Source organism: Ursus arctos, unplaced genomic scaffold, assembly GCF_023065955.2.
Source record: "Ursus arctos isolate Adak ecotype North America unplaced genomic scaffold, UrsArc2.0 scaffold_23, whole genome shotgun sequence".
In the NCBI taxonomy this organism is placed as follows: Eukaryota; Metazoa; Chordata; class Mammalia; order Carnivora; family Ursidae; genus Ursus; species Ursus arctos.
This window is the reverse complement of record NW_026622908.1, coordinates 20,834,776-20,961,632: the sequence shown is the minus strand read 5'-3', so window position 1 is coordinate 20,961,632 and position 126,857 is coordinate 20,834,776. Positions and strand designations below refer to the sequence as shown.

The 126,857-nt window shown below is 39.3% G+C and overlaps 1 protein-coding gene across 12 annotated transcripts; it reads right to left on the bottom strand.

The window, feature by feature from the left end:
* Positions 1-36,607: 36,607 nt before the first annotated feature.
* HIPK3 (homeodomain interacting protein kinase 3) lies at positions 36,608-123,818 on the bottom strand. 12 transcript variants are annotated; one of them, XM_026512150.4, is made up of 17 exons: positions 123,253-123,818; positions 94,120-95,218; positions 61,360-61,483; positions 53,868-53,987; positions 53,088-53,174; positions 52,377-52,561; positions 51,167-51,326; positions 50,649-50,772; positions 45,436-45,557; positions 45,049-45,176; positions 44,797-44,958; positions 44,578-44,640; positions 43,988-44,284; positions 43,553-43,693; positions 41,836-42,071; positions 41,418-41,545; positions 36,608-40,565 (listed from the first exon to the last, which is right to left on the bottom strand). In XM_026512150.4, exons 2-17 carry the CDS (start codon positions 95,214-95,216, stop codon positions 40,089-40,091), a joined length of 3,651 nt encoding a protein of 1,216 aa, XP_026367935.1. In that variant the 5' UTR covers positions 95,217-95,218; positions 123,253-123,818; the 3' UTR covers positions 36,608-40,088. The 12 variants fall into 12 exon arrangements, with proteins under 12 accessions (XP_026367935.1, XP_026367937.1, XP_026367936.1 ...); XM_026512152.4 differs by having other exon boundaries at positions 45,049-45,173; positions 123,253-123,817; XM_026512151.4 differs by lacking the exon at positions 123,253-123,818 and adding an exon at positions 122,465-122,911.
* Between the last annotated feature and the right edge of the window lie 3,039 nt (positions 123,819-126,857).

The following is a 126,857-nucleotide window of genomic DNA, read 5'->3' as shown; positions in this document are numbered from 1 at the left end:
AATTAAATGAGTTGGAGAGACTACCTGGCTGTTCACCCAACCTCTTTTCTCTTCCTTCTGGGCCCACTCTTAGATTACATTTCCCAGCCTCTTTCTGCAGGTAGGTGTGGCCAAGTGATGGAGCCCTAATCCATGGAATGTGAGCAGAATGATGCATAGTCCTTTGGGTCCTGTTCCCCTTTCTCTTCCCCCTTCCATCTGATGGATGCAGACAAGCACAGTAGCCTCGGAAGCCACAGACTTAAGATGGCAAAATCACAAAAGAAGGTTCCTGGGTCCCTGAATCACTGCTGTGAGCTCCCCGCCAATCAGGTACGTCATTGGGTCTTTACGCGCATGAAAAATAAACGCTATGGCTTTGAGCCATGATAGATTTGAGTATTGGATTAACTAACCCATATCAGCCAGTATGGGATTGAGGTGGGACAGGCAGGGGCCGTGACAGATGCCCCATAGATATCACTTTAGACTCCAGCTAATTGTTGCCATGCAAGAATGTAATTTACTTCACCAGTGTGGTCAACCTTCTGGTCGTTTCAAGAGAACCTAGAAATCCTGATTTTTATGGAAAAGCTCCTGATTTTTAAATGATTTTTATTTTTGTCTGACAAGTGTTTGATTTTTGAAAACACATCTGTAGACAGAAGTGAGTCCTCTGGGCTATGATCCCCACACACCATTCCACCACCAGTACTGCGCTATCCATAAGTAATTTTTGGCAGAATAGTCAAGAAAGGTTCTAAGAATAGAAATAACAGAACAGGATTTTATAAGTAGGGTGAGAATGTACTAGGAAATTCTCTTCCTGCCTTTATACATACCACGATTATCCCATATCTATTATGTATGTGTAAGACGCTGTGCTAAGACAAATAAGACATGATCCCAGCCTTTGTAACTTCAGAGGTTGTCTGCACACTTTCATCTGTAGAGCTGATGCTGACTTCACAGTTACCCCAGCTTTTAGCAGTTAAGTGGCATTGCTTCCTGCCCCGACAGCTCTGTCCACTGTCTTCTGTGTTCAGGAGCCCATATCTTGGTTGTCCCTTAGAACGGGCTTGACTTTGTTGTATATTCTTCCCTCTTGCTCTGAGCAAGTTGTCTTACTTACTGAGCTCACTGTTTCTCCAAATGGACATGGGCTGTAATAGCATGTGTCCTCAGTTATCATGAAAATAGATTTTGCACACGGATCATAGTTCTTGTGAAAGCATTTCCAGGACCCCAGTGAACCTGAGACTACCTTTAGAAAATTGCTCAAAGGAGCGCAGTCTGAGATAGGAGCCAGATCAGTAGACCATCTCAGATGGGACAGGGGTTGGGAGTGGGGAGAATGGTTTCTAACTCCTGTGGAGGAGGGCAGACTGTGTGCCAGGAAAGGCTACTTGAAGGAGGCAGGACTTGGACTGGGTCTTCAAGTAAGTACAGCTGCTAACCAAGCAGACAGGGCTGAGAAGTGTTTCCCAGGCAGAAAGAAAAAAGGTAAGGGCTTTGGGGGAACTGCAAGTCTGGCTATGGTGGCAGGTAGGAGTTGGAGGCGGTTCATTCAGAAAGTACCCAGAGTGCTAAGCAATGCTGAACTGAGTTACAGGGCACCACTGGGTAGATTTATGCTTTATAAAAACCTCTGGCTGAAGGATGAGATGGGTTAGCAGGGGCCAAGACTAGAAGCAGAGTAGTCAGTTAGCAGGCATGGCTTTGACAAGAACACCAACCACACAAAGGGAAGGTCTGAAAAAAGGGCAGCAGAGACAGAAAAGGAACAGAAATATAACAGTTTTCAGAAATACAATAAAGAAGATTTAGTGGCCAACTAAATGAAGGGAAGGAGAAAAAGGAAAGAACCTAGAATGATTCTCGGATTTCTGGGTCCAAATCTCTGGTTGGTCAACCATTGAAATAGTAAATCCTGGTGAGGAGCAAGACTCCAGAGAAGATGAGCTCACTTTGAGGGAGAAATGCTGAAGTGTTGATAGGCAGGGTGGAGCTATCCAGTAAACAGCTGCACAGATGGGTCTCAACCTCGGGACACAACGGAGAGTCTTTTACATCATCAGTACATAGGTGGTTGTTAAATCCATGAGTTTGAAGGAGGCCACCCCGGGAGGGTCTACAGAATGACGGAGCAAACAGGATTAGACAACGGCTCCAGGATTTAAGCGATCAGGCAGTCACTGTGACTCTAGCAGGATCCAGTGGAGGGGAATTAGTTAAGGAGCGGAAGAGGCAACGAAATAGAGGCAGTGAGGGTGGAAGGTACAGGCAAACAAGAGCTCAAGGTACCGAGGATGTTTATCTCATGGTTATTACTGCCCAGGCAGGCGACAGGTGAGGAAGAACACGATAAGGAATCCAAAGATCTCTGTAGGGTTCATAATGTGAATCATAAAGCTCCTAAAACTTGGAAATTTCATGCCTATACTATTTAATTTTTGTTATGATTCCAGAGCATATAGTCCATGTCTTCTCTTCATCCAACTCAACTGGTCGGGCAATTGAATGTCAAGGTCACACAATGGCTTCCTAATTTAAAAGCTAGAGTCTATGGCCCATCTCCTGTGTGACGTGGCCCCTGCCACCTCTCCTGCCTAGTCCAGCACTCACTATCCTCTTGATTCCTGCCCCCCCAACCTCCTTCTCTCTAGTTCCGGAATAAACCACGCTTCTTCCCAACACAGAGGACAGTACCCACACTTCCCTTTGCTCTAAATCTCTGCCTGGTTGTCTCCTACTCATTTTTTCTGATGTTGGCTCAAGTTTCACTTGAGGAAAGTCTTCCCTGACCACCCTCCTCCTTACTCACCCAGACTCCGCCGCACCTGAGGTTTCCCTTCACAACTCTCACCTCTGCTGGTAAGTGTATACTTATTCCTATGAAGAACTGACTGATGTCTCTCTCTCCCCTACAAACCAATGTCTGCTTCCTCCCCACTATATCCCTTACAGCCAGCACAGTGCCTGCCACATACCAGCTGCTCAATAAATAGTCTGAATTAATACATATAAGGAAGAGTCCGTTTAGAAACAACAGGCATCATTATTTAAGACTAGTATTAAAATTAAAACATGGTGAAAAAAATCAAACCATGATGCCTGGGGAGAGGGTGGGTAGAGATGGGGAAGGAGGGAAATGTCTACAGAAGAGCAAGAGGAAACTGATTTCCTGGGGTGATGGTCATGTTCGAAATCCTAACAAGAATTTGGGTTAAACAGGTGCGTGCATTTGTCAAAACACAGAAATATACACTTAGGATTTCCATATTTCTCTGTACATAAAAGTTACCTAAAAATTTAAAAATAAACAAATACTGAAGTTTAATCAATGGCATGCATGCCAAAGTGTTTAGGGATAACATGTACTGATGTCTGCAACTTACTTGGAAATATATCCAAAAAAATAAGAGGACTTAATGGATGGACAGAAGTACAGACAAGATAGATGATAAAACAAATGTAACAAAATGTTAGCGGTATCATCCAGGTGATAGGTAATGGCTGTCCACTGTACAGTACTTTGAACACTTCTGTATGCTTAAAAATTGACTAAGATGTGGGGGGGGGGGAGCCTGCAGAGTATAGCTGAAAACGGATTTACATTGTAGTTACTGGTTTCAAATCCCATCTTCACCACTTACAAGCAATGTGCCCTGAGGCAAGTCGGTTTCTTACATGTTCTCTCAATCCTGGCTTCCTCCAAGAAAAATGGGCAAGGATTACCTCACAGCGTCATCATGGGGGTTAAGTAAGGTGGAATTCCTGATCCGGTGACTCGCACGCACGAGAGCAGCTATTTCATCAATGTTAGTCCTCCTATTCAGAAGTCAACATAGCCACGAACTAGGACAAATCTCCAGTGAAACAAAAAAGAAGAATCTTGTCAAATTTTTCTCTCACACAACCCCTGGGAAATTAAAAGAATAAATTAACTGTGCTATTTTTATAGGTAAAGACGCTGACCTTCCATCAGTAGGACACTTGGAACTCCATGTCTAAAGGAGATCTACGCTGTCGACACTTCCTCCTTCCATCTCCCGGCGGCCAACACCACTCTTTAGAGCTGGCCAGAGTTAGTGACATAGTCACATCAGGCAGAAGGACGGCGAACGTCGGCCGAACTCTAAGTAGTGTACAGAAGCCAAGACTCCCAGTCCCCTCTCAGATGTGCAAGGGAGAAGAGCCAACCAGACGAGCCTTAAGATCTGTGAAAGCATCTGACATGTCGTCAGGGGTGGCAGTCCCAAGACTGTCCTGGCTTTTAGCATAATTATATGAACTGAGAGATGGCCTTATGACCATAAATAAAAGCCTCCGGTCAAGAATAATAGTGTTGATTCTACTGGAAGACGTGTAACAGGCCACCACATGGCCTTCACCTCTCTAGGTCTGTAAGGTGGAAGAAAGGAATTCGTTGATGACGACCTGAAATGAGAAGGAATTGCTGACCTCGAGAACCGCGGAAAACAACAAAACCAATGCGCCTCCAAGAAAATGAGGCCTGACATCTTAAAATCGGTGGAAGTGTTAATTCTATGTCACAAGTGAGACATTACAGGCGGAGGAAATTGTGAGTTTTTAGAAAGCATCCCTGTGTGCCTACTAGATGGCACATTTAGGACTATATAATTCAAGCTATTTTAGGCTGTGCATGCCCAATCTAACTTCCACCCTCTCTTCCTTGAAATAGTATTTCCTTTTACATAACTCGAAACCCACCTAGTTCGTTAGCCTCTTAAGCCTAGACTTTAAACTTCTCGGGGACTTGCTGCATTTACTGGGTACACTGCATGGGTCGTGCATGGAACCTACGGATGGATAGGATCCCATCGGCGCTGAGCCAACTGTGCACATCTCTTCCCGACTCCACCGTCACATTGGTAGTCCGAAATCAGCCATGGTGGGAGTATCTATACCATGGAAATTGGCCAACACTATAAATCAGGCCACTTATCCTTGATGTGTTTCATAGAGCCAGCTTACGAGAGCACATGAACTTGTTTTTCCCTGCTATGGAAGAGACAGATTTGGGGAAGCCCGCCCTATCCACACCACCTTATTTAAAACTGCCCTCTACGGTAGGCCGTGGCTAGAGGACGGGTCAGCCTAGGAAGTCATTTTTGTACTGCCTGCCCCTTCTCCCCTGGCCTCTGCTGATCAGACGAGGGGTACATTCCTCACCCCATTGGTCAGATGATGGCAGCCTGATTTTCCTTCCTGGGAAATATGGAAATGGGACAGAGACTGGACGGTAGGCCCTGAAACTGAAAAGTCTTGCCAACCCTAGCTGCGGTGAGCACCACAGCAAGAAAAAGCACGCTGAAGATTTAGTTACAGGCGGATCGAGTGGCTGTGATAAGCAGAGAAAGCCAGTCTGCAGGAAGAGGCAGAGAAGGACAGACCCAGCCTGTGGGAAAAGAGAGAGGGGCCCTGAGACACAAGGCCAGTAACCTCTTAGTGTCGAGGAAGGCAATATCATGCAGCAGAGTGAGGGCTATGGAATCAAACTGCCTGGGTTCAAATCCCACCTCTGACACTTACCCAGTGATACTGGATGAAAACTATAAAGTTCCTCTGTGCCTCTGTTTCCTCATCTGAAACGTGGAGATTATAACAGAACCCACTTCCTAGGGTTGTTGTGAAAAGTGAAACGGGCTGATACAAACAGTAAACGCTCCAAAATGTTAGCTATTATTTCTATCAATTAATTGTATAGTGCACACGGCCCAGTTATATTTTATTCCTAGTCTGAATCTGTCACGTGAGAGTCCCCTGTGGCCAGAGGCCCCATACTTGGGCTAGTTTTAGTTAAGTAGCTAGGTACTGTAATAGAGCAGTGTAATCGTCCAAGCAGAGAACAACACAGAATTCCTGAATCATAGAACGATGTAAAAATCCCTGGACCATTGTGTGACCTTTAGCAAACCGCTTCCTTAACCCTCTCAAGACCGATATGAGATTCAAAGAAGGGAGTGAGAACTTCAGCAAGTGTGAGGTGTGACGCCAAACTCCGGAGACTCTTATCCCTGTAGGGAAAAGTGAATGTATCACATTAGCCATAGGATGGGAAAATACTTAAGTTTAAAATGTTGTTTTTCTCGTTGGACTAGAGACAAGAAATTATTCTCCATCCCACTGCGAGGAAGGTTTTGTTCCTGCAGGATTCTCCGGGTTGACACGTGTGTTCACCTCCAATGGTAAGTAACATAATAGCAGGGAACTGGCAGAGACAGCTCTATGGCACTGATTTTTTAATACATTTCCATCTGGCTTAATTATATTCAAAATAATGCTCGTAATCCAGATCCTCCTATTCTTTTCAAAACAAAGACTCGTTATTTGATAATGAAGTACGTAGGTTTAGAGATATTTTTGCTCAGCTCTTTTAGACAAGGACTTACAAAGCAGCACCATTAATTTCAACACATTTTCTTCTCAGACTTCACATTTTTGCCAGTCCTCCTTGGTTTGCTGTTGACATTTGGTAAATAAAAAGACAAGTGACAGAGGCGCAGCATTCATTACCAGAAACCGAGGTAGAGGGGTAGGTCTGGGAGGCCTGGTTTCATTGTGGCACTTAATTCCATATTTCACGCTACAAGAGGAAAGTTAGAAATATTCTAGACCTTCCTATTTACTGGTACCGCATAAATAACAAAGCCATTTTGTGTTTCTGACGTCAAGGGATTTTATTTCGGGCTAAGAATAGATTTAACATATATAAATCAAAATCAAAATCAAATTCCCCTCTTGTGGTTAGGATGCATTAGGCGAAGACTCGCCTGAGTGGACAGATGGCAGGTGCAGCAATGTCCTTGGGCTAAATACTTGGGGCGGCCACTTGGCCTTATTTACATCCTCATTAGTTGGTTTAAACACAGTGTTTCTCCCTATTCTGTTTGGTGTTTCAGGGGGGTTGTGATTTTTCATCAGCATCTGTGGAAGTTTTTTCCAAGGAAGGAAGCCAAGGAGTAGAGAAAATAGGAGAAATGGTCTAAGGAGAGGTTTTAACTCTATAGGTTTGAATCCAATCGGTGGTTTTAAAACAGTTTTCTTTTTATAGTAAAGGCTTTTCTATGTTTCAGGGAGAAGTCCAAATTCACTTGTGACAAAATTTACTTAACATGGAAAAAGGGTCATGATACAGTGTCAAGTTACAAAAATTCTGAATAGTACACCCTTAATCTTTTTAATTTTTTTCAGATTTTTTAAAATTTATTTATTTGAGAAAGAGAGAGAGAGCATCAGTGGAGGGAGGGGCAGAGGGAGAGAGAGAAGCAGACTCCCCGCTGAGCAGGGAGTCCAACCAAGGGCTCAATCCCAGGACCCTGGGATCATGACCTGAGCTTAAGGCAGACACTTAACTGACTGAGCCACCCAGGCGCCTCCACCCTTAATCTCTATAAAAAATTAAATGAGGATATGTGTATGGATATAAATATGGTATGAAAGAAAGGTCTGGAAAGACTCATCCTATTTGCTTGACAGCACCACTCTAGGAAATAGCAATGGGGCCAACAAGGCCTTTTGCATTTCACTGCATACACTTGTGTACTGTTTGAACTTAATAAAGTATATATGACTTTTACAATTTTTAAAAGCCAATGAAGATTAAAGATAAGCCAATGTTTATCTGGGCTTCAAGTTGGAACCATGAGAGCAAAATAAGGGAAAACTCTTCCCTTTTGAGAATGAGAGTCCTTGACTGGGCTCACCACTAATGTAGGAAGAGATAAGAAATGCAAATGGTCTAACCCACCAAAACATTTGCCCAGGGCTCATAAACACACAGCCCGGGGAATGCGGGAAGAAGGGAGGAGCCTGAGGCTCTTACTTACTGATGAGAAGACTAAAGTCCTGAAAAGCGAAGTGAATTGATAAATAGCCAACAGCCAGCTAGGGGTGACCTGTCTCCTGAGTACATCCAACACAATTTCCCCTCACCCAGGCCACTCGCCCTAGACCTTAAACCAAATCAATGTCTTAATGTCTAAGAAGTGTGCCCTGTTAGCCCCCAGAATGAGGAAATGTACTAGAGGTACCTGATACTTCTTAATTTACTAAAGAAACCCTTAAGCAATCTTCAATCTCATCTATAAAACCATAGGCCCTAGGGGAGAAATAATACCAATTCTATCCAAACACTTAATATAAAATTGAAGAGAGAATGCTTTCCAACCATTTTAGAGATCAGCATTACCCTTATTCCAAAACCAGACAAAACATACCAGGAAAACAAAGCTACACACCAATCAATATTCTTCATGAACATAAAACTTTATAAATTTCCAATAAAAAGATTAGAAAATCAGGCCCAGCTGGAACATACATCATGACTAAGCTGGAGTTTATCCCGGGAATACAAGGTTGGTCCAACATTCTAAAATCAACCAATGTCTTTTTACAGACTGAAAAAGAGAAACCTTGTGGTGATTTCAACAGATAAAGAGAAAGCATTTGACAAAATTCACTACCCATTTATGATAAAACTTTCACAGCAAGTTGGGTATAGAAGGGCACTTCCTAAACCTGATAAAGGGCCTCTACAAAACAAAGCAAAACAAAACAAAACAAAACTACAACCAATATCATACTTAATAGTGAAAGACCGAACGAGATCAAGGCAAGGATGCCCACTCTCCCCATTCCTACTCAACAATGTACTTGAAGTTATAACCACTGCAATGAGGCAAGAAAAAGAAATAAAAGGCAAAAAGATCTGAAATAAAGAAAAATCCCAAAGATTCTACAGAAAGCAGCTAGAACTACTGTGAGTTTGGAAGGGTCGCATGATACAAGGTTAATCTTCTTAAAATCATATATCTATGTACTGACAAAGAATTTTTTAAAGTACTGCTTACCAAAGCATTGTAAAACATGAAATACATATGTACAAAATTTGTACGCTGAAAACTATAAAACACTCATGAAAGAAAAAGAAGACTACCTAAATAAATGGAGAGAAACATGTTCATGGACCAAAAATTTCAATATTGTTAAGATATCAGTCTTTTCCAATGAAATCCCAGTAGAAATTCCAGCAAGTCTTTTTTATACAGATTGCCAAAAAGATATTAAGCTCTCTAGGGAAAAACACAAGACCTAGAATACCCAAAAAGATTTTGAAAAAGAAGAAAAAATTTAGAGGATTCACACTATCTGATTTCAAGACTTACTAGAGAGGTCAATCAGGGGTAATTTTACTTCCCTAGGGGCCGTTTAGCAATGTCTGAAGACATTTTGGTTGTCACAACTGGGGAAGGAGGGAGCTACTGGCACCTACTGGGCACAGGCCAAAAACGGCACTAAACATCCTACAAGGCACAGGACAGTCCCCCACAACAAAGAATTATCTAACCTAGAATATCAGTAGTGCTGCGATTAAGAAACTCTGAGCTAGAGAAATCAAGACAGTGTTTTATTGACATAAGGAAAGAAGTATACATTAATAGAACAAGCTAGACTCCAGAAATAAGCCCATACATATAAAGCACCAGGTAATTCAACAGAACAAATACAATCTCTTTAATAAATGGAGCTGGAGCAATTAAACACCCATATGCAAAAGACATTAACCTCAACTCTTTCCCTGCCTCGTATATAAAAATTAACATGAAATGGACCACAGATCTAAAGGTAAAAATAAGACTATAAAACTTCTAGAAGAAATCATAGCTGTTTGTGACCTTGAATTAGGCAAGTATTTCTGTCCTCGGATATAAATAACTACAAATTTTTTATTTTAACGTGGAATGAAGCCTCCTTAATTTTATTTTTATTTATTTTATTTTAATTCCAATGTAGTTAATATACAGCGTTGAATTTGTTTCAGGTGTACAATATAGCAATGCAACAATTCCATGTATCACTCAGTGCTCGTCAAGGAAAGTGTACTCTTCGTCCCTTTCGCCTGTTTCACCCCACAACCACAAATCTTACATTTAAATGCTGGTAAACTAGAGTTAGCCAAAACCTGAAACTTCTGTTCTTTAGAAAATACTGTTAATGAAACAAGAAGCCACAGGCTGGGAGAAAATATCTGCAAAGAGCATATCTGATAAACACCCTGCATCCAGAATACATAAAGAAAGCTCAAAACTCAATAATAACGAAACAAATACTCTAATTTTTTAATGGGCAAAAGACTTAACAGACACTTCAAAATAGATACATATGCCAAGTAAGAAAATGAACACACACGTAGCGATGACATCATTAGTAGCCAGAGAAATGCAGACTAACACTACAGTGAGACACCACTAAAAACTTTTGGAATAGCTGGAATTTAAATTTAAAAAGAAAGTTGACAAAACCAAGTGCTAGGGAGGCTACCAGGGAACAACCAGAACACTCACACATTGCTTATGGGAATACAAAATTGTACAGCCACTTTGGAAAAGAATTTGGCAGTTTCTTTTTCTTTTTTGTAGAGGGTGGGGGAGGAAAAGGGAGAGAATTTTAAGTGGGCTCCACGCTCAGCACAGAGCCTGATGTGGGGCTCGATCTCACAACCCTGAGATCATGACCTGAGCCAATATCAAGAGTTGGACACTTAACTGACTGAGCCACCCAAGCGCCCCAAGAATTTGGCAGTTTCTTATAAGATTAAATACATATCTAATGTAAGATCCAGAAATTCCTCTCCTAGGTATTTACCCAAGAGCTGAAAGCTGCTCAGACAAAAATTTTTATGCTGAAAACTGGAAACAAGCCAAACGTCTATCAACTGGTGAATGGGTAAGCAACCCGAGGTGCTTCCCAATAAAAATCGTACAGAAACAGAGATGCCTGCACGCAATACCATGTATGATTCTCAAGAGCATTGTGCTAAATCAAAGAAGCCGGACATAAAAATGTTACATACTGTACGATTCCTTCTACGGGCCTCAGTTAAAGGCAAAATTATAGGGACAGAGAATAGATTAGTGCTTGTCAGGGACTGGATGTGTCGGGGGGAGAAGACTGACGACAAAGGAGCAGGAGGAAATTTTTGGAGGTGACAGAAACGTTCTATATCTGAATCGTGGTTGTGGATCCATGATTATATACTTCTGTCAAGACTACTCATGCAGTACACCTAAAAAGGGTGAACTTTACTGTATGTAAATTATACCTTAATAAACTTGACTTAAAAAAAGAGAAAAAGTGGTGGCTCATGGCTCATTTTCTTTGTACGGCATGACATTTCAAAAATGTGAATTAGTTGGTGACATTTGAAAACAAGATTTTACGTAAAGACGCAGCTTTTCTTGAGAAGTCAGAACTTTGGCGCCCTGGGCCCCATCCCCTCCCAGGCTGCAGGTAAGCGAGAGCTGCCTCTTTGCACAGAGCAAATACTTTACGTCTTGCTGCACCCCCCAACCTGAACCAACTCACATAGGTATTTTATTGACCTGCCACTCCACCCACTGAGTAAGGGCTGCTTACCCTTGGCCATAGACGGTTCGAGGCCAGAGGCCAGGCCTAGTAGTTCTGCAGCAGACCGCCAGTATCTGGTGAAGAGCTTGGCCCTGCCTATGCCAGGTGGTTGATAAACATTATCAAATCGTTGTGACGCACTTGCCACCTTCCCACCAGCTTCAATACTGATATTCACAATATCCAGATTGCCAACTGCTCCTTTGGACCTGCAGTCCCCAAAGGGTCACCATCCAAGGCAGCCATCTAGTGACCTAGAATAATGTGTCCCTCTGTGTGTTTAGAAATCCCCTGGAATATGTTGTCAAGCAACGAAAATGTTTTAGGATCATTCCAACTATTCATTTTTGTCTGCAGAAGAGTAGAGCTGTTGTTTGTTTTAAAAAAAGAAAGAAAGAAAGAAAGAAAGAAAGAAAGAAAGAAAGAAAGAAAGAAAGAAAGAAAGAAAACCACAATACAGACTTCACGGGTAGTGAAAATGAAAAAGGAAGGGTGCACATTTGGAATATTCTCAGATCATATTCTAGTAATTTAAGACTTAAGATAAGTAGGCTTCTGTGAGATTCTCTGGTTGTCGTCAGAATGCAGTATCTCAAAGTTTTCACAGTGACGTTCAGTTGTCGGGAGGGGGTAGGGCAGGGAGGGGCTTCTGACTTCTGTCTGATGTCAATATTAAAAGTAGAGTGTTACTATTCCCCAAATCTTCTTTACTTGTGTGCTTCTTTCCCCAAAGAAGCAGCAGCAAGGTTTAGGACATCTTGCAAGTATCTCTGAAGCACTGATAATTAACAGAGAGAGTAAAAACCCAAATACATTTTATTGGATCGTCTATATCTGGGGGGAATAAACACCAAATCAAACACTCTTCCTTGTACTTCTTTAAAGTTAAAAAATGAGAAAGTACAAACGTAATACAATTATATCCCATCTTAACCCTCCCTTGACCCTCTCCTCTTACCCTGCTTTCCTTGACAGAAAAGACTTTTAAAGAGTTGTGGGGTTTCCTTACTATCTCTGATTTCTCTTTTTCCTTTCTCTCTTGAACCCACTGCAGTGAGACTTCCATTCCCTCTACTCTCAGGGCACCAAACACGTCCACAACTCCAAACCCAACGTCCACTGCTAGTCCCCCTTTCTCAGTCTCTTTTGCTGGTCCCGCTTCCCCCATGAACCCCTAAATGCTGCAGTATCCTACGGCTCATTGCTTGGATCACCCCTCTTCTCTATACTTACTCTCTAGGTTTCTCAACCAATCTCATGCTGATGGCTTCCAAATTTATATCTCTGGACCCAATATCTGCCTGGAATTCCAGACTACTGTGTTCACCTGGCTCCTGGACATCTCAGCTTAGATGTTTAATAAACATTTTCAGCTTAACATACCCCAAAGCAGCTCTTTATTTCCTCCCACAATCCTCAGCCTCTTGCAATCTTCTGCATCTCAACTGATGGTAACTTCATCTTCCTAGTTGCTCAAGCCAAAAATCTTGGCGCCATATTGGTTCCTCTCTTTTTCTCCCACACCACCTCCAGCTGATTAGAAAAGTGTATTAGCTCTATCTTCAAAAGACGTCCAAAATTTCACCACTCTCTAAGCCGCACTACCTGGTCTCCCTGTTTCTACCCTTGACCTTACAGTCTTTTCTCCCCACAATAGTGAAAGAGATTCTTTTAAAACTGAAGTCAGATCACATCACCTCTTACTTATTCTCATTCAAAATAAAACGCCAAGTTCTCACCATGCCAAAACGTCCTACACGATCTGGCCTCAGCCTGCTCAGCCAGCAATGGTCATATCTTACCACTGTCCCCTTGTTCACTCAATTTCACATGGCCTCCATGCTGGTCCTCAACCATCCCAAACACAATCTCTTCTCAAGGCCTTTGCACTTGCTTTCCCGTCTGCCTGGAATATCTTCCTCCAGATACCCACTTTTAGGTAGCTACGCAAATGTCATCTGATCATGGAGGTCTTCCGTCCCTGTTCTACCCATAAGCACATGCGTGAGGGCACACACATACACACCAACATCAGCCTCTTGCTATCCCCTTACCCTGATTTATGTGTTTTACCACCATCCAACCTACAGTCATTTCTGTCTTGCCACTTGCTACTTAACGTGGGGGTCAACGAACCCCCGGTGCTTGCAAGAAATACAGAACATCAGGCCTTATCCCAGACTTGCTGAATCAGAACCTGCATGCTAACAGGATCTTCAAGTAATTCACATCCGCAGTCAAGTTTGGAAAGCACGGGGCTTGTTCCATGAGAATGAGAGTTTCTTTTCGCTCATTTTGGTGACCTCAGAAAGCTGAGGCACTCAAGATACACCGAGTGAAGGAAAAAACAAGTGAGCGATTGCACCTGTTTCAAATGGAACTCCAAGTTGATGATGTGGTACAAGGTTGGAGAAGGACAAGAAAGACATCCTAGGTCAAAATTAACTCCCCTAAATTTTGTGCTAAACTAGAGATTCCCCGGGAACAGCAAACCCTCCTTCCAAAATGCAAAATACATTCCCCGGCTAAAGCAGTCATTCACAACTGACTGTGGGTTATTTAAATGAGATACTTACTCTAACAAAAACAGAATCAGCCAAACTGAGGGAACAGGAGTGTAAGAAGGCTGAAACTTTACTAAGTGCCTACTGTGTGTCGGGCATCATAACAGGCAAGAGGGAAACACAGATAAATCAGGGAACTTACAAGTAGGTGGGCGAGGCAGAGGGCCTTTCAGAGAAGGGCAAAGACGGTGTGGTGCCCTGGGAGGAGGGCTTGGGAAAGCCGCAGGGCACGGAGAAAGTCTGGAGAACTCCTCCCTGTGGGCATCCTGTGCTCCGGCCACAAAGAACCCTTTACTTTTGCTCAGCCGGAAATGCCACCATCAATCCTACCAACACCGACTCATGCTTTAAGGGGCCTCCCCGCTCCCCAGAATTAACTGCTCCTTCATTTTGTGAGCTCTGATCCCATAGCGTCAGAAATCAAGGGTGCCTATCACTCTCTCCATGGGGGGCTTCTACTACTGTCTTCTCCTTATTCACCTCTGCAGCCGCAGCCCCTGCACTAGCGCCGGACGCAGTAATATTCAGTCCATTTCTGCCATTTTGTAAGAACAGCTAGTATTCCTGGAGCATTTACTATGTGTACCAAGCACCGTTTGAAACACTTCACATGAATTAACTCATTCGAGCCTCATGACAACCCAATGAGATTAGAGCTATTATCTCCATTTTACAGATCAGAGAACTGAGGCCCAGAGAGGCAAGGTCACAGAAATGAATGAGCCCTGTACCTGCGCCCAACCGGCACACGGTGAAGGTTTACGGATGTGAACTGCAGGGAGGATCAGTAGTTAAGAAGGCTGGGAAGGCAAACTTGAACTTCACCATCCTGCCTGGAGCCCCTGAGGGCAGAAGAGGCTAGAGGAGGTCAGAGCCCGCTGTTCTAAAGAAACTCCTTTCCCACACCAGTCTCCCATGTCCAAAACAGAAGTTACTGCCTGGGAGCAAGAGCGCCGTGGAGATGGAAGTTAGGAGAGGAGGTCCAGGGGAGGACACTGAAGGCCTTTCCTTTATAGGACAAAGAGAAGGGGCTCCAATTCCCCAGGAATGTTAAAGCAAAAGCACTGGGAGGAATGGGTGGAGGGAGGCTAGAACAGACAGTAGGGGCTTGGGAACACAAAGGTTCTCAACCGCTGCTACAGATTTTCCTGAAACAAACTATTTTCACCCATTTTTCAACCCAGGGAAATGTTTACCTTGGCCGTGCTTAGAAAACAAAGCACAGCAAGGGCATGACTGCAGCAAACTAGCACCTTTAGTCAGATCTTAACATCATAGGTCTGGCTTCTCAGGCAACTCGGGATCAGACACATCGGGCAGCGAGTAACACCACCAAACTGCAGCTACCCCTCCCAGAAGTCCAAAACCAGGTTGTCGGGAAGTTACAGTTCCCAGAAAAGTGTCATCCAATCCCCTGCCTCCCTCCAGACACTGCTTCCTTACACAAATCCCTGAGGATGCCTTGCGTCAGTCCCAGGGCTCACCCACCCTGCAGTGGTGCTGCCTCAATCGGAAATCAGAGAACAAATGAAAGCAGGTAGGAGGCAGGACAGGGAGCCCAGGAATGACACTGAATCAGCAGCCAACTCACAGGAAACTGTGGAGCCCAGTGGTACACTCTGGATCCACAGGTGAGCTAGACCACAGGAAACTGGTCATCAAGGGTGACAGCAGAAAGGGCACCGCCAAAAAGCACAGAGGAAGCAACAAGTGATTCCAATGAGAGGGGAAGACAGGAGACTTTGGGGAACAGCATCCATTTTCATGATTTTACCATCATTTCAATCAAAGCACCTTTCTTACTCATCCCCGTGAACACCACACTAAGAAGAAAAAGAAAAAGGACATCAGGGCTAAAACTTAAAGATACAGATCAAAAGCCCCCTATGTCAGGCTCTGGCAGTCTGAAGGAAGAGCCAAGTCAAGTCGGGTCAGAAGGGTCAGCGGTCCGAAGGAAGAACAGAAATTCAAAACTGACCAGAGGGGCTCACGCGACATCAGGCTGAACAGGAACAATACGTAAACTCCAAACTGCACATATTCCAGATGGCTGAACAGTTTTTGGTACATGCGCTCAAATGAACAGCATCCAAAATTACCATCTCATAAACAGTTTACAAACCTACCAGAGATCTGATTTATTTTAAATGAAAACTCAAAGTGTGTTTCTGATCCAAGGAATACTAAGGTGTTTACATGTGTCTGACTCTGGACTTAACGTTTAACCATTATGCCAAATACACATCACCGAAAACTGCCAGAGGCATAAAAATTGGGGGCTAAAATTCTTCAAAGCTTTTTCTCGGGTCTCAGGCACCCATCCAAAGATTACCAAACTTTGTCACCACTATAATCGTAACAGAAAATTTCTGGACAGTAACTTGTACACATAGACACTTCATGTTAGGGACCCTTTAAATGAATCCCCCCCCCAAAAAATAAAATGGGCTTTGAATTAAGCTGTTGAAGACAGGCAATAATTTAACCTGAAACCCTCTTGCCTATATCCTTCATAATTAGGAAATTTAATCTAATTTGGGGGAAGGTGTACTCTGGGAAAAAAAGCAGTCTTCATTAGTCCTTGCTAGAAATCACATAACTACAGGATCCCATTTGCTAAAGTGAGAACTATAGTCCTTGATAAATGAAATGTACCAAGAGCCCAGAACTTCATCACAAACAAAAGCCTGACCTTTACAAGTGCCATAGTAATCATTCTTATTTCAAAGACCATTCCTGACCGCACAGTAAGTTTTGAAGCACATTAGCAAAATAACCCCCCCCCAAATAGTTACAAGAGATTTCTCAAAATCGTCCGAGGAATTACAGAAATCTATTTCCTGGGGTTCTTGGGAGTCTAAAAGACAAGCGGGATTATTTTTAACTACCCTCCTGTAAGCAGTGGGTTATATACTTGGTCAGTGACTGGATACCTTTGCGATGCAAGCAATTATTTTAGGTACCTCTATCCCAAAAGAAAATGGGTCTTCTGTCAACATGCAGGGAAAAACGCTATTTGGGAAGCAGGGAATTGCCTAAAACTCTCTGGCCATTTCATGCAGCTAAAACAAAGTGGACACCCAACAGGGAGCCCAAAATACAGTGGACGTCCCCACCCTGAAATGTGTCCTATTAAAACACATCCCTTTTAAGGTGCCTTTAACACACCATGTCTTTATCTAAATGAAGCGTGCCTGCCGGGACCACTGGGAAGGATCTGCAACTTGTCCAGAAAGAAGATACGAATGCACCTCTTTTTACTTCCCCGCCCAACGGTGCCTTCCCGGGAGACATATTCCTGACAGTTCTCCTGCTGTGGCAGCAGCAAAGGGCGGAGAAAATCCCAGCGCCGGTGCTGCAAAGACCTCTCCATCCACCGCCACCCCGCCAGGTGCCGGCCCCGACGGGCGGCCCCGCTCCTCCAGAAACCTCCATGGGCGCAAAGCAGCCGCCAAGTGCTTACCGGTGTCGGCCAGGCAGTGCTCGGAGAGGGCCGCCAGCAGCAGGAGTCCCAGCAGCAGCGGCGGCGGCGGCGCATCCTGGGACGCGGCCGCCCGGGGACCCCGCGCCGGCCGCGAGCCCCTCACGCCCGGGCCGCGGGCTGTTCCCCCGCCGGCCCGGCCCCTGCGCCCCCGTGCCGCCGGCGCAGCTTCCCTCGGGCCCTGGGGCTTCGCCTCCTGCCGAGCCATGGGGACGCTTTACACATCCAGGCCGCAGCCTCGCTCCGCACCGCGCCGGGGAGCCCAGCCTTCGGCGCCCCGGTCCTCACCGGGCATCTCCGGCCATAGCCCGGGCGCCGGAGGGCGGGGGCGCCGGGCGGCGCGACTTGCTCGCTCGTCCTGCCGCGCCCGGGGCGGGCTCCGCGGAGCCGCGGCTTCACCCGCGCAGGGCCGGGGGCCGCATGGAGCCGCGGCAGGAGCCGGCCGAGATGCCCACGGTGCCTGTCGCCCCGCGCCGGCGCGCCCGGGCTGCGAGGGTGGGACGGGCGCCGCCCGGGGCCCCCACCCCGGGGCCGGCTCCTGCGGACTGAGGGGGCGAGGCGGCGAGGAGCGGGCGCTAGCGGCCGCGGGGCGCGCTCGGGACCCTCCCTCCCGCCGCCGGCTGCTGCCTCTCCGCGCGGCTCTCCTCGCTCGCTCGGGCTCGGGTTCCAGCTCCGGCTCCGGCTCCCGGGCCGAGAGTGTTACTGCAGCTCAGAGCGGCGCCTCATTGACAAAGAAAGCACGTAGCTACCGGAGCGGGCGAGGGAGGCGAGGCAGGCGCGCGCGCGCATCCCCGCGCGGAGCCACCGCGCGCCCCCCGCTCTCGCGCGCCCCGCCGGCCCCTGCCCGGAGGGGGACCCCTCGCGGCCGTTCCCGCGCGCGGAGGTCCGGACCCGGGTGTGGAGGCGGCGGGAGACGCCGGAGGGGACTCACCTCTCCTCCCCCTCATTTCCCTGCTAGTCTCCCTTCTAGAGGAGGGGAGATGGCCAGGAGAGCTCCTCCGGCCCCAAAGGGGGGGGGGGGTAGATGGTCATGGTCAACGTACTGAAGAGGCCAGTAAGCTCCTCAGCCTGGATTTTGGAAACCCATGGCAGATAGGCGCGCGCGCTTTGTGCTGTTTGTTCACTGCTTCTCCTCCGAGGGGCCGGCGGACACCTGCATGTCCGGCTTACTACCCCTGAGGAACTAAAGCGACTATGGCCTAGTTGCAGTAACACGCTGGACTAAAACACATCCTGAATATTTACTGCAGCCATACTATGTGCAAAGGAAAATCTTTTCATGAAAGTCCCTTCCCGCAAGTAGAATTGGGCAGTCACTACCCAGTAGAACAAAAAGCCTCCGCCGAGTCAGCCGAATTGGCCTGCTTGCTTGTCCGCTTGCCAAGCTTGATGACCTTAGGCAAGTTACCTCGTTCATCAGAGCTTCGTGCTTCCCTCAGTCAATAAACATTGAGAGCCCACTGCCAGCCAGCTACTGTGTTAGGTACTGGGGATAGAAATGGTGAGCAAAAACACAGGTCCCTGACCTCAGGAAGCTCAAACTCTATTCATTCCACAGTACTTACTGATTGCCTATTGTGTGTCAGGCACTGTTCTAGACACTGAGGACAACAGCCACAAACAAAATCCCTGCCCTCCTGGAGCTGACCTTCTAGTGGAAATACAATGGCAATAAACAAATAAGTGATAGATAATCTGTCAGCCCATGATAAATGCTATGGAGAAAAATGAGTATAAAAGAATGAAAAGCAGGGAGGGAGTGTTGCAATTAGATGGGGTAAAGGAAAGCCTCACTGAGAAGGTGACATTTCAGCAAAGAGCTGGAGGAAGTGAGGGAATAAGGCGCACAGGGAGAGCATTCCAGGTAAAGGGACAGCAAGAGCAAAATCTCAGAAACAGAGTGTGCCTGGTGTGCCCAAAGCACTTCGAGCCAGCTAGTGGGTGTGGAAAAGTGTTATATCTCACTCATTGTGCATCAGTAGGATAGAAATAACACCATATTTCATCTAAGACACTCATCTTTTTTTACATATGAACTTCTCAGACGTCAGATGTGTTTTATAATGCATCTAAGATTTGTTGAAATACAGAATGCCTTCTTTGGGTCATTATTATTTAAGTTGCTGTTCAATTAAATTAGTTCTGCTGTTTTTAAGAAACTTAGTCTAGTTGAGGCAAGAAAACAGCTCAAAGAACCAGTTTGATCCACTGATGAGGAAGCCAGTTCATGGCCATGATTCAGGTAGCATCACAAGGCAGGAGGAATGGTCTTGGCAGCAAGTGGTGATCCCAGGGAGAGGGAGGGGGGCGTTGCTGGCCTGAGATAGAAAAGATCCAGAAAGGGAGAGGCTGTGGGCAAGAGATAAGATCAGAATACCGCTGGGTTCTCCATGAGCATTTAGAGAAAGAAGAGAGGGGCGCCTGAGTGGCTCAGTTGGTTAAGTGTCTGCCTTCAGATCAGGTCATGATCCTAGGGTTCTAGGATGGAGCCCTGCATTGGGCTCCCTGCTAAGCTCCCTGCTGGCCTCCCTGTCTCCCCCGCCCCCCCCAGCCTCTCTCATCCTCTGCCTGCGGCTCCCCCTGCTTGTGCTCTCTCTCTCTCTGTGTCAAATGATTAAATAAAATCTTTAATAAGAGAGAGAAAAGAGACATTTGGGGGGGCAAATTCCTTGGGGTTGAGATATAACAAACGTGTATCTCGAAAGCATGTCTTCTATGTGTTAATTGGGATTTTCCCTTCAAAATTACTTGCCAGACTTAGACAAGATATAAATTTCCTTTCAGTGATATCGGTTGTTAGACGTGTTTCTTTGAGTTTCTCTGCCAGATGAAGCTGGCGTCCAGAGCAGACACGATTCTTGTCCTTAGGAAGCCCGCAGTCTAGTGAAAGGAGCAGACGGGGCAGCATTAACTGTCGGGAGACAGGAGGGCACCCGGTGGAGGCACCCACCGCACCCCCATCATCGCGGCAACGTGGGGGAGGGGTGGCTCTTGGGGCCTGGAGGAGTTTGCCAGGCCCAGCAAATGGCAAGGTGGAAAGGCGGGAACAAATTTGTAGCGTTTTCAGAGGAAGAGCAAAGTACCCGGTGAGGGCCGCGCAGAGGGCACTTGGGGGGACCCGGCTTTCAGGCGGGAGATCCACGTTGGCGCCGAAGTGGAGAGGCCGAGTTTGTGCCTCATTCTCATCCAGTAGGAACAACTGCGGGAAGGTTTCCTGCCAAAGCAGGAAGCTTGATGAGATCCCTGTCCTTGCTTGATAATGAGCCAGAGCCCAGACTCCGAAACTCGACTCCTTGGATATGTAAATTCAGGCTCTGTCATCCACTAGGTGTGTAACTCTGGACAAGTCACGTATTCTTCATATAACTCGCCTATAACCCTGGCATGATAAGACTGCCTACCTCACTGGGTTGTTTTCAGGACTGAGTTGATATATGTCAGACATTTAGAAATTTACACACAGCAAGCCAGTCAATCTCAATCTTATATATTATGTAACAACTGCATCTCTCCTAACCCATAAACCCTTTAGTTAACTTTAGTCGGTTGAAACTAAGGCTCTGGGACTTTCCCTGTGTGGGATATTGCTACATAGCTTAAGAAGCCTGTGTCTCTATGCAAAGTGTTTTGTTGGTCCATGGGTAAAGATCAATCTCCAGATGGTGGTTTCTGGCCCTCAAAGGAGATTTCCGACATTGCCTTAGAGGGGAGGTACCTGGGCCTCTGTTTCGTTCTTTTTGCACTAAGCAGACCTCCCTGCTCTAGCCCTAATCTCTATCCCTGACACTCCTTGCTTGTTCAAAGCCCACGTCTACACTGAAGTCCTTCTTTTGTGTGCCCAGGATGATGCTAGGTCCTGCGGCTGCTACGTGCGCCGGGCCCTTGCCTCACTGTCCCTATCCTTTGAGTCAAGTGAGGGAGACACACAATTATGCCACGACCATATAACAATGTTATACGAAATGGACCATCAACGGGCCCCCTCCTGCATCTCAGTGTACCCCACCCTGAGAAAAGTGTTTGACTCACTAAGTGGGTTTCTGCAGACAAGAACCGCCCTGAAGGACAGGATGTGGTTGAATTAACTACGCCCGAGGGTAGTAGGGAGCTATGGGAGAGTTTGAAAGCAGAATGAGTGATCAATTGTATGTTTCAGGAATATCACTCTCCAGCTCACAGAATGAACTAGAAGAGGGATGAGAGGGGAGTGAGGAGCCCAGCTAAAAGTCTGTTGGAGAATTGTAGATCATCTTGTTTCCCTTTCTCTCTTCTCTCAACCTACTTTTCTGAAAGCAGCTTCCAAATCCTGCTCCAGGCCCCCACACAACGGGCCCCACGGCGTGGTGCCAGCAGCCACGAAGGCCAACTCCGAGGGCCCCGGTGGGCGAAGCTGATCTCAGACCTCACCTCGGCCCCACAGCAGCCTCGCAACTCAGTGCTTGTTGATTTGCACTGGTCTCCTGTTGACAACATTTCAACGTCCCAGGTTCTGCCTAATTATTCTCCAAATCCTCCAGTGGGAGAATGCAGTTCTTTAACCATGAAGGGCTAATTTGTCTTAATATTTCTGGGGCTCCTGGGGCTCATCTAATCACAGAGCGGGGGGTATGGTCCAGGCTTTGACACTATGGGACTAGCTCATTTTTACTGCATCTCTTTGCCTTCAAGTTCCACTTAGCTGTCTTAAGTCCTTTTCTCAGGCCCTTTGCAGGCTGGGAAGTAGGAGTGAAATCATTGAAAATCTCAGGGATTTACAACCTGGGTTCCAGTCCTAATCTATCACCTAATAACTGGAGACCTTAGGAAAAAAGTAAAACTCAGTATCCTGCTCTCAGAAAACCGGAGATGTCTACCCAAGATGCCAAGGTTATCTACCCAAGATAAACAAAAACATATGTCCACAGAAATACCTGGATATAAATATTTGGAGCAGCATTATTCACAACTGCCAAAAATGATAAAACCCAAATTTCCACTGACTGATGGGCAGATGAGTAAAACGTGCTACAACAGCCCATTATTCATCGACGAAAAGGAAACAGGCTACAATACGGGTGAGCCTTATGAATATCCTGCAGAGTGAAAGAGGCCGGTCACAAAAGGCCACATATCATATGATTCCATTTATACGAAATGTCCAGAAAAGGCAAACTCAGAGAGACAGAACGGGATTGTGGTTGCCCGAGGCTGGGGAGTAACAATGGGGACTGGCCGACTGTAAGTGGGCACAACGTTTCTTTTTCTGGTGATAAAAATATTCTAAATTCGATCATGGTTACGGATCTATAACTCTGTAAACACACTCAACTTCACTTTTTAAAGATTTATTTATTTTAGAGAGAGACAGAGAGCACCAGGGGAGGGGCAGAGGGAGAGGAAGAGAGAATCTCAAGCAGACTCCCCAGTGAGTACGGAGCCCAACGCGGGGCTCCCTCTCTCGACTCAGAGATCATGACCCTGAGATCCCAACCTGAGTAGAAACCAAGAGTCAGACACTTAACTGACTGACCCGTGCAGACGCCCCGTATACCAAACTTCATTTAAGTGAGTACCAAAAACTAGTGAGTTTTATGTTATGTACATCTTCTTTCAATGAAGGTGTTAAAAAAACGGAATCTGGCACAAAGTTCTCAATGAATCTTTGATGTTATTGTTATATATAGTGTTTTTCTTAAGCAGGTAAAGGATATTTATATTTAAATTTTCGTTTTAAAGGTCTATCACTTCTTGTAAAAAAGAAAACCCACAAAAGACTCAACAAAATTTGCATTGGAAAGGGAGGTGGGTGGGGGGATGGGGTAACTGGGTGATGGGCAGTAAGGAGGGCATGGGACGCAATGAGCGCAGGGTGTTATAGGCAACTAATAAATCATTGAACACTAAAAAAAATTGCATGGTTCATTGTAGCACTATTGGTAATAAAAGAACAAATGTTTGTGTGTTTTTACTTGAAAATCCTTCTCCTATTTCATTTGGGAAGATGAAAAAGGTCTGCGTCCTTCATTTTACTTCCCCTTCTGTTTTGGAAAGGCAGTTTTGCCAAGCTTAATGCAAGAATATCTGACTGTTTAGAAGAGAGATATGGCCACAATCTCTGGACGGTTTCCAGCGTTGCATTATTGCTGAGCTTCGTCTTTCCAGAATGGACAAAACACTGTCCGGTTTTTGTTATGACTTTGTAATAAATGTGCACATTTAAAAAATTTTTGGACATCACAGGAATAAAGGTATGTATGTACGAATGTGTATATATTATATATATGACATCTATTTTGGAAAATGTTTGCCCTGGTGTACCTCATTTTTAGGAGGTGTGCACGGGTGCAATATATGAAAATGGAACATTCTGGAACTGCTGGTCATGGGACTTTATCGCCCTGTGCACTAAAGGGCCAGATTTTCAGGAGCCAAGGACATCCATACCTACGTGAATATGATGGGACTTAAAGAAGTGAACTGAGAAGATTCCCTCTAGCTGTTGGAATGGCAGCGTTTCATAGGAAGAGAAAAAAGGATCAATCCTGTATTTTCTGACCACATAAAGGCTTCTTTTTGTGATAAAGTAGAAAAGCTGTCCTCAAAAAAATATAATAAAATAAATAAATGTCTATCATTTTTGAAAGTCTGTAAGACATGTAATATAAACAACATTCTATCAGGGGTTCAGCCCACCAGCAATAAATGCCAACCCTCCCAACCAATCAATGCCCCTTTTTGTTTGACAAAAACAGCTTTATTCTATTAGGAAGTCCAATCAAATGCATCTTTCCAATCAAATGATGAAACCGTCGCTCCTTTAGAGGCACCATGCACAATACTAAAAGCATCTTCCATTCCTACGTACCTGTTAGGTGCCCGAGTAGACTTTTTTTAATATAAATCCAATCCTATCTATCGTTTCTTCACAGTGTTGGGTTTAAGCCATTTTAATCTTTACTATTTCATTCGATAAACCTTTATTGAGCACCTACGATGTGCTCAACCCTGTGCTCACTGGGGCTATGAAGATGAGTGAGTCCTCAAGGGTCTCAGGATATAGCAGCAATGGAGATCTAAGATCATAAACCAATTACTCCTGCCGGAGGCGAAAATGACATGAGGAAGGAGAGAGTACATCTCTTCCTGAGCTAGGGGAAGCTGACGGAGGTGAGGACACCTGAGCTGGGACAGAACAGGCAGATGAGATGGAGGCAGGAGAGGGGCATTTGAGCCACGCAAAAATGTGGAGTTACACATCAACACGTACCCTCTGCAGAGACCAAGTAGCTGATATGGCTGTTCAGTATGAGGAGAAAGGCGATGAGCGATTCCGCTGGTGAGTCAGACAATGGACATGTCATAGAGAGTTTAACATCCTCCCAGGAGATCTGGACATTTTCCTGAAAGTGATAGTAAATTTTAAAGCAGGCAAACATCCATTGGCTCCTGGAGACACCAGGGTTTCCACATGAGGAGCTTTGGGGAAACTGGTCTAAGACTTGCCTCGAAACTGAATAGGCTAGGCAGAGCTCTGCTTTTAGGCTAGGCAGAGCTCTGCTTTCACTCGTGTGTTTACTTGCACTCCCTCCCCTGCCCCAAGCATCTCCTTGTCACCTCCACTGCGACGATCTTAATGGGAATTGAACTCTGGTAAGACCATAGGGCAAGTAAGAAGAAGGCTGGCTGGAGTTGGGAGTAGGGGTGGACGGGAGGCAAGGAAAGCAGACCGGAGCCTTAGTTTAGTTCCTAAGCTGAACCAAGACGGCACAGTGGGGATGGTGAGGACGAGACAGGAATGATGTCGAAGTGGGTCTGACAGGGGTGACGCGATAGGAGGGGGAGAAGTTGAGGACAACATTCAGTTTGGGGGTTGGGGTGAATGAGGATGCCGTTTCCCAAGATCCGGGAAGAAACAAAGGGAGTTTGGGGGATCAGGAAAACACAAGCTAGAAAGGGCATCTGGGGGGAGATGTCTGTTAGGCCTGAGCTTCACAAATTTTAATGTGTACGTGAATTTGTAGTCCTTGTTAAAAAGAAGATTCTGGTTACGTTTGTGGCCATCTGAGTCTGCTTTTCTTTTTCTTTTTCAGGTTTATTTTAGAGAGACAGCAAGAGCATGCATGCGTGTGGAGGGAGGAGTGGAGGGCAGGGAGATTAGTGGGGGGAGAAGGAGAGAAGCAGACTCCCTACTGCGCATGGAGCCCGTTGTGGGGCTCAATCCCAACACCCTGAGATCATGACCTCATGATCATGAGCCAAAATCAAGAATCGGGTGCTCAACCCACTGAGCCACCCAGGCGCTCCCTGAGTTTCCTTTCCAAGAAAAAAAACTCCTAAGTGATGCTGATCCTGACTGATAGGCCACTCTTGGAGTAACAAGACATTAGGCCATCGACTACAGGGCTTTTTTCTTATCTCAATAACTGAATTTTTAAAAAATCAAGTCCCTGAGCTTTGGTAGTTTTTGAGAAGCTAGCTCTGTCCCTTCACAAGGAAAAACAAAGACCAGCTTTCTTTCCGTTCTTCACTTCCCCCTGAAGATTATACTTCCCCACCCGTGACTGTGTGACTTGCAGTATTTTTCTGTCCGGGCTCTTTTTCCCTCCCCGCTGATATTTGGCACGGCCGTGTGACCTTTTTGGCTAACAGAACGTGACAGTAGAGACGGTGGGCCGGTTCCATTCATAAGCTTCAAGAACCATTGCAAAGTCTAACTCTGTGTCTTTTCCCTCCTCCATTAGGACGGCGTGTCCCATAGTTATTATTCCTTCAGTCCAGACATAAAAATGAAGGAAACCCATGGACTAGACGTGGCCTGTACCCAGGAGCAGAGCTGCCACCAACCTGGGACCGATATGGCACAAGAGCAAGAGATAAGGCTGTGTTGTTTGTAGCTACTGAGATGTGGGGGTCACTTGTGACTGCAGTGTAACCCAGCAAAAACTCACCATAGATTATCTCCGCTATCAACGAAAGAAATGAGGCGAGGAAGGAGTCAGAGGAGCTAAAATAAATGTTGCATTCTTTTAAAATTATTAAGTGTTCTCAGAGATCCTCTTTCTGGATATTAGGAAGATCTAGAACAAGGGCTTATGGTCACTCTCGAGATGATTTGATTGAAAGCTATCAGGAAAGTTGAAGGAACATCATCAGCCTTGGAGTGATCGCTCTGGCCATGCCATTCTTCTGTGAGCTTGAACAATGCACGGCCCTCTGCTGTTCACAAAAATGAGGGACGTGAAAGTGTGAAACGCTTATGGGTGTGCGGGATCTGGCTTGTACCAGCTCATTAGAGTCCATTGTTAAATTTGCAGGAATTTTGTGAACCAGTTGTTTAAACACACTCATTATTAAAAATGGAATTACATAAAAGGGCGCCTCGGTGGCTCAGTCGGTTAAGCGTCTGCCTTGGTCTCAGGTCATGATCCTGGAGTCCGGGGATCAAGCCCCCAGTCAGGCTCCCTGCTCAGCGGGGAGTCTGCTTCTCCCTCTGTCCCTCACCCTGCTCGTTCTCTCTCTCTCGCTCTCACTCTCCCTCAAATAAACAAATAAAATCTTTAAAAAAAAGAGATTCTCTCTCCAAAAAAAAATTGAATTATACAGTTACAATTAGGGGCTCCTGGCTGGCTCAGCCTGTAGGACGTGCAGCTCTTGATCTCGGGGTTGTGAGTTTGAGCCCCACGTTGGGTGTGGAGATTAGTTAAATAAATAAACTTTAAAAAAGAAATAAAGTTACAATTAAATTGTGTTAAAAACTAAAGGTAGGCTCCCGGCTGGCTCAGTTGGTAGAGCATGGGGCTCTTGATCTCAGGGCTGTGACAAGCCTACTTTAAAAATAACAACTTCCCCTGCTGTGTTCCCTCTCTCGCTGGCTGTCTCTATGTCACATGGATAAATAAAATCTTTAAAAAAATAAAATAAATAAAATAAATTAAAAAAAATAAAAAAATAAAAATAACAACAACAACAACAACAAACAACCAAAAAACCCTTCTATTTGGGACGCCAGCTGCCAGTAGTTAAGTGTCTGCCTTCAGCTCAGGTCATGATCTCAGGGTCCTGGGATCGAGTCCACATTGGGCTCCTTGCTCAGCAGGGAGTCTGCTTCTCCCTCTGCCTGCAGCTCCCCCTGCTGTGCTCTATCTCCCTCTCTCTTTCCCAATAAATAAAATCTGGGGGAAAAAAGGTAATAAATACAAGCAACTGTCACTTTACACAGTTGCAATATGCACGAATTTCAGTCACCACAGTTCAGTGAAATAACAAAGTCCGCCGCCAACGTGGTTCAGCTTCTAGTTACCACAGTGTATTTGCCACGAGTGACGGCGTGAAGTTTGTGCTTTGCTGTCGGCTCTCCAGTCCATAAATCACCGTATGAATAATAGATGCGCTTCATCGTCAGTGACCGGTCACACCCGTCTTTCAAGGCCTGTTGGTGATTGATCACTGCTCATCTGTTAATAGTTCGTGCAAACGGGGCGCCTGGGTAGCGCAGCGGTTAAGCGTCTGCCTTCGGCTCAGGGCATGATCCCGGCGATCTGGGATCGAGCCCCACATCAGGCTCCTCCACTAAGAACCTGCTTCTTCCTCTCCCACTCCCCCTGCTTGTGTTCCCTCTCTCGCTGGCTGTCTCTCTCTGTCAAATAAATAAATAAAATCTTAAAAAAAAAAAAATAGTTCGTGCAGACACCAAAGCATGGACTTGGGTTCCCTACTTGTCTCTTGTGACAAACCCGTGTGGCATTTTACAAACATGGACGATGAAGAAAGGGAACTGTTCAACAAAGATGTAAGCGCGGCAGAGAAATGAAAATTGATAACGCTGGAAGGCACATCTGAATCAAAGGGGAAGGCACTCGTGGAAGAAAGAGCTGGTTGTGGGGATGCTGACAGGCTGCGGTCTGAGAGACGGAACAGATAAAGCCAGGGGAAGTCAGCAAAGGCGAACGCGTCGGTGGAAGTGAGCAAAGTGTTCGTGACAGAAAGGATGAAGAGATCCAGAGACGTGATACCGGCAAAAAAAATAAAAACAAAATCACATTAGAAGGATTCTCAGAGATGCTTCACGATGTTCGAAGCACAAGGGATAAAATGTTAGAAGCTGATCCAAAGTGAGAAAGAGGCGTGACAATTCACCACGGTGTAGAAAAAAGGCATTGTACGTTAGACAACGAGAGGTATGCAAGCACCACTAAACCTTCGTTCTCGATGTTTCTAATGTCTAAAATTAGTATACTATCTAAGTATTAGCCTATTTTTTCATTTCCCTATATACATTTGTAACCAATAGTACGAAAGTTTGTAATGTCTTAACAAAAAATATTGAAAGTCATGCAACAACTGCGATTTTCCCCATTGATTATTAAGGTCATTTAGCATGGTTTCAGTTTGCACGGTCATTTTTATGGTCCCACAGTCCTATCCAAATGAGGCCTGCTTGTTCGCAAAGCTCACCACTCCCTAATTACTTTACTACATTTTATTATTACCTGTGCTCCTGCAGTTACTTCTGTCTATTGTATCGATACAGTGGAAATACTACATAATGGTACACGTCGCTTCCCAACTTTATGCTCACGGACACCATGTAAGTAGCATGAAATTGTCTGTGGTGGGAGCATTTACACCACAGAAACTGGAAACACTACAAATCAGAGTTTGGCTTATTGCTTTGTGGATTTTCTAGACTTAGGTGATGGAGAAAATGTTAATGCAAGTTTAAAGTGTTTCATGTCTGCAGCTGTCCACTGTAAGCAGCACAAAACAATTAAGAGAAGGCATGTTTTCCAATATTTGAAAACTATCATCAACTTGAGCAAAGAATTCACTCATGGCACTGGCAACAAGTGAAGTTCCAAGACCTGTCTTTGCTGTTTCACTTTGGTCTTAAATGTAAAAGAAAATAACAGCGAACGTTCAGGTCAGAACTGCCCTTGTTCATCAGTAACATAAGCAACTTCTTTGCTAAGTGAGATAGCGTTCGAGTATTCACAGCCTGATTTTGTCAAATTGTGATTTAACTAGAACCGTAGGTTGGCTATAGATACAAGAGTTTGGCAAAGCTCAATGAACGCATTCTGTGAGAATTAATTGGATATATGGAAATAATCATAAAAGTATTGTATATTTTACCATCATTTGTGTGCCACATTCTTTTTTCAAAAAAGATTTATTTATTTAAAAGCAAAAGAGGGGGGAGGGGCAGAGGGAGAAGAAGAGGAAGAGAAGCAGACTCCCCGCTGAGCACGGAGCCAGATGTAGGGCTCGATCTCATGACCCCGAGATGGGATCTGAGCCGAAATCAAGAGTTGGACACTTATCTCTCGCTGGCTCTCTCTCTCTGTCAAATAAATAAATAAAATCTTTAAAAAAAAATTAAAAAAAAAAAAAAGAGTTGGACACTTAACTGAGCCCCCCAGGCGCCCCTGTGTGCTACACTCTGTAATGAAATTTACAACAAACTCATGTAGGTACATATACATGCAGCCCTCTCCCCCTCCCACCCCCTCCCCTGCCCCACCTCCTTCCTCAGGCAGTTCTCAAACATTTACCAGTACTGGGTTTAGAGAAGGTGGGGAGGTGGAATTTTCACAATCTTTGGAGTCAAATGGGGCCTTGCATTTCAGCACTGCTCCTTTCTGTGTTATCTGAAGTAAATTATTGAGCCTCTCTAAGCCTTTTCTTCCGCAAAATTAAAAAATAGATAAATAAATAAAAAATCTTGGCACAGGAAGGGGTTGTTGCGAGGAGGATGCCATTTCCCTCCCCTTCCGGCTGCCAAATCCTCTGAAGTCTGATTTCCTTTGCTGGAGATGAAACGGCCCGCACATTATTGGACTACACGGCGGGTCCTAGTGGCAGCAGAGGAATGGATGGATGAACGGATGTCCTCCTTTGATTCCATGGTAAACCAACCAGGCTAAGTAATCTAAAGATTTGCTGAGGCTTGGAATCCTCCCCCACTTTTTCAAAATCTATCTACAAAAGTTAGAAACTTCTCCCATTATATTATCAGTGTTCATGGGACACAGCCTCCCCTACCCACTTCTGATTTGTTAAAGTTATGGGACCAAACTTGAGAGAAAAATTAGAGAACACTTTCTCCCCCTGCTGGCCATACCACAATGAAGCAACACGGAAAGGAACAGAATTATTAAATGTCAAAACAGACAGGAAACTCAAAGAATAACTATTTCAGCAGACTGGCTACCCACAGACTAACTCTGGCCTACAGACAATTTGTATTTATTTATTTATTTATTTATTTATTTATTTATTTTATTAAAGATTTATTTATTTATTTATTTGACAGAGATAGAGACAGCCAGCGAGAGAGGGAACACAAGCAGGGGGAGTAGGAGAGGAAGAAGCAGTCTCATAGCGGAGGAGCCTGATGTGGGGCTCGATCCCAGAACGCCGGGATCACGCCCTGAGCCAAAGGCAGACGCTTAACGACTGAGCCACCCAGGTGCCCCGACAATTTGTATTTAAAATGAAAAAAAAAAAAACCAAACCTTTAATTAGTTGTATTTCACCAACATCCATTTTCTCAAAAATCTAGAAGTTGGTACACATTGGTCTATCATCCTGATGCATTTCCCACTCCCTTGACTCTCCGCTGGGCCACAGTCGCCACTCTAATTCACATACTTAGGTCGTTGGCCCAGCCCTTGCTGCTTGAGTTTGCACCCCCAAGCTCTCTCAATTTACCAGTGAATAAACTGAAGCCCAGACTTGCTCAAAACCATACCACCTAATTAGTACCAAGGCAGATGATAAAATTTGAGCCTCCTAAATTCTATTCAACAAATCTTTGTTCATTTCATTCATTTATTTTGCAAATGTTTTAGTGCTTACTATGGCCAGGCACATAGTAAGTGCCAAAGATACAGAGTATACAAGATAAAAATGGTCTTTGCATTCAGAGTTTAGTTGGTGGGAAAAGCAGCCAGGGAATTACAAGAAATATGGCAAAAGTGACATATGAAGGCAAGGACGGGGACTATGGTGTTGGGGCAACACAATCCCTGCTCCCATCGCCTCATCGCCGGGTTCAAGTCGATCAGCAGGGTGAACACAATGCAAATATTACCAAGACTTACCGAATAACGCCCTCCAAACCCAGGGTTCACATTTATTGCACATTCACTGGCACAACTGCTAACCATTGGGGAAACAGCTATAAACACAGCATTTATTAGATGAATCCTACTTACATGCACGCCCTCTAAATTGTCATTCATTCTTCTCTGCATTCATCCTGGCTTTGAATTACCATCTGCAATCAATGCACAAGGCCAAGAGGGAGTCAAGATCAGCAATAGTCACAAGATAGTTAACAGAGGTGGGCAGCAGCTGCTGGGCAAGCGGCATCTGTCCACAGAAAGAGCAGTCAGATTTGAGCTTCAGTAGTCAGATTTGGGGAGACAGGATGAAAGCTAAACTAAGAATTGGTCAGCAACACCCATGGCACCGTACAGGGACGGCACTCCGAAAGACAAGGAACTACCTTATGTGTAGGATAGAGCCATTACTCAAACTGGGTCCTTTGAAACCTGGGCTCTTTGGAGAAATGACCAATTCCAGATCCAAGGCCAGAAGAATACAAGATGAGCCTAAGACACCTTATTGGGCCAGAGAACAAGGAAATATTTGACACTAATGCAGTGATATCAAAAGGATTCAGTGAATTAAAATAAACTTACTGAATAAAGCAAAATCCATGAATCCATAATGATGGGGGAGGGCAGGGTACAAGCAGGCTCAGGGAGAAAACCAAAAAAGTCTTTCTTTATAGAATGATGAATGATGCCAGGTAATGAATGTATAAGGAATGACAGAATTGAAAATCAGCATTTGTAACCCCAATGTAATAACTGATTCAGACGACATCAAGGGATGTTAACCCCACTGAGTAATGTTACTGATTCTGCCACAGCCTCCCCCCACAGATGACAACCTCTTTATCCCAGTGCCATTACTGATAATGGACAACCTGGAAACTATGTGCTTCTTGCCGTGATGCAATAAGGACACGTCTCCTATAATTCTTGTGATGAACAAAGAACTCAATGAATAAACATTGAAATTAATCAAGCCATTAGACCCAACTTGTACTTTACAGAAAATATAGAGAGGAACCAGTTAGCATGAAAAAACACTGAGACAAATTCAGAATGTAGGACATTCCAGCCTAAATTCTTCAAAAATGTCATAAATATGGAGGACTGCTCTGAATTAAAAGTAGTCGAAGATGTATGTCAAAACCAAATGTAATGGGTGAATCTTGATGGGTTCCTGGAGTTGAGGGGAGAAGGGAAGAGGTATAAAAGATATTGAAACAACGGGGTAAATTTGAATATGGAATGGATGCTATAAAACCATTAATTTTGCTAGGTGTTATGAAGTTTTGTGGTTAGTTGAAGAATGTCATTCTTACAGATGCATGCTTAAGTATTTAGGGGCTATGATTACCCACAAACGGTTCAATTTAAAAATTATATGTAGAGATGAAGCGTTAACAACTAGTGAATCCAGGTTAAAGTTTTATGTGTGCTCATTGTACTATTCTTTTGTTCCTGTTCATATTTTCTTAAATTAAAAAACTGGCTTAAAAGAGTATAAAAATCTGACGTGGCAAGAAAGATAAGTGAATTCTTTGGATTCTCCAGGGTCACTGAGGAAACAAGCAATGATTAGATTACAGTTGATCATCTCCAAGTTTCACATTTTGGCATTTGAAATGCAAGATGCTCATGTTCCAAGTTGGAAGTAGAAACTATCAGGATCTAAAATTGCTTACAATGGGCACCTGGGTGACTCAGTTGGTTAAATGACTGCCTTCAGCTCAGGTCATGATCCTGGAGTTCCAGGATCGAATCCCACATCAGGGGGATTCTCCCCCTGACCTTCCCCCTGCTTGTGCTCACTCTCTCTCTCTCATTTTCTCTCTCTCAAATAAATAAAATCTAAAAAATAAAAAAAATAAAATTGCTTATGTTATTTTAACTATCTGAACACTTATATTTCAATGAGTTTTCAAAACCTGCTTTTCTGCATTTCCCAAATACATTGTAATAATGTATTATTCTTACAGTGGAAAAATACGAAACATTAACTTTTTTTCTATTTCAAATGACCAAACTTCTAATTAGGGAAAATACATGGGTTCTCATAGGATAAAATGATGTCGTAAAATAAAAAACTGACACAAAAATTAACATGAAATGAATCACAGACCTAATAAAGCTTAAACCATAAAACTTCTGGCAGAGAACAAAGAAGAAAAGTCTTTGCAACTTTGAGAAAGGCAAAAATTTCTTCGGACACAAAAGCACAAACCATAAAAGAATATACGGAGAAACTGGACTTTATCAAAGTTCAAAACCTTTGCTCTTCCAAACACCCTGTAAAGAAAATGAAAGGACAAGTCACAACCTGGGAGAAAATATTTGTAATACAAACGTCTTGACAAAGGACTGGTATCTGTCATCTCTCATCTGAACTATTGCAACAACCTTGTCCTATCTGGTCTTCCAGCTTCCCCTCTGGCCCTGCCTGTCTGCCTGCTTAAAATCTTCCCAAGGCGTCCCATAATGTCTGACATTAAATCTAGACTCCTTTCTTTGGCAAAGGCCTGCATGCTCACCCCTCTAGTTCTATCTTCCAGCTTCTGCTCCCAATCGCACGCTTACTCTTCAGCCTTACGGGCCACTTTCTGGTTTGCCCATATTAAAAGCTCATTCCTGATCTAGGCCCATTGCCCCTGCTGCTCCCTCCACCAGACACTCTTTTCCTGCATAGCTGACCAGCATCCTCCTTGTCGCAACCCAAACGACATCTTCTCACTGTGGCACTCCCTGACCTGCCCTGTCCAGTCAGTACACCGTATTTATCCCATTCATCTAAGCAGACTTAATTGCTTTAAATCTTTCCCTCCCACTAATAGGAAAGATCGAGAAGAGCAAGAGAACCTTCTGTTTTGTCCACTGACATATGCCTAGTATATAGTGCTTGGAACATGGTAGATGCTTCAGGATGCTTCAGAAGTGTTATTGAATGACTCATGAGACATACTGTGTGCCCGGCACTGCGCTAAGTACTGACTGAATGGTTTATACATGTTGCTCAAAGACTTTTTTCACCTCTTTAAAAAACAATTTTGTTATGTCCCTTACTCCATGTAAAATGGCTGAGTACTTCTTGGTACAGGTATCCCCCATTTTTCAAAAAGTTTGGATTACGGCGCTTCACTTTGAAGGCAGACTTGTATCAGTACCTGTTCTTACTAACCAAAAGAGAATTTCAGTTTTTATGAAGCAAAAAGCGAAAAGAGAGTTCAGCAGCGTTTGTTTTGCAGAAAGCCATTGCAGAGGCAGCGCACCCGGAGCAGAGAGAGCCGCCCCACCAAGCTCGTTCCTGGGGAGCTACACTCAGCATCCTAGCGCCAAGCAGCCATAGCTTTGAACTGTGTTTGTAAACGTCTGTGCTCTAGCTCCATTATTTTGTACGGCTGTGTCCTAAGGGATCGGAAAAACCTCAGAGAGCTTATTTTTGGTGTCTGGGAAAGCTCAAAAGCTTCTCCATTAAAATGAACGGTGATTGCTTCTTCACATCATTTGTCTTACGAAAGGTTTCACAGGAATGCCCTACTTTCACATAGTGGAGAAACTTGTCTTCTTAAGAAGCCAATCGACTCTCCTTTCAAGTAAATTGCAAAATCTGGATCTCATCTATATGTAGGATCAGTGCTTTGGGCTAAATGAAAATCTTCACATTACTTTGAAAAACTCACACCCACAAGAATGACTAAGATGAAAGAAAAAAATATAATGTGTGAGGACATAAAGTAACTGGAACTCTCATATTACTGCTATTGAGGGTAAATTGAATTTAACTACTTTGGAATATTGTTTTAGTATCTAATAATGTAGAACGTCTGTAAGACCCTATGATCCAGCTCCGTGGCTGCATATATGCCCACAGGAAATGCATACACGTGTTCTCCAAAAGATACAAACAAAACACCATCAAACAAAGTATTACATAAGCACACAAAAGAACAATCTACAGCAGTGGGAATAAATAAGCCACTGCTAAACACAATGTGGATGTATCTTACAGAAAAATGTCGAACAAGAGAAGCCAGCTACAAAAGTGCGTATGTTATACTTCAATTAAAAGTTTGCCGAGAGATTATGTATTCTCACTATTCTGGTAGAATATTCCTCCCAAAAACTCTCCTACTGATGTTCCTCTAAAGCTCAATCCTTGAAGTATGAGATGGTATCTGAGGACGTAACTTAACTTGGCCTACTACGACTACATTCTCCTGAGCTCTGTTTAGAGAGAGAGAGACAGAGACCGAGCATGAGCGAGCATGGGGGCGGGAGGGGCAGAGGGAGGAGGAGAGAGAATCTGAAGCAGGTTCCGTGCCCAGCACAGAGCACAACACGCCCCTAGATCTCACGACCCTGAGATCATGACCTGAGCTGAAATCAAGATTTGGATGCTTAACTGAGCCACCCAGATGCCCCTTGAAGTCTCATGTTTTGCATCTTAAAAATACTTGTGAATTCTCTACTCTTCATTCATCCATATTAAACAAGTATTTACCTCAAAAAATATTGAAGGAAACGATATTCAAGGAAAATAGGCTGTGGTTATCTTGTGGGTGCAGGACTTCTGACACACCGCCTCAGGCCTCAGTTTAAGAAGAACCGGTGGAGGGGCGCCGGCGTGCTCGGTCGGTTAAGCATCTGACTCTTGATTTTGGTTCAGGTCATGATCTCCCGGTCATGAGATCAAGCTCCACACTGGGCTCCATGCTCAGCAGGGAGTCTGCTGGACATTCTCTCTCTTCCTCTGCCCCTACCCCTGCTCCCACACACGTTCTCCCCTCAAATAATCGTTAAAAACAAGCGAACAGAAGAACTGGTGAAAAGCAGAGGAGTTGTGATGAGACAGCCGAGTTCATAGATGAGATTCACCACTGAGCGGTGGGACTCTGGACAACTTCCCTAGATCTTTCGAACCTATTTCTTCACTTATCTCAGAGGTGGTTTTGAGAATTAAATGAGATGATGGATGTAAGTCAGGTGCTAAGTGTTACTAGCCTTTTCCTTCCCTCCCCTGTAAGAAGTCCTAGGGTGGAAAAAAAGCCAACAAGCTGTTTGCTGCAATATATATATTTTAATTCAAAGTGAATCGACAGTAATACACCATAAATTCTTATTTTGACACTCACCAAAATAGTCACCTGGAAAACCCGCTTTTTGTGACAAAGTACAGAAGGCTTGGTCACATTTAAATCACTGAGAACTAGAGAGAAATACTAGCGCAAACCGTAATAGACATTACATCCATAAAAATTTTCCCAGTCCTTATTGTAATATTGCACAGTGCAATTGCTACATGGCAAACTAGTGTAGCATAGAAGTAAAAGCAAAAACAAACCAAAGAAAGAAAGCCACAAGTCTAAAATTGTTAAACAGTTAACAGTTCAAACTCAGTAATCAAATCTATTATCATTGGGTTCATTAAAACAAATCTTCCTACACCTTGCAGTGTATGATTTAACTTTTACTTAAAACAAACCAAGATTAAAATTAGTAGTAGAGATTTGAAAAAGTGAAAACGCTTTGCTATTACAGTAACATATTTAAACACCCTGAAGGAAAAGGAAAAGTAAATATCAGGGTATTTGGTTAAAAAAAAAAAAATTGCAAATTAAAATAGTATGCAAATATGCAACTTGGAAGTCATGCAGTGTTTTATTTAAGAAAGCAGTAAAATCAAAGAAAACTGGTAAAATGGTTTTAAAGAGGGTATAAATCCAAATTCTTTTGTCAATAGGCCAAATTCAGAAGTTAGCAGGATTCTGACATTTTTAATTTTTAAACACATTAAAAAGCCCATGATTAGAATCGGTTAAGAGCAGTGTACTCGACTAGGGTACGCCTTTATCAAACTTTACTATTACGAAAACATTTACCGTCCACTTAACAAGACCATCTGAGTCTTGGAACTGAAATACAGAAAATACGACATTTCAGGGTAGTCAATATGGCCCTGAACGAAAATAAAACTGCGCCAGTTCTGTACCTGTGGTACAAACAGAAATCGATCCTTTGCACTTGGTGTTTCTGAAACATCCGCTGCCAGCACTGATTCTTTTCCAAGAGGCGAGCAGACACCGGGGATCTGCCGGACCGTATAAATAAAATTCGTAAGCTGTGGAGGGCAGCAAGTTTACTTAAATAGTGACTCCATAAATTTGCCATCTGTAAATAATCTTTTAAATTAATCTTAGGCTACTCCTTTTTTCTGTGTAATATATATATGTATATATATATTTCTATTTATATAAAATGCATAGAATTGATTACTAAAAACACTGAAACTTGTGGGGAAAATTAAGTCCTTCATTTTCAGTGTGACTAAAAATGTACTGCTGGTTTTTTATTTTATGATCTAATACTGTAATTTTAAAATCAATTTCAGGCACATTTATTTCATTGATGATTATTAAATAAAACACTGCTTGTGTTAATGGAGTAAAGAAAAGTTTATCCATTATTAGCTTATTGTCAACGCTGTATTAGAGCTGTACTAGTGGTATACAATTCATTTATCAAAGAAATGCTGTAAATCCAAAACATTTGGAGAGTTTTACACTCAAATGCTTTGTACTGCTTATTCCAGTAAATGCTGTAAGATTATATTCCAGATTTTTAAGGAAAAAAAGTTAAGTCAAGCCTGCAAGATACAGCTTTCTCAAGTGTCTACAATGCCAGTATGAAAATAAAAAATTAAGTTACATTGATACATCCAAGTTTTTTATATGCAGTGATGAGCACAAACATTAATAGAGATAAAATACTGATGCAAATAACACACCCCAAAATAACATATGCAATTATTTTCCATCATTTACAATACAGTAGTTACAATGACACTCCAAACAGAAAAGCAAAGTAAAAAATCAAAACCCCAACTTCTATTTCATGTAATTAGACTTATACAGAAATTAGAAGGCTAAATAACAACTAGTTAATCACCTAATTTCACAGCTATCTGAAGTGGCAATCGTTATATAGCAGCTTATCTATGATACATTCAAGATAAATGATACAATTTATTACTTGTCCATAAGCTAAAACACAGCCTGTTTAATACCTTTCCTTAAATTCCACCTCTACACTACAATATACTTGAGGTCTATGCAAAAAAGTAGCTACCTTTTATATAGGAAATGGATGATTAAGTCTTTGGTGCTGTAAAAGCAACTTCATTTAAACATAACCACCACCGCCACCAAAAAAAGAAAAAAAGAAAGAAAGAAAGAAAATTAGAAGGAAAAAAACCCAAGACACACTTCCTAGTAAAGAAAAAGCATGTAATTTCTGTCCCTGACGGAATGTATTAAATAAGCAAACACCACCAACAAGCAAAACAAGTACTACAATGTAAAAATACTTAAAAAAAAAAAAAAAAAAACCCCTCTCACATGCATAAATGAAAAATTGCACACAAAGAACTCACATCTTTTCAAGCTTCAATAGTAAATATTCCGCTACTATTTATTAAATACTGCATGGTTTGCCCAAGCTAAGATGAAACCACATCATGAATCAATGAGCATTTTGCATTTTCTTTCATTATCTACTCAAAGTCATGCCTACTGCACCTCTAAACATTTTATTAAATCCAATTATACAGCAAACACTCCCAAAATAAACTTAGATTGTATTGCAGTTTCACTTAACAGTATATAAAATGCTGTGTTGTGACAGATATCAACTATCCATTAGATACTGAATCAATTTTTCTTAAGCACTACGAACTGCTTGCTTTTCTTGAAGCTAGATCATTCGGAAAAATCAGACAGCAGAATTCAGCTATAGCAAACATGCTGCCCTCTTAGTAAGGAAAAAACAGCTACAACCTGAAATCATACCACACAAAACCAAAAATGAACATTACTCTATCAAAAGAAAACTAAAGAATAGATCTGAATTTTAAGTGCTGCAGTCCTCAACATTTATATATAGGTAATAACATTAACAACCTCAAATATTTAAGGCACTATGTGTGGGAACGGTTTACAATGCAGCTGAGATTATTAGAACAACATTTAAGAGCAAAGTCTAGGCAACATTTTGCCCATGCAAAGACACATGCAAATGTAAAGAACAATAGCTCAATTGCTTAGGTAAGTGACCCAACATTTATACACTAAGACACAGATAATACAATTCACTCGTATGCTGTAATTCTGACATATGTGCATCTGTTGCTCTAAGTCTGTACACAGAATGGCTTCCCAAATGTGGATGTGTCTTGCACTAGTTAGAAGGCAATTTTATAAAAAATAGCAGGAGCAAAACTGGACTTCTGCTCCCATAAGTCACCTGTCTAGAGTTACTACATAAGAAGATAACATGACCAAAGACAAGTTATACCAAATGTGCAAAACACATTAAAAGTGAGTTTTTTTTTTTAAAGCTCAAAGTTGTTTAAATTGCACCCAAGTCTACATGATTCAAAAATAATTTTCTTGTGCCATGGCTAATATTTATTAAATACCATGTTTTTATTTTTAATCAAATGTTTATATCATTGAGCTTCCTCAATATACTCTTTTTGAGTTTTCACATATATGGATACTGGCTGAGTTTTGTTGGACTCAATGGAAATCCAGTATATGCAGGTGATGCTGCAATGTAAGAATGTGGTGGGAAGATTGGTTTGTACGGAGTCTGATGAATGGTTGGGGATGGTAACAGACGGGGATTTATGCCCACTGGGACTTGGTGAACTATGCCACCGGGATGAGAGATATTGTAAGTTGGATGCTGTAACATAGGTCTTGAGGTACATGGAGAGGCTAAGAGGTGGGCCACTGGTGCAGCACTACTGAGGGTAGCTGATGATGGGTATGGAAGTAGAGTAGGCTGTCCTCCAAGATGCGCATTTCCGGCCAGATGGGCATGCACGGCTGTGTGATTGGGACTTCCATGAGAAAGAGTGAATGGATTACTGGTAACACTAGTAGGTATATAAGCTTGCTGTCTTCGATGTCCGAAGTTTCCATTCCACTCCTGATGCCCAGATCCAAAGTGCTGAGCCTATCCAAACACATAAATGAAAAAAGACTGAATGCATATTTTATAAGTTAAAAAAAAAAGGAAGACAGGGAAATGACAACACACTCTGGGACTGATCATCCACAGAGGACCTCTCCGATCTCCACTTCTACTCAACACACAGAATTCTGAGTAAAATATCAATTGTACGCATATTAACAGTAAATGTGTTGATATTTATTACTATGTATTATAATAATATTAACATTGCCACTACCACTGCTACTAGTATCACTATCCCCCCATCACTACTAATCACTACCATTTGTGGAGCATTTATTTTATGGAAAGCTAACGCCATACATATGTGACATTATTTAATTCCAAAACAACCCTACAACATAGCTCTTATTCCCATTAACTATGGTCCAGATCTGTTGAAGAGATCTGGCCGAGGTAATATACATAGTACTTGGCAAAGGCAGGATTTGAACACAGGTCTGACTCCAATACCCGTGATCTTTTCTCTCCCAAACTGAAATACAACTGCTGAGCACAGTACTGACCAGATGGAAAGTACTCAGTAAGGTGTGTATTACCACAACTGACACAACAAACGCAGCCACCAATCCATTAGTGTGCATTCTGAGTGGAAGAGTCTTAGACAACAGACACACTAGAAAATTATCTGAGAGAATCTAAAAGCTTAATCTTTCTGACAAACTCAGGTTCTGCTTCATTATCCTCTTACAAGGCGGATTTCTCCTTAGTCACATGGGATGATGAAAAGGGATACATTTTTCAAGACTGTGTACAGCATTAGAATCTTTCTTCCTCCAAATGAAACACTGCTGATATTGAATCCCAAAGACTCTTGTGACTTCACAAACATACCTGACTGAAATTCAAATGCTGCTGCTGGAATGCTGATGTCAGTTTCTGCTGACGATGACCCACCGTGGAAGGCTGGTTTAATCTCCCAGGAGCGGATCGGCCTTTTATTAATGGCTGGCATATAGAATCTGGTAACAAACAAAAGAGTAGACAGCTGACGCTTTTCCCTTCCCATATAAAAGTTAGAAAGGTCTTAGATATTTTACACAGTACTGATCTGACAACCTTAAAATTAAAGAGAAAAGACATCTCATGGTTTCCAGCACCAAATGACATTTGGAAAGATTTCCCTTCTAGGATAGGTTTGGCAGGATCAAGCTGGAATTTCAGAGATGACTTCTGGCAATGTTGTTCTCTAAGGTTCCCAAATTAAGACTTTTTGAAGGGCTAACAGGGAACTAAGGCAGACTCAGTTTACCTGTGTTTGCCATATGCTCATCGGCATTTAATCCATTCTCCAGTCCCACTGGTGGCACCACGACAGTACAAACAGCTGGTTTGGTTTCCGTGCTGGCAGAGGTCACTAGTTCTGGGTTTTGATGAGCGTCCTCCACAAAGCTGCTCTCTGCAAAGGGACTGTCGTGTCCCGAAGAGTCTGATGTTGGAGAGCCATCCACGGTATCACAACCACTTTCCTGCTCTTCATCTGACATACTACAAGAAAGAATTTTTATGAAGAGTATGTTTTTCAACATTACATCCAAAGTTAAGTACTATCCAGGCTCCAGTACATTAATGAGAATCTTATTGTTATTTCACATCTAATTACAACTTCTTCCTTATCCAATAACATTTTTTTCATAGACTTTCTAGACTCTCACATTAATTCTCTATGCAGACTGTTAACCCTAATTCTATCCCGTTTAGGTACATCATTTTGGCACTTTATTTTCTCTCCTTTCCCTTCCCACTTGATTCTTAGTAGCGGTTCACAAAATTCCACTTTATAAACTCCAAAAAATCTCATCAAGACACTACAAAAGATCCACTATTCTGGATAATTTAAATGAAATGTAAAAACATATAATCATGTGACCTGGATATTTCAAATTAAGTTCTAATGTCAGGATTCATATCTTCAGTGGTAATTAGGGTCCTTTTAACTGGACAGTTATCTGAAAGGTCTTTCCCATCTCTCCAAAGGCCTAGCCAGAGTCCCATATTTCCCTTCTCTTCCTGGCCCCCTCAGGCCATGACAATCTCTCCCCTCTTGGAAAGAGCAGTGATGGTCTATTTCAATCATTCATTTCATACTTAACAACGTGAAGCATCTCTTTTTATATATGTACTTTTAGTTATGTTTCTTATTTGTACATTTATACATATACATACATATTTTATATAGACATATATATTTACATAGATGTATATATATGTCAACTGCCAAACCATATTATAAGCAATTCACAAAAAGATGTGTTAAAACCTCTTTACATCTTCCAAAGTATTCAATACCATATTTCCTAAGGAAAAAAGAGAAAACAAATATATACAATTAAGACTTAAAGGATTTTTCAAATTCTGTTTCCACTAAAAAAAGGAATTTCTAAGAGTTGAAATCAAATGTATTTCACTGAGATCTTTACGGCTAATTCCCTTCATGTGTTGGTGTATCACAATGACGAGAAGCTCACTACTTTAGTGGCAACGCATGTCCCTGGCCCAAAAAAGAGCAGGAAAGGAAATATGGATAAAACCATGCAAATCAATCACCAATGAGAGAAAAAAATCATATTGGATACTTGACAGTGGGTTATTACTTTATTATGCAAAAATTCCTTTTATTTTGCCAAAATGTTTATTTTGCTCTATGTTCTTATTCCAAATTTAAGTAATGACTGTAGTCTATGGAGAACTTGAGGACATGGCTTTTTCTACCCTTTCAAAAACAAATCATTCTTTAAAAATCATTTATTAGAAGCTCAATTTTCCATTTAGATGTGTTCTACAACAATAGAAGAAAAGTATTACTTAAAACCCAAGTTTCTAAAAAGTGGTCTGGTTAAAAAATTATGTTCCAGAGAGAAGCCACTGTGGTAAATTGACAGGCACTTATTAACGTAAACAGCAAAAGAAATGACGGGCTTTTTAGCAGACCTAGTATTTACGGTATGCCACCACTGAAATGCCCTTACCTGTTCGGTCTCTTGCAAGGGGATGGGCTGGACTGCCCTGAGGAGCTGGTGCTCAGAGTACTGTCAGGACTACTTAATGAACACATCCGATCGATATTCAAAGTGCTCTGGCAAGCTTCACAATCTAGACTATCTTTACATCTAGTGAAAGAGGCACGGGAAAACCACAGGTCAAAAATGAGAAGGAGCCAAAATTTGCATTATTTAATTAAGGACATGAAGCAGTTCAGAGTGCCCCACATCAACCAAAATCTAAAGCTTACTAATACAGGAGAAACGCTGGTAATAAACATGTTAATTACTATTCAGGATGTTTCCTCCAAAGGTACACTGACAGGCCAGAGGTAAGTCCCAGGAAGGTGTTTTTCACACCAGAGGGCGCCCTCATTATTTAAGGATGTGCCACGAACACAAGGAAATGCTTCCGGCACTTACTCTCTGAGTGAGTGTCTCTGCGACGTCCCCTCGTCATCAGTGTCACTGCTAATAGTGATCACACTCACTGCAGGGCTCGGGGAGTCAGCAATGATGATGGTTTGCCGCTGCTTGTCGGAAACTGAGGAATCAGACTCCTGCCGGACAGATGTTTCACAACAGTCTCTCGCCTCTCCTACTGAGTTATGATTGTCCTGTGTTTCTATACAACGTACTTCCTCGACATCTTTCCCATTTACTATCTTTGGAGAAATAAATGTTGAATGTGGGACATTCGTATTCTGCAACGAATTACTCCTGCAATCAAAGGAATAACGTGTCATTTCTATAATAAAAAAATGTACCTGACATTTTTCTAAGACAGCTTGTTAAAATGAACAATGTGAAACTTCACTTGTTTAAGATCACGTATATAACATACTAAACACATAGATCATTTTATAAATATATTATCTCTAGAAATATCAGTGTAGGCTGCAGTTATATACATTAAAATGGTCATTTCTTGGTAAATGTGATATCTGAGTATCTAAAATTGTCTAAAATTATATGTAGATAATAAATCAAAAGGGCAATAAAGACAATCTTACCAACTGAAAGCATTTATTTCCTCTCTTCCTGGCTCCCATTCCATTAGTTTTACCAAAATACCTCTGAGAAATTGAGAAGGGAGCTGGCTTAGTGTTTGTAACAAAGCTATCAAAGAGGTCATTTTGAATAAAACAGCGTGACCCTTTAGTGTACATGCAAAATTTACTTTAAAGACTAATCTTCAAAATGCAGAGGAAAGTTAAAATATTGATACCAACCTGTTCTGGCACAGTTTATTTTTCTTTGCAGTGGCAGGCTGAGGCCAGACAACATGCGCAATGCCCACACTAATTGGCTGTGGGGCCGATAAAGTTATCTGATTGGTTAGAAGAGGTTGTGGCATCACTGAGCTATAATGATTACTGTGCGAAATCATTTTCCTAGGGAGAAAGTTTAGAAAAATTGAATCCCTTCTACACCCAGCTCTATTTTGCAAACTTCACAAACTAGTATTTTTGTTTTTAACTTACCCCCAGTCTCCAAGCCTTTGGGAACCAGCCACCCCCTCAGAAGTTAATGCAGTAGTAGCAGGAGCCAGGGGTGTGACCTGCTGCCAGGCAGGTACGAGCATCTGCTGCGTTCTGCCAGACCATGTCTGCTGCACCAAAAGCAAAAGAAAAGCTAGGAAGTTACAGGTAATTCATCATCACTACATCTTAAAATCAAAAATACATTGCAGTAACAATCATTAATAATTACGTAAAAGTTAAAGCCAATAACTGCAAAAGATCAAATTCCCATCTAGATAATTTTTACTATTTCTCAACAGCACAGGCTGATATATTACAAGTGGATCAGTGCCTTACTTGAGAATGAGGAGGACGGCACATATGCAAAAGTAATAAATTATTACCAACCTGAGAGAGAACTCCCGGTCGGATCTGTAGTGGTTGTACAGCTGGGGCCTGAGTTACAAGTGGAACTGTATTATCTACTCTTATTGAATAACTAGTAGGTTTACCATGTGTTGCAGGAATACCTGTGAAAAAGAAAAACAGAACAAAAACAGTTCTTAAATCAAAACTATTTCTCTGAGTTAACTTACAAAACTCTTAAATTCAAAGAATTGCTAAAATTCTGATTAGGATTTTAAGACCAACTCCTACATAAAATGTTCATAACCTTAACAAAGCAATCTGTTAGGAAAGTGAGGTTCTTTCTATCTACCCTATTTACATCATTCTAAAAACATCTAGTGAAAGAGGCACGGGAAAACCACAGGTCAAAAACGAGAAGGAGCCAAAATTTGCATTATTTAATTAAGGACATGAAGCAGTTCAGAGTGCCCCACATCAACCAAAATCTAAAGCTTACTAATACAGGAGAAACGCTGGTAATAAACATGTTAATTACTATTCAGGATGTTTCCTCCAAAGGACACTGACAGGCCAGAGGTTTCCTCCAAAGGACACTGACAGGCCAGGATGTTTCCTCCAAAGGACACTGACAGACACTGATACAAAGCGACTCCTTCTACTGCTTTAAAATGCATACCACCAAGTTGAATCATTTATTTTTCTTGAAACCTCCCATTCCTTTTAAGGTTTGCTACTCTAGCTTTATTTCCTTCTCAAATAGTTTTGCCACTATGCTAAAGGACATGGAAGGTGAGGGGATCTAGCCCAACATCCTGATCTTCTAGCAGGCCACGTACATCTTCTCATACAAACTTAGCTATGCTTAGTATTCTCCTCTTTAAAAACTGTAACAGGATCTTAACACTTTTGGCACCGAAGGGGGGAATGTATCATAACTTCACACTTCAATGGCCATGATGGTTTACATGATTCAAGAAAATTCAGAGCTGACACACTCATTCCAACCTCCAAAGGAAAAGCAAAAATAACCTTTCATGCCTAGTCTGACACTACAGCTGAGCTTTGGCCAATGTGGCTTACTCTACTAGTACTCCTAGCAGAGAGCAAACACGCTCCACTTTGCTCATCCACTAGGAAAGTTTGAAAGTAGGACTGCCAGTCTTGTTAATCCTGTTAATACTTCTGTGTCATATACTGCAAAAGTACCTTGCAAATACTGTCTTGTATTAAACTCTGAGACAGTGAAATAGTATCACCCCAAATGAGAACTCTGACTCAACAAGATTTTAGGGATCCCCGAAGCTCAGAAAGCTCGGTTATGAGAATAAATTCACTACTTCACAGTTCAGGTCTCTTGCACTGACTTTCAATATATAGGCTGGCAGATTATTTAGGTACCATCAGTTTTGCATAAAAGTGATCTTAGGTGTTTCTGATCAGCCATAAGAGAAAAATGTAACAATTTTTTTCTTTTACTATTTAAAAATAACCTTATAATTTTATTGCACAAATATATTACAAGTGTTAATCCTGAAGAGAATGTGAATTTGGTTGTGTTAATTTATCTTCATAGAGGCTTTTCTCCTACTACCGGGGTGTTCTACCCCCTGAACTCCACCTAAAAAGCTAGGATTAAGTTTAACAAAGATCTTCAGATTATTTTTTTAAAACTGACCTTCTTACCCTTCCAAAAAGCATGTCTTGATCAGCAAATTCCCCAAGAAATGGAATATAAGCACACCCAGGCAGTGCAGATGTATGGCAGCAACAGACAATCTCATCAGAGAAAAAAGTAGAATTCACTTTGACAAGGAGGAAAGGACAGAGCGAATTCTCAAATCCCAACAAAAATCAAGTTGCCCTTAAACTCTCCTCATAACTGATGTCTTATAATGAGACAAATTCTCCTATTATCTTCTCTCCTCGTGAGGTCCAATTTGTTTTTATCAAGTTCAAGGTGGTTAAGATCCCCATTTTCTATATAGCTATTAGATTAGCTAAAACTTCATCTTTGTTTGATTAGATTTGCTGTAATACCTGCACAGCAGGGCACAAAAGCTTACAGATTGTTCTAGTACAACAGGAGAATTTTGTTGAAACGTAGTTGATTCTGAAATAGCAGTTTTCAGCCAGAGGGGATGAATAACTAGCTCTTCAGATTGCCAAATAATGTTAAATGCTTGTTTAATACATACTCAAGTTTGTTAAATAAAAGCTTGGCAGTCTTTCTTAACCTAAAAAAGGTACAATGTCATGGCTACAGTACCTCTATTTCTATGTCTGCATGTTATATGTATAAGATGGAGAATGTATGAAAGGCATGACGAACCTATAGACACTGTAGCCCCAAAGTAAAAAGTGTAAAGTGGAACAGACATAAAAGTTATTCAAAAATACAAACTATAATGATGCCCTAACTGCTGCCCAACAGCTGCCCAATAACCACTTAAAATGTTTCTTCAGAATGGACTGGCAGCCCATTATGAGAGAAAGCAGTAAGAAGACCCACACTGGGATTTTCTACAGAGATACTGAAGCAGATTAGAGGGAGAGCTTTCATTTCCAAGCAGACACTATACTAAGACAAGAAACACTGAACCAACATAATGCAGAGAGCCTACATGTCCTGCTACAGCTGTACCTGTTACATAAGCTAACAAGTGTTTTGCTTTGTCCGTTAACTCTAATTCCAAAATACTGTTCTTGACATTTAAAAGGTTAATGACTCTGAGGGTATCTCCTTTTTTTTTTGGTACCCTTATTATGAACCACTCATTAGCTGTTGGCTTATGTATGGAAAGGTTACTAATCTTTTATCAATTATAAGGCACATTCAAAGAGAAAAGATTTATCTGACGTCTCACTGTGTTTAAAAATGTGTCTTGCAAGCCTCAAATTTTTGCTACAAACAGATGATAGGCTCTGAAAAAAGAGCTGCTATTCTAAATCTTGATGAGATACACCACACTGTAGGTGAGTGACCCTCCAGCTGATTTGGTACACAGGTGGAAATTATTAGAAAAGAATCTGGGGCGCCCGGGTGGCTCAGATGGTTAAGTATTTGCCTCTTGGTCTCAGCTCAGGTCTTGATCTCAAGGCCATAAATTCAAACCCCACATTGGGCTCCACACTGAGTGTGGAGCCTACTTAAACAACGAAGAACTCAGATTAAGAATCTGTTAGTACAGAGTAAAAACTCATCTAAGTGCAAACGCATCTGTCAAGACCCCCCTTACATGATAACTGATTAAAAAACAAAAAAGCATCAGTCTTGCATGCTCAAGTATTTGGAAGTGAGATGTCTACCACTTACTATCAAGCAGCTATGCATGTTCGGACAGAAAGAGCAAATATGGCAAAATGTTAACACTTGCTGAATCTAGGGTAGAAGGCATTAGGTTATTCTTTGAACTTTTCTCTAGGTTTGAAATTTTTATAATTAACAAACAATTGAGGAAAAACAAAGAAATAAACACAACAGCATCTTTAAGAGCACTGACATCGTGATGACGTGGGTATTTTTATTACCCGCCGCCATGGGTTACCGTCACAGATAATTACAGACCACCTTGACCCACAAGTCCATCTTAAAAATCAACCATCTAAGCTGTTGTTTTTTATCTTAAGCGCTACAAATCTTTCTCTTGATGAAACCTTACGTGAAAACCCAATACATATAAAAGATGAAAATAAAGCTATGCTGGTAGAACAAAAGTGGCTGCAGAGTTGACATGTTTTCACATCTCTTACTACCAGTCAATCAAGTCAACAAACATACCTCAGTGCTTTATTAGGCACTGTCAGAGATATCAGAACTTTAGAAACGTTGCTCAAATCCTTAAACCACATAAAAAATTCAAATAACCTTCAGAATCCAGAAATATTAGAGCTAGAACTCACCAAGATATTATCTATTCAGCCCATTTCCTTTGACTAAGGCTGAAAACAGGTTAGCAGACTCATCTAGAATGACACCGCAAACGGCAGGGAACAGAATGCTATTCTAGGTGTCCTGACGGAGCACCAACTGTTTTCACCAACCGTATGCAGTACTACCACCACACTTTCAAGAGTCATTTAGGGCCTCATTTGCAATTAACCTCTTGCTTTGAGACAGAACTAGATGTTAAAGCCTAGCAAAGACAAAATGCTAGGAAAGGAAGGACCTAGAAAGTCAAGTTTTATTCTGGTTATTCCAGCCATAACGCTGGCTGCTACTGTCCTTTAGGAACCACTACCAAGTGCCCCGGTTTGAGAATTTATGGCCTCTTCAAAGGTTTTCTGCCATTCATCTCATTTGAGGTTTTAATTTGCTTTTTATCTAAATAAGGGACATAATCTAATTGAGTCAAAATCAATCTCTCTCTTTTTCTAATCCTAAGGTGTGGGCAAAGAACAAGACTCTAAAATTTGGGGACAGAATTCCTTTGACCAGTCATCAAAAAAAATGAAATCATGCCATTTGGAACAACATGGATGGAACTAGAGGGTATTACGCTAAGCGAAATAAATCAATCAGAGAAGACAATTATTGTATGATCTCACTGATACGTGGAATTTAAGAAACAAGACAGAGTATCATAGAGGAAGAGAGGAAAAAATGAAGCAAGATGAAACCAGAGAGGGAGACAAACCATAAGAGACTCTTAATCATAGGAAACAAACTGAAGGTTGCTGGAAGGATAGGGTGACGGGGTGATGGACATTGGGGAGGGTATGTGTTGTAATGAGCACTGGGTATTAAATAAGACTGATGAATCACAGACCTGCATCCCTGAAACAAATAATCATTACACGTTAATGACCTGAATTTAAATTTTTAAAAAATTTTAAAAATTAAAAAAAAAGAATTCCTTTGACCAAAATTTAAAGAACTGATCTCAGTCACTTTAATGTCTGGTAAGAACAGACAGATAAAAGGTACTTACCTAAACATCTGGAGCTGTGATAACCACTAAAGGACAACCCCACAGCTTTCCAAGCTGATTAATTTCTACTAAGGTATTTCATCATGCTAGACTCTACAGGAAATTTAATTATCATATTACCCATTTTGTTAGTGATGATTACAGTAGAGCTCCGGTCAAGAGAGGAGTGTCACTTGTCTAAAGGCTACCGACCAACTTAAATTAAATTCAAATGTAGCACCAAATATACCAAAAACTATGCAACATATTTAATTACTAGATGCCTAAATTTGTTTAAAAATAACTTCTGCCTAAGTTCAAAGTGTAATTTAAATCAAAGAGTACCTTGAATAGCTGGGGGACAGATAATCAGGGTCTGCTGAAAAGCATCACCACAACCAAAATGAGCACTTCCGGCCTGCAGAGGAATTCCATGGTGCACCACTGAATGAGCAGACGTGGTTAATGCCTGAAAGACCAGCACAGGCCGCATTATCCCGAGCAGTCTACCAACTGCTACATGCATGCTTTACAAATGCAATTCCAATATGCTTCTTAATATCACACATCTATTGATAAAAATGGACCCAGAAACTGATTTTACTCAACTTTACCTTTCGTAGAGCTGCTGCACAGAAGGGCAGATAGGGGATACTGAGAGTGAGAGGTGATAAAATAAACGAGCTTCAGTAGACATGCTCTGATTGTTACCCTGAAATACTCGAGGTTTCACAAAATAACCAGTGAGACCCTCACTAGCACGTGACTTTTAACTGCTGACATGAGGCTTCTATATACCTCAAAAGCAAAATGAGCAATCATAAAAAAAGAAGTATAAATTATTAAATACTCTAAGTTCTTACCTGATTTCTTAATGTGCCAATTTTAGTAAAATTCGCTGTCAGATTAGCAGTACTGCCTGAAGCAACTGGTCTTAAAAGTGAAGTTTTATTGTGATTATTTGTGTCACATGAATTTGGGTGGGACTTACAAATATCCATAATATGAAAACAGGACTTTACACTGCAAAAAAAAAAAAAAAGGGAGGAAAGGTGATTGTAATATTATTTTAAATGTTTACAGTAGTTAAAGTTCCCAAAAAGAAAAAAAGTTCTACCGGAAATTTCTACCAGAAAAACCTACAAAAGGTTGAATTTTAAAGCAAGTGAAAGTATCTTATATCTGCAATATTTTCTAAGACTTCAAAGCAACAGTAAGCATTTTTTGACTAGCACAATTAATTTTATGACCCCTGCCTGAAATAATTTTTCCTAAATTTCTAGATCTCTACATTCCTAAACTACTGGTACAAAGTATATAGCTATCATGTTATTTTCAAAGTGCTTATATATGGAAATCATTAGATATTTTTAACCTTTGGGGATAGAAATGGGGAGAGTAGCTGGGCTTTATAAAAATACCAATTTCAAGGGTAATCCATAATAATGGATACTGGTTCATCCCTATACCTTCTTTACTCAGTCATCTACAAATATTAATATCAGTCATTAAATAATATTAAGTTGTATTAATATATAAAAAATACTGAAAATATTTTATAAAATATTATAAGAAAAGGTGTGGGGTTCAAAGAATTCATAAGATTTGTCTAAGGTACCTCTGATAAGACCTTCTCAATTTCAGAATATATTCTTCTCCACTAACCCATAAAAACCCTCCTTTCCTTCCACAACACAGAGGAGAAGGTGTGAGCAGGGAAAGCAAAAGGTGTGAAGGCAAATTAAAGATGGAGTTTGCAGAACTCAAAGAGGGTGGAAAACCATTAACACTTTCTATATGCCTGGTTATTAAGGTAAGAATGTCATGTAAAAACAAAATCGCTCAGTCATTTCAATATGGTATTTTGGGAAAAGAACACTGGAATGCAACTCAGATTTATATTCTAGTACTAGCTGCCACTTACTAGTCTACATGAATTTGGCCAAGTTAGCTTAACCTCTTCTGACTCCCTTTACTTAATAAATATACTGAATCATCTCTTTAACACACAACTTTTCTACAGACTTAGTATTATTTCTCTAGATCATTTTAAAAGATTTTAAAGTAACATACTGGTTGCTATGAGGGAAATCTAGAAGATGTTTCATGTTAACAAAAGGATGGTTCAAAGTCTCAGCTGGAGTAATTCTTAAATCTGCATCGATTAGCAACATTTTCTTCAACAGACTAACAAATTCTCTTCTATCAGCTTTCTCAGCCAAAAGATCACTTCCTTCCAAATCCATCACTGTGTTCACCTATAAGATCAAAATTTTAAATCATCAAAAAAAAAAAAAAAAAAAAAGCCACAGAAAGTAGTATATGTTAAAGATTCACAGTTAAAAAAAAAAAATACAACAACACAGGAACAGGAAAGAACAGAGAACTACAATTATTTTGAAACAAGAATGAATAACTGAATTTAACAAATTCGCAGAATGTTTCAAGGTACCAAATAGTATTCAAAGCAAGGGAAAAAAAATTTTAACAAATATCCACTTCTAACAAAATATAAGGAAAAGAAATTTGTACAGCTAGGATTTTCCCTCTTAAAGAAAATACTTTTTACTAAAGCACAGGATAGTATAAATTAAATATCTGATAAAGACAAATGCAAGTTAGTTCCTGAGAGGCTGAAGCATTAGAATCAATTTTGTTTGAAAAGCTTAAATCCAGCAAGTACTCTATAGTGCTTTAGAAGATGATTAACATGAACTGGCATCCTTGGCATTCAAGTCCATCATCGTAAGCAGAGGAGACTAACAACATGTCTGTGGTACTCACATGCACTATATCATCCAGACTGTTGAATATGTACTTTCTGGCTTCTTTAGACTTCATTCCTGTCTCTGCCTCATGCTCTTCTAGTGTCTTATTGGATATATCAAAGAGGGAAAATAATATATTATTACCCACCATTCGGAAATTCTTTATTTCTTTAGTTCTGGCACATTTAGTCAAATACACTGAATGTTCTAAGGCAAGGAATTCCGAAAGAGTAACTATCAAAAATGTACTTTTTAAAAGTACAAAAAAAAAAAAAAAAAGAGAGAGAGAGAGAGAGAAGTGCTTGGTTCAGGTTAAAAAAAAAATATATGTGTATGTATATATATATATATATATATATATATATTACATGTTTTTTATAAAATATACATATATTTAAAAGTAACTGGCTATAAAGTTAATCACTGGAATTTACTAATCTCCCAAAGAGCCTAGGAATAAATTAGGTACTTGGGTTATGGAGTAAATGGTGAAATTTAGTCCCTGTCCTATAAAGCTTAATAATGGGAAACTGGATAGAGAAGATGCAACACACAAAAGTAATTCATACATAAAATTTAAAAAACCATTTAAGATGAGTTAATAATTATGTTGCCAGGTTAGAGAATAAGCTAAGTTATTCAGAGAAGGCTTCCCCCCACCCCATTAAAAAGGGGGAAGGTCAAAAATGAAAATTCAAAAGAAGAAATACAATAAAATAAAAATAGGCATGGGGATATTATCCACATGATGCATCTTCAAAAAACTGTTTCTCTAAGTATTTTTTTAATGAATTACCTTTAATCTCCAACCAGAATGAGAAATATCTGTTTCTCTGCAAAAAAATCTTGTTGATTTCGTGCCCACATTTAACAACTGTTCTCCTGGTAAACCTTGAGTCTGAGAAATATATCGAATCTGAAAAATAATTTATAAAACAGATGAGTTTATTCTTTCATACAATAGATATTAATTGAACACCTGTTCTGTATCAGACACAAAGCTAGATGTTAGGTCAAGAATTAAATGACGTAGTCTATGCCCTCAAGAAATTCTAGTGGGGAACATACAAGTTAACAATTATAATACAGGGTTGTAAGTACCAAAATAAATACATGCTTATGGAAAGACAGAGAAGGGACACCTAAAATAATTGTAGTCACATAAAGTTCCAGAAGAGGTGAGGCTCAAGCTGAGTTTGAAAGGACGTTAAGAGTTCTTTAGCCCTGGAGGAGTGGGGAAAACCTGATCACGATTTATGCTAAGGTTGTAATATGAGTAAATATGCAGAATCAGGAGAAAATACCCACACATTGCGATTGTGGAAGCACAGAGGTTCACTCAGTGAAAAATGACAAGGAGTAAAACTGAACTAGCAGGCAGAGGGCTTTATCAGTAAGGTAAGAAGTTTTACCTGTCCTCTTTCCCTCTATAAGCCCCAAGTGCCCATAGTTTTGTCTCTGAATCTGTATCTACATATGTCTCTCTAGCCCTGGAGCCGTAGACCCAACTGCTTACTGAAAGTCTCCACCTGGCTCGACCTGAGGCACCTCAAAGTGAACATCTCCTGAACTGAATGTTCCCTTAAATCTGTTAATACTTATGCATTTCCCAGCAACAAACACCAACACCAACTACCCAAACCAGAAACCTGAAAGGTAGACCAGACACATACTCTCTCCCTCATCTCTCTCCCACAACATCCAAAACCCTAACAATTTTACCTCATTAGTATTTTTCATAACTGTCCCTTCTCTCCATCCCTCTTTCCGGGTCTTCTTCAATTTCACAAGCCTCCTAACGTAGTTTATCTGCCTCCCTGATACTATCCATTCACCCTCAATTCATTATTCACACTGCTAACGGCCATTTTGGTAAAACCAACTGTGACTGTTACTCCCCTGTATAAAATCACTTTACCACCTACAGGATCAAATCCAAACCTCCGATCATGGCACGCAGGCCTTCTGGCTTTATCTCTTCCCTGCTCTTTACATGGTCCTGTAAAGAGCAGCCCCATCTAGCACCATGCTGAACTTCACATGGGCTGGTTTCTTCTTCGTAAACTGCTAACTCCTACTTAAAGTCCCTGTGCACCTCCCCACTCAACTTCACCAAGTCCTGTGACAAATCTTACCATTCCTTCTTCAAGACCCTGTTCAAGAACTTCTCCTCTGCAAAGCTATGACCAACCATCTCAAACAAAGGTTATCACTTTCCTGTTTCCATCACACCTAAAACATAACCATTTTAATGCATTTATAATACTATTTACAATTCTTTTTTACATGTCTGTTCTCCCTACTAGACTGCTGAGTCTCCTGACAACAAAGATGTTTATACATATTTGCATCCCCAATTTTACATGAAATAATATCTAAAATCACCACTTTACAAATCAGTTTCATGTCATTAAAATGTGGTGCCTTCCCCTCACTCCACATCCCTTAAGTGGCTGAGTTCCTTGTTTTACAGAAACAGAAAGTAAGAAGTACCAAGGGTCCAGTAACTAGATGCTACATCAGTCTCTCAGATGGCAGGAAAGGTGTTCAACAATTCAACAAACATACACGAAGCATTTATGTCAGATGCTAAAGATATGCAGATGAATAAAACATGGTGACAATCTCCAAAAGCAAATAATTCAGCAGAATAAATATGTAAGCACATAATATGCAATTAAGCTAGGAAGTGCCATTATGAAGAAAACAAAGTGCTAAAAGAACAGAGAATAGGGCAATTAATGTACCTATGAACCAGAGAGGTCACTGAAAACAAAACAAAACAAACAAAATGGCAAAAAAAAACTTGTGAGTTTATTTTTGGTCATAATGCCTGTCCTGTTTCCTGAAGAAAAACTGTTCCATCTGTACCCCCTAATACATGAAAGGACTCACCCTTTGCCTCCTCTGTCCCCAGTGAATGAAGGGTGAAAACCTGACTCCGAAACAATTAATTCATAAATTCATGTTGTCAACTTGACTAGAAATAAGTTAATAAGCAAATTAGACTTAAATGTCAGGAATGTGAATTAACAAATATCAATCACTGTTGAGGGATGAGCTAAAGGGTTATAAAATGGGGCTGGAGTTTGGTGGCCATGCTAATCTAACGAAAGTTCCAAGTGAGCAGAATCTCTCAGCAGCAAGTTGGAACGAGAACAAATACAAGCGCCTGAGCAAGAGCTAAGTCACACATACGATCCAACACCAAAGTGAAGTTCTGTCAATGTCCATTAATTCCGTAAGTGTTGCTTTGAATCCAAAAGCACCTTCAACTTCAGACTTCACAAAATCCAGTCATATTGCAGGTCCATTCTTGGATTTTTGTGACAGTCTACACCTAAGTACAGGAACTCTTACTTGAGCCAGCTTACTGGAGAAGGTCTCTACGTAACCCAAACAGACTGAAAAAAAACTTTAAAGATTCCCACTCCCTCATCACACACAGGAGCTGAAATAGTCAACTTTATTTTTCTTACATAGGATATGACTTGAAATTACCAAGTAAAATAATTTGAATACAATTTCAGACTTTTAGCTGTTCCGGATGAGATTCTATCTACACTCCAACAAACATTTTGCAAGAACAATGAACATTTACCAAGTTAATACTGTCCATCTACCCATAAAAATATTATTTAATTCCCTAGAACGTTTTTGATATTTCTCTGGTAAAAAGAAGTTAAATCCAATACACAGAACACTAGTAAGACAGTATACCTACAATTAAGACAGGAAGGGAGTCAAGCACAGTACTAATTTGCAGGGCAGCCCTCTCTAAACACACATACCATTCGTTTGTGTACGAATGGAAATGAAATGCACATATGAGAAAATATGACATGTAAGACATTCTCAACAAGGTCAGAGCCTAATTGTAGAATCTAAAATTCAAAGAGGAAACTGACTTGGAAAGGCTTTAAGAAATAGATGATAAAGATGATTAAAGAGCTAGAACACAAACCCCACAATAAAGAATTAAAATAATCTGCATATTTTTTCCTGGTGACTCAAATGTGGCTTTTAAGTATATAATAATTAATAAGTCTACTGTTAATTCTTTTTCACCTCCTTTGGGAAAAAGAAACCTGTTACTGCATTGCAGAAGGTTAAATAAAGGTTAGATACAAACCATACCAACAAGAGTAAAGAAAGAGATAAGTTATATTTCTTAGAAAGTCTTTATTTTTGTAAATGTTCCATGTGCACTTGAAAAGTATGCATTCTGCAGTTCTGCACGTAGTACTGGATGTAGTACTCTATGCCCGTGTCATTAAATCACCTTAGTTAATCATGGGCTCAAAGCCTCTACACACTGATCATTTTTCTATTTTTGCTCCATCAATTATTGAAAGAAATGTGCTAAAATGTCTACCTATGATTGTGGTTTAATCTATTTCTCTTCTGGTTCTGTCAATTTTAGATTTATGTTATTTTAAAGTTATTACTACATGTATAAAATATAGAATTGTCATATGTTCGTGTTGAACTGAATTTCCTGAATTAATTGGCTAAGCTTCCCCTATTTATAAATAATGCTGATGTATCTGTAATATAAGAATACTTCTGTTGTTACAGCAATGTTATTAATAAAAGCAAAACAGAAAAAAAAAAGAATATCTTGTACAACATACATTCTGCAAGATAAACATTTGTACAAAGTATTATTACAGGACAAACTGATAAACTAAGCTCCTGGCTCCATCCCTAGAACTCAATCTGGAGAGAGAGAATACCGGTGGAGGTGGATGGATTTGAGAAACTAACATGAAGACCATGAAAACCCTCTTCCAGTGACAGCAGAGAGACAGTGGTAGGGGTCAAGGCACAGTCTGGAAGAGGGCTGGTGCCAGGATCTGACCAGAGACTGGAGCAGGGTTTAGTTGGGCCTTTTTAACTCTCCCCCATATTGTCTTGAAAGTATCATTATCCATAAGGTAGTGTAGAGGTGGTCCACTGCTAACAGCATAGATTCTGGATTCAGATTGCCTGTGCTGGATTCTTGGGGCAAGTTATTTAACCTCCCCCACACCCTGGTTTCCTCATCTGTAAAACAGAGGCAATAGCAGTATGTACCTCCAGCAGTACAGGGTTGCTGTGAGCATTAAATGAATTAATGACAGTGTAGGAACAGTTTCTGACACATAAAAGAGTTCAGTATGTATTAATTAATAACATTACCATTACCCACTGTACTGCCACTGTAAGAAAAAAAATAAGTTTAAAAATAAAGTAGCAACAGCACCCCAATTAGGTGTCCAAGTATATATCAGGGCAGCTGATCACTGGAACAGGGAAGAGATAACAGATAAAGGCATACCCTACTGATGGCCTCTTCACATCCTAAGTAGACAAACGTAATCTAGGAAGCTTGCGAAAATCTATGAAATCCAACCACATTAATAAACAGACTAAAGAAAAAACAACCCAAAAAACACTTACATGAACATTTTAATAGATGCATAAAAGTATTTGAAAGTGCAAAACCAATTTAGGATAAAAAAAAATAATTAGAAAATTAGGAATAGAGGGAATTCCCTAATCTTGAAAACAGACATTTATCAAAACCCACACAGCACACATATTTGGAAATGAGTATATAAAGTCTAGGACTGAAACCAAAACAAGAATGCTTACATCCACTCTTATTCACTTCCACTCATATATTTGGGAAAATAACTTTTAAAATACCGAACTAATAATTATGCAACTATTGATGCTATATGCTAATATATTTTTAATAATTATATTCTTTTGGAATTAAAGTAATATACATTCTGAAAATATTATTAATCTGGATCAGATTAACACCTGTTCCCAGTTTACAAAACAAAAAATCTATTACAGAATTTAGAAAAAGCTTTGATCAGGGCTTTATCTTAAATTACCACTGTGACTTTCGACAAGTCATTTCATTTTTCTGGGCCTCAGTTATCCCTTTTCTAAAATAGGAAGGAGTAGTAAATAATCTGTACTAATGTCAGGTGTCCAAGACTAGATCTGTAGAAGTCCCATCCAAAGTACAGCAGCAAATCAATCTGAAGTTGCCACTAGATGGTGTCCTGCTCCAGAATGCCATCCATGTCATACCCTGTAGTTCACAAAACCAGAGGTGCACTTCTAGCATCTGACTGGGTCTTCCGTCCTTCAGCAACTACGAGACTACCGGACTCTCCCAACTAGATCACCAACGCTTTCAAAACTAGCACCAGTCTAGCATCCGCATCAAAGTTAGTGGTTGGTATAAAGTTGAAGGAAACCAGGATGTATGGAAAATGTTACAGACACTACCTTCTAAGAGATATGCTAAACATGGAAGCTGAAAGGTAGAGACTATAGGAAGCCTGGCATAAAAGAGGAGGTTTATGGGTAGAAAGTCACTGTAAGAAGGTAAGAGATGAAAGTTAATGATAACATCTAATCTAATAATTAGTATTAAAAGACTTTTAGGCTCATCTCAGCAACAGGTAAATTATCAAATTCATAACTTCTCATATCTTTTTTAAAAAAAGATTTATCTACCCAAGAGAGAGACAGAGAGAGAAAGAGAGAGAGGAAGAGGGGGAGGGAAGGACAGAGGGAAAGAGAGAATCCTAAAGCAGACTCCACACTGAGCGCAGAGCCCAAAGCAGGGCTCAATCCCAGGACCCTGACTGAGGTCATGACCTGAGCCAAAACCAAGAGATGGCTGCTTAACTAACTGAACCACCCAGTAGCCCCCTCATACCCTTTTTTTTTTTTTTTTAAAGATTTTTATTTATTTATTTGACAGAGATAGAGACAGCCAGCGAGAGAGGGAACACAAGTAGGGGGAGTGGGAGAGGAAGAAGCAGGCTCATAGAGGAGGAGCCTGACGTGGGGCTCGATCCCGGAATGCCGGGATCACGCCCTGAGCCGAAGGCAGACGCTTTAACCGCTGTGCCACCCAGGCGCCCCCCCTCATACCCTTTTTGATACAGAAAGTTAAGCCCTGAAAATCAGAGATAAGGCACATTTTATTGTTACAATTGTGTCATGGCTGCATTAAAGTGTTCTATTTTCTATTTTTTCATTAAAAGTTAAATAGTATATCATTTAAATAAAAAGATTTATCTATTAGAAACACAAAACTGATTTAAGCATTTTGTTAATTTTGACTAACGTTTTCCACTAAAATAGGATTATATATCTAATAAGGAAGATACTATGAAACTTTTTCAAATAATACTGATTAAATTACTCCAAAAGGAACCTCAGTGTTAAAACACAACAAAACAAAAACACATGAAAATAGTAAACAACAATCATTGTCTAATAGCTTAGAGAGGCTAATGAACATAACTGAAAACTATCATGAAAAGTGTTTAAGGGGGGATCCGGGTGGCTCAGTCAGTTAAGCGTCTGTCTTCAGCTGAGGTCATGATCTTGGGGACCTGGACTGAGCCCCGTGTCCAGCTCCCTGCTCTGCAGGGAGTCTGCTTGTCCCTCTGCCCCTTCCCCCTGCTCATGCTCTCTCTCTCTCTCTAAGAAATATAATCTTAAAAAAAAAAAAAAGAATGAAAAGAAAAAAGTGTTTAATGGTAATTTGCTGGATTCTACTGAGAATCATTTAAATAACGTTAAACTAGATTTCCAGTGTCATTCATAAACAGCTTAAAATACTGAAGAAGGCCCAGTAACGGTTGTTGATTTAAGATCAATAGTTACGATGCCTTTTATTCCTTGGGAGTGGCTGACATTTCATCCATCAACAAAGTTTGTCACCCAAGTGTAGCTTTATTACTTAAATGGACCGAATCCAGCCCTTTAAATGTCTACAGCATAAAAATGATACAAAAAGCGTTTTTGCAAAACTGGTTTTGGAGCCTGTGGACTGTAACTTTCTTTATGAAACCTTACTTCAGCTGTTACAAAAAGGTTTTTAAAAATCAATTACAGTTTTGAGATCTTGAATTTAAATTCCCTAAGATCTCAGGTTTTGTCATTTTATCTTAAAGGTTTTTTTTCTTTTCTTTTCTTTTTTGACAGACTGAGAGAACACAAGCAGGGGGATCGGGAGGCCGAGGGAGAGGCAGGATCCCCATTGAGCAGGGAGCCCAACGCAGGGCTCCCTCCCAGGATCACAACCTGAGCCCAAGGCAGATGGGTAACGATTGAGCCAACTAGGCACCCACTGTCATTTTATTTTTAAAAAGATTTTCACAGGTATTATATACCTGGGGAAATGTATTCCTATTAGTCTATTATTTTTCTTGACATTCTACCAATTCTTTACATCCTATCTAGATCTATCATGACAGTTTTGTTACCTGGTCATACTCCAAGGCTCCTGGGTAGAGCGGCCATCCAAGGAATAATTCTGCAATCACGCATCCCAATGACCACATGTCTATGGCTTCACAAAATGGCAACCCCAATATAATCTCTGGAGCTCTGAAATTAAAAAAACAAAACAAAACAAACCACAGTGATTTTCCTTTAAAATTATCTTATTTCATCTGACATTCTAAGAAAAGTTAGTAAAATACAGAGTAGTGCTTCTACTTATATTAACCCTTCACTTTTCAGAATTCTTTGAAGCTTAGACATAATCTTAAGCTTACAAGGGTATGAAGAGTACAACCATCACTAGGATAAAATCTCTGTACTTAACCTTATAGAGAATTTTATTAACATATTAAAAAGAGGAAAAAGCACAGATCTTGTCTTTGAGACTACAACAGGTTAGAAATAATACACTAGAAAGACAACTGGCAAACTATGAAATATACGCACTGTTGGTATCAACAGAAATGAAAAGCAGACATTGAGAGGTAAGAGCAAAACAAAACAAGCCCAAAGGCTAAAAGTGGATCTAGACCTAGATATTACTTTAGAAAACAATAATAAATATTCACAAAATCAGGACTGTTTGTCATTGAAAGAGATAAGACCATGTGCAATGTATTCTGCTTTAAAAGACAGAAAAATACAAGGCATCAAGACAGATAGAAAGCATTTCAGCACTTGAAGAGCTTCGATTACATGGAAAATGTATTCCATGAAAAATATCATGCCCAGGCAAATTATGTGCTACTTCACATGACTTTCCATGAGAAAATTAAGATTCTGAGAGGCTTCACATACAGCTATGTAATTCCAAAGTGAGTCATACAATCATAGCTACCCTAAACAGTCTCAAATTTAAATAAGATCAATACAATGAATGGGTTTTTTCATGAACCACTTGAGAGTAATTTGCCAAATAACTGCATACTTTGTATTTTCTACAAAGAAGGCTATTCCCCCACATAACCACAATACAATCATCAAAATCAGGAAATGAACACTGATACATCTCTACCATCTAAGCCTCAGACTCCAAGTTTGGCCAATTATACTAATAATGAATGTCCTTTATGGCAAAGGGATCCAATCAGAACCATGCATCTCATTTAGTTGTCCTATCTTCTAGAATAGTTCCTCAAGTCCTTCCTTGATTTCTACGACCTTGGCACAAGATATTACAGGCTAGTTCTTTGTAGAATGTCTCTTAGTGTGGGTTTGCCTAATGTTTCCTCATAATTAGATCTGGGTTATAAATCTTTGGGAGGAGTATGACAGAAGTGATACTTTTTCTCATGATGTGCTGTCATGTGGCATATAATTTTGATTTGTTCCAGTACTGACAATGTTCACTTTGATTATTTAACATGGTGTCTGCTAGATACTTCCACTATTGAGTTCCTCCTTTTCCCTCTGTAATTAAGTACTTTGCAGGATTTCAATTTGAGACTACATGTGTAAGCCATTCCTTACCAAATTTTCAACTTCATTTATTTGCCTATGTGAGTATAAATTAATAGAATCCTATTTTATTCAACGAGTTATAATCCATTACTGTAATTATCTATTTTGATACTCTAATTTTCTCAGACTTGACCAGTCACAACTCCCTCAACGAGCTATGGGTCCTCATTAGTACCGGGATGGCACTGTTTCCAGGCTCTCTCAGTATTCGTATTATATACAGTTAGACAAAATAAGGCTTCTGCTAATTTCTTTAACTGAGACTGCTGATTGTCATTATCTCCTAAAGCAGCGGTTCTCAATCTTAGGCGCATATTACAATCACCTGGTCCTGGCCACACTCCATACCAATTAAATCAGAAACTCTGGGGGAGGGACTTGGGAATCAGTATTTTTGTAAAGCTCCCAGGGTGATTCCAATACATGGCCAAAGCTGAGAACCAAAGCCCCAGGCTCAAGTAGTTAGATCAATGGGAAGATTGCTCCACCTTCTCCCTATAGCTCTTCTGACCAAAATAAGTTCAAGGGGTAATTAAAAAGCTGTTTTTTTGTTGTGTTTTTTTTTTTTTTTACCACTGATTTAGGATCTGTCCAGTGAGTCCTCTCCTGGACATCTCTATTATAATTAATACTCAGGTTCAATACGCTCTTAATTCACTAGCATTTGTTAAAAACAAGTATGTGCTATGAGGCATAAAAAATCTTTAGAACATAGTTACAAAAGGCTTTCATTCTTTTGACAAAATACTTAAGTATTAGTACAGATATAAACATGTGAATTATACTGATATAACCAAATGCTAAATTGTGTAGAAAGAAGGGAAAAAACAAGTTACACTAAGTTATCATTCTTAAATATTCACGATATCGTACAAAAGAAGAGGCGATCTTACCCTTTTTTGTTCACTATGGTATACACAGAACCGAGCAGAGAAAATGCACTCAGTAAACATTTCTCAAATAAATCATTCCTACACAGGTTGGGTCACACAAAGGAAAGCATCAGAGTTTTGAAAATATGGGTTTGAACTAAGCCTTGAGGAACAGAAGTCTAGGCAGAAAGAAAGAGAAATGGCCACAAGAGTTAATAAAGAGTATGTATTAACCATACTAAAAAAGATTCAAAGCAAAAAGTTTCAGAAGTATGGAATAAAAAGAGATTCACTAGTGATGTTTATTCATGTACTAATTTGAATTCTGAAGAATTATTAAGACTAACAGATCTACAACCATGTAGTAAGAGTTTTATGATTATTTTGAAATATTCACTATGAAAAAGTAATGGGGTTTGAAATTGGCTATTGGAAACTTCAATAGCGTATTTGGCAATGAAAGAAAAGTAACAGAATGATGGTGCCTAGGATATACAACTTAACGAGAATGAAATTCTCTGATACCTGATTAACAGTAAGAAAGGAGTTTCTGTCAACTAGACAAAGAGCAATGAATTCCTTCTGCCGTTTGCTACCATTTAATGAATGAGCCAAATTTCTAATTGATGGTGACAAAAATGTAGAGACATCTTTTCAAAATCTAGACCAGGAATTGCATAAAGCCACTTCAAGCATAAAACTTGAGATACAGAAGTTATACTCAAGGAAGCAAACTCAAATTTCTCATTTTAAAGTAAGAATTTTAACTGCAAGTTTTACACAAACTCACAGTGTATTATTGAGTCAGCTAGGGTCTTCAGAAAAGCAGATTAGATGTGCAAGAAATGTCTTGGGGGAAGGCAGGGAGAGGAGGCAGGAGCAGTGGAGACAGCCCTCAGACCCTGAGCAGTTCGGACATGCGCAAGGAGAGAGGCAAAGGGAGAGGCAGAGAAAACTTCCCCCTACAGCGCTGTTAGGAGAAAGTCTTGGCGGGGCCTCAGAGTCCCTAAGCAAAAAATGACCTGCTGGAGGAGCTCGCCATCAAGACAGTCCAGCTCTAGTACACCTACGGGGCTTGGTCACTGGCTAGAACAGCCGGGACGCATATCTGAAGATCAGCAGCAAGTGCGCTCCCCACAGGAGGTTCTCTTGAAGGGGAATCGGAGTGACACAATTCCATGCCTGCCACAACTATCCTCCCCCACCTTCTGTATTTTATTTTCAAATACATATATATCATAAAGAAAATACAACAGATTTCCTCACCAAATCCCATTTAAATGTGCCCAAACTCCCTCCAGTCTACCCTAGCATGCCACAGATACTACCATTTTCTCTGCGGATCAATGTAGAAGGTTGGGAAGCAATACCGTAAGGCATTCACAATCTAGATGAAGCTGCCAGAAATGTCAGAGCTCCACCAGCCAGTCTCACAAAAAACTTTAAAAATTAATTATGCATGAAAGAAAAATATATCCATCTGTCAGTAATGAAGAAAGCTTAGTTTTCTGGTTATATCTTAATTGGCTCTCAAATTCTTCCCCTGGGCTAACTATACTTTTGGATAAAAATGATTGTAACAGGGATTCTAATATGTGGACCATTCTTAAAAAAAATCTGTCCTACTCCTAAAGGAAATTGTTTCACTTCTTTTTTCTCCTTTCTGAGCACCTATAACGTGGTGGTGTTAAGGATATAACAGGGAATAGATATCATTTGTACTTTTGGAGACCAGGCAAGTCACACATTAAACATGTCTATGGAATGGAGAGTATAACAAAACCTCTTGCTCACCACTCTATAAATAAAAACTCACAATTAGAAGTGTCAAACCCACAAACTAAAAACATTAGGTCATATGGTAACAAAGGCAATCTATATCTAAAATGCTATGCTTCTTTTTTGTTATTTTTTGTCATGTGCTTTTAATCAAATTTATCAATATTCATTAAGAATAAATCCTTTCTACTTTTCTGAAACCTTGAAACACTAATATAAAATATAGGGTAAAGTGGGTAAGATGAAAATAAAAAATTTTTTTAACTACATAAACTGAACTCTGGGGACTTTTGCCAGAGAAGAAGAGAACGTTGGCAGTCGATACTTCAAACAAGAACATAGTGAAATACTGTCATTCAGAAAAGATGACTATTAATGGAATATTTTATTTGCTTTACCTCATCTTTACTTACTTTTGTAAGTTGAAAATTCAATTACTGGCAGAAGAAACCCAGCCCCATTAGGAAAAAGGGTATCTCAATTTAAGAACTCAGTATGTCTAGCTCTAGGAACAACTGCATTTTTTTTAAAGGGGGGGCAGAGGGAGAGGGTGAGAGAATCTGTAGCAGACTCCCGCTGAGTGGGGAGCCACATGTGGGGTTCAATCTCACAAGCTTGAGATCAAGACCTGAGCAGAAATTAAGAGTTAAGACACTCAACCAACGGAGCCACACAGGCACCCTAACAATTACATTCTTATAATAGAGATGCCTTGGGTCATCACTGCAAATGCCACTAAACTATGAACTGAAGTGACGATTTCATGGCCATCAAGAAAATGTTGCTCATACTCCTAACTTACAGAGTATTCTTTTTGACATAAAGAACACTGGTTAGGCCAGTGTGAATATCTAGTCTGCCTAACAGCTTCACTTCTCATTAAACTTAAAAAATTAGCATAATGCTGATACACTTCAGCCTCTGGTGAGTCTAGTGGCAGAACCACCCAGGTCTGGTCAAGTCTAGAACACTAATCAAAGAATTTCTGAAATGCCAAGCTAAGGGCCAGAAGCTGACGGTTCCGGTAGGTAACATCACTCTCTGAGACTGAGAGGTACAGTCATTCAGGCTTCTCTTGATGATACTTCTATACCACGTATTTATCTACACACTTCTCTCTGCTTTTGACATTAAAAAAATACTAGAGAAATGCAGCACAAACTTGGAAAAGGTAAATAAATGGTAAATTCAATAAAGATAAAAATACTACAATGACAACAGTCTTTTCTGAGATAGAAGATGAAGACTGCATTGTTTAAAATAACGGTTTTATTAAGCTATGGTATGATTCAATGGTTTTTAGTGTGTTCACAGACTTGTGCAACCATCCCCACAATCAATTTCAGAACATTTTCATCATCCCAAAAAGAAAACCCTATAGCCATTAGCATTTACTCTCCATTCCTCCCAAACTTCTCCATCCTCGGCCACCACAACTCTACTTTTGGTCTTGTTAGATCTGCCTAATTTGGACATTTTGTACAAACAGAATCACAGAAAGGAATGTTTCGTGACTGGCTTCTTTCACTTGCATGTTTCGAGACTGTACCGTGTGCCAGTACATCACTCACTTCCACTGCTGAATAGTATTCCACTGCATGGATACACCACACTTACTTAGCCACTCATCATGTCATGGACACCTGAATTTCTTCCACTTCTTCTGGCTATTATGAACAATATGAAGTTACCCAAGAGAGGCCGTGCACCAGCTCACCACGCTGCGGCGCAAGAATACACTGCAGTACCGAAGGAGGTCAGAGCAGAGGCCGCACACCAAAGACAAGCGCCACCTCAGATAGAACTAGCCAGTCCGGGACAGAAATGCCTCTGACCGAACAGAAAGTCACAATCGGAAAGGAGAGTGCTAGTGTTCAAAGAACTACTGATTTTTCTACTGTTTTCAATGCTGCAACATTTATAATCGAGTTAATATTGCGCTACCCCTTTTCAGACCCCTAGGGCACTAGAAGAACCTCCCGCCCATATACTGGCAATCCATTATACAACAGCGTGCGTCACAGGTGCAATTCCCTTCGGGTAAGTTTCATGAGAACATCATGCTATGCTGGTACTAAAAAACTGCGAATCTATGCACAAAAGCTCTGGGAAGACAAATTTTGGAGTCTGGTAAGGAGGCACTGATTTCAAACAATGAAAATCATCTAAAGAGAGCTATATTTTTAACACTCAAGAATAAGCACTTAGCTCTCCCTCCAACAGCAAGTAATTTACCTGAACCTTCATTTCATTTCTTCAAAGATGGGGTTCTACCAACCCTACATTCTCCGAGGATTATCTAAAGGACTAATCTTATACTTTTACCTATAAAACAATGTGTGTAAAATGTAAAACAGTATATACATTCCCCTAATTTATTCATCCTCCCACTGTCCGAATTCACACCTCCTCTCTTCTCAAGCCACCACCTCCTCCCCATCCTCATTCCGGACTGTTGTCCTTGCATCCTACTTTACTGAAAAAAATAGACAGAATTTGAAAGAAACTTCCACCTTCTCATCACCACATCTACTAGCCCACTTGCATCTGTCAGTGCTTCTATCTAAGGCACCCAGACTCACTCACTGCAGTATATCACTCCACCAATTTCCCACTCTCTCCCTCCACCCAGCCCTCTTCATCTCTCTCTCTCTCCAGAACCATCTTGTTTATACACTGTTCATCAGCCATCACCCCTTTCCTTTTCCCCCTTATAACAGTCCTTGAAAGCACTAGAAACGCTGCCTCCAATTCTGCCCCTGTATTCAATTTACTCTAATCAGGCTTTCATTACCCCACCATTCCACCAAAACAGCTCTTGTCAAGGTCGCCATCAGCCACTGCATTGCCACATCCTCGATTTACTGGACTTGCAGCATCTAACATGGCTGACTAGGCTCTCCTGCTTTAAACACTGTCTGCATCTGTCTTCCACAACACCACTCTTTGCTCTCCCCTTTACCTCACTAGCTAGCACTTCCTTCTCAGAATTCTAGTTCCATCTCACTTCCACAACCTTTAAATTCTGGAGGCTCTGTCTTTGGATATCCATCTTCTCTATCTACATTCACTTCCCTTAGGTGATCTCATCCAATCACAGAGTTTTAAATAGCATCTCTATTGTCAACACACTCAAATATGTATCTCCAACCCAGACCTCTCTCCTTACCCCCAGACTTAGGTATCCAACTGTCTACTCGACATCCCTTGAGTGTCTCTTAGATATAGCAAACTAAACACATTCAAAAAGAACTCCTTATTCCCCCCAATCCACTTCTTCTGCATCTCAGGAAATAATAAATTTATCCTTAGTTTCTCAGGCTCATAACATGGGCAAATCAAATTTGACTCTTCTTTCTCTCACTTCCCACATCTATCATCAGATCCCATGGACTCCATCTACAAAATAGATCCAGAATCTGACCATTTTGCTCCACCTTTACTGCTACCACCCCAATCCAAGCCTCCATCATCTCTCATCTGGATAATTGCAAAAGTTTCCTAACTGTTCTTCTTGCTTCTGCCCGTCTTCTACCATCTATTTTCAACTTCGCAGCCAGAGTGGTCCATTTAAAACACAAGTTAGACACATCACACTTCTCTTCAAAATCCCCCAATAGCTTCCTATCTCAGAGTAAAGTCAATTCCTTACAATGGCTTACAAGGTCATACATGATTCAGCCCTTCGCTACATCTAATATTTCCTATCACTATCTTACCTGCTTGCTCTGATCCACCCACACTAGCCTCCTTACTGTTTCTTTTCTTTCTCTCTTTTTTTTTAAAGATTTTATTTATTTATTTGACAGAGATAGCCAGCGAGAGAGGGAACACAAGCAGGGGGAGTGGGAGAGGAAGAAGCAGGCTCCCAGCGGAAGAGCCTGATGTGGGGCTCGATCCCAGAACACCGGGATCACGCCCTGAGCCGAAGGCACACGCTTAACGACTGCGCCACCCAGGCGCCCCCCTCCTTACTGTTTCTAACCACAGTTTCTGCCTCTAAACCTTTGCACTTATCTAGGAGAAGATTCCAGGCAGAAGGAATAGCATGACTTAACCTCTCTACTCTTACTTTGTGTTTCTGCTCAAGGACCATCTTATTAGAAAGGCCTTCCCTGACCACATTAAATAGAAAAGTAAGCCCCTGCCAACACATAAACTCACCTTTCCTCCTTTATCCTGCTTTATAGTTCTCTGTAGCATTTGCCACCAATATATATGTTTGATTATCTTTTCCCCTTCCCCACTAGAATGCGCTCCATAAGAGCAAGAGCTTTTTTTTCCCTAAGTAATCTCTATACCCAATATGGGGTTCAAACTCATGACCCTGAGATCAAGAGTTGCATACTCTACTGATTCAGCCAGCCAAATGCCCCAAGGATAGGAACTTTAATTCTCTCAATGCTATATTCCCAGCACTGAGAAAACTGCCTGGCAGATAGTAGGCACTCAATCATTATTTGTGCAATGAACTGATCAACCAAAGGGAGCTATTAGCATACATTCATTAATTTGAAAAAGCTAAGAATATTTTTGTTACATCAAATGCATGAGCCAAACAGGTATCAACTGAGAGACTTTTAAGTGCCAGCCACTTTGCATTAGGGACAGCTGAAAAGTTTCGACTAGAGGGGAAAAAACCCACCATCTACTGAGCTTTAACAAAGGGCCAGGCATCATGGAAATAACTTTTAATGCATTATCTCATTTAATGAAGTGTTCTGAAAAACAGATTTCTGCATTGTTCTTCTGTCCAAGATTAAAAAAATGCTGGTAAACAAAATGTTCCACGTAAAACAGAAGAAGCCCTCAGTTGAGTACAGCCAGCCCACAGAATCATGAGAAATAATAAATCATTGTTTTTGAAGCAACTAAGTTTGGAGCTGCCACACAGCAACAGATAACTGATACGCTGCCCCAAGTTACCCAAAAGTGATGGAACTAAAGATTTCGAATGCCTGATTCAAAAGCCTTTCTCTATACTATACAACCTTAAATTATAAAATCTTGTGACTGAAAGAAACACAGAAAGTCAAATAGAAAACCTGGAAATTAACACCAAAGTCATTTTAGCAGTTCAATTAAAGTTATTCTCTAGCTGTATTTCCCACAGAATAGGAAAATACTAACTGATCTATGTTTCTAATAGTTACATAACATGAGAAAACATCTGTTTGTGCTTTTTTTTTTTTTAACTGGTCTTTAGCTTTCCAAGACAATTTAAAAAAAAAAGATTTTGCTGCCATTTTTTAAACCAACTTTTCATTCTGTATAAATCCTTTAGGAAATACATAATAGTAATAACATCAAACAGTTACATAACACTATAAACCAGGCAATGCTCTAAATGCTTTGTAAGTATTAACCCATCTGATAGCCCTGCTAATCCATTTAATAGATAAAGAAATAGACACTAGGATAAGTAATTTGCCTAAGAGCCACACAGTTAGTGCAAGATACAGTTGGGATTCGAACCCAGGTTTTATGACTTTGGAATCCACACTTTTAACTACTATACTTTAACATAAATAATTCTTAGGACTACTGAAACTATCACATTTTTGTCTTACTGGAAGTTCTCCCACTCGGATACTATATTTATCATTAAAAGTGTTCTTCTTTTCTCTTTAAACATATCACCTTTGATTTTAAGACTAACCAGGAAATGTGAAATATAAATACACTTACGTAAAGAACTTAGTTCACATTTTACTCCTTTGATCTTTAAGCATTTATTCATCTTAACCATAAATAATCTTTCACATTAAATACACAGTCATCTGCTAGATACATCTTAGTTAAAATAGGGCTCTCATTTTGGCAGATACTGTTTCCAAAGATGACTATAATATCCTTTTACAGAAACAATTAGGAAATGAGCTCAACAGTGGATCTGACCATCTACTCATAAGTATCAGTTCAACATCACGCATTCAATAAATTCTTACATGTCGAAGCCCCGTACCTAGCAAAAGACAGCAAAGACCCAAAGTAGTTATAAAATGCAAGCATCAGTAAACGTGCGTTTGTACAAGTACAATCACCTAGGAAAGGATACACACTCAAGTTTTACTGGCAATTAACTGTGACGAATCAACCTGACGAGGGGAGGGAAAAGTATACATTTCCACGATGTTTTGTTTTTGGGTTTTTTAAAAAGATTTTATTTATTTATTTATTTATTTATTTATTTATTTATTTATGAGAAGGAAAGAACACGTGCGCAAGGGAAGGAGCAGAGCTGGAGAGGGAGAGAATCTCAAGCACAGAGCCCAAAGTGGCGCCCAATCTCACCATCCTGAGATTATGACCTGAGGAGGCTCAGCCGACTGAGCCAACCAGGAGCCCCTCACAATGTTCTGTTTTTAAAACAAGCACCTCATAATATACAATAAAAAACTAACGTTAAAAAAAATTGTCAGTCACCTGGACTTTACAGGATTTCTTGTTTCCAATATTATCATCAAGTTAGACTACATAATCAGTGTTAAGTGAACCTTGTTTCCTTTTATTGTAAGGAAGAATCTTCTAGTGAGAGTTTTTGAGGTAGGAATATACTGCCTCTGGAAAGAAAGAACACTGGAGGTGCATCTTAGAGCCTCTCTGTCCTTACGGAAGCCTGTGAAAGAGATTCTTGTAAGCACAACAGGGGAACTTACACTGGAGGGACCTCTAACGATCCTTCCAAATCAGAATGCTACTAAAATTTATGAAAATATCAAAGAGCATTTCTACAACTGGAACTTTAACAGAAGAATGACTGTTAAAATATACTAGTGAGTTAATTTCCAGCTTGATCAGCACTCTTTTCAGTATCCTGCAGTATGGTGCTTTTTTAAAACAACCAACAAAAAAACCTCAACACTCTGAGAAAGGCAAATAAATTTCCAAAGAGACAATCAACCACTTTTAGAAATACTTTTCTAGGGGCACCTGGGTGGCACAGCGGTTAAGCGTCTGCCTTCAGCTCAGGGCATGATCCCGGCGTTGTGGGATCGAGCCCCACATCAGGCTCCTCCACTACGAGCCTGCTTCTTCCTCTCCCACTCCCCCTGCTTGTGTTCCCGCTCTCGCTGGCTGTCTCTATCTCTGTCGAATAAATAAATAAATAAATAAATAAATAAATAAATAAATAAATAAACAAACGAAATACTTTTCTAAGTTATGAATGTTTTTAACATGATAAAAAATTTGTTGCTGTAGGCAATAATACCACTATAGAATACTAGATAATCACGATGACTGTTTTTATGACTGGAATAGCAAACTATTCAATAACATGTTCCAGTGTAATCAAAGTACACACTCTCAGAATAGACACTCATTCAAATGTAGCTTAAGTGGTGGGCTAAAAATATCACAATTAAAAATATCCTTATTGCAAGGCCACTTAATCTTTTAAGCATGCAGGACAATGATCCAGATCAAAGCTCCAAGTACAAAGAACAGCAATAATAATAAATAATTTCAAAACCTATTAAATGTTAAACCTGAGAGGTAGAAGATAGGAGACAGCAAAGATTTAATATTCATCACCAATATGCCAAATAGCATTTAGAGCCCAATGTCCAAAAAGATGGATACATCACTAATTTGCACATCTATGACTGATCAACAGCTGATATTTTGTAAAGATAGGTAAGGCTCAGAAACATAATCCATTTATAGACAGCACTATATCTTTCATGTTTTATCTACCAAGAAGAGTTGCAAGATGACCAAAAATTCTCATGATATGGAAGAGAAAATGGAGAATATTATTATTAACATATATCAAGACAGAGAAGCAAAGGAGCTGAATTGGGAGGGGAATATGAAAAATACTTGTAAAAAATAAAGGAAAAACAAAACAACTGAGTTTGAATGTGTCTGTTCTTTATATGTTTGGTTACATGCTATTGGATGAAAAAATCAATATGTAACTATCATATATATGAGTTATATTATTAATATCTAACATCTGTATTGCATTTGTATTTTACAACCTGTTCAAACATTTTATTCTATGAGCTAACAAGATAAATGTTGTTATCCCCCTTCTACAGGTGATTAGGAGGGAAGTACAGAACAATCCCAAGATTTCCTAAATTTAACTATGAGATATATTTAAAATTATAGTGTGTCATCAGTATGTGCCAATAGAAGCTCATAATCTATAAGGTGTATTTAAACTAAATCAGACAACAAAAAATATTTAATTGCAATAAGTGGTTCAATTTTTAAGACTTTGACAGAGAGAGAGAACATGCAAGCACAAGTAGGGGCAGCAGTAGAGGGAGAGGGAGAAGCAGGCTCCCCGCTGAGCAGGGAGCCAGCCCAACTCGGGCTCAATTCCAGAATCCTGGGGTCATGACCTGAGCCGAAGGCAGATGCTTAACCAAATGAGGCACCCAGGGGCCCCAAATGATTCAATTTTATAATTTTATCATAATTACTGAAAATGACAAAAAATGTTTATTGAGCTCTATTAGGAGTTAGATTCTATGCTAAATGTTTTACACTTATCTCATTAAATCCTAACAAAACCCTCTGGGGTAGGTACTGTATTATCCCATTTTAGAGATGAGGAAATTGAAGTACAGAAGCAACTTTTTAAAGCCTCTGTGGGTAGCAGGGCTTGTAAACAAACCTATGCAGGCTGAGTGAGAGTCCAAGCTCCTCAACACCACATAGATAAATCATCTTTATTTTATGAACTATTGCAAATGCATTACTAATCATAGGACCATATACCTATGCATTAATAAGCAAGTAGAAGGTTAGGCATTGATTCATCAGATGATCTTACACAATCTGGTGGCACTCTGGAACATATCATTTCTTTCTCTTTTTTAAAAAGATTTATTTACTTACTTTTGAGAGAGTGCACGCATGAGGGGGTGTGTATGAGCAGGGGGTAGGTGCATGAATGAGGGGTAGGGCAGCAGAGAATCACAGGCAAATTCCCCACTTGGGGCTAGATCTCACAATCCTGAGATTATGACCTGAGCCAAAATCAACAGTCGGACGCTTGACTGACTGAGCCACCCAGATGCCCCTGGAGCATACCATCTCTTAAAGGCCAGTAATCTTTTAACAGTTAGGCAAATATAGTATTCCCCCCTTACCCATGAGGGTTATATTCTAAGACCCTCAGTGGATGCCTGAAACCATGGATAGTACCAAACCCTATACACACACATACCCACACACACATAACCAGTATGTATACATATATACCTTTTTTTTCCTATACATGCATATGCTAAAGCTTAATTTATAAACTGGACACAGTAAGAGATTAACAATAACAACTAACAATAAAATAGAATAATTATAACAATATGCTATAATAAAAGTTAAGTCAATGTAGTCTCTTTCTCTCTCTCTCTCTCTAAATATCTTATTGTACCATACTCACCCTTCTTCTTGTGATGATGTGAGATAAAATGCCTATGTGATGAGATGAAGTGAAGTGAATGATGCAGGCATTATAACGTACTGACCCTCTGACAGTAAGTCAGGAGGGGGATCACTTCCTGCCGGATCGCAGAAACCGCAAAAAGCGAAACAGTGGAAAAGGGGTGAACTACTGAATATTACTATTTTTTCACACTTTTTTTTTATATTGACATACTTCTAGACTCATAGAAAAGTTGCAAAATAATGCAAAGAATTCTTCAATCAGATTCCTCAAATGTTAACATTTTGCCACATTTGTATTATCTTCTCTTATACACATATACAAATACAATTGTTCTGAATCGTCTAAGCGTTAAGTTACAGACACTGCATCCCTTTACCCCTAAATACTTCATTGTGTATTTCCTAAAAACAAGGACAGTCTCTTACATAGCTACAATGTATTTGTTAAAATCAGGAAATTAATACTGATACAATACTATTATTCAGATTTTGCCAACTATCCCAATAATGCCTTCCTTTATATCAAACAATATTTTTAAAAATAAAGAAATCCCAGACCCATGTCTCTTTAGTTTCATTTATCTGAAATAGTTCCTCAACATTTTTTGTGGTTTTCATGATACTATCATTTTTTAATACAGGCCAGGTATTTTCCAGAATGTCCCTCAATTTGTGTTTATTTAATGTTTCCTCACAAGGTTTAAGCTCTTTTCTGCGGGAATACCACAGGAGTGATGCTATCTTACACTTTATTTTTAAAAGCATATATTAGAAAACATATTGCTATCGTCAGTTTTTTCAAGGAATATTTATCAATACTTCTCAGAATAGATTGTTATGTGCTAGTATAATCAAGTAACAACAGACTCTGGAGTAACAAGAGAACAGAATTCAAATCCCAGCTCTGGTAGTTACATACAAAACTCTAGGCCTTAGGCAAGTTACAAATGTTACTGCCACCTCAACTCATTCATTTGCCAATGACGGATATACTTGCCTTCCCAGATTATTGTGACAATAAAACCAAGTAAAGTACTTGGCACATAATTAATATCCCTTCCCTCCAAAACCATCTGAAGTTGACTGCTTGAGTGATTTCTCCAAGGTCACAGAGTCAATCAATGGTGGTGCCAAACAGAAACTTCGGTTTAACCTTTAAATCCCTTAAGAAATAAAATGTGCCTTCTACAAGCAGTCCTGTTAACATGTGTCTTATCTTCTCTATTAAGAAGAACATAAGGTCTTTAATACCAGGAGCTGCCTCTCACTTGGTTTTATACTCATACAGCCCCTGGCAGAGGATTTTATAAGCGGAAATCACTCCTTAAGGAAGTACAATGAACACAAAATATTCAATTAGACACAATGCTTCCCCAAATACATTCCATTTTAATATACATTTTAAATCCTCAGATATCTGATAACCTACAAAAATGGCCAACTACATTAAGCAATGTCTGTACCTAGAACAAGAGAATTTAAGGGAATATGAAAATATGAAACACCCACACATACATATTTTCCCCTAAATACCTAACACTGTATACTTTCCTACCAGGACCATTAATCCCAAAAAATAAAAATTCCAAAGAATTGCCAGAAATCATTAAGAAGTTTTCAAATATATTGAGTTATATTTGGCTGCTATCGCATTAATAGTCCCAGGGAGAACTACTACAAAAACTGGCCACACATACACACACACACACACACACACACACACACACACACAATAGCTGTGTATAGCGGTTTTTGGGTGATAGCTGTGTGTCACTGTAGGTTCATCAATTGTAACAAATTTACTGATGTGGCTGAGGGGGCAGGGCTGTCATACTGGGAGAGGTTGTATGTATGTGGAAGCAGGAGGGATATGGGAACACTGTATTTTCTGCTCAATTTCGCTGTGAACCTAAAATGGCTCTAAGAAATAAAGTCTATTATTAAAAAAAAAAAAAGTAGTGTGAAGTCATCAGAGAGCAGACAAGACAGCTAGGACTTGAGGGAACAGAATCCCAGAGCAAAGAGAAAACTTTAAAATTAAAGTTGACCTTACATTTCCTTGAGGAAGTCACCAACTGACGGCAGGGGGAGGGGGTGCCACAGAAAACGGTAGCCTAAATTTAGCCTACAGCTATTCCACTGGGCTGGGAAAACAAAAACTGGAATTCAGAACCTACCAAGGAAGAGGGGCCTTGGTGAATACCCGAAGCTTTTCAAATGAAACCACAAAGGGCTATATCCTAGGAACAAGGGCAAACTGAAATAGACAATAACATGAACTACCTCCTCTACCTGGTTTCCAGAATAAAAAAGAACTATCTCTGGAAGAAGATTTTACCATCCAGAGTCACTAACACAGCACTGTCCAACTGAACTTGCTGCAGTGACAGGACTGGTCACATGCAGCTACTGAGCACTTGAGATGTAGCTAACGTGACTGAAGAAATGAATTTTTAAATTTATTTAATTTTAATTAATTTAAATTTAAACCTAAATAGTAATGAGTGATTAGGACTACCATATTGAACAGGAGAGCTCAAGAATTCTTCATACCTAAGACTGAATACTAAAGAAACAAGCAAGCAAGCAAACAAACAAACAAAAAAGTACCAGACCAAGAGGAAATGCAATCAAGTGTAAAGAAAGAAAAGATTTTTCCTAGCCAGGGAAATTATAACAGGGATTTTAAAATAACAATAACAATGTTCAAGAAAATTTCACCAGAAAACTGAAATTTATTTTAAAATTAACAAATTCCTGATTTTAGCACATAACAACACACACGCGCGCGCACACACACACACACACACACACACCCAGACACCTCAGAGTCAACTGCTTACACCAAAGAAAAAACATTAACTGCAGCCAAATAGGGGAAAAAGGACACACATCATCAAAAGAGCCAATTTTCTATGGAAATAATGGAAGCCAAAATATAACAGAATAACATCTTTAAAGTGCTAAAAGAAAATAATTCCCAAAGCATACCTGGGGAAAATATACTTCAGAAATTAAAATATAATTGAGACATTCTGAAATTCATCTAGAAATGCAAAGAACCAGAAACAATCCTCTGAAGGACAAGCAGGACTTACACTATCAGTTATGGTAATGACACTATGATACTGGTGCAAGAATAGACAAAATAGTGAAAGGACAGAACAAGAGAGTCCAAAAACAGACCCATACATATAAACGCACACCTGGTTTATGACAAAGTTGTTACTACTGTGCAGCGGGATGATAAATGGTGTTCAGTTAAGGTGTATCTACGTAGGGGGAAATGTACCTTAATCCCTACCTCACACTATACACAAATATCAATTCCAGACAGATGGCAGATCTAACTTAATGTGAAAGGTAAAACAATAAAGCTTTTAAAAGAAAACATAGGAAAACAAACACCTTAGTGACCCTAGAGTAGATGAAGATTTCTTAAATAGGACACAAATGGTGTTAATCAGAAGTATTTTGAAAAATGAAACTACAGTTGACCCTTGAACGATGCAGAGGAGTTAGGGGCACCAACTCCCATACAATCAAAACTTCATGTATAACTTCTGACTCCCCAAAAACTCAACAACTAATAGTCTACTGCTGCCCAGAAGCCTTCACAATAACATAAAGAGTTAACAAATACATATTTTGTGTTTTATAGATACAAATTACACACATATATATACACATACACTGTATTCGCACAATAAAGTAAGCTGAAGAAAAGAAAATGTGGCGCCTGGCTGGCTCAGTCGGTAGAGCATGCGACTCTTAATTTCGGGGTTGCAAGTTCAAGCCCCACATTGGGTGCAGAGGTTACTTAAAGTCTTTTTTAAAAAATCATAAGGAACAGAAAATATATTTACAGTGCTGTAAATAAGAAAAAAGAAAGTCCACATAGAAGTGGACCCATGAAGTTCAAACCCATGTTGTTCAAGGGTCAACTACATATTAAAATGAAACCATGTATTAAATTTAGTCCATGCATTCACCTAAATCAGCTCTAAGAAAAGCCACAGAATGAAGAAGGGATTTCTCCAAAATGTTTTATACTGAGAACAAACACTTTAAAAATCACAAATGAGTAAGACTGTCAAAGCAAACAGAAAGTTAGGCAAAAGAAACTTCACAAAATAGAACACCCAAATAGTCAATAACCTTGACTTGGGTAGTGGTTACAGGGTTAGTTCACACTGCAATTATGAAGCTGTAAACTTAAAATTTGTGTACTTTATACTATCTTATACTTTAAAAAACAGTTTACAAAAAATGGCTGCATTAGACATTATTAACACAAATTCAGTTATTTCATGAAAGCTTTCAAAGGTTCTGCTCTGAAGAGGAACAGCAGCACATTATACACCACGCAGGCCACCAGGGAACAACTGGGTGACTCCTTATCCTCTTGCTACCACTGCATCATTTTCCTTTAAACCACACCCCCCCTTTTTTAATAGCTTCTATTTATAAAGCATATACAATGTCCCAAGACTGTACTAAGTGCTTTACATGCATTATGGAGTTTAACTTTTACAAGAAACTCTGAGGTGGCTATTAGCATCATTATTTTACAGATGAGTAAACTGAGGCTCAGAAAAGTTACACAATTTGTTCTAGTTGCCATATTAAGTGGCAGAACTGGAATTATGAGCCTGTGAATAAATACAATAGCATATGTATAAATATGAGCCTGTGAATAAATACAATAGCATAATGTTACCTGATGTTATTTAGCACCAACAGACGGTAAGTATACTGTTTTCTTTTTTCAGTTCTATCCTTCTTTGAAAATACTTTGTATTTAATGCCTCACATGAACCACTGAAAAGTCTAAGGTCTTCTTGCAAGCACTAAAAAAGGAACACTATCATATTTTTGAATACTGCAGTGTTTAGAAGCTTCTTAGTAATTCAATGACATTTTCTCTGGAAGAGTAGTTATATGTTAATGAGAAGCAATTCAGAGCAAGCAAAACCTTTAAAAGATTCACACACATACTTCTTTCATGTTACATAGTTTCACCACCATATTACTCAAATACAAATTCTCTCAATGAGTTTACTCCTTCTAAACACTTCTGGAAGTATTTTGTTTGAAAATGAACATTCTGCAGGTGCCTGGGTGGCTCAGCTGGTTAAGCATCTGCCTTCAGCTCAGGTCATGATCTTGGTCCTGGGATAGAGCCCCATGTTGGGTTCCCTGCTCAGTCATGCTCCCTGCTCAGTGGAGAGTATGCTTCTCCCTCTGCCTCTCCCCCTCCCCCACCGCTCATGCACTGCACACGCTCGCGCTCTCTCTCTCAAATAAATAAAATCTTTAAAAAAAGAAAATGACATCCTGTTTTCAGGTAACTTTCACCAACCGACTGACTGATTGCCAAATTCTGCAATTATGTTTTACCATTTACAAAGAAGCTATATCCTTAGATTCAAAGGATAAGTTTATTATTACTTCGTTATTACTAAAAATCAAACATACCCATATTTATACATGTAAAAATTAAAAGAGTTATTTATAAATGCTGATATACCAATTCTCATTTAGGTATACTGGATTTCAGTTGCCTCTTCTATAACGTAAGTTAGACTAAATGTCTATGTAAATGTTTCCAACTCTGAAATTATTTGCTTCTACATAACAGTATCTTTAGTACAAATATTTTATCTTTAGGAAATGCTAATGATTAATTTAGCCCTGAGGAAGGAAAGAGGAAAAAAACCCCACATTTACAATGCCAGAGAGCATTCTGTTACAATATGAAACAGCTCCATACCAAAGAAGAGAGAGGACAATCAGAGACACTCGTGACACAGGAAAAGAGATACAAGGGCTCGTGTTATCAAGGCATGTACTCGAAAATCTACTGAAAGCTACTAAAAGCTTCCTTAGCACAACATTCTACTCACACATTTTAAAGTATTTGAATCACCTTTTTGATTACTTTGTCAGCTTTTTCCAATTGTACAGGGCTATTTCAAGGCCAAAGTCATGCCATACTCTTGATACCACTGCAATTAGGTTTCTAAGAGGTCGCTAGTTTGTGACATTTGCTGATAAGTACACTCTGTATCAAGAACTGGGGGTAAGAAAGCACAAAGCAGTAAAAATAAAATTTCAGGTATTTATGTCTGTGTATAGTTCTGTGATTTCTTAAATCAATCCATAACACATACCTAACAATGCAGGATAAACTGCAAGAGGCAGAGACTATTAAAAAATGAATTTCTAACCTAGCATAGAAGTCTAGACCAGAATAAGGCAGTGTGAAGTATGGCAAAATTTACATGTGAGGCTATTTCAGAGATAAAAATCACTAGGATTTGGTCACACAATGACTAGATATATAACAGGGAAACAAAAACAAGCCAAAAACTCAGTTTCCCACACTGAGTAACAGGGAAATGGTTCTTCAATAATGTTTTGTTGTTTGTTTGTTTTTTTTAAAGAGAGAAAGCATGTGGGGAAGGCGAAGAGGGAGAGAGAGAATCCTAAGCAGGCTCTACCCCCAGCATGGAGCCTGACACGGAGCTCGATCTCACAACCCTGAGCCAAAACCACGAGCTGGATGCTTAATAATCTTAATACAGTAATATGAGAAGATGAGAAGATGTAGCATCTTTGGAAGAAAGATGAATCATGAATATGAGTTAGTAATATCCAGAGACTGCTCAAGGAGATTCCAACCAGAAACAGAAATTAGGTGTTCAAAGGAAGGTCAGGGGTACAGGAAGGTGTCTAAAAGCTTACCATATTAAACAAACTGAAGTCATGGAACAGAGTAAGATCGCCAAGAGGGAAATATATTGAATGAGAAAAGGGCGCAGGACTGAATTCAGGAGAATGTATTCATTTAAGAGGAGAGAAAAAGGACAAGAAGTCTGTCAGAGAAGTGAAAGAAAAAACTGAGAGTATAGTGTTTAGGAACCAACAAAGAAAGTTTCAGTAAAATAAACCACTAACAGTGCTGAACGACAGAAGTCCAGCCAGATGTGGGCTTAAAAAAAAAAAAATCCATCAAATCTAGTGATTAACAAACAAGTCACCAGTGTCCTTCAAGAGAGGAATTTCAAGAAGATGAGGGAAAATCCCTGGAGAAAGAGCATGGTAAAATGGAGAGGCAGAGCTGAGTTCAAATCACACCTCTCCAGCTTATGAGAAGCTATGTACCACCCTAGACAGGTTGCTTAACATATTGAATCTCAAATTCCCTGTTTGTAAAATGTAGTATTACCACTATTCATGGTTGTTGTAAGGGTAAGGGGTAATTATGAAAAGTTTCTAGCACAGTGGCTGTTACTATGCAGTCAACAAATGTTGTTATTATATGAACCCTGTTCATTTTCATTCCCCACATAAAAAAGAACAACCAGCAGTACGACATTATGACACTAGACCATTTTTCATGTACTGCAGGTGATAAAAAAAATTAAAACTTGATTTTGGCTTTTGCTTATTTAAAGCCAACAATTTGAAAAACCAGAAATATCCTTGTGATGACAAGAATGTGAAGAAAAGAGCATTTTCAAACACTATTGGTGATATTATAAGCCAAAGTAATGTTTCTAGAAGGAAATTTGGCAGTACCCATCAGCAAAATGTACATACCCTTTGGCCCAATTAATCTAGAAATGTCATGGAAATGTATCAAACAAGTGTCCAAGGACATACAAGAAGGTTTCCTGTGGCATTATGAGAAAACAAACAAAATATACATCATAGAGGACTGCTTAAAGTATAAAATATATTACAAAAAATTATGGTATAGAACGTCTTTAGGAAATGCTAATTTCCTAAAGGAAACATTAAGGGGGGAAATTGCTCCTGCTTTGCTTCAGAGCCTTCTTGAATACTGAATTTTTTCCAATAGTAAGCATCTATTACTTTTATAATTAAAAAATCATTAATTGAATAATTTTTAATTTAGTATACTGGTTTTTAGATAAATATATTCAACATTTTTTTTTGTAATTCAGCATTTTCCTCACAAAAGAAACATATGTTGTTTTTAATGTCAAAGTTTAACATATTAGATCTCTCTCCTAAGTAATACAATCTTACCACACCAGCTGATGCCTGAATTATTCACTGGCCATCAAACTGGCACTCTTCTGTGGCAGCAGGCACTCTGTTAATAACATCCACGGTAATGGATTCCATTCATAAGAAAATGCTGAAGACTCAAAAACAGACAGGCACATACATTCGGAGGTGTGTGATGTCAGAAATGTTATCATTACATCCTATTATACAGTACATTCATGAGACAATATGCACCTTTAAAACAAAGCCCTAGAAACAAGGGGAAAAAAACTGATAACCTTTGAAATTAAAGGCTTTTATTCAAAATAATTTAAAAAATCACAAAAATAGAACTACCACATAATCAAAGCATCCCACTATTGGGTACACAGCTAAAAGAATTGAAAGCAAAGTCTTGAAGAGATATTTGTACACTCATGTTGATAGCAGCCCTATTCACAACAACTAAGAGGTAGAAGCAACCCAAATGTCCAGAGCTAAAGAATGGATAAACAAACTACGGAATATACAATGGAATTTTTCAGCCTTTTTTAAAAAGGAAGGAAATCCTGACACATGCTATAACATGGATAAACCTGAGGACATTATACTAAGTGAAAAAAGCTAGTCACCAAAAGAGAAGTTCTATATGATTCTCCTTCTATAAGATATTTCAAGTAGTCAAATTCATAGAAACAAAAAGTAGAATGGTGGTGACCAGGGGCTGGGGAGAGGGGAAAAAAGGGAGTTGTTTAATGGGTACAGATTTTCATATGTACAAGATGAAAAAGTTCTAGAGATTTGTTTTAAAACAATGTGAACATCCTTAATACTAATGAATTGCATGCTTAAAAATGTTTAAGATGATACATATTATGTTATACTTTCTCATAATAAAAAAATGAAAAAAATTCTATATTAAAAGTAATTCTGGTCACCAAATTGATAGCTCAAGATGATAGTACAACTTACAAACTAGTCCAATTTGTTTTTCTAATATAGGGAGCAGTATGAACAAATGTTTTCAGAATGAAATATGTAAAGAAAGAGGTTAGTAAGTATAAAAATGCTCTAATATTATATAGCAATTTTTAGAAAGATAACATTCTTTTCTAAACATTAATATTAATATATCTAAAATTGTAATTTGATGAAATAATTTCAAAACAAAGTGTAAAAAGATGTTTTTCTTGAATCCCATTAATAATCAAGATTTCCATTTTTCACCCATTAGAAATAAAAGATTTCCGGGGCGCCTGGGTGGCTCAGTTGTTAAGCGTCTGCCTTCAGCTCAAGTCATGGCCCCAGCGTTCTGGGATCGAGCCCCACATCGGGCTCCCTGCTCAGCGGGAAGCCTGCTTCTCCCTCTCCCACTCTCCCTGCTTGTGTTCCCTCTCTCGCTGGCTGTCTCTATCTCTGTCGAATAAATAAATAAAATGTTTAAAAAAAAAAAAGAAATAAAAGATTGCCTAAAACTCAGTAAAAAACAGAGCACCTGGGTGGCTCAGTTGGTTGAGCATCCAACTCTTGATTTCAGCTCAGGTCATGATCTCAGGGTCCTGGGATCAAGCCCCACATTGGGCTCTGCACTGAGCGTGGAGCTTGCTTAAGATTCTCTCTCCCCCTCTACCCCTCCCCTGCACTCTCAAAAAAAAAAAAAAAAACCGACAATGCTCTCCCCTCCCCCTACTCCCTCTCAAAAAAACCCCACAATGCTCTTATCACATAAAAAAATCAATAATTCCCTAATATCATCTGACATTCAAAAAAAAATATATCGTCTGACATTCAAATTTTCTCTATTGCCTTATAACTGTCTCTTTACAGTTAACCTGTTCAATTAGTATGAAAGTGAGTTCACACATGAAAATTCTATTTAACAGTTTCACAGAATAATCTACAGAATTTACATTGGAAGAAAAAAAAAAAAAAGACCACAGGTATAGAATTAAACAAAAGCAAACTGCAAAACAGAATGTAATCTGTAAGCCTATTTTTATTTAAATGTTTATCTTTTTTTTTTTTTAAGATTTTATTTATTCATTTGTGGAGGGGTGGGAGAGAGCACAAGGCAGGGCGAGCAGCTGGCAGAGGGAGAAGCAGGCTCCCCGCTGAGCAAGGAGCCTCATGCGGACTGGATCCCAGGACCCTGGGATCATGACCTGAGCTGAAGGCAGACACTTAAGCGACTGAGCCACCCAGGTGTCCCTTAAATGTTTATCTTAATAAATGACAACAAAAAGTAGTCATTTTTAGAAGATAAATACTAACCACGATTTGGGGGAATTATAAAACAAATCAGCCTGAAATAACTGAGCTGTAAAAACAAAATATGATTTAGCTTAAAGAAATTTCAAAGGCTATATTTCACTTCCTCTGATTCAGGTCTAAAATACCAGTAATAGAGAGTTTTCCAGGTTCTTTTGTTTGTCTTGTTTGTTTCTGTTTGGTTCTAATGTGGATTTTAACACATGGTGTTAAATATATATTTAGATATAGATATTCATAGAAGTCAGGTGCATGTCTAAATTCACACATAATTTAAGTCAACAAATATCAACCGTAACAAAGCATCTTTCCCCAGGAGGGGGAGTATCCTAGTAAAAAGCAAAATAACCACACTAACACCAATCTATCCATTTCTTTCCACTGCCACCATGTCCTCTCTGTGCATTACCTTAATGCCTCTTTCCTAATGGTTTTCCTATCCCTACTCTCATTCTGGTCCTCTTCCCCCTCCAAATAGCAGCCAGAACGATTAAAACATAAACCATGGCGGCTACCCTCCAACCTCAAATCACACCCCTACTTTATCCGTTCCACTATGCCTAAGTCTCACTGGCAGGCTTTCAGATTCTTTATCAAACTCTTTCCAACCTCAGAGGCTTCACACAGGATCTTTCTTTGCCCAAGGCTCTCAGTCCACCCATTCTGGTTGGTGGTCTCCCTTCAGGCCCCAGTTTAATATACTATGTCCTTAAGAGATTTTTCCCTGTCCACCCAATCTAAAGTCCCTACAACTGATTAGCTACTTGAAAAAAAAAATAGATCCACATCTCACATAAATTCTAAGAATAAACTTAAAATAAGTTAGAGATCTAAATATTTAAAATGGTAATTCAGTAAGTACTAGAAGAAAACAGGGTGAATGCCTCTTTGAACTCAGCAATGGGAAGGCCTTCTAATTATGACTTAAAATCCAGAGGCAATGAAAGAGGAGACTGATAAAACCAACCACACACAGGGGGTGCCTGGGTGGTTCAGTCAGCTAAGCATCCAATTTCAGCTAAGATCATGATCTCAAGGTCATGAGATCGAACCCAGCATGGCTCTGTGCCGGGTGTAGAACCTGCTTAAGATTCTTTCTCTCTCCCTCTCCTTCTGCCCCTTCACCTGCCCCCCACAACCTTTCTTTCTCTCAAAAAACAAAACAAACAAAAAAAAACCACACACAAAAAACTTTGTACAAGGCAAATAAAAAAACCACAAAAAAGTCAAAATGAAAAAAAATTCGACATATATGACAAATAAAGGGCTAACACCCCATATGTATAAGAGATCTCTAAAACTGATGGACAAAAGACCAAACTCTTAATAGAAATACGGGCAAAAGACATGAACAGGCAATTCACATTTATACACACAATTTTTTTTTAAAGATTCATTTATTTATTTTAGAGAGCACGCACGTGAGCAGGGGGAGGGGCAGAGGGAGAAAAAAAAGGAGAGAAGCAGACTCCCCGCTTGAGCAGGGAGTCCAACACAGGGCTCAATCTAGAGACCCGAGCTAAAATCAAGAGTTGGATGCTTAACTGACTGAGCCACCCAGGCACCACTCATACACACAATTTAAAAACTACCCTTAAACATGAGATGTTTAACTTCACTCATAATGACACATGCAAAATAAAACTACACAGATTAACAATTTTGCCAATCAACTGGCAAAATTGTTAAAGAATAACAAATTCCGCTGGCAAGGCTATAGAGAAACAGGCACTACCGTATGTTGCTGCTGGGAATGCAAACTGGTACAGTTCTGACTGAGAGAAGTTCGGCAATATCTAACAAAACTATATATGCATTTACCTTTTGACTAAATAATCCCACTTCTGAAAATTTACCTTGAAGATACAACTTGAATACAAAAATATGTATGCACAAAACTATTCTTTGTAATTGTAATTGGGAAACACAATATCAATAATTAGGAAAGTGGCTGAATAAACTATGGTTATCCACATAATGTAGTACTATTCAGCAATAAAATAGAATGAGAAAGATCTCTATGAACTGACATGAAGTGATTTCCAGGAAACACTGTTAAGGGAAAACAGCCAAGTGCAAACAGGCATCTATAGTACCTTACCTTTCCTGTAAGAAGAGAAATTGAGAAAACAAACATTTATCTGTTTATATACCCCCCACCAAACACACAGATACATATACACAGACACACGAAGAATAAAACAAAAACTAATGATAATGGTTACTAAAAGGGGTTAGAGAGGAAGGAGGTGGGAAGGATGGTGAGGAGGGAGTGTGACGCTTCTGATGGTTTTAGCATGCTTCTAATTTACAGAACCACATTAATGTTTCACATAGTCAAACAAACAAGGATATGGATGGGCCCAAAATGAAATACAAAGAAATGAACTTAAATATATTTCAAAAAAAAAAACCAAAACAAAACATAATCACACTTGAAGGTGGAGGTTTGGAGAAGAACCAAAGTAACTTAAAACAGTATTTTGACTACATGCTCCAAATCTATGGCTAAAGAAAAGAACTGTAAATAAATGTTGTACTCCAGTTAGTAAATTAGCAATGGTATGGGTAGCAATTCCAAAACTACATTAAATGTATTCTAGAACTGAGCTAATAAGTAACATATGGTAGATAAAGAGAGCCAAGTTTCCTGGTATCATAAAAGGGATTATAAATAAAGGAAGAAGGACAGAATGAACTCTTGAGGTGTCAGAACTGGACACAGCAGTATGAATTCATGGTTTTAATATATAAACAGATAGATACAGAACTACTAAAACACACACATGCCATTTTTTAGCTTTACCACTCAAAGGGCCTAAAAGCATAACACCTTAGTACTAATGAGCACATCCGGCACTAGCATCCATCTTGTTTTCAAAACACCATTCTCCAATAAAAGGAACCAGAGCTCCTTAGATAAATAGCCAATATCAGGGATGGGGCAGGAAGGTACAATGTCAGTCTGGAACATCTTGTGGTACCAGACGGTAAGCACTCAAGGGAGGAAGGGGCCATGGCAAAGGGGACACAGAACAAGCTTAAATCGGCTCCTGCTGGACAATTTAGGACAATTATTTAATAAGACAGTAACAAGTAACATTACAACCCAATGGATATGAATCCATGAGTCCATACAGAAACAAAAAGACTAGGGGCACCTGGTTGGCACAGTCATTAAGCGTCTGCCTTCAGCTCAGGGCGGGATCCCGGTGCTCTGGGATCGAGCCCCACATCAGGCTCCTCCGCTAGGAACCTGCTTATTCCTCTCCCACTCCCCCTGCTTGTGTTCCCTCTCTCGCTGGCTGTCTCTCTCTGTCATATAAATAAATAAAATCTTAAAAAAAAAAAAGAAACAAAAAGACTAAGTAAAGGAAAATTCTTCCTTATAAAGGAATTTCTTATACAGGAATGATTGAATTAGAAAATCATCATTTCACAACCCCATAGTTGTAATTGTTTAAGGCCATATTCACCAAGAGAGGCTAAAACTTGTTTGTGAAAATAAGATGAGAAAGCAGTATACTCTCAAAGTTCCTCTTCACAAGATACTTGTTAATTACAAAGAAAAAAAAACCCTACAGCGGAAAAATCTGACAGTCACCACCTCAACCAAGTGATCAAAAGTTAACCAGTAATGGGGAAAAATGACATCATGTTCCTCTGAATATGTTAGAATACAACAACACTTCTGTGCAGTTATTCTAAAAATGCATAACCTGAAAACATCAGACAAACTAAAATTGAGGAGCATTCTACAAAATAACTATCCAGTACTCTTTAAAAGTGTCAGGTTTGGGACATCTGGGTGGCTCAGTCGGTTAAGTGTCTGTCTGACTCTTGATCTCATCTCAGGTCTTCATCTTAGGGTTGTGAGTTCAAGCCTCACACTGGGTTCCACAGCTGGGCGTGGAGCCTACTTAAAAAGAAAAAAAGTTCATGGTATGTGAATTATATCTTAATAAAGTTGTTTAAAAAAAACTTTAAGAGCCCTGTCAAAATTTTTATTTGAAAGCCGTATGTGTGTATATATATATATATATATATATATATATATGCATATCATTAACATTAATATAGTATTATATATGTATTAAATAATCTATGTCTGTGACCACAATGTATGGTACAGAAAACCACTTCATTACAGACTTCTATTAAACTTTTTTCTTTCTTTTCTCTTTTAAGATTTTATTTATTTATTTGTCCAAGAGAAAGAGACAGTGAGTGCACAAGCAAGGGGAGCGACAGGCAGAGGGAGAAGCAGGCTCCCCACTGAGCAAGGAGCCTGATGTGGGACTCGATCTCAGGACACGGGGATCACGACCTGAGCTGAAGGCAGACGCTTAACCGACTGAGCCACCCAGGCATCCCTTCCCATTAAAACTTCTGTTAAAACGAGGGGCACCTAGGTGGTTCAGTCGGTTAAGCATCCGACTCCTGATTTTGGCTCAGATCATGATCTCGAGGTGGTGAGATTGAGCCCCATGGCAGGCTCCGTCCTCAGCAGGGGGTCTGCTTGAGATTGTCTCCCTCTCTCTCTCTCTGCCCCTCCCCATATTTGCACGCACTCTAAAACAAATAATATCTTTAAAAATAAAAAAAACTTGTTAAAACAAAACCCAGTTGACAACCTTTTGCCTAATAAGGATTCCCCGCAAAAATAACTATTTCATAATACAGAGAAGAAACTGTCAACAATTTCAGACAATACTGAGCTTTTTTGGATAAGGGTGGTTTAGAAACAGAGAACTTTAATACTCGTTGCTCGTAACTCCTTCTCTACTCTCAAGGCTCATTCAAAGGTCATCTCTCACCAGAAGCCTTCTTTGAACCCTCAAATGAAGCTAAGTGCTCTCCTCTGTGTTCCCATAGCACCCTGCACACACCTATACCCCAGGACTTCTTAAGACAAACTATTCTTCTCCTCCATTAAATGATGAAATCATGTTTTAATCACCTCTGCATCCCTCGCAGAGTGCCAGCACACAAAAAGGACTCAAGAAAAATTCAGTTAAATTTGCAGTGTGAATTTGGACCTGTTTAACTTCTATAAGCCTCAGTTTTCTGCTTATGCAATAGGAATTCTACCAATTGTCTTACCTAACTCATGGGGGTGAGACATGAGAAACAAACAAGGAAATATACATATAAAAGCACTTGAAAAAAATGTAGTATACATACACAGTCTTCTATTATTATAGAGTACCTTACATAAAGTATTGGCTATTATTGTATGGGTCATTCTATGTATCTTAATTTTGTTACAGGAACTCTGTCTTTGATACTTTTGAGTCTAGAAAGGCATAAGGGGATGTATTTGAATACCCTAAACAAAAAATGATAAGCCTAAATTAATTATCATTACATACCATTCGGTCAACCATTACAGGCAAAATAGAAAGCATTTTTTTACCTCAACAACAATTAATGCTAAATTACTCAGTAAACTTGCAATAAATACAACTGCTTTTCAGGTTACTTTACAGCCCACTTTCCTGTCTCTATGTTCTGAAATGACTCAAACCACAAGCTAGAATTCTACATTTAAAAGAAAAAGGAAAATATTCATGAACTGAATGTTGCCACCACACCTCATAAACACAGCACCTTCTGCTGCTAAAACCTTTTATGCATTCAAGAGCCCTGCGTGTTCTTGACAGAAACCATACTCATGCAGCTGAATTTAGAACATGCTGACCTTGAGCAAATCAATGCCCTTAGCATGTACTTCTGGCTTATATCACTACAAGAGGTAGACAGCCTCACCATCTATAGTAGTCAACAATTTCTGGCCACTGTCCCCTGTCTATTTTAAGATATCCCTACTACATTTCTGTGTTGCACAGTTCAAAGAAACAGAATAACACATGAACCTGTGTTTAAACACAAATCGTTTACCTTGGAACTTGTGGTATGTGTGTTCATACTGTGATTAGCTCAAAAATATTTAATTTGGTAAGTTTCCACTTCCTGCTTTCGTTTTTTAAATACAACGTATTTTTAACAAAGAGTTAAAAATCAAGTTTAAGACACTTCTGCTTACTGTCTAATCAAATTTTAAGTAACCTTAGTCAAAAACTAAGCCAAAATTGGTGAACAAATATTGAAAAAGATTAAGTTACCTGCTATTTTCATGCAAAACTACACTAGATATTAAAACAGTACATAATTAAGGACTATAAGACATTTTCACCAGTCTACCTTAATACTTACTAACTCTAACTCCTGAATCTAATTCACATAAAGTCCTTTTTAAATGTTTTTACCCAAGCAACAGCAACCAAAATGCTACTAGCACGAGCCCCTGTTTACAAATAAGAATCTCATTTTTTTTACTCTAAACACAAAACCTGTAAGGTAGCAATTGTATACCCTGTGAAATTCAGATTATCTACTTGAAATTTATACAGAAAAACAAATTAGAAACTTAGTAATTGTACTTAGCAATTATTCATAGCTTTTTTTTCCACTCCCAACAGAGGCTAGTATTTGTGCAAAGGCCTAATACTAGAAATAAACACTGTAAAACATTTAGCATTTGATTGGTTTTTAAAGGATTTCCTTTACTTTCTTGAAACATTTAATAAATGTTTAATAAATGTTCAAGTATAAAAAATAAAGTTTTTTTTTTTAACTCTCATCCAAAATATTTCAAATAAAAAAAAAGGAGTCTAGGTATCACACAGAGCTAAATCTGATACGCAGTATAATGCAGGACCCAAATAAAATGAAGTCATTTACTAACAAGTGAACTAAATATAGAGCCCAAGCAGCTGGAGCCTGGGGGTTTATATAATATGCTAGCTGACAACTAAAAGCTCTTAAGACAGAATCCATAGAACACAAAGTGAAGGAAAAAACCACTTTTCTTCTCATGCTGTTAAATAATATTTTAAAATAAATTTTCTGGGAAAAATGAACTAAAAGCTAATCCTGTATTCCATTATATTAAATAAATCTGTCAGGAGTACAGAGGATCAAATAAATGTAATTATATGATATATTAAATAAGACTACCCTGACACAACTATAGTTTTTGGTTTTTGTTTTGTTTTGTTTTGTTTTTGAGAGAGAGAGAGAACGAGCAGTGGGAAGGGTCAGAGGGAGAGAGAGCAGCAGCAGACTCCCTCCTGAGCAGGAAGCCCACTGTGGGGCTTGATTCCAGGACCCCGAGATCATGACCTGAGCCGAAGGCAGATGCTTAACTGACTGAGCCACCTAGGTGCCCCTACAATATCTTTTAAACCATTTAAAAGGAATAGTACCTCAGCACTCTAGTACTAAAAATCTTACAATCAGGGATATACTAAACAATAAATTAGGCTATGTTCCTGATTTCTAACACATTTTTTTTAAAGATTTTATTTATTTATTTGACAGAGAGAGACAGCCAGCGAGAGAGGGAATGCAAGCAGGGGGAGTGGGAGAGGAAGAAGCAGGCTCCCAGCAGAGAAGCCTGATGTGGGGCTTGATCCCAGGACTCCGGGATCATGCCCTGAGGCAAAGGCAGACACTTAAAGACTGAGCCACCCAGGCGCTCCTCTAATACGTATTTTAATAAATTATCACTAACTGACATAAATGTGGGACTCCTAATGACCTACTAATGGCAAGGCATATATGTGGAGTTGGTTTTTGTAGTAGCTAATTAATTTCTCCTAGATCTTGTCCTGGATACTAAGGCATGTATTTGCAAGAAACTAATCAGAGTGAGAGGTATTGTACAAAGGTAGATACAATACCAGAAGATAGGGGCGCCTGGGTGGCTCAGCGGGTTAAGCATCCGACTCTTGATTTTGGCTCAGGTTACAATCTCAGGGTCCTAGGATCAAGCCCCGCATCTGACTCCACGCTCAGCACAGATCTGCTTGTCCCTCTCCCTCTGCCCCTCCCCGCCACTCATGCTCACAAGTACTCATGCTCACAAGTGCTCATGCTCACGTGTGCTCTCTCTCTAAAAATAAGTAAATAAATCTTCAAAAAAAATACCAGAAAATACCCCTTGCCAGGTCTAAATTTATAATCCTCAAATTCTAACAATCTCCAACAATAAACTGCATGTATCTGTCTATTCACTAACTTCTTAACGGCCAATATTGGCAGCTTCTGTATTTGTCCACTGTGTTGGGGCTCTAGAGTTCACCAAGACCATAAATTCATTCTAGCTGAAATGAAAACAATTTCTCAAAATGATAGAGCTATGAATCCAAAACAATTTTACCTACTCAAGAAGATATTTTGAATCTTGGTAATCATTAGTCCTTAAGACTACCAATATACGCCAGGCTAGCACCATATTAATCATGACACTATAGCACTTTATCAGTATTTACATGGAAGTTATTTTCTTCTTTAAATTCTACCCATAGCACCAACACCAAAATAACATTACCCATAACATATAGATGAAAAGAGTATAATCAAACTTGTTATGGAAAAGTCTCTTGAACATTTATGGCAGCCATGGAAGTGTGTCTGAATCTTCTGAATCTTAAAATCGCTAATCAGAATAACTTTCTGAGTTCTCATATATAACTTTTCTAAGTATTCAGTTACATCTGATTGTCTTTAATAAACTAGTTCTCTTAAGTGCCAAAATGCCCAAAGATATATACAAAAATTACTAAAAACCTCTCCCAACATTTGAAGACTTCTGTTTGATCGTCATTAATCACCTACCATTCCTTCAGGTCTTCTATTAACAATAAAAATAACCGACCCAATGTCTTTGGCTCAGAACTGCAGCAGAGATTTCTATCCTGTTTGGGCAGATTTTATGCCTAAATTTTAAAAATTTTTAACACCTCAAACCTAAACTGATCTTGATTTCTTTACTTATCCAAGCTGTCTTTTTCACCATGTATGCACACAAACTTATTTCATTTAGCCAAAATTCAACATTTACTAAAGAGCCAAAAAGTAGCTGTCACCTACCTGTAGTACCGAGACTGTAGGTATGTTGAACAAACAGTCTTTGATACATGACTGGCCGACCCAAAGTCTATCACCTTAACCCTGTATGGCTGCCGAACAGGATCCACCAACATAATATTCTCTGGTTTGAGGTCAGCATGAATTAAACCAAGACTTTTCAATTTTTTCAGTGCAGTGGCCACTTGTTGAAGAATGGGTCGAATTACTTTTAGTGGCAGGGGACTGAACTTATTTTGTTTCAGAAAGTCATACAAGTTTTGTTCCAGCATCTCAAAGACTAGACAAGTATGGTTACGGTGCTGAAAGCATTCATAAGCTCGTACAAAGTTATATTCATCAGCATTTTCAGTACTGAGCCTTGCTAATATGCTCACTTCTATTTGACCTTGACGTGCATAAGAAGGGTGATTCTTCAAAATTTTGATTGCTACAATTTCATTTGTCCCTCTTTTCCAGCATTTCACTACCTGGCCAAAAGTGCCTCGACCAAGAAAATCAAGGACTTCGTAAGTATTTTTCAAGGAGCATAAGACTTCATGCTGTACTAACTGATAGTCACCTTCTCCAGTGGTACAATTCTGTTTTGTTCCTGTGGTAGTTGTCACAACTGTCACTGGATTTCCCATGTTGGTTTGCAACATTGCAGGAAGTATGGACAATTCATCGACAATCTGCATTGCGCTGCTATGATTATCCAACTCCTCACTCTTGCGCTTCAATCCACATCGCTGGGGGCCTTCTAGGAAATTTAACCTGTGTCGCCACGCCCCAATCGGAGGTGCCTCCACTTGAGCTTGCTGCGCCTGAGCTGCTATGACCTTTGTAGCACCCACAGTGTTTTTTAAAACAACAGCACTTGTCTGCAATGAAAAGTTGTGTCCTCGAGGTCTGTTAAATGGTATCTTTGTCTGAAAAACACTACCCTTCGTGGGAGGATGAGAATTTCCAACGTTTTTACCATTCACATAGGTCCGTGGATAGTTTCTTTCCTGGAATACACAACTGCTTGGCTCTACTTTGAGTTTCTTCACACTACAAAAGGCACTTGACTGAGTTTGATAAACATACGGTGGGTAGACCAAGACTTGTGAGGCCATACCTGGGTGGGGAGAGAGGAAAGAAAAACAACATATTAACTACAAAAATTTGTCTTTAATTTTAAAAATCATGTAAGAAAACTTTCAAGGGTCAAGTCCATAATTTGTAAATATAATTTAACTCCATTAAGATTTTTTTCCCTGAAGAAGGGAAGTATTTCAGTATCTCCTAGCTAATTAGTGCTTCAGCTATTTTGAGTATTGCATAAAAGACTGGGAATAAAGAGCTGAGTGCATTCATTTAATCAAAAAATATTTACCAAGCAGTTGCAATCACCAAGATATGCCCTAAGAACTGTACCAACCATTTTTCCCCCAAAAGGAAAAGTACAGACCCCTAAACTATACACATTTGGCAAAGGTAAAGCATTCTATCACCAAATTATCATTTATGAACCAATGACAATGAAAGAAAACATCCATTACATATTACAGTCACAATCCTTAAATCTAAAACTCAAGAATCGCCTCAGGAAAAATAATCAATCGTAAAAATAAGTATAGAAGCCAGATGTAGGTCCCTTTGCATGATGTTCTCTTACTGTCTTTTTCCACATCCACCCTTGTACCCTTAAGCAGACTTCTTTACATTCAGATCAACGTGTGAACACCTTCTTGCTGAGGATTTTCTTGGGACACACGCTCGCCACTCACCCTGTAGGCCAGAGCTGGGTGTTCAGTGCTCTCATTAAAGCTTCTATGTTCTTCTAATTAGCATTCATGACATGACATTACATTACATTGTAATTTTCACACTAGATCTGAAACAAAGTTTCCAGGATTTAGAGTCGATGTTCAAGAAACGTGAGCAGGTCAGATTAATTGTAAAATATTTCCACTCTGCAATTTAAAAATCTGTATTGTATTAACTGGGCAATCTCCTACTGTTTTAACGAATCAAACATCAATTCTCCAATTCAAAAATAACAGACTACCATCATAACATGAAACACATATAATATTTAAAATAATGAGTCACCACCTATTGAAGGACTTACTATACAAAGAATTTTAACAAATGCTTTATTTGTAATATTTTTTTAAAAAGATGTTATTTATTTGAGAGAGAGAGAGCACGAGCAAGGGGAGGGGCAGAGGTAGAAGGAGAATCCCCAGTAATTGGGGAGCCCAATTCAGGGCTTGGTCGCAGGACCCCAAGATCACGACCTGCGCAGAAGGCAGATGCTTAATGAACAAAGCCACCCAGGTGGCCCTGCGATATTTTATTTAATCATATTAATATCTTCCCAATTTGCTGTTAAGAAAACTAAAGCTCAAAGGAACTAGGAAACTGTCCAAGGTCACATAGCTGGGGTATAGTAAAAGGAACAGGAAAATACATTGCCCTTCAGATAAAAGGCATAAATTTATGCCTCCTTCAACTTCCTAAACTTCTTTTTTTTTTTTTAAGACTCTATTTTTAAGTAATCTCTACACCCAACACAGGGCTCAAACTCATAAACCCCAGATCAAGAGTCCCATGCTCTACCAACTGAGCCAGCCAGGCACCCCCTAAACATTTCTTGTTAACTACCTACCACATTCCTAAACTGACCTGGCTCTGGTAAGAAATAAGCAATAAAACTTTATTAGACAAATTAAGATTTGATGTTCAATGTGTAAGAGGAAATCATAAATTAAAATCCTGGAGTTCCAAACCATTTCATCCAGCATCAGAAGAGGTTTCAATATTCCACCAATTAATCTCCTTTTAATGAAGCAAAGCCACACTGAAAACTCCATCTAACCATTCCGAACCCATCTGCTAATTCACTTAATGCTGTTTGTGAGGACCCCCAACCTTATCTTCAATAATTTAGCATTATCACGATTCTCATTTCAAACCACTTCTGTGACCCCACACCCACAGAAACAGACTCAGAGAGACAGATGATGAAACTCACAGATAAAAATTTCAAAAACAGCTATTATAAATATACTTGTGGATTTAAAGAAAAGCTTGAACATAAATAGGAGAGACATGAAAAACATTTTTAAAATGGAACTGGTGGGCCTAGAAAACCTTACATACCATACACATTCAGCAGAAAAGCAATTTGGCCTTGTCTAACAAAACTAACATACAATCAGGCAACTCAAATACAGTAAAAGAATATTTGTGCAGTACTGTGTAAAGAAACACAGTACTGGAAATAGCCTAAATATCCATTCGAAAACTGGGTAAACACACCTTGATATACAGACCACCTACAGTCTTTAAAAAGAATGGAAACAGGGACACCCGGGTGGCTCAGTAGGTTGAGCAACCCACTCTTGGTTTCGGCTCAGGCCATGATCTCAGTGTCATGAGATCAAGCCTGCATGGGGCTCTGTGCTCAAGCAGACTCCCTGCTTGAGATTCCCTGCCCCCCTTCTCTGCCCCTCCCCCAACTTGTGTGCGTGTGCACACTAACGCACGCTCTCCCCCCCCACCTTTCTCTCTCTAAAATAAGAATTTTTTTAAAAAAAGAACGAAAACAATCTACCCTGTTATGGACTGATTCCCATATCATTATATAAAAAGCGAGATTCAGAAAAATGTATACAATAGATACCACCATGTGTAATAAAAAAGAATTACGTATGTATATAATTGCACATACACTGAAGTATCTGTACCTACATAAAGACACTGTTGGTTTCTTTGTCTCAGGGAAGAGTAACAAGAATACTGGGGGCAGTGACAAAGACTTACTTTTCACTGTATATCCTTTTCACAACACTTTAATTTTTACTATGTACCTGTACTGCCTGTTCAAAATACATTTTTTAATCATCTGAGAAACCTATTAAAATAGATAAATTTCCTATTTAGAAATGAACCAATACATCCGGGATTCGCTTCAAAATAATAAAGAGAAAATGGATGGGGATATGAATAAAATGAGATTAGCCATAAATCGTTCGTTATAGGACCTTAATAGTAAAAAGGGGTTCTACTTTTGAATATGTTTATTTATATCTTTCCTTAATAAAAAGTTAAATAAGTAAATATATATTTAAAATTCCACCCAGAAAGATTCTGATTCAGTAAGTCTGTGGTGCAGTCCAGGCATCTTCATGTGCACAAGCTTTCAAGGCCATTTCGATTCACACTAAGATCTGAGAAAGAAAGTGATCTAGTCTGTACGAAAACCATAGCAAATTCAAGTTCTACCAATTCAGGGACCTTGAGTCTGAAAAAATCGGGATGAAGTCCTAGAGAATAGAACACATACCACTCTTGGCCAATCCAAGCCATTTTTTTTTAAAGATTTTATTTATTTATTTGTCAGAGAGAGAGACAGAGAGCACACAAGTAGGGGGAGCAGCAGACAGAGGGAGAAGCAGACTCCCTGCTGAGCAAGGAGCTCAATGCAGGACTCAATCCCAGGACCCTGGGATCGTGAACTGAGCTGAAGGCAGATGCTTAACCAACTGCACCACCCAGGCATCTCAATCCACACCATTTTAAATCACGGTGTTATGTGGATGACAGCTGAGATCCACGTAACTGAACCTAGAGATATTTAAGAATCTACTACAATTTCTGAATCCTGCGGTTCTTACCTTTTCTTTCCCAACATGCCAAACTAGAAAGCAAACAGTTAAGCCAAGGGCCCAACCAAGGTCACCTAAAGGAGGCTTAGAAAATCACCCCTCACCAACCACTGCGCTATGTGGGGCCAATCTCAAAGGGGACTTTAAAAAAATAAACACAGATAGGAATGTCACATAACATACATAGCATCTAAGAAGGGGATGGGGCGCTGCTGGAGATAACGGTTATAAAAGACCAAAAGGAAAGAACTCCAAATTATTAATTAACCTAGCCACTGTGATTCCCTGCCATATCCAGGTATTATTAAGTCTTTCCTTCTACCAACCCTCCACCAGATAAACTCATGACCTGGTAAGAGTATCTTCTGCTCGGAGTTTATGGATTTTATATAGTAAGCTGAGTACGGGAGCTGCTTAAGTCCATGGAGTCCAAAATACTCAGTACAATACTATTATTTCTTATTATTTTTCATTGCAATTCAAACTACGTTATACCTCTGTAGCTGTATTATTCATGACTTTGTCATTTGTTCTTATCAACTGACTAAGAAATGAAGTTTTGAAATACCCCTTCGTAAGCTGGGGCTGCCTATAATATATCACTCAGAGGATCGTGAAGACTCCTGTTAGAAAAACCATTAAGCTTCCATTCCTCAAGCTTAATAATCTCAAGTACTTTAACTTTGATTAATAGGTCTTTTTTTTTTTCCAACCCTCTAAAAGACTTTAAGACCCATCTGAATTCTATCCAAATTCTTCACATCCTTTTACAATTACCAAAACAGCAATGTAACCAATACTGACACCCGCAAGCATGTGTCTGACTACCACTAGCCAAAACGTTTTCTTCTTTCCTTTTGAGGCTTCCTGAAGAGGGAGGGAGGAAGCAAAAATAAAAATACTTTACTATCTTACATACAAATTACTAGCCAATATGAAAATTGTGAATAATTCTGCCAAACTTATACAAAGCCCATATGTAACTGGGTTCTTCTTTAAAATGTACTGTGACATCACAAATAGATGAGTAAAGGCAATGATGCCTTGCATTCTCCTTACTCAACTTTCTCCTTCTAGTTGTTCAAACCTCAATTTTTAAATTTCTCTTTAAAAATTATGATAAAATATGCATAACAAAAAAATTTACCATTTTGAAGTGTACAGTTCAGGGGCATAAACACATTCACACTGTTGTGCAACCATCACCACTATCCATCTCCAGAACTTTCTTCCTCTTCCGAAACTGAAACTCTACCCATTAAACAATTGTCCACTGCCCCCACCCCCAGCCCCTGGCAATCACCATTCTATGCTCTGGAAGAACTTAACTATTCTAGGTACCCCATATTATGAAATTATACAGTATTTGCTCTTTTAAGACTTATTTCACTCAGCATAATGTATTCAAAGTTCATCCATGTTGCAGTATGTGTCAGAATTTCCTTCCTTTTTGAGACTAAATAATATTTCATTGTATGAATATGCCACATTTTGTATATTCATTCAGCCACCAAAAGATATTTGGGGGTAGTACATGGCTGACTTAGTGGAGCATGCAACTCCTGATCTTGGGGTTGTAAGTCTGAGTTCCACACTGGGTGTAGAGATTACTTAAAAATAAAATCTTTAGGGGTGCCCAAGTAGCTCAGTTGGTTAAGCATCCAACTCTTCATTTCGGCTCAGGTCATGATCTCAGGGTCCTGGGATCAAGCCCCACATAGGGCTCTGCACTGAGCGTGGAGCCCACATAAGATTCTCTCTCTCTACCTCCCCCTCTACCCCTCCCCCAACTCACATATGCATGCTCTCTCTCAAAAAATAAATTAATTAAATCTTCTAAAAAAAAAGATATTTGGGTTGCTTCCACCTTTTGACTACTGTGAATAATACTGCTACGAACATGGATGTACAAATTTCTCTTCAAGACCCTACTTGCAGTTCTTTTGTGTATATATACCCATAAGTGCAATTACTGGGTTATATGGAAATTCTATTTTTAATTTGAGGAATCACTATACTATTTCCCATAGCAACTATACCATTTACATTTCAACCAGTATTGCACAAGGTTACGATTTCTCTACATCCTCACCAACACTTCTTATTTTTTTCTTCTTTAATAGCCACCCTAGTGGGTGTGAAGTGGTATCTCATTTGTGATTTTTAGATCTAATTCATCAATACTGGCTGTACTAACATCCAGAGCTTGACATCATCAGTAGCTGTAACAAGTAAGCCTTCTATTTTTTCATTTGAGTTCTTGACAAATATTAAACATTACACTTAAAACTAAACTCTACAGAAACTCTATTAGCTGGGCATTCCCAAACAACTACTGAATAATCCCCAGTTTTTTCAGACTATCAGTGGAAAGTACAGAAATTATTATATAACTAAAAGAATCAAGTTTTAAATTAAGATATAAATATGAAAATGATCAGCATTTCTAAATACCAACAAGAAGAAATAAATGAAAAGAACAAGTAGGGGGCGCCTGGGTGGCACAGTCGTTAAGCATCTGCCTTCGGCTCAGGGCGTGATCCCAGCATTCTGGGATCGAGCCCCACATCAGGCTCCTCCACTAGGAGACTGCTTCTTCCTCTCCCACTCCCCCTGCTTGTGTTCCCTCTCTCGCTGGCTGTCTCTGTCAAATAAATAAATAAAATCTTAAAAAAAAAAAAAAAGAACAAGTAAAACAAAAACCTTAAGACAAATTTGTTTTTTAACATAAAGAGGAGCTCAGGGCACTAAGAGATTATCTCATAATAAAATGGGTTAAGAAAGCAAAGTATTAAATTTGTAGCCAATATTCTACAATTAAAAAAAAAAACCAAAAAACAAAAGCAATACAACCACCAATTTAAAAAGGCACCTCTATGCAAGTTACCTTAGAGAATATTTTCATTCAACTGGAAATAAGCATATAGCTATACTAGATCAAAGTAAACCTTTGATTCTGTTTACACGAAAACCCTGCATTCAGAATTCTCTTCTCAACACACCTATCAATTGTTTCCAGGATATATATTAAAATAAGGTAGACACAAGTGCAGTTCATTTTCAAAAGTGAACCTATTACCAAACTCTGTAAAGGGAGACAGATGGAACAGGAAATGAAAAATACAGTTAAGATTGCTTTATCAGGTACAATGTACCAATGTACCTTTAATCTGATGTCCTCAAAACTAACAGAGCTAGACAATTATCCTATGTGAAAAGAGTAATGATATGTTCTACACGGTTAGTATACTAAGTTCACTAACAGAATGATGTGTCTTCATTCAAATCACCAAACACACATTACAGATTATAAGTGCCTTTCAGCATACTACGATCAGCACCAGATACAAGAAGATTTAAAAAGCACTATGTAAAAATCACTGACAATGCTAAAAAACAAAGCAAAACCACCACCTACCCTACACAAGCACTCCCCTACACCAAATCCCCATCATTCTTGTCTTTACCTGGATCCAAACATCTCTTCTAGCCTTCTTTCTCTCCCTCATCTCAATTAAACATCAAGATCTGACCTGTCCATGTCAACACAGTACTTCACATCCTGTCCTTAAAATATTATCTATCTCTTCCTGTGATCTACCATCTCTTTCTGATTATCTATCTCCCACCACACAAATTCCCAATACTCTTTGCTAAATTCTAGTTCCTCTCCTTCTAGTACAATAGATTCAAAATTAACACTTCTCTTATGTAACACAAAAGGTATTTTTAAAGATTCTTAGCAGCAAATGAATCCAAAATTCTAAATCTGAATTCTCTCAATCTTTTTCCTGACACACTTCAGGTATGATGAACTTCTAAGAAGTGAAACACTTTAGGAGAGGCAATATTCAAAAGCAAAACTTTCTCACAGAAGTAAAAGCACTTTAGGGAAGGTGGTCTTTACCAAAGCATTTTTATGTGCAAATTAGTAATTTAGTCATTTCAAGAAAGGAGCTTTGTGCATCACTCTAATAATGACTTTCAACACTGCAAAATGCCTTTTTGAAAATAACAGAGTCAACCTAATTCACCCAGCTAGTGGACCAAAGAAAAATTAACACTGTTCTTTTTTTTTTTTTTTTTTTTAGATTTTATTATTTACTTATTTGAGAGAGCACTCACGTGCACTCAGGGGAGGGACAGAGGGACAGGGAAAAAGAGAATCTTAAGCAGGCTCCATCCCCAGTACGAGGCTGACACAGGGCTCAATCTCAGGACCCTGAGCCAGTCATGAGCCAAAGGGAAGAGTCCACATCACTTAACCAACTGAGTCACCCAGACACCCTGAAATAACACTGTTCTTAAACTACATTTGCATTCCTCAAAGTCTAGAACAGAGCTAAATGAGTAAAAGCCTCGAGCTATGCTAGAGCCTTACATCATTTCAAACTTTTTTTTATAAAGATTTTATTTTTTAATCTTTACACCCAACGTGGGGCTCAAACTCACAACCCCAAGATAAAAAGTCACATGCTCCACTGACTGAGCCAGCCAAGTGCCTTTCAAGTTTATTTTTTAATAAGATATTGCAAACATCAGTTTTATCAGAACTTTAAGTTTTATACAAATGCCTGTCTTGATTTCACAAAGTCTGACAAAGAGATCAAAGGAGATAGAATGGTAGCAATATGGTCTATAATCTAGTTTCATGTAAATAATAGATTATTCCAGCTTGGTTTATCCATAAAGACTTTGCTTTCATGAATATACCTAGGAAAAAGATATACCTTGGAAATATGTTTCAACTGAAAATTTGTCAACATTTCATGGGGTAGATAAAGGGACATTTTTCTTAGGAGATTTATAACTCAAAGATAAGGTATTAAATACAGAGAAGAACATTAAAAACAAATATTACACTATTTTAATGACACAGTGACTGATTAAAGCCGTGAGTTGAACAATTTGTTATTGCAATGGTATTTCTTAAAGATTTATTTATCTGAGAGAGAGAGAGAGAGAGAGAACAGGCACCAGGAGGAGCAGAGGGAGACACAGAGAAACTTCAAGCAGGCTCCCCACTGAGTACAGAGCCCGACATCGGACTTGATCCCAGGACCCTGAAATCATGACCTGAGCCAAAATCAAGAGTTGGACACCCAAACAACCGAGCCACCTAGGCAGCCCAGCAATGGTATTTTGGCTTTATTTTGGATTATCTCATAAACATAATATTTTTATTACTATTAATTTGTTGTATGTACTCAAAAAAATACGTTAACAGCCCCTGAAATACTTAGGATACCACAAATGGAAATCATTAGCCAAAAGCTGTACTATTTGAGTTGAAGTTTAAATTTCTGCCAATTAACCTAATTTAAACTTACTTTTCAAATGATAAATGAGTTAGTAATTTATGAAAATTATATTGAACTTTTTATTTTTTAAAAAAATTTTATTTATTTATTTGACACAGAGAGAGAGGGCGCACAAGCAGGGGGAGCAGCAGAGGGAGAGGGAGAAGCAGGTTCTCCGCTGAGCAGGGAGCCCGATACAGGGCTCGATCCCAGGACTCTGGGATCATGACCTGAGTTAAAGGCAGACACTTAACAAACTGAGCCACCCAGGCACCCCTTGAACTCACTTTTTAAATGTCTTATAGCTATATTGACTATAAATATTATCAAATAATGTTTTAATATTATTTTAATTCTACCTTTACCATACTTATATCTGACAACAGGCAGTTGGCCTATTCTCAGTGTTACAAGTTTGAAGTTTAAAGATTCAATCACTTGAAGCAAAAGAAAATTTAGCTTCCTTCATTAGTACCCAAACTCTAATTTGTGACAATAAAATATACTGAACCTATCAGTGTTTTTTAGGACATCAAAATGAATCATACTTTGTGGAAGAAATGAAAAAACAGCTAATTTAATCCTATGGAAAACTCTTCTATAAATTCTTTTCTTTTCTTTTTTTTTTTTTTTTAAGATTTTATTCATTTGTCAGAGAAAGAGAGAACACAAGCAGTCTCCTGCAGGCACAGCATGCAGAGGGAGTAGCAGGCTCCCCAGTGAGCAAGAAGCCCAATGCAGGACTTGATCCCAGGACTCTGGGATCATGACCCAAGCCAAAGGTAGACAATTAACCGACTGAGCCACCCAGGCGTCCCTCTATAAATTATTTTCATTTGTAAATTCAAATTTGGGGTATTATTTTTTTTTAAATAATCAAGTTAATTTACCTGAAATGTAATCACTCCCGCCTTTTTTCTTTAACATGTACTAACTACAAAGGTAAAGCACTTTATAAACTCCTTTTATATCTTGTATGGAATGAACAGGTAATAACCATGTGCTTCATTTTGGAACAGCTACCCACCTCACCCTATCCCATCCAAAAAGAGAGAAAGATCTTCACTGCTTTATTTTTTTTTATATCTCCAGTTAGTGATTTCCCAAATTTTTATCATATAATGACCACCTGTGAATTTATGTGAGGTTTACGGTGCTGTATTTGTCCCTCATTAAATGGTTTCATATCCACATGCTCTAATTATTCTCCAACTAAAGTGCTAGAATTTCCTTTAAGAGGATAAATATAAAAGGGAAGGAAATCTTCCCCAAATTATAGATATTTCTACCCTTCCATTACAAAGAACATTAAAAGAAGGGGAAAAAACCCTGCACCTATAAATGTCTCATAACACAAAACATATCCTGGTCAGCCTAAATAGAGGTTTATATTTTTATGCCTTTCAGTTTAAAATTAATGTTATGTTTTTAACAAATCATAAACCTCTGAAAGAAGAAAGGTTTTCTTTACACAAGATAGAAAAAGCATAAAAAGAAGATTGGAAAATCTGACTTTATTAAAAACTACAACTTGTATGCACTTATCAAATGATTCCAAAAACAAAAATAAGCCATAGAAACAAAGAAGATACTGGAAACACACAGAATAAAAGATCCGAAGAAATCACACTGTATTTAGCAAAATTCAGTAGAAAAATGGGTAAAAGATATGAACGAGCAATTCACAGAAAAGGAAATGGCATGCCAAAAGACTCACTCTCAGCCTCATGAGTGATAAGGGCAACACTAATTAAAACTACAGTCAGATGCCATTTTATACCCATCAGACTGACAAAAAGTAGGGCAATACCCAATCTTAAAGACTTGTAGGTCAACAAAGACTCTTACTGCCTAAGAAGTACAATCACTTCTGAGAGCAAAGCTGAAAACGGACCTAGACCATAATCTAGCAATTGTTCCAGGTATACATCCTGCCAATGGAAACTTACATACATTAAGTACAAAAAGAAAAAAACAAAAACAAAAGCACAGAGGTAAAATAATGTTCACTGCTGCTCTGCACATAGTAGCAAAATTCTGAAAAAAAAAAAAAAAAAAAAACCCCGATTGTCAAAAAAAGAATAAAGTATGGCTTTTTCATACAACACACACAATACAAGTGTGTCCTATACCACAATCATCATATGTTTATGTACCACAAAAAAAGAAAAAAACCCCACCAATTTTAAGGGTAAAACACCACTGATTTTAAGATGTATCACAATTTCAAAGATGTTAAAATGTGGGGTAAATTGTGTATGTTAGAATTAACAACATGCAGCAAAATGAATTAATGGAAATTATATGTATGACCATGGATAAATCTCAAAACAACAATGCAGAACAAAAACAAGTTGCAGAAGTGCATTATCTTATATTTAAGAGCTAACAGCAGACAAACCTATACTGTATTTATATATATTAAGTATGTGGTCAAAGTATAAAAACACACGTGGAAATGATAAACCTGCCAGGAAGAAAGGGAAAGAAGGACTTCAGCTACACAACCTGTTTGATTTTGCACCCAGGGTAACCACTGCACAGGAAATGATTCTATTACTCTCTATACTTTCACGGCCTACCTTCACATTAACTTTTAAATGAAGAGGAAAAATATATACCAGAGAAGAAAATTAATTGATTGTATTTTTTAAAGTAAAAACAAAAAGAAAACCCACTACAGATATATTTTATTAGCATATTCAATAGCCATATACTATATCAGGTTTTTTTTTCAACTTTTCTTTCAATTCAAATCAAGTAAAGCCACTTACAAGCAGGATGACACAGCAATGAAGAACACATATTTTTTTCATCAATGAGCTGTTTCTAGCAAAAGGCAAACACATGTATCCACATACCTACATCACTAATAAGGGTAGTAACAAGATGTGTGAGACAAGCAGGTAGCAGGGAGAACAGAAATGATCAAAGTATGCTCCAGAAGGAGCACAAAAAGATTCAGTAAGTTAACCTATGAGCTAATTTTTGAAAGATCATGGGAAGAAGTCTCCCATGTAGAAAAGAATATTCCATGCAATACAAACCAACAGCACATACAAAGGCAGAGACTAATGAAAATTAGCTTTCTTTGGCTAGAAAAAGGTCCACAAATTGTGGCTGGCCAAATCTGACTCGGCCTATTTTTGTATGGTCCACAAGCTAAGAACGGTTTTAACATTTCTAAAAGGTTGTTGTTGTTGTTGTTTTTTAAGTATGCAACAGAGACCATATGTGGCTTGCAAAACTAAACTATTTGCCGTCTAGCCCTTAAATAAAGTTTGCTAACCTCCACACTAGAATTTAACTTGCCAGGGGAGTGGGCCACTGGAGAAAAAGATGATCCTTGAGAAGAAAGACAACTGTAAATAGGAAGAGCACAGATCATGAAGAAACTTGTCTTCCACGCTAAGGAGCTATAAGATGATGGGGGCCTCTGAAGGATTTTAAACAGAAAATCAACATAATCATATCTGTATTACAGAAAGATTACTCAGGCAAAGTTCTAAATGATAAACTGGACAGAAACAATAATGGAAACAGCTGAAAGACTAGTGTAATAGTCCAGGTAACAGCTGATCAGAGCCTCAGCAAAGGCAGTACCCAAGGAATGAAACTGGGTACCGATTACCAATAGGTAGCTAGGAGGAAGAACCAGAGAGCTCAGTGAAGCGGGAAGAAGGAAATGACACAAGACGTTTCTGGCTTGAAAAACTGATAGCCAAATGATAATAGAAAACATTTTTTTTTTTTAAATAGGAAAATTGAGAGGAAAAACTGGATTTTAGACATGATGAGTTTGAGATGCCCTGTGACGCAGCCCAAGTTCCCCTACATATAGATTCTTTTAGAAAGGCCTGTATTGCAGGCAGTTTACTTGGGAAGTTACCATCCCAGGGGGCAGGAGTGAAGGACATGGGGAATAAGTCAGGAAAAAGGGAAAAACAATTCATAAAATCCACCATTTGGCAACAATCATCATCAATGATTCAAACAAGAATTATCTCAAGATGCAAATCATAGTGGGAGAAAGCTTTAAAAGTAACAGAATATTACTGTTGGGAGACAATTCACCATAAGTTTCTCGTGTTCCTCCCTGTCTTGCAAGAAAGGGCACTGACTGCCTTTGTTCCAGAGTATCTCTTCAAGCGGTATTTGTATATCCCTGAACATCCCTGGAAGGTAGAGATAGTATAGTGCCTTCCTCCAGGGCAAAGGACAGGTTGTTTAATGTCCACGATAAGAAAGATAATGACTCCCTCTTGGTCCAGTGCAGGCAGGCTCACTGCCCCTTAGGAAGATTCAAGTTTCCTAAACCTAGGGTTCCTCTCTAGCAACGCAACTGTTTTTGTTCAGAAGTCACCTGGCTGGCCCTGTTCTCATCATCCTGTGGGGAATTCAGTTGGGGACTCAGGGCAAATACTGACACAATGTCTACTGCTATTGCTATGAGTAAGAAAGTCCTTTATCTCTGACCTAATAGTCTCCTATCTTCTGCCAGCTTCTATGGCTAATTTGTTAGCTTGCAAGACCCTTCACAGCTCTCAAACAATTTCACAGCTTCGGGGCACCTAGGTGGCTCAGTCGGTTAAGTGCCTGCCTTCAGCTAAGGTCATGATCTTCAGGTCCTAGGATTGATTCCTGCATCAGGCTTCCTGCTCAGCAGGGAGTCTGCATCTCTCTCTCTGCCCCTCTTCCCCCCTCCCTCTTGCTCATTCTCTCTCTCTCTCTCTCTCAAATAAATAAAAACAATTACATACTTCCAAAATATCTCCTCATAAGACTCATACTAATCAACAGAAAGTAATCAGCAGGTGCCACCTTAAGAGATCAAGGTTAAAATAACTAGTAATGGGACATATCAACATCATGTGCCTCCTGATATGAATGTACTAAGAGGAACACATTTTACTATGAAATTTCTAAGTACAAGAAAATAAATCCAAACTGAGGGCCATTCTACAAAATAACTGGCAGTATTCTTCAAAATCTCAATGTCAGAAAACAACACAAAGACTGAGAAACTTTTCAGATTACAGATAACTAAAGAGACATAAAAACTGAATAGTCTTTGCTTTTAGGAAAAATATTAGGGGTAAAAATATAGATATATTAGGGGTAAAGGGACATTATGCCTGCAACTCAAAAAAAGTTCAGGAAAAAAAATACAGATATGTAGAGAAAAGGTAAACACAAATGGAATAAAATATTAACACCTGAAGAATCAAGGTGAAAGACACATAAGAATTCTTTGTACTACCGTAACTTTTCCATAGGTCTGAATTTGTCAAGTGATAAATTAAACAGAAGAAAAAGAATATGAGTGACAGGCATAAAACGATGTGTTTGGTTTTGGGGGGCTTTTGTTTTTGTTTTGTTTTTTGTTTTTTGGGTTTTTTTGCACAAGGCAACTCTTCAAGAGTTACTCATTTGGGAATGAACTGTTGAGTATTTTAGGTATGAGTGACAGGCATAAAACGATGTGTTTGGTTTTGGGGGGCTTTTATTTTTGTTTTTTGTTTTGTTTTTTTGCACAAGGCAACTCTTCAAGAGTTACTCATTTGGGAATGAACTGTTGAGTATTTTAGGCATGACCCAGATCACCTAAAATCTAGAATGGTCAGACACACAATGAGTCCCTGGGATCATCTGCCAACTTTAATAAAAAAGTATTCGTATGCAGCAAGAAGAAATCTTCTCATTTAAAAGTATTACTTAATTCACAGTAGTTTTGGAGCTTTTGGTCATTATGTAATTTCTTCAATGGAGACTAAAAGTAGAATTTCACTATGTGGTCCAATAAATTTGACAAAAAGGCCTTTTCATTCTTGAAAAAGACAGAGAACCCTAGTACTAGTCTATACAAGGCTCTGCAATAGGAATTAGAAAATAGAACCACATAACTAGCAATATTCAGACAATAAAACGTAGTTTCTAGTCACACTGTTTCGTTTCTCAATTACCTTGTTTGAAGTGCATATTTATAGAAGACAAAACAATATGTCTTCTTAGAAAAAATAAATACCCCAGAAATTTAACCCTCTTCAATGGCCATTTAAATATCAGTATTTTAAACACCTGTATCATTAACAGATTATTTTATCAGTATTCTGTCCAGGAAATTACTTAACACTGAAACATTTCACGTAAGAAACATTTTCACATAAATGAACTGCCACATATTATAAAGCTTCATAAAATAAACCTGTTCTCTGAGGTGTCTACAAAACATTTATTTGAAAACACTGAAGTCTTGGGTATTTTCCAGCAGTATTGTGAACAAAGCATCTAGAGAATGTGTTGACTATAACACAAACCAGCACGTTAAATAACAAGCTTCATCTGACTTAGCAAAACATTCCAACTTTTGGAACACAAAATGACCTGCTGGACATTTCACAGCTGCTAGAAATCACCCTGCAATACCAATTTACTTTAGAAAGGCTAGAGAAGAGTTAATTAAAATAGTACTTAAGGACTACACTTACTAAAGCATATAATTCTCCAGATTTTTTAAAGCTATCTAAAATCAAAACCCCAGGCGTGCCTGGCTGGCTTAGTCAGTGAAGCATACAACTCTTGATCTCGGGATCGTGAGTTCAAGCCCTACACTGGGCACAGAGCTGACTTTACCAAAAAATAAATAAATAAAAAATAATAAATAAAATATAAATTAAATTTTAAAAAACAAAATAAAAACCCAAAATTGAAATATTGATAGGAAAATTGACTAAAGATAAAAAGTTCACCTGAAGCACTCTCTTCCTTAAAGAAAACTTTAAGACTAACAATGCAAATCTAGTTTATAAAACTTAAGTACAAAGAAAACTTTCATTGGTCATCCAGTATCTGTCAATAGCTGTATGATGGCTTGCTAGGAAATGCAAACAGTCCTATAACTCTGGGTTATGAACAACTCCCTTAAGAGAAAGCCAAATGAATTACTTTCTATTTTATAGGAAATCTGTCCCAGAAGAACCACCACAAAATTTTTATTTTGTATTAAAAAAAAATCTATGTAACTAACTTTTACGCAAAGATGAGTATGTGATATTAAAAACTAAAAAAATAAAAGTCCTGACCAGAATACCTCCTAACGCAATCTACCTCTGAAACAACTCAAATCAACAGAGGAAGCTGAATCCTAGATTAATAATTTGATCTCATGTCCACTGCTGATAAAGCACTGTAAAGGAAAAAATTCTGCTGTTCTTTTAAGAAATAATGACTCAAAGTTCTAAATGAACATTCATAGAATCAAAGGTCCTGTTTTATAAAACTTTTCAAAATTACAGGCTATCCTAAATAAACGACTTTAATATTCTCATTTTGTACTTCCAATAGTACAGCATTCTACATTCATAACTGAAAGAGAATTATCACTCCAGACTAACATATATCACAAGAACTAAAAGTCTAAAAACCAGTAAAGTGACAACAGTAGCTGCTCCCCACCCCACACACCAATACAAATAACAGTTGTGCATTTGGAAAAGCTGAAAAGACAAATATTGACAGCAGTATAAGCTTGATTATAGTACTTTCAATTTTGAACAATATTTATGAACAACATTTTAGGGCTTGAAAAAATAAACTGAAACAAAAAAATCAGTGACTATTCTTTCCAAATTCTGTTAAGATCCTACACGCCCCTAGGTGACCTACACTGCTAATTCAAACTTGTTGGGTTTTTTCCTACAATTACATTCTTTCCCTACTCATATTTTAGTTGCCAGATATGCTACTTTATAAAAATGTCCTTTTTTAGAAATTTAGTGAAGTACATTCAAAAACCTTTCTAATGTAGAAACACTTTTTTAAGTTTCAATTTTAACTGTCATATATATCTTGTGAACTGGGGTCTCTCACAATGGCTTCAGGAAATCCTGTGCTTCAGGAAATTCTCTATGGTATCTAATTAGAAACAATAGAAGGAACAGAAATGAAACATGTTAAGAAAAATAAAGATCTCTTTCTTATCCTCATGACAAATGTGAGGAAGGGAAAAGACAGAGATTTACAACAAGCCTCCCTATGAAAGCCAAAAAGAAACTAAAGAACAATGTAAATTCATAAAGACCTAAGGAAGAAAGAAAACAAGCAGCTTCTGAAAAGAGTACTTTCAAAGAAAGGACGCTGAATTCTTAGAAACCTATTAGAACTGCTTATGTTTGGCTCCGACTACCTCTAATCATTAACTTTTTAAAATGACACACATTGTTGGAGCGCCTAGCTGGCTCACTTGGTAGAGCATGCAACTCTTGAGCTCAGGGTTGTGAGTTTGAGCCCCACATTGGGTACAGAGATTACTTTAAAAAATTAATTCAAAAAAATAAAAATTAAAAATTAATAAAAAAAATAAAATGACACATTGTTGGGTTGCTTATAATAAGCTGTGCACTAAACTGTAGATTTATATGGGCTTAGCAAGGGTCACATAAATATTTCTTTCTTCTACTAGCAGCCCCACAGAAATACTGAAAAAAAATTTTTCACATTAGTGTAAGAAGTCACACTGCCATGCATGATACTATAAAGTTATATGTATCAGAACTACAACTGTAAGAAAATCACATTCAGATCTATCAGCTGAAGAGATTTTTTAAATGCCATCAACATATTAAAAAGATTAAAAGATGATTACAAAAGTTTAATTCCTTTTGAAAATGTGTAAGTGATAGGTAACACATTTAAAGTTCAAAAATGAAGGCCAGCTATTGATCCCAGGGGATAAAATAAAGTATGTTAAATCATTTGACTGAAAATGGTCACACAACAGTTAACAGTTTACTGATGAGAAATTTATTCTCAGATAATAACTAAAAATCTCATACTGGCCAAAATAACTTCATGTCATTTTTCTGCCATTTGCATAAGAAGCTAGATAGAATCTCAGATAGAAAGTAATGATTACATATCAATTACACATGATGAATATGCCAAAACAATTATTTTATAGCAATGTTAAAAGTTAAGGGGCACCTGGGTGGTTCAGTCAAATAAGCCTCTGCCTTTGGCTCAGGTCATGATCCTGGGAACGAGCCCCACGTCAGGCTCCAACCCCACATCCAGAGGCCCACAGCTGGCTCCCTGCTCAGCGGGGAGTCTGCTTCTTTCCCTCCCCTTGCTCCTTCTCTCTCTCAAATAAATAAAATCTTCACAAAAAAAAAAAAAAACAACCTTAAAATGTTATTTGTTCATAGTAACCTTGCAAGTTGAAAGGACAAAAATGATCACTAAGCCATTACCATTACCTGGAATCAGACTGCTAGAATATGGGTAGAGTACACTAATATGTGAAATTTAACTATTTTGCCATAAAAACATGAAAACATACACATTGTTCACTCCAGGAAGAGGTGGAATTTCAGTATGAAAATTATTTTTAAATTATTCAATTATTATAAATCACAAAATATTCAGGAAAAAGAACCTATTTCCTCCTAGTCATTCTAACATGTTTTATTATATGTTTACAATCATAATACATGTATAACTTGATATGCCAACTTGTTCTCTCTAGGATATCTTAGATGTGTTCTATTTAGGATCTTTTGAGAGCAGCATAATATTCTATCACGTGTGCATACTATAATTTGTTGAACTGCTTTTTTTTTTCAATTTTTTCACTACATTTATATAAAGTTGTGATGAACATTTTCATATAAATAGCTTTTATACATTTTTAATTTTCTTAGTATGGATTTCCAAAAAGGAAACTTGATAAATACTATCAAATTTTGCTTTGCAAAGTGCAAATTTTGCTGGGTTTTTTTAATGCATCGACCAGAAATAAATATTTTAAGATTTGAAGTTTCAAACATAGGGGCGCCTGGCTGGCTCAGTCAGCAGAGTATGTGACTCTTGATCTCGGGGTTGTGAGTTCAAGCCCCATGTTGGGTGTAGAGATGACTTAAAATCTTTAAAAACAAAATAAGTAAAATAAAAGTTTCAAACATAAACTGTAATAGAAATGAGTGAAGATACCAAAGAGGAAACACAGAAAAAGAAACAATGTGGAAATAAGATAATTCAATCTGAGCTACCTGTGAGGGAAAAATATGGAGCTCAATAGTTCAAAAGATGAGCTGAAAGCTAAGAATAGGGTACACTATAAATGCAATCATCCAGAGGAATACATAAACTGTGGATAAAAGAAACTACTGGAGAGCTTAGTGGGAGTAATCACTGGAGTGGCATGGACAGAACTATACTGCCAAGGGCTAAGAAGTGAATACAAATTCAGATAGATGCTCAAGTACACATTTAAGAAGTTTGGATGAGGGGCGCCTGGGTGGCTCAGTCATTAAGCATCTGCCTTCGGCTCAGGCGTGACCCCGGCGTTAGAAGATCAAGCCCCACATCAGGCTCCTCTGCTGGGAGCCTCCTTCTTCCTCTCCCACTCCCCCTGCTTGTGTTCCCTCTCTCGCTGTCTCTCTGTCAAATAAATAAATAAAATCTTAAAAAAAAAAAAAAGTTTGGAAGAAATAAAGAGGAAGACAGGTCCAAAGATTGGAGGAGGCACAATTAAAAGATGGCTGCTTAAGATGATCTCAGGTATCCGATCATTTTTAAAGGCTGAAGAAAAATGGCCCACAAAAGTGTCGGACAGGCTCAAGATTCTGAAAAACACATTTCAGGATGAAATCCACAGTAGAGAATAGGAAATAATCTTGGAGGGAAGATGTTTCAGTCCTTGACAGAGTAGTGAAAACACAAAGCGTGTACTGGTATAAGTTACATTCAGAGGCAGAGGGTTGGAAATCTGGAGGAAGTTCATACCTATTGACTTCTACACGGGAAACAGACTCATCTGCTAGAATTAAAGAAGTGAGGGATATAGTAGGGATTTGAGAAGTAAAGTGTGTATATGACACCTTCTCAAGTGCTTGGGCAGGTATCTGTGAAGCCGCTTAGTAAAGGCACTATACTTTGACTAAAGGATATAGGTAGAGCATAGCATGCCTATATTTGATTACTTTTATGATAATCATGTATTTGATTCCCCAATGTCTATTAGACATTTTATATCCATGAAAACCTTTAAGACATGGTCTCTGACCCAAACAGTTCATATACTATTTTATATTTTGAAATGTAAAAATTTCCCAAAATGTAATATTAGATTACCTACTAACAGGTTATAAATTGATGTATTTCATTTTCTTCCAATCAGATTAGCAAGAAACAATTTCAATATACCTTCAGATGTGAGATACTTAAGAGAGATTTTAGAAGTTACAGAGTAGCCACTAGAAATACTTTCAGAAATGCCACACTAGGAGGTCTTAGGGCAACTCACAAGGCAAACATCCCAATTGTTTTCTACTCAAAAGTACTGGCAAAACCAATTATATTATAATCCCTAACACCCTAAGTAAGTTTCCACACAGAATTCACTTTTAAATACACACGTATAATAAATATCAAAATGTCACCAAATTGTCAAATTTCATTAAGAATGTGTCATAAGTAATTATAATGGGGCAATATAATTCTTGCCCTTTGCATGACCAGGCGTCAAGGAGCCCAAATTAAACATACTTCTGATTTACATAAATTAAGTACACAAATAATATCCCTTCTGTATAGTGGTTTCAGCTAGCAATTTCAATCTTCTTAAAAGTACCTTAAAATGGAATTCTATCTATACCCTGTTTTCACCTTCTATTTTCTTTCTACCAGTTGGCACAGGAATGAGGTTTGGAGAGCAACACATTCCAAATTTAGAAGGTAATAATATAGTTAGAAAAGGCAAACCTATTAGAATTTTCTCAAGCAATGCAAGAATTGTGCATGTCCAAAAGGAAAAACCATGAGAATAAGAGAACTAGATTAACCATACTTAAGAAATAGGAGCTTCCACTTGATTTAAATTAACATACAACATGTCTCTATAAAAATGAGACTATGAAACTGGTTAGACTTGATGGAAAGCCTGTAACAGAAATTAAACTCATAGACTGTTTTCATATTTTTTTAAAGATTAATTTATTTATTTTACAGAGAGCATGAGTACAAGCAGAGGTAGGGACAGGAAGAGGGAAAGAAATCCTCAAGGAGACTCCCTACTGAGCACAGAGCCCAAAACGGGGCTCTATCCCAGGACCCTGAGATCATGACTTGAGCTAAAACCAAGAGTTGGCCAAATAATCAACTGAGCCACCCAAGCGCCCCCAATTTTTTTCATATTTTTAAATAACTTTTTTGGCTTTAAACATTACAAGGAGTAACAAGTATTAATACACAACTTTCAGAAGCCGAACCATTCCTGATATTTTAAACATTATTTATTTCAATAAACAGTTTTTTAAAAACTTGAACATGCTATATATAAATCACTATTTTTCTCAGGCAGTGTTTTCCAGCTCACATACGCATGCACACGTATAAAAGAAAATTTACAGTACTTGGCCAATTTCAGCTACTACTTGCTCAAAGCAAGAACCATGTCTTACTCTCTTCATAGCAGAGTACTTTGCACTTAGTGGACACCCAAATATATACCAGGTAAAAGAGTTTCCACACACATATTTTATCACTGTTTTACCTGACGTAATAAAATTTCATTTAACTGTGGTGAGAGTCTGTGATCCAGCCACAAAAAATATTTAAAGAAGAGTAACCAGATTAAAATCCTAATATTTTTGAAGTCAATACTATTCTTATCTAACTTTAAACACAAAACTACCATTAATATGCTGCAGAGATACTTGTACTGTCTCCACTGAAACTGATTACAAGTTGGCCCAAAACATGTTTTGAGAATGTAGTGAAGCGTAACATCGTAGCTATAGGCTATATAGCTCATAACCTGCAATTTTCATTGTGATTTTATGTCACTTACCCTACTTAATCTCAATATAAGTTGTCATAAATTACATATTTAAAATCCTCTGAAGTATTAATTTAAATTTTACTTTAGAAGAAATATCTCTAGAAAGGCAGGTTCAATTTTCAATATGTTATCACTCTATCTAACTTATTAACTATTTAAGACTATACATTACATATCTAAAGTCGTATAGTTTACCAAACCTACAAGACTCTCATTGTATTATTAAACAGGTAACACAGTCAAAATATACACAAATGATATCTTTAGGTGTTTAACCGCTTTATAGGGTATGAAATATTTTCTAAGCAAGTTATTTTCTACAAATGTTTCAAAGTTAAAAAACTGTAAGATATTTTAATTTATGAATAATATGCAACAAAAGCAGGGGGAAGCTGAAGAATTTGAAGTTAATAAACATTTTTTGTAAGTCACATGCTTTTTTTTTTTTAATTTCTAAAATGGAATACAGATCTTCCTCAACTTAAATGGGGTTACAACCCAATAAACCCATCATAAGTTAAAAATACCAAATAGAAAACGCATTTAATATACCTAACCTACCGGACATCATAGTTTAGCCTTGTCCACCTTAAACCCACTCAAAACACATTAGTCTACAGTTGGGCAAAGTCATCTAACACAAAGACTATTTTATAATAAAGTGGTAAATATCTCATGTGATGTATTCAATAGTGTACTGAAAGTGAAAAAAGGAATGGCTGTGTGGGTGGGTACAGAATGGTTTTAAGTAGATCATTATTGACCCTCATGATCAGGTGGCTGACTGGAACTGTGGCTTGCTGCTTCCACCCAGCATCAAAGGAAGAGTATCAGACCCCACACTGCTAACCTGGGAAAAGATCAAAATTCAAAATTCCAAGTACTGAATGTGTGTGACTTTCACACTATGGTAAAGTCAAGAAATCCTAAGTCAAACCATGGTAAATAGGGGATCATCTGTAATTGGCTAGTCAAATGCAGCCAAGTTTTACAGTTTCTATCAAATTTTATAAAGGCAATGTTCTTGGTAAGCCATATGTAATCAAATGTAATTTATAATACATGGCTCCAAAATTCTAAAGGGGGGAGGAAATGACTCATTCTGTTCATCTAATTATTACAATATCAAATCTAAACAATTTTTTTTCCAATTAGAAAAGATGCTCCAGCATTAACAATATGCAAAATAAAACAATTTATCTGGCAGCCTCTGGCAATCCTTTATTTTCAATAAGACCAAGAATCCGTCTTTCACAATTTAGATCCTAACCTAAAGGATAAAGTACAGCTCAAAAGAACAATGTACTTGATTACGCTTTTCTAAATCTCCACTTCTTTTAGGTGTAATCTTTTTATTAAAGAAAAAAAAAGGCAAAACAGCAAAGAAAACGCAACATGAAAAGCCTACCTGGAAATCTAATTTTTAAAAGGAGATGTTAATCTCAGAAATTAAAATTGGACTGAGTGACAGATAACAGAGAAATTGGGTTTTAATTCAGTTTGAAAAACCTACATTCATTTATTATGCACCTTAAAGTATCTCTAAAAACTAAAAAAAAAAAGTTATTCTATAAATCAAGCTCATTTTAATAGCAATAATATGTTCTATGCTCTTCACACTTCTGATTTCAAATTAGGCATTTAACGTAAGATTTTTGTAATTGTACAGAAAGTTTATCTTCCCTAAATTTACATTAAGGAAAAGTAGTTTAGATTGAAGAAACAAAAGGCACAAAAAGGAAGGTGGTAGTGGTTTTAAAAACTGGTCAGGGATGATACACAGATATTAACTTCACAACTCTGACCTTTTAACAGGTGTTACAGTGTATTCTTAATCTTTCCCCCAAGCTACCACGTATTTCACTGATTTTATAACTAAGTGAACTCTGGTCTCTAGCAACTCGAACATTTAAGTCAAAACAGATTTCTAAGTTTCCCAGATTGAATTAAATCAACCTCTTCCCCCAACTTAAGAAGCCCAGCTTCCTCTACCTTACCTGTCCACTAGCTTCCCTCCCGCTCAGTCTTACCCAGCAAGGAAAAATTCTCACTTTCTTAGAAAATTAAAGAAATTGTTTGGGTCAAAGTTACAAAATACATTTAACGTAAAACATAATGTCCTTGGCTTGTTTCAGTTCAAAGACTTCCTTCCAAGTTATGACTTGGCCATAACTACTAAATACAAAAGATAAATCAGTTTAATGACTTAACTGTCCCCAAATCACAAATGCCATCCCTAAAAATACAGTTATTTCCAATACTCAACCAGTTGTTTTTTTTTTTTAATTTCCACACAAGTCCTAAGATTGGAGGCTCTAGGTCCCCAGCATAACAGTGTGCATCTCAGAATTCAGACAATATGTAGCTTTTGTGTAATAGCATCTGGCCCAAGTATCAACTGAGAGCAGAATGCTCTGCCAAATAGGTCAAGGTCTAATTTAACAGACATTTAGGTAAAATGAATAACATACATCTTCCAAATATCTATTCTAGCATGGTCCTAACGGTGATTAAGATAAGGTCCAAAGGAACAGCTATGACAAAACTACAGAAGCAACACACAAATATTAAGTTGTTTCTCCCCAAATCACTCCTAATCCAACCAAAAGAAGTGGACTGTATTTTGTTAGGTCAGCCACATAAGTGCTTTGGCTACCTGGAAAACTTACACTGATTCAAAACTTCAATTCCTGGGACACCTGGGTGGCTCAGTCATTTAAGTGTCGGCTCACGTCATGATCCCAGGATCCTGGGATCAGAGTCCCCATCAGGCTCCTTGCTTAGCGGGGAGCCTGTTCTCCCTCTGCCTCTCACCTCAGCTTGTTCTCTCTAATACATAAATAAAATCTAGAGGCGCCTGGGTGGCACAGTCGTTAAGCGTCTGCCTTTGGCTCAGGGCGTTATCCCAGCGTTCTGGGATCGAGCCCCACATCAGGCTCCTCTGCTGGGAGCCTGCTTCTTCCTCTCCCACTCCCCCTGCTTGTGTTCCCTCTCTCGCTGGCTGTCTCTGTCAAATAAATAAAATAAAAATCTTAAAAAAATCTAAAAAAATAAAAACAAAACAACAACAAACTTCGACTCCAAATATATATCCCTATTCAACTTATGTTAAGTGAGTGTTTAAAGATACAAGTTATTTTTTAAGCAGCTGGATCCAGAACCAGTAAAGACATTCAAAACAATTCCTTTAGACTTACATTTGTATCATACAGAAAGGGTTCCCATAACAAAGCTTTCAGAAAGTTGGAGGGCGGGGAGGGAGGGACACCTTTAAAGAAGTAATAAAATAGACTGGTAGATTCCTCCATTTTAACAAAATTCTAGTAGTTTGTCTCAGAAGTAAACCTTGCAAGATAAACATACCACACTGGAAGTCTCAACTTCAGACATTAGAAAATTAGGACAGCTGCAAACCCAGAAATTTTACATGAACTTTTTTTTTTTTTTAGCAGCAACAGTATAATCATATAGCAAGTTATTTTGTGTCCTCTAATAGTTAAGAGGCAAGAATTACTGAAGGAGTATTTTAAATACAGAGAACTTCAAAGTTCCTTAGATCTAAATATCGCCATGACATCTTTATCTCCAAACTCAAACATAAATGGAATGCAATGGAAACTACATTACTTAGGCCTTTTAATTAACTACCAATAACACAATTCTAATCTACCATATCACCACCTTTGGTGAACTACTGCAGAAAGAACATAGAAAACTAAGTCACCAGAATACGTCATTGTAACACTCCAATGGAAAATAACATGCAACCAAGTATTCCATTCAATGGATGTGAAACAGGTTTAGGAAAGAGTATTTCAGCATTCTGAAATCCACATTTTCTCTTTCCTACCTATAAATGCCTTCAGTGTTCATGTATCAAATATTTAAAACAAAAGCTCAATCAGAAAGTTCATTTGATGGCTGTTGCTATTTTAAGTTGCAAGAAAAAAAAAAGCTTTCAATATCTTACAATAAACAAATATTTATGTGACCTGCCATACTAGCTACAGCAGCCTACCTCTGTAATTTGCACCTTATTTTATGATACTCTATGACGGAACATCCAAAAAATTAAAACAGTATGATCTGAAGCTTCTTTTCAAGCATGTTTACAAGAAGAATTATCTCATAAAAACCATCTACTTTTATGTGACTCTAAAACTGCATGCCCAGAAGCCAATGACTGGTTTATAAGCAAGATAATGAGTAGTTCAATGGAAAAGGTATTATGACAATAAACGAAGACTGGCTCACCATGTTATGATCTGCTTGCCTAATATGTGTTTAGCTACTGTAGTCAGCAATGTCCAAATATAAATTTGAAACATTTAATGACTGGTTCTGTTCTAGATTTCAAGCTCATCTTACCTTTTTAAAACATAGTTTTAATCTAAGGCTCTCCACAAAAAAATTCTTTTTTAGAAAATATATTCCCTCGAGTAGAGAAAAATTTCAGGAACAAATTGTTATTCAATTTTACGGTAAGTACAAAAAAAACTCCACAGTGAAATGTGCAAAATCTCAACTATTTCAACACATTTCTATCTTAACACAAATTAAAATCAAGTAAGTTTCAAAAGTAAAAGAAAAATAAGCCTCAAACAGGTTGAGCACTATATTTTATAAATAAAGAGTTGTCCACACGTTATGAATGGACCCATAAATATACCAAGAAAACCTTAATTTAAAAGTACTCTATCTGGTTGGTTACATTTCAATTACTGTTAAGTGGCATGCAGGCATAAGGCAGCCAATAAAACTATAAAAACTTTTTTTTAAAAAAAGGCCGGTTTTATTTTGTCGACTAAGTTTACTAAGTTTAATACTAAGTTTAATCATGACCTATCAAACCTTATCATAGCTCACTGTATAAAATTAGCACTGCACTTGCAAACATAAGCAGAATCTAGACTTATTAAACATATGGTGAGGCTTGCCCAGCTTCTAAAAAATTAAATGAGAAAGCAGGATTAAAATGTTTTAACTGGGTAACAAACAAAGCCCACCGATCCTGCTCAAAAGTTTTCAACAAAAATTTGATCTAAAAGGGCACCTCTTAAAAATTTTAAGGCACCAAGAAATTAAAACTTTGAAATAATCTTAAATGGTGTGAATTTAAGCGATTCCACGCCAGAAGCTACAACTAACAAGCAAATACCTAGAAGGGGGAGGGGGGCGGGGGGAATTCAGCTGATCTCCAAACTACTACAAGGTACACATAAACTAAGCACAAGCACAGGCCGGTTTACCAGCTAACTTTCCCGGCCCAGGCCCAGGGAGACACAAAGTTGACGATAGAATCAACCATGAGCTTTCCCTGTAAACCGGACGATAATCTGAAAAACTTCACTGCTGCTAATAGAAGCGCCTTATAATTAGAAGCAGCGACCTGACAGGTGGAAAAATAAATTCTAACAGGGCAGCAAGAGGTTGTGAAAACACAGTTTCAAGGACTGAACGTGTTATGACTACTCTGTAACAGGTCCAAGGTAATTTACGCACACACCCTTTAGCGCAATTCCTCAAGCCTAGATAAGATTGGGAAACAGGCTTCGCAGAGAGCCACATACCATTTTAAAACAGCCGTCTCCCTCCCGACAGGAAAACAGACATTCCCATCCGAAGTCTTTCCGAGAGTTCTCCACGAAGGGAAGCGGGCGGCCGCCACCGTAACGAGAGAAGCCGGCAACAGCCCCGTCGCGCGGCCGCCACGCCTTCCTCCGGCCGCGGCAGGGGACGCGGAGCGGCGGGTCACATTTCTCCTCCCCAACAATCACACGCACTCACGTCTCCAGAGTTGACACCCTCTAAACCTGCCGCTCGGCGACGCTGGTGACTGGGCCACAAAGCCAGGGACGCAGCCATGGGCTGGGGCGCTCAAGTTGCGTGCGTGCGTGTGTTTGTGTTTGTTCCCCTTAATGAAAGACAAGAGGTCTCCGTAGTTACGGCCTAGGGTTGCGGTGGGGAAAGAGGCCCCCTGTGGGACTAAACAAAACTTCGGTTGCTGGGAAGAGCCGTTGCGCAACCCTGGCAGGGGAAGGCCGGGGCCGCCCAGCCCGGCCCCAGCGCCGCTTCCCGGAGGCTGCGCCACCGCTCGCACCAACCACGCGCGGCCCCCGCGTCCCGCGGCCTTCGGCCCCGAGCGGCCCCCGGACCCGCCACCCCGCGGGAAGCCGCGCGGAAACGCCGGAGCACCGGAGCGCAGGGGATCGGCAGGGGATGTAGGACGCGCGACGGGTGCGGGCCGCTCCGGAGGGGTTGGGCCCGGCCGGGGTCCGGCTGAGGGGCCCGGAGGCCCAGCGAACGAAGCTAGTCCCCCCACCCTGAGGCGGGGGCGCCCCTCGCCCTCCTCCCTTACCTTCCTAGAGGCCTGAGCTCTCCCCTCTTCGGGCGGCCGCAGCCCTGAGCATGTCCGGAGTGGGGTGCGGGGCCGTGCCGGGGACAGGGAGCCAGGCGCTTCAGCAGGCGGCACCACCCAGCCCGGGCTCAGCCCCTCTCCGCGGCCGCTGCCATCTTGTCCGGGCGGCTGAGAGGAAACGGCGAAACACCCTCCCCCGACCGCTGCTGCTGCTGCTCTCGCTGCTCTGGCTGCTGAGCGCCGGGCCCGTCTCCCTCATCTTCCTTCCCGGGGATTTGGGGTGGGGGCAGCAGGGCTGGGGCGAGGGGTGGCGAGAGGCCGGCCGGCCGGCCTCCGACTGCTGGGGCCTACGGGCGGCGCAGGGTGCGGGGCCCGCGGCGGCTGGGGCCCATTCCTGACGCCCCTGCCGCGAGAGGAGAAGAAGGAGACAGCCAAGAGAGGCGGCGACGCCGGGGCCCAGGGCTCGGTCTCCTCAGGCCGCCGCGCTGCCGGCAGTCGTCACGGAGGCAGCTGCCGCCGGCCGCCCGAGTCTCGGGCCCCTCCTCCGCGCCCGCCGGCCTCGGCCGCCGCCTCCGCAGCGCCACCGCCCGCCGGGCCGCGCTGCGCGCCGAGCCCGGGCGGCCCCGCTCGCCTCGGGCCGAGGCGCCTCCGCGAAGCCCCTCCCCGGGGCCCGCCCGCAGCCGCGCCCTTGTAGCTCCGAGCCCGCCTGGCGGCCGGCGTGGACCCGACCCGGAGCTCCCTCCCGCCGGCCCGCCCGCAGAAGCAGCATCCGTCAGCGCCCCCTCTGCTGTTCTGAACCTCACTCGAGGCCCACTCTGACAAAAATACACATTTAAAAAAAGATCCTAACCCCCCAAAGAAAGGATTAAAATGAGGAAGCAGGATTTTACAGGCCTTTCGAGATGCCGTAATCACAATTTCCCCTTCCACCCCTTAGGATCTGTTTCTTGGCAGCTTGTTGTTTTTTTTAAGGGTCCAAAAATAAGGAAAGGGGAAATGCTTGGTCAAGTGAACAGTCCCTGTCTAAAATAGGTCCTTCCCGCTCCCCATCCCAAAGAGAAGCGAACTGTAAAATCGGGTTGAAGAACGGGGGAAAGGCCTTCTTGCACGTTTTCCAAGAGCACCTCCAAGGTCCCAAACCCCATAATTGTGAAGTATGCCCACCTCTGCGTTGGTAACTCTCCATCGAGTTAGTTCCACTCCCAGAGACTAGTTACCTCTCTCCTGGAGACTAGGAAATCAACAGAATGGCCCATCTCAACGTAATCATAGAACTATAGAATTTTAGAGATGAAAGAAACTAAGAGATCCTTGGTCCAAACTCTTAAGCTAGGACAGGGCTTCAAAGAAGCTTCTGTGACCTGCCCAAGATTATACAGCAAAGCCCTGGTCCGCATGTCCTGTCCCCTTCTTTTCCCTAAGAAACAACTGACCTTCTAGTATCTATCATTCAGAGTTAAAATTTTTTAATACTTATTTCCTTTTGTTCTTAATCAATGTTTAATTGGGGGGAGAACTGAACACCTTTCTCTAAGGATGTGTCCTTTGTTTCTTTCATCATCTTTACTGGGAGGTTTGACTCTACCACGTTCTGTATTTATCCCCAGACATTTTCTCGTGCAGTAACTGGGGCAGGGCAAAGGGAGTGGCAAATTGCTGCATATTTAATACTACACATTTATTCCCTGCCGCTTTTCAAATGGAGAGGAGTAATTCTGAGAATTCGTTTTAAAAAGAGAAGAGGATAATACGCCCGTGAAGCAGTTGGAAGTATTTTCGAATGACAGTTGTTTTCTTTAAGTTAGGGAGGATAATCAGTGGAAAAGGCTTCCAAAATAGAAAACAAAACAATGTGTCAGAGAGATAGCAGCATATTAGCCATTCCTTTTTACTTAGTATTTAGTTACTTTTCATTTATTTATTAAAAAAAAAGCAATAGTTAAAAGAACCAAAAAAGGATAAAAACACTATTCACAGGAGAAAGTTACAATAATAATAATAATAATAATAAAATCTTAGTGAAACAGGGGAACTATTCCACTAGAACTTCAAACTTCCAGAATTTTTGTGAAATATTTCTCTGAATCACTTCTTTTTTTTTTAAGTATTTTTTTTAAAGATTTTATTTATTTATTTGACAGAGAGATAGACAGCCAGCGAGAGAAGGAACACAAGCAGGGGGAGTGGGAGAGGAAGAAGCAGGCTCATGGCAGAGGAGCCTGATGTGGGGCTCGATCCCATAACGCTGGGATCACACCCTGAGCCGAAGGCAGACGCCTAACTGCTGTGCCACCCAGGTGCCCGTCTCTGAATCACTTCTAATAGGAGCTTCCATTCTCCCTATTTTGTGGCATTACTACATTTATGGAAAAGCTGAAAAGGAGGAGGATTTGTTTTCCTTTCTATCCCTGACATTGGTATTCATTGCACTGTAAGTTCCAGGAGGGGATTCTGTCTTTTTTTTTTTTTTTTTGGTAAACAATTGGATTGCCGGTGCTTACAGTGCCTGATTTATAGTAAATGTTGTTAAATTAAGTCAATAAACACTATTATTTCAAGTCCTCCTCCGCTCTATACCTATTGTCTCTTAGCTTAATCTCTTTACTTCCAATCTCTTACCTCTCCAATCCATTCAGAACACCAACATCCAGATAGCTTTTAAAAGCCCCTGACTTAGCCATTTTATGAAGTTTGTAAAAAGAAAAATGGAAAACTTCCAGCGTTCTTTTTAAAAATGCAGACTACTAAATTGTATATGAAAAAGTTAATTGTGTGTAAAAAGATGATAACCAAAAAACTCAATAATCTCTTCATTCAGGGAGCGCCTGGGTGGTTCGGTTGGCTAACCTTCTGCCTTCAGCTCAGGTCATGATCCCAGGGTCCTGGGATGGAGCCCTGCCTCTGGGTCCCTGCTCAGTGGGGAGCCTGCTTCTCCCCTTCCCTCTCCCTCTGCCCCCCCCCCCACTTGTGCTCTCTCTGTCTCTCAAATGAATAAAATCTTTCAAAAAGAATCTTCTCATTCAGAATTAACACTTAAATACTGTGTACCAGACACTGGGCTGTAATCTGAGGATACAAGGAAAAGGGAAACAACTTGTGAGTTTATACTCTCTCTAGAAAGTTGGTTATTATACAGATAACTAATTATAATATTAATGAGCATTATAAAAAAGCACAGCCTGCAATGAGAAGGTAGACCCTACTCAAATGAGAGGCGGAGAAGCCATAACAAACTTCGTTCATTTCTCACTCTCCAGGACTCAGCTAAGTCCTTAACTTCCTCAGAAAGAACCTCCTGATTTCTCTAAGCCACATCCCCATATACCCTTCATGGGTAGCGTTTTTCTCAGTTTTCATTTCCTCAGTTGTTTATTTTCTGTTTGTTCTACCCCTACCACCAATCTGAAAAGTCTGCAAAAGTAGCAAGCCCATCTTTCTTTTTTTTTTTTTTTAAGATTTTATGTATTTATTTGACAGAGAGAGACAGCCAGCGAGAGAGGGAACACAAGCAGGGGGAGTGGGAGAGGAAGAAGCAGGCTCCCAGGAGAGGAGCCTGACGTGGGGCTCGATCCCGGATTCCGGGATCACGCCCTGAGCCGAAGGCA

Excerpts from the sequence above, each read along its gene's own strand:
- HIPK3 (XM_026512150.4), bottom strand. The coding sequence starts at position 95,216 with ATGGCCTCACAAGTCTTGGTCTACCCACCGTATGTTTATCAAACTCAG. Across the intron at positions 44,285-44,577 it reads GAAATAAATGCTTTCAGTTG|GAGTAATTCGTTGCAGAATA; the intron begins GTAAGATTGTCT and ends CTTTGATTGCAG. Across the intron at positions 43,694-43,987 it reads CAGAGACACTCACTCAGAGA|ATGTAAAGATAGTCTAGATT; the intron begins GTAAGTGCCGGA and ends CTCTTTCACTAG.